A 144,179-nucleotide genomic window follows, 5' to 3' on the forward strand; every position below is an offset into this window, starting at 1 on the left:
CAAGTGATCCTGCGTCCATAAACACGACATTCTCCAATCATAAGTTTCGAAGTCTGTGGCATCACGCCCAGAAGTTTCGCTGTCATGCACAATATTTCGTGGCGCGGCAATCAATGCTCTAGCCCCACAATTTATCGACAAAAAAATTTCTGGCAACGTATGAATATAAAAGCTCTATCGATGAACACTTTAGTCCAACCAATAGGAGTGTAAAAACCGAAGTTTCTTTCCCAACACATAGAGGGCAGCCGCTTGGCTGCACGGTATACTACAACCCAAAAAGCTGCGCAAGCGAGAAGACGGGAGCAAGTATCTCGCGAGAATAATCTTCATGCCTCATCGTAAGTAGCACAGAAACTAGCTGCGAAAAAGGTGCGCTATGAACTGGCTGTTCTATTTCACGCATGCTTTTAGGCTGCACCTCTATTCTCGAACATTTATTATGCATTTTTGGCTATTGGATTGGTCCTTAGCGCTCCTATTTTGACGCTTTGGTGTCGTTGCTCAGCTTGATTTAACAAGGTACTGCCACCGAATAATTATAGAAGCTAACAGAGTTTTAAAAAATTTGCACCGAACAGATATATTGTCTGAGGGTTTTGTGTAAATTGCGTACTCATCGGCAAAGAAGCAAAGCATGGCCACCACAAATTTTGAAAACTATTTGGCATTTTTATATTTTGTAAAATTGCTCTGCAGCATCAATGTACATTGATTCAAATTATGATGGCTCTTCCTAAATAATAAATGATTTTATAGAATATATGTATAGCAGCACAAGATATTTAATGAGCCCTTTCTATATATGAAATATCAGGACGCAAATATTCCTATGTGTTCTAGTATTGAAAGATATTCAGACAAGTCCACTTACGAGAGCAGTTCTTTAATTTTACCGTTGGAAGAAATCACAAGAAATTTCAAATTTGTGTACTTTTGACAGGGTCATTGACTGCCGCAAAATTACGTCTTTATTGACAAGTGTTGCCCATGAGCACCATACCAGATTTATTTCTCTATGAGTTTGGGTGTTGAATATAAGTTCCTTGTTGAATGTATTCCGTTAACACTGAATGTGTGGCAGGAATTTTCATTTCTTCATTTAGAGTAGCAACATTGGACGAGGAATAGGATTGATATTCGATTCACTTCCTTTTGCAAGCATGGTCAGAGGAGACAGGCCACTGCGAATTCTGCAGCTCCAGTTGTTTTACACACGTGAAGCAAACGAAATATACTTCTGTGGCTAACATATGATGAGGCCTGTCTGTTCAAAATCTATACTAAGCCATAGGTACCTTGAGGTGAATGCGGCTTCTAGTTCTCTAACTGGTATTGCGCCCATTACCAAAAGATTCCGCTAGATATATATATTTTGTGCTGTTATGCTTATTCCAGACGTGTTATACATGTTTCGGTAGAAAAAAAAATCTTTTTTCGGACATTTACGTATGCCTTCAATAAAGGGGTACGCATCATTGCCCTTTTTGCAGTGGTAACGATGAGCGTTGCAAAGTAAATCTACGCTCATTATACACGAAAAGCGACAGGTAGATTTGTCTCACTCCTTATTTATCCGAGCGAAACGAATGTGCAATAAAATCATGGCTATTGTGGTTATCACTTCTGAATAGCCTCTAACGTGCTATTGATGATGTAAATAAATTTAGGAGCACTTCCCTCAACTTTTCCACACCACCGAAGGTGTTATCAGGGACCTTTTCCTTTACATTTATATTCTTCGATCTGCCTGAGTTTTCATAATTACTTGAAAGAGGTAGTTTCAAACTAAAATTACAGTACGAGAGTCCGCAAAGTGGTTCTCTATAGCTTTATACATGAAATCAGCGCGAAAAAACAAGGCAACACAAAGATAACTACCGTGGTTTCAAACCTTTCTTAAACTGAAATCAACACTATTCACTATGCGCATGAAACTGCAGATGCTTTCTATATTCAGAGGTAGCGCAGCTGCTTGCTGACGTAGTCCATTATACCATTTATCGGAATCAATGCGCAGCTTGTCTTTTTTGATGGCTTGCTGCTAACAAAGTACAGCTACTAAACGGTGTTCATCCTGTATCCTTCTCTTTGCCTTCAGTCTTCGCGCTGATTTAGGTATGCCTTCCTCATAACTACCTGAATGTTCTACAACACTGCAATTTCTGCACCCCAATAGTTGTTTGTGTTACATTGCATAACAGAGGGTTATATTTGCAGGTGGCAGTCACTGTGGAATGAAAGCACATCTTTCTGGTGCCCGGGAAATGAGAAACACAAGAACGAAACCACCTGGTTGTTTCATGATTCTCATGTTCTCTCCTTGTCGCCTGCTTTGCAGGGTCTTCGGTTGCCTGTTTGTTCAAAACTTCGGCCACAGATCCCCCGAAAAATGCGCTTTAAAATGGAAGAGTCCTTACTCTCTGTACTCACTCGCCTGGCTCTCTTCATTGGCTTTCTTCCAAGCTAGCCACATCGTGCAGACGATCATGCGAAAAGAACCGTACGCTAACTTTACGGAAGCGCTTTCGTTCATTCTGACCATCACAGCGACAGCTAAGGTCTACGTAAACTTATTTTGCATGATTTCGGGATCCCAGAAGCTCCTCATCTTCTTTCGCGAGAGTGCAGAGTACGAAACTTTATCGCAATTCCGGCGTCCCCGATTCACCGAAATGCTCAAAAAAGATTGGCTACTCTATCTCCTCAGGCTTTTCTTCATAATATCCAAAGTCGCCACAACATGCGCACTCGTAGTTTTCATTCCACAGGAGGACGCCGAAAATGTTGCACGAGAAAGAGGTGTGGCAGCAGTACTTTGTAAATTGTTCTCTGTGTCTGCGTTCACGTTCTACGATACGATCATGTACCTTGTTATGACTTCGACTTTCGAAGTACTAGTCTGGTACGTGCGCGCACAGCACGAAGCTCTTGAAGAATGCTTGAACGAGGTCGCCCAGGCAGCAGTGTCCGCTGAATCACGGGCCTCGTCCATCGAGTTGGCGCCCAGAAAGCTCGAAACGGTGCGCGGGAACATGTGCACCATAAATATTCTCAAGAGAAGGATGAACGACACGTGGAATCCGGCTATCTGCGTTTCGGCAGCTTGCCTCCTGTGGGTCAACTGCATGGCTTTGTACAGCATTATGAATGCTGGTTCTACTGGAAACATTGCGTTCCTAACGCCCCTGTACGCGACGCACTCCACACTGAGTATTGCGGAGCTTGCAACTTTGAGCTACACTTTCCGTGACGTGGTAAGTATTGCAGCAACTCTTCTTTCGCTCTGTGCAGTACTGAGCATAATGCCTACAAAATTTGTCGCAGCAATAATTAGGGTTTGCTCTGTAACAACAGCTATATTGCCTACTTAGAAAGAGTATCTCATGATGTGCAGTAGTGAGAACTAGTATGCAATGAAGGATTTGCTTGTTCTTTAGCTTATGACATCTACGTTAGGTGCATTTTCGAGGAAAGTTGTTTTGAACTGTTGGGAAGTTTTTCGCGAGATCTACCATTGTTGAACCGTACATATCAAGTGGACAACTGTACGTATAGCATTTCCTGTTCTTTTTTATTTGATGCATGATGGACGACTATGACATGATAATTGTTACTGTATTACTATACACTTTCTCAGAGTAATAGTTACAAGTTTTGTTGTATATTTAAACATTTTTTGCTACGTTTAGAAGGTTGCATATAAGCTCATTTTACATAATTCAATTTGCACACCTAATGCGCTTATTTCTATTTACGATATAGTTCCTTCGCATTTGAGGAAGCCGTGCGTAATATTCCACGCCGGCTATGTACCAAGTGTAGCTGTGAACGATAAATCTATTGCCTGCGAGGATTTGCAATTGCGCACTTTTGTAGCACATGGGCAATGCTACCGGAATATTTGAGTTCCGTATATGAATATTGCAGGCCGAGAAACTCAGAGACGCCGTGCGTTCGTCCTCCATGCGTGCCGTCACATACTCGTACTACAGACAGGTAATAGTTTTTTTTAACATTCAGAAGTTTATTTTCGTTTGTTTAAAAAGTTGTCAGTTTACACTTATGCAATATTATATAGTTTTATTCTTCACTGTCAAAGTATGTGGGCCTTGCAAACTTCATTACTTGAGAAGGGTGATGGCGCCTGATTTCGGTAGAACAAATTAGAGCCTTTTATATGACTACTCATACAGGCAATCGGTACCGTGTGCGCCAAATTTGACGAAGTGTGAATGAGTTGGCAGCGCATCAAGAAATTTACTTACAAGATGAGAATATCGCATTTGTCATACCATTTCTTTATACTCGCAGGCACAATTATTATATGACGCCATTGACCCTGAACGACTGTGCATAAGCGGTGGTGGTTTCTTTCGCCTTGACCAATCACTCATCGTATCAGTACGTATTCCACTGCTCCGAGTTTGGCCATAAAAAAAACTTTTATGAACGTATTTGGCATACACAAATCTCTATCATGCCCGCATACATTGGTACATAGTTTTCCGAAGTGTGTAGCTAGGCCATAACATAATTTATGGAGGCAGTAAACACGTACGCTGATAATATTGCTGTTATTAAGCGCCTTGCATCATGAGAACACAAACACGAATATCCGGGCTATACTGAGGGCATCGTATGCTTGCATTCGCTGAACGCCGTAATATATAATTCATTTGCACGGCTATGTAAGCATAAATTTTTGCATAAGCATACATAGCTTGGGAAGAATCACAATGCGTTGTATTCAATAGTTCAATATCAAGAGGCTTAAGCGTTGTGCCTCCAGAACTGCGACGAGCAGAACTGGCCAGCATTGTTTAGCCCTAAAATTTGTGCGATGATATGGAGGACGCATTTTCTCTTTGCTGGAGGAGCACTCGACGTAATTTCATAAATTAATTTACAATTATAAATATATGTATTAATATGTTAAATAATTTTTTCTCATGATATTTACTTTTCCCGGGTTTCGGAGTGTAATATGTGTATAGAATGTTTACGAAGCAAAAGTAAATTGCCAATATTTACTTAGCAAGACTGTTTGAGGTTTTTCCCTCGCAAAATGACTTACGTCAGTGGGAAGTGCGAGGAAGGTTATTGCCCTTACCTCAGGGCTTGTTTATTTCTGTTATTCTGTAAGGTCGTGATCTCGCACATGTATAACACCTGTAGCCTTTTGAAAGGATTTGCCATTATTCAGTTAATAATAGATTGGTTGCATTTCTGTGCTTCATGCAAGAAATACATGTTCCAAATTGGTTTCTTTTTCTCACCACAGATATCTGGAGCGTTAATAACGTACACCGTCATCTTGTCCCAGACGAGCCATGAATAATAAGTGGACATGTACTCCGAATATATTGACCGCCTGACGAAAGGAACGCTTTCCATGTGGCAACCACTTTTCGGCAATTAAATGCCAATTTTATGGGCAGAACTTTTCGCTTTCATCTCACTTTGCTTATCTAAGTGCCTGACGCTGATGTATGCGCAACCGCTATCATGCGTGGGGGTTGGGGTATTTAATGTGATAAAACACTACGAAGCATCATTGCGTATCACGTCCTGTACGAGACAGCTCAAGGTACTTCGAGCCATTCAAACTCCTGTCGCTGATTTTTCTTCATAAAAAAGAAGACCAGATCTGCGATATTCGTCATAACAAAGACCCCAACTGTAACCATAATAAAAAAGGTGGCCGACAGATGGAATTTCACAAGGTGGTATATAAGTTTTGAATGAGCATAAGGTGCCTAAAAAGGCTGATTGATTAGTTTTAAATCAAGCCTACCTTGTATGACAAGGCCGCCTTTGACGAAGTGTCCCTATCGAAACGTAGGCCAGCCTTTCTCAGGCACCTTCTCCCTGTTTGTAACTTTGTTACCAAGTTACCTGTAATCAGTGGTTAACCTCGACGACGCAGTAATCTAATTTCTACAAGGGAAGCAACATTATGTGGCTAATATCGGGGCATATGTGGCTTGTCTTCCTTATAAGTGGCGCATTTCTCGTGACAGGTGCAGCGTGTTTACAATTTTATCATTCTAAATGGCAATGTCCTATTGCAATACTTAGTCTAATCATCAAACAAATGAAGAACAAAGGCGACTCACATAAAAAATGTGAGATACGATAACTTTTTTCTTATTTATTTCGCCATCTCCCTTTGTGCAGGTTCGCAATCAGCCATGAAACGGGACGGTGATCCTTGTTTCTAAAAGTAAATGCTTACAACCAGAATTCGTTCTTTCAATGTATTCATTCGTAGGGCGCCCAGGAATGTATGATCAAGCTGAAGTTGTCGCAACAGTTGTAAAATGCTACTTAAATTATTGTTTTAGTTGGAACTTTAACGAAGAGGAGAGTATTCCTGAATAGGAATATCAATTAGTGCTCTGAATATTACATACCAAGAAGACAAGACCCGTCAAACTTGAGCCGTCCCTTTTTAAAGACGAAACTGCCCCTGCGTTTATTCTGTATTGTGGCCTTGCACGTTCAATAAAATAGCATTGCATATATTTTGTGCACGTGTCATCAGGTTGCTGACATCAACTGCAGACATGAATTAAGCATGCATCAATATAATTTGCGAGAACGCTGTCCATCCAACATACAACAGGGGTAAGAGGCAATTTTTCAAGTTTGCGTAACCAAACACCTTAGGGTACCCAAACGGACCTTTGGGACCCAATGTTCCAGGCCATGCTCGTGCTTTTACGGACCCCCTCTTGCTTTCTTTTGTGTACCCTCTACAATTAGGTAGTGCAGCCACTGGTTTTCGTCCACTGACTTTAGAGGCGCAAAGCCTTACGCGTCACATCATGCATCACGAATGAGCCACTGCAGACACGGCCACGCAATGGCTTCATTGCAATAAGCATCAACGCCGTTGCCACGTACCCACTGTGAGTCGAAAGTCATGGATTTTTAACCGAGATCGAGCCCAAAATCAACGCATCTGTTATGAAAGCCAGTGGTTTAAATATAGCAAGCGACCGCAGTCGACTGTTATGAGCGTTTTCCTTTATGAGCCTTTAATTTGCTAGCAGGTACAGAATTTGTTTAATTGCACACTTTCTGCCACTTATAGGGAGCTATTCTTCCTCGATATAAGATACAAATTAAAAAGCCTATCTAGACTTTAACATGATAGGAAGTCTGGTTGTACAAATGAAATAAACATTTAGCATCGTGATTTTCGAAAAACGAAAGAATTGCTCTGTAGTAGACACGATAAGCCCATGGAGACGCTGAAACCCTCTGTAGACGGTCATATTTTTTTCACGAATACGTGTGCGACTAAACTAATACAAGAAAATGATAAATCCTTCCAATAAACGAAGAAATTATCCTCGATCCAAAATGTAATTCATAAAATTTGCAAAACCAACTCTGTCGGTGCCTCAAAAACTCTTTAATGATAGATCATAAACGGAATTTCTATGCTGGTTCCGAGAAATTACACAGAGATCTTGCAATGCCCAAAGGTTCTATGCACGATAGCCAGTGCACGCAGCTTCTATTATCCAATGAAGACGACTTTACCTTAATTTCTGCATCCATTCTACAATATAACCTTTTTTACTTAAAATAAGTTTACTTATTCTACACACTTGGAGGCGTGTTTGAGGACGGTATGTGTTTGCTGCTTGCTGGATTCTGCTTACGCCGTCATTGCATAAGTCTTTGATGGCGAATATTAAATACTTGTTCAACTGCACGAAGTAAACATGAACAAAGCGATCTAATGCATGTCAATTTGCTTCGCTGATTTTATAACTTTATATTTGTAAACGTGGGACTTCACTGTAGTATAGCTGCACTGGGAATTGATGTTTACCGTAGGATACCTTGATAGCAAAGAAATATCCGTTATATAGAGTTTTAGCGACTTCATGCAATTCTGCAAAAGCTGGCTCACCTACACTTTTATGCGGCATACACATGCAGTCACTTTAGGTTAACTAATGTTACGAATGATTACAGGAAGTCAAGTGCTGCGAAGATTTCTCGGGTCGCTTTTCACTTCGACTTGAGCTCGCCCTGTGCGGCAATCCTTGTGCACTTCTTGCTCATTGTACGTTTCTGACATCGGGTCAGTGTCTTTGTTCTTAATCATTCGTATCTATTGCAGCACCCACAGGTACGCCTCTATGCAACAGCTAAAATACGCCATGACACCAAGGACAATTTCAGCCTGAAATTCAGGCATTGAACGCATACTGTTAGCGTAACATTTGCTTCAACATTCTGCCTTATATTGCACTTATTGTGGTGCAATAACATGAAACAAAATAGATACCAGCGCAATGAAAAAACATTCTACCAAAATCACGCGTTTTCTTTAATAACAGGCCTTTCATATGTTTACTTAAAACCGCATTCATGCACTGGCTTTCAAGGAACATTGAATATAAAGGTAATTTACGACTGGGTGGCCAATTGGCTTCCGTGACAAAGATCTCAGGATTCAAATATTTGTGAATTCAATTATATCTATATGTACGCGCGAGAGAATAGTATATTCTAGCCTGCACAGAAGTTGGAGCAATGTATATTCAAAGCGCGTCACATGTCTATATATCACTTGATTGGTTGTATTAAATTTGATTTAATAAAGCTTGCCAAAGTGAATATTGAATCAACAAATGTAATATGAGTACAGGGAAATAGTTTATTTTACTGGGCATACCAGAAACCAACCCGAACAGTAGGTTTAGGACCTTAAGGAACTGATGAAACTGAAGAGAGTTTTGTGAGTCTATCAGGCGGGTTATTTTGTGAGTCTCCTTATTAAATTACTTATTGCTTTACTGCAACCAAAAACTATGCCATCCCAATTTTGTGATTTCCGGTGCTAGCGATCAATGCAAAAGTGTGTTTGTTATCAACACGGCATTAATGTCATATTCCGTGAATGAAATGCGAGGAATCTGGGAACAAAAAGCCTAAAATAAAGAAAGTTTTAGCCCCGATGATTACCGCTCCATTTTCAATGAAGCTTTTGTTTGTTTTGTAAAATGGAGAATCATCTCCTAATGATGCGCAATTGAGTTTTCCAAAATTAAATTGCAGTTTCTTCGAAAAACCCATAATGATGGTAAAGCCCCTGTCTTGTTAGAGTCAACTAAGCACAGAAGCGCATACGTTGCTAAGAAAAGGAAATGCTAAACATGGTTTGTGCACGTCAATATAATAAAGTGTCCTCCAATGGAAAATCAATCGCATACGGGTTTCTCAGAAAGAATCTTTCCCAGTGGAAGAAACGTTCGTCGCGGCGAAAGGAAATTTGGCCCGGGGCCAGATTTTTAGGCTCCCGAAGTTTTCGCATCTGGTTTCTCCACAGAGGCTGAACTTAACGAATTCGAAGCATTCATAGAAAGAAGTTTAGAGAAATTCAAGGGAAGCTCTAATGAAGCATCCCGGATCTTAAGCACGAATGAAATCATGCGTGGCTCATCCATGCTCTACCATGCATTGAATTCTCAATTGAGAATCACGAGGAGTGACGGAGATGGAATTTACAATTTCTTCTCAAATTAGGTCAGTGAGGCTTGAACCTACTTACAAAGTACAGTTCACTCAGATAGAGTTTCACAGCCAGGTGGAACAGTGACTGAGTGTACAAAATATTGATTTATACCTAGCGGCGTTTATTCCCGTGATGCTAATATGTGAACTTTTTTTATGGAAGAATATTTCCTCAACCGTAAACTGTAACTAGTGTGCCTGAGCAGACGCCTCCACATGCTGGCAACATAAATGACCAAAATACAGACTATTCCGTTCAATCTTGTAGTCTTGAAAACACTCGTGACATTCAGCTGTGGTTTCTTGCATATTCAAGTGATTGAGTTTCGAAAGAGATACGCTGTTTTTGTGCTCGCTCGGAGATCAATGACACTTGGCCCATGATGGGTGGGTAGCGTAGTCATTGATGTTTCTGGCAATGTGAAAATGGCGTGACCGTGTCTGCAGCCGGTCAATTTTAGTTTATTGTAGCGTGATTGTACTTTGGATGGGCAGCGTCTCTCTTGACGCGTTGAAAGTGGCAGGAGTCATTTATAGATCAAGCGCATGCATCTAACGGAAATCTACATCGAATACTACATACGTCATTGCGTTTCTCCATAGAGAGCCATACAACGCTACCAACAAATTGATTACTTTTAACATCAATACGGCTTGAGTTCAACGGGACTCTACGTTTCTATATCATAATCACAGCACAAGTGCACAAGCTGTCGTGACAAAAAATCTAATCACATGCTCGATGCCCGCTTTAATTAAGTGTTCTTCTGCTGCTAGGGCTTACCTCGTATTGTGGTAAATCGGCGGTTGTTGTACAATGTGCACAAATGTTTTGAATTGATCGGCACTATATGACGCCCACTCGCCACAGCATAGTCTCTGTTTCAACAATTGAAGGATAGGTTGCCTTCCGTTAGTTCGTTGTTTCTTTAAGGTCGATGATGCGTGCGTTAACTCACAGGGTAACGACATCGTCATTTCTGCTGATGCAGTATTGTTCTCAGATGTTGTTAGGGATATTTATTTTGATTGTCATCTTTTCGTAAAAGCGCCGAGCAACAATATCCAGCGAGAAAGTACTGCTAGTGTGAGTTGACAATACGCATGCGGACATCGGCAGCCACTAGTAGAATATGTAAGGTACCGGAACTAATCCGAAACCGAGTTGCTTTAACATTCGTATTAGTATTTTATGCGCCTGGTGTTGTAGTTAATATTTGCAAGCCATATCAGGCCGCACTCAATATGCTTCTGCTCTCTCTCTCTCTTTCTCTCTCTGTGTGCGTGTGTGTGCAAACAAGCGGCTGTGGTAAGCAGTTTATGTGTCAGTTTCTTTTCACAGTGGCATCCCATATCTGCGTTAGGATCGGGTATCGCATATAACGTTAGGATGGAAATATCACACATACATATGTGAAATATATGCCGCATATACGTAGAAAGTTTCACAATATAGGCCACTTGACAATAACAAGTTACATTTGTTTGTGTGCCTATTTCCCTTTAGCAGTGACACTTCGCGATTTTAAAGATGCATGTGTTTGTGATTGTTTATATAGTGAAGGTGCATGCAGCGGTGTCAGCATTGCTATGGCACTAGCGCTAAAGCCAAGTTGCGCTTTTGTTTATTTTTGTAGGAAGGTTGTGAAGACTTAGACACTGGAAAAGGGGGATTAAAAGTAGAGAGGGTCAGCCAAAGGCTTCTGTAAGGTCGCTGCAAAAACGAATGTTTCTCCTGTTTGTTTCAGTCACGTGAAGATGTGTTAATAAATTTATTTATATATATTCCGCCAAGTAGCGTCGCAGCTCTCCTATTGCTGCTACTACAATATATTTTTATTGCCGAGCATATTTTAAAACTCACTGTGGCAGCTGGAACCTTTCTTCTTGAAGGTACCTACTCAAGCATGTGAACAGTTCTTACACAAATACTGTGTGCACGATTTACCTCCTACATTCTCGCTGTGAAAAATTTCACGTATTTAAAATGGAACACAGATTGCTTTCAGCCAGTTCTTCCGCTAACTTGATTTTATGACAGCAATTCCAGCAATCCTTTATTTTCTCAATGGATCTATTAACCGGTCGCCTCTTACCTTTGATGCCCATTCCCAGGACTCAATAACTACCATACGGTTTTTTGCTGCATCGCTTAGAAAAAAACCAGGTGACGGTGCGTGCAAAAGTTTCTGAATGGATGCTGTGGGGCTTTAGGAATGCAGGCAAGTGTGTGTGCTACGCTTCGTGTCGAATGTGCCGCTGCCTAAAGCATGCTCATGGCTGCACAGATAATTCTTTCTTGAAATTAAAGAATGATAAATCCTTCGCAGTCGCCCATACACCTTTCCAAGATATACTCATCATCGATGCACAATGGAAGCGATGCGAAAGAATAACAGACGACAAACTGCCGCAAAGCGTGCGCAGACCTCGTCGTCTTTCGTCCTACTTTGTGGGCCCACAGTACCTTTCGCGGTTCACATGCTTGTACATTCAAGCATAAGTTATCATGAGTAAAGAAAGAAATGATTTTGTGCATTAACCAGGGAAGAGAAACTTTCGTGTGCTGGTTTCACAGAAAATGAACCATGGTGACAGATGAAGAGGCGCTAGGCTGACGCACCTTTACGGTTTCCTGGCATCCGAGATGGACGCCAATTCGAAGCCACCACATTCCGCAATGTCCGTTTGCACAACAGTGGTGTATCACCATTATTGCTCCGCGGTAGCAGTGTCGAAAACTGTATAAAAGATACGCACAGATTTACTATTAGATCAATACTGCGACGTGTTATCAAAGCATTTCCAGAAGTGTGGGGCATAGGCTGGAACCACCATCCGTAGGCTGGAAAGAAACATTGCGCTTCACAACACTTAGTTGGCCATGTGCCGCATTAGCAGTATATGCCAGCACAGATATATTTGAACATGCGCCTTTGACGACATGCCGAAAGTGCATGGTAGCAACATCTTGGCTCAGGAATATTCGTGGGAAGTCAGCGAGTGACCTGCAAGATCGCAATGGACGCCACGATCACTGAAGCGCTTCGACTACTTCAATGTAGAGGTTGTGCGGCCACCCGTTTAAATGCGAAGGTTTCTGCGAGTACAAGAATCAGCTCGTAATTTGCCGACCACTGCTACAGTCTTCTTGCTGAATAGCTTGCACAAGGCCCGGCACTCATATGTTGCATCAGCGTCTAGCATCTGGGCCTGCGTGTTCTACCCCAACGAATGTGCACGTTGCCAGCTCTGTTTTCTACTAAATAATAACGCATTGAAACAGCAATGTGCCTAAGCACCAACTTAACTCCAACAAATGGACGTATTGGAGTGCATACGTTCTGTAATGAAGTTTGGAACGTATGCAGGGACTGCGCAAAGTACAGCTATTACTGGTACTACAATAAATGTATTTTATTGCTGAGCCTATCTTTAAAACTCACTGTGGCAGCTGGAACCGAGTGTGGAACGTCAGCTCGGTCAGCCTCTTGGTACTTAACGTGAGCCAATGCTGAAGTATTCGCTATAAAATAGATGGCCTAAGTTGGGATATGGCGTGATGAGTCGCTTGCAAAATTTGGTGACAGATGTTTTCCGTGCTCGCGTTGAGAACGTCGGTCAGGTGGTCGTGGTTTCCGCATCTTGCCGGGTAGCCACAAGGGCATCCACTTGCCTGCGACATATGCTGCAGAATAGGAACACTTTCCCAGCAATTATTAGGCAGCTAGTGCTGCCAAATTACGTATACATGCAAGCGATGTGAAATATATGCCGCTGTTCAGACATCTGTGTTAGATCACATCAGTCGTTCTTGCAATATTTGAGAGCATAGAATGCAGGGACATGCCGGTTGCAGAGCACAATATTTAGTAACAGTATAATAAAGTTATCGCTTTTTCACTCCATTCCACTTCTTTAAAAAAGATAGCTTTCTTTAGCAGCTTTGTACACTTTGGATCACTGCACAATGTCGCAGAGAAAAGAGTCACACATACCTGATCACCTAACATAGCTAGTAGCTTTGGTCACTGAGTGTGTGTGTTGTATGTTGTGTTGCCCAACCGTCAACATGGGTCACGTGTATGTGCGCGAATAAAAAGCTTGCTGTTTTTCTTAGTATACATGACAACGGCTGTAGCTGGGGGTTGCCTGAAAAAGACAGTTTTCGCAATGCGTGTGTCATATTCGCATGGGCCCATCCTTGGCGAATTTCCCAGAATTTATGCACCACGGGGACGGAAGAGATATGTAGCCAAATATAAATTACAGAGAGAGCACCCCAACCGCAACATACATCTCCGTGTCGAGTACGGCCACTTTATGGATAGCCATTGCACCGAAGTTGCTGCCCTGATGATAGGGATTATGGGGGTTGCTGCCTAGGTTCAACTCGGGTGCACCGACTGCAACATACACTATGTCCTTATATCATTCGCCATTATGGTTGGCACGAATATTACTACTTCATATGTCGGCTATCATGCCCAGAAAGTTTCGTGATTCATAGATGGCATGAGGATATGAAGCAAGCTGAACGAGAAAGCTATCACTGGTTTCGGCAATAAGTTTTGATGGTTTCTGCCACAAATTTTATAACAAAACCACTGCGCGGTCTCCCAAACAGGGTGAAAACTTAGTCTGAGCGTCAATAGGACTACAGCTGAAGCGATGACTAACACTGGAACAAAGTGGTTGTATAATTTCACTTGTCCCGTTTCATCAGAAGCGAACAGACACCAACGAATAACATAGGGAAAATTGCTTCTACTTAATAATCGAATTGAAGAAGTGATATATTAATGCTAACGAAAGTGGATGAAAAAACAACTTGACGCTGGGCGTGATCGATCCCACGTCTTCGCATTACGAGTGGGATGCTCTAACCATTCAGCTACCGTGGCGCTGTTTCCCCATCCACTTTCTTTGATATTTCTTTGTTATTATTAGATTTAACCTTATGAGTCTTAGCCAGCGCCAACAGTGAGAAACCTTGGCGGAGGATGTGGACCATACTTTCAGGCGCAGGCTTCACAGTACGTGGTCTTTCTGGGTGAAGACAACTGGTCAATAAAATTGCACCTGCTAACCGAAGGCACCAATGTTGCCGGATTATAGACCCTCGTTATCTAAGAACGAGAAGAAACGGGTTAACCAAGGGGCCCGATTTTCAATAATCATATCATGACAAGACAACAAACAAAGACACCAAGGAGAACATTGGGGAAATTGCTTGTACTTGCTAAATGAATCAAAGAAATATTATATTTATGGCAATGAAAGGGGAAGAAAACACTACTTGCTAGATGTGGGGAACGATCCTACGTCTTTGCGTTACGCGTGAACGCTCTAATTCAGCCGTTACGATCGTTGCGCATGTTTCTTAACTACTCATATCTGCCGAACGACAGCTTAGAATTACAGTGAGGTCGTTGTAGTAACGTCACACTGGTAAACGAATGTTTAGAAATGCGCGAGTGATTTCCTAGAGTGATTGTAGGTTCGAATATGTCACCACACATCACTCTGAACGCACGATGCGTCACAACGCCAGCATAAACTCCGGTCAGGCAGATTTGAACCACCTGAGTGCTTCCCACGAAGCTGTATCTAACGTAAACGGCGCCACTTCATCCTCAGTGAGCCAGAGAACAACCACGAGCAAGTGCCGCCTAGGGTATATCTAGCATACAACTCGAACATTCTCCCGAAGCCAGCATAGTGAAAGCTCATAATTACCGCCAATGCATAAGCGATACGGATGCGCGCACGAAAAATACGTTCATAAACGAGGAGCATGCTTGTAAGCAAACGGTTCACTGCTTCAAACTAACAATATGTGCAAAGTAACTCTCGAAAACTTCGCTCTGTGTCCTAATACTGCCGACTGAAATATACGCACCCGTATATTTCATCCAGACATAATTGGACCGCACCGACTGTGATGGCAGCACCACCACATGCTTCGCAACATTGTTCAGGGGCGGAACATTAGCATTTGTGTGTTGTCCCGCCAACTTCCATGCCACCGGCACTGCTTATTCCTCTCCTCGTGAACTGCAGACATCGCAAACGTGAAAGCTGAAATTAGCCCCTGGATCTTGAGGTGGCACCCTTTCATGTGCGACGTCAGCGGGGGTGTGGGTGACTCCGCTGCAGCGCAATGCGTGCTACCTGGATGCTACTAGATGTTGCCATCGGACCATCCCGGTCTATGTCTTATAATTTGAGTCTGCAGCTTTGTAGAACTGTACGTGTGGAATGTGCCAGAATGATCTGTGAATTTGACAATAGTGTCGTCGCCACACGTAGTGTCGTTGCTCCGTGTGTCGTGTTCGACCCGTCATCTTAGAGAAGCGCGTGTACGGCGTTGGTTTCTCATCATTACTAATCCGTTCTCGCCGCGCAGTCACAATCACTCGTCGGCCATATCGCGGCATAGAACTGCAGCATTTGTATTTCAGCCGCAGTGCGTGGACTCTAATACCAGCTGCGTTTACACGCATGCGAATGCTAGCACATCACATTTCCTAGCGCATAGCGGGCACGCGGCAGAGTTCGCATGTCGCGCATCCCCCTTTGTCCGAGACAAGCCTTCCGGCGATTAGCGCTCCGCCGCGGAGGGGTGGAGGGCACGCGCAGGCAGCCGCTTCACTTTTCCTTTCTTCCTCGGTTCGGTACGACAACGTTGACACGTTCCACTTGAGGCGGCTTACGCAGCACATTCTACCTTCACCTGATGCATCATTGGGACTTGCGTTCCTGGCGCAGTATCGTCGTATACATGGATGGGGTGCTCAAGAAATGCTATTGGTTGCGGCACTTGTCACGTTAATGTAAAAGCATCTACCACGTTTGTGCCCAGCGCGCAGTGAGTGCTCGGACACCCGCTTGTTGGCCACATACATTTCAATTGTATTGCTGGCCGCCGCTTAAAGCACATCATGAAAGACGTCTATGCAATTTTGAAGACATTAGGTGGTCGTTACGCTGCTTTAATACATGCACTGCCCCAGTGGAATTAGCGCAAGATTTCATGTTTCGACCTAATTCCACACGAGTGCAAAATCAGCCTTTAGGAGAAAAAAAAGTAAGGGATCAGCAACAATAATTGACCTGGAAGGGCGCAAGCAATCACTTGCTTAGAAAGGGTGAATAAATGTGCAAACAGAAATTCTGTCGCTGAATGTCAGACCCTTGGTCTCCCTGATATTTCGTTCGCATTGCAGTTATTGCAGTACATTTCTACGGTTTTCACCAAGGAAAGAGTTGTGCACATGGAGAATATGCCTCGAATCATTGAACGTCGTTTGTTTTATTACCAAGAAATTGACCAAACTGGCATCAATGTGTAATCACCTATATTTCAGTCTGTACAGCGGCCCACTCAAGCGCAGGTTTACAACTGTTGTGAAATATTTGTGACGACATCTGGCACAAGAGCGGACTAAATTAGTGACCACCGCAGACAGAATTACGCAGTGCAAAGCCACCATGCTGCTCTTCGCAAGGCAATTGAAACTGGTTACTCGCACCGTGACACAACTTGCCCCTGCATCTTAATCTGCTCGGCCTAAATCAACTGTTTCTTTTTTCTCCTGCTCTGGGTAGCAGTACTAGTTGACGGGGGAGGTTCGTCAAGCGATAAGAAAATGTGCGACGACGCAACAAAACCAACCGACAACCTTTGCTTCGATCACCGTTTTAAATGCATTCTCTTCTCTACAGGCGTAACATGTTTAATAAACTAAAGAACAGAAAATTGAGAAGCTTGTGTTTGCTGAAGATTCACGGAATAGGTAGTTGGAATGCTAAACGAACAATGAGGGGAAAAGGCAAGTGCTGAAAAGGCAATAAAACGCTGACCAAATTTATTTCACTTTTTTTCACATGTTAGCGTCAGCTAATGTATGGGAGTAACGCTACGCGTGACGCGTTTCCTGTTGCCAATGTTTGAAGAGACTCACCTCTTGTTGAATTTCTTTCTCTATTTTTGAACGGCTATATATTTGGTTCCGTTCTACACGCCTCTTGCCCGCGCACACCATTGTTCATCAGAACCTATCCCTATTGAGCTTCGCCATAAAAAAAGTACGGCTGCACGATAACGTCACTGATAGGGACTTACCTTGCGATGTACTAATACCTTTCCAGGAGCTTAGTTGTCGCTTTCGAACAATAAATCTCAAATTAGAGCAATCGCCACACAATGGGCGTGACAGTGTCAAGGTGGTAATAAAATTGTCTTTATTTTTTTTTGTCAATGATGAAAACAGCTAGTAAGCATACTCATGCTGGCGTCACTTATGTCACATTCACAAATTTTTTGCCGCTTATCTTAGCGGCGACGTCAATAAAACCCACATCGCGCGCGAACCCCACATATTTATCAGGAGCGCTCTTGAATTGCGTCTTGCTGTTCGAAGGGCACAGGAGGGAACCGGTCTGTTAATTCTAGTGTCTGGCTTGGATCGTGCAGTTCACCTTCCACGGTATTCTGCACAAGGCCTCATCACAGCAGTTGCGGTCACAATGGCATGCCGAATCAAAGCTCTTGACAAAGAACGTACTCCAGTCGTGCCGCATGAAAGCTGCTGTGGTTCCGGTAGCGGTCCGCCAGTGCAATTTGCTTGTCAAGGGCTATCCTTGCACCCGTGGCGAAAATTAGTTACCCGGCGTGTCTCGAATGCTTACCCGGCGCTTGACAAGTCTTGCCCAGGGATCGCTTCAGGCTGCCTTCTTCAAATCAGTCGTGAGGCACTGCGTGTACCATTTCAAATCTCTGCTTGCAGATGCGGTACTCGAACAATCGCGGCCATCCGCCCTACGTCTCCGTTTGTCATAGAAATCAGTCTAGATGGATAGAAAAAAAAAAGGTGAACAGTGAACGCCACTGGGCAATGAATAAAGACATATACGTGAACTAAAGTACCAACGCGAGAAGCCGCCAAATCATGTTTCACATCAAAAAGTCTCACAGAAAAGCATGGCACCAGTTTCACTCCCAATTCGCAATTAGTTAAACACAGCCAGTGCCAGAATGGTGCGTAGTTTTTGGGTAAACAGACGTCGCTTGCACAAGTATCAAGATAAAAAGTTGCTAACTGTGGCGGAAGGCTAGATGACGATGAATTAACGTAATTTGTTTAAATATGGGATGGGTTTAGTTGAAGCAAGTAAGATCAATTCGGCAGTGTAAGTGTCAGGCGTTTGGCCTAGGCAGGATGTTGATTATCAGTATAAAAGCATTTATTTCACTTACCGGGGTTCCTGCCTGGTACATTGGCATGCTGCTGCTGTGGCACGAAACACTCTGCACCGGGTGGCGGGCCAACAGCTATACGATAGCTGAATGAACTGATCAAGTTTCGGCATCCAATACGAAAGGCGGCTTCGAGGTCAGTGTGAAGGCCTTCTAAGAGTTCCACGGTTTCGCCGTTTAGGGCGTTATGCAGGGCGTCCGCGAGTCGGCGCTGGTGGTCGAATCGGCCAACGTACGCGGCCGCGAAGGACTGGCCGTGCCAGAAGACCAAGCACGTAACTACGTCGGCCACGCTGTCTGGAGACGCGTAACCGTTTATCATGCAGGCGTAGTAGGTTCCTTCTCGGTGCCTCACTTGAATCGTCATACGGTAACCTGGACGCTGGAGTATACTCGCCACGACCTCCGGAAGCGAGGCGTGGTTGGCCTGCAAGAACGAGGCACCGAAACGGTAGAGCAGCCATGGGCGAATCTTGTTCCGCTCCATCAGCCAACACATGAGCCAGGCGATACGCTGGAAGAAATTACTCGTGCTGCCGCTATCGGCGAGCACGTGGTGGAATTCTCGGACTGCTGTTTCTGGCAGCAGGCTGCCGAGTCTCGGTAGCCACTCTATGTTCTCGGCGTCCAGGGACAAAAGATCTTCTTGCGAGACTCGATCGAGGTAGCTAAATAGCCTGTCGACGACGTTGTCCCCCATCCTGCAGAAGAACTGAGGGATACAGCTGTGGGCGTCACTAGGCAGAATGCTATGGATACCAGTCGGGTGCGACGTAAAGGAAATAACAGTCCTCGAAAAAGCAGCCAATACGTAATCGATGCTGTTTCTATCAAGCGACGGTGGCGACGCCCTAGCCTTGACAGTAAGCGCACGATCTGATTGTTGTGTGCAAAAGTCACTCTGGCCAGAAACGTCATTATACCACGAAATTCAAGCGGGAGTTCGGCAAGAATGTTCGGGAGTTACAGCAGTACAGTCGAGCGCGATTTGAAGGTTATCGCGCGAGCGTCGACCGGGAACGCGAACAGCGCCATGGCCCAGAATTCTCTGCCGAGGCGAGGGTGGTATCAGGCCTGCTTCCCTCACTCTTTTTGCTGTTCCTTCAGCAGCCGTCACTCCCTGCTGGGCTATCAGTTTCTTTTTTTTTTGGTTCTGCGAACAGGCAGTGATCGTAGTGCGCACGACGTATTCTTCGGTATTATCTGAAATTGGGCGTTATGAAGCTGTATCTAGCCTATGTAACGTCATTGCTGCTGAGCCAAGAAGAATGGGTGACCAAGCACATTAGCTTAAGCCCGCGATGCGTCCGTTGTGTGCGGCCTGCCTCCACTGTTTTTTTTTTATTTTCGAAGGCTCCAACCAAGGAAAACGACGAAGGACGCGGAAAGTAAAAACGCCAGTCTGGATAATATGCTCGATATCTCTATTATTTTTCCTAGCTTTCGCGCCGCCAGTTGTACTACGACGAAATATTGTAACCAGGTATGTCCTAAACATTTTAAAAATGAATGTTTTATGTGCGGTCGTCGAGAGCTGTCTGATTGTCCCGGCGCATCACGATTTTCTTGTGTTTATGACTGCAGCACGACCCATCTTATTATCACTGTTGCAAGGAGCGACCACAGGATGAGCGCTCCCGTTGGTTAAAAACGACAAATGGCATCGTGGGAATGAACCTTACGGTTGATATTCTCATTTCAACTTTTCCGCAGTTGCTGTAACACGTCTTCGGAAGTTCGGAATCAACGACAGCGCAATGATTTTGCTTTTCGCGAATGCCTCCTAATACATTGAAGAGTTCTATAAAGTCTTGAAATTCTTCATGTATACATGTGCGTGCCTGTGTGCGTGTGTGTGTGTGTGTGTGTGCGCCTGCGTGCGTGCATGCGTGCGTGTGTGTAGGAGGCAGTATAGTAATTTTAATAACTGCACTAAATATGGATAGATTTTATGCATAACTAAGAAAAATAGATCTAGTCATGATGTTCCCTTCCAGGCTCTGTAGTTACACACGTGCGAGGCAGAGGGAAATCATCACCGATGAAAGGATCCACATGTGCAAGCTGGTCCTTGAGGCCGAGAACAGACAATGCGGTCGGGATTAGAATGTGTGCTGCCGCCAAGCCGGAGCAGCGGGTCACAAATAAGAGACAAATGAGGAACGACAGAGTCACTAAGGCGTTTGAATTTGACAAACACTAACCGTTTCGATATCTGTTCAGGCTGCTATAGTCTCTAAATAGTGCTGCGAATTTTAGTGATGGTTGTGTAAAGAATTATTTCATTTTCGACGTCAGTGGCATCGTATAGGGAGAGGGCTAAGCAACGAACTACCTCTGAAAATGGCCGTGTCATCGATGCTTACCCATTAATGTTCATTAGGCACAAATTAATTTCAATCGTTCTTTATTGGCTTCCAAAAGAGACTAATGCTTCTTATGCATTATCCCAGGCTTAACCCTTTGACCTCGGTCCTAATACTTCAACGCGGCGCCCATTTTTTCTTTCACGTCCATTATCCTTTTCGGGATAGAAGCGAACAGTGATTCTGCCAGTTCTGTGTCCTGTCGGAGAACATTCCACTCCCTCTCAACGGCTGCCCACAGAGTGTCTGCGTCAGTGTTCGTCAAGGTGGAGCGAGCCAACCGTGCCTTCATTAAACCCCAAACATTTTCAATTATGTTCAGGTCGGGGCTCCTTGGCGGCCAGAGGAGCTGCGCAATTCCAGAATTGTTCAGATTTTCCTGCACTGAGGATGCAGTGTGAACAGGGCAGCCATCGTGTTGGAGATAAAAACATCCGTCAGGGAAAGGTCCATTCACGGCGTAAGGAAGGAGAACAGTGTCGACGATCTCGTTGTAGACTTCGGCCGTGAGCCTCCCTGGGATGCGGAAGAGCGGACCCTGACCGGCGTAGGTTATAGCACCCCAGACGTTCACCGAGACACGCCCGCTTGCTGCGACATTGCGGGCGTTTTCATCGTCATAGCTGCAATAAAATTGGTGCATCGAATTTAGTAACCAAAACACTCACAGGGCAGTTACCACTATATAATGAGAAACTGAGCGAAATCTGTTAAGGTATTTGCAGCTCGTGATACACTGAGGTGAAGAATTTCAGAGCGACGTGCATATTTTCCAGCTAGAGACCGCAGATTTTAGGTTTGCACACATACTCGCACTTCGACTGAAACTCCGCTATGGTATGCCGGTCCTAAAGCCACGCTTGGTGCATGCTTGTGCGGTTACTTCAATAAACTTCACATCCCTGTCTTTCACTCTGGTAAATTCAAAAACGACACCGTACCAACTTTCGAAAATCTCCCTTATTCTGCAACAAACACGAGTTAAGGCCACTTCAGTCGAAATCAAGAAGAAATGGGCATGAGCAAGGCAGGTAATTAGAAGGCATATCAACCAATGGTCATTAAGGGATGGGTAACGCGCTGGATCTTAAGAGAAGGAAAGCGTAACAGGGGGCAGCAGAAAGTTAGGTGGAAAGTTAGGTGTGAAATGATATGCAAACAAACTAAATCTCACCGGCAGCCATCGACTCTCCAAACACGGAGTCGCTGGTTCCAGCAGGTAGTGAATGTCGATTCGTCACTAAACATGACGCGTTGCCAGTCCTCAGCGCTCCATGTTTCATGCCGATGCGCAAATTCCAGACGCTTCCTGCGATGTTCGCTGGTCAAAAGTGGCTTTCTCGCAGCCACGCGGCTTTTAAGACCCGCAGCGTTAAGTCTCTTTCGGATGGACGAAAGGCTTAGGCGAAGGCCAAGTTCTTTGATTTTCTTCGCTGTCATGAATGGATCGTTGACGGCGGCAGCTATTATCAGAGCGTCTTCCTCCTCAGTTGTTCCTCTAGGCCTCCATTGATGCGGGGCATCTTCCAAGCGGTTGTCCCGGTGAAACGCTCGAAGAATGCGGTTTACTGTCTTCTGAGGACGGTTCACCTGCCGGGATATCTCTCGCTGGGACATAAACTTTCCCAATGAAACAATTTCTTGGCGCTCCTCTGCCGTAAGTCGTCGTGGCATTTTTCTTGCGACATGTGGTCTGGGATCGCATCGATCATTGCAGCCGTTATATACCCTTATGAAAAAAATGTTTTGCGGAAATTTATTGGTTAACAAAGGCGATACGACGAAGCGATGCTGCGTTGATATATTTTTTCCAACTTCAAAGTCGTAAAATCAAGAAGTGCCAAGCACTGCCTTTACCAGATCTTTCCCACCAATTTTGTTATCACCCGCGAAGATACGAGGTAACCAAGTCCACACTTTATCGCAACAAATGGAAAGCTTAGAATAGAGAGAAAGGGCGGTGAGTTTGTCGCGGGGGTGATGGTTGTTGTATGTAACAGCGAACGAGGGAGAGAAGAGTGCGAAATCATGATTTTTCCGGTCCCGAAACCGGCCGCCAGGTGCCTGGAGTGCTGGGCTGGTCGACGCTCGCGCGATAACCTTCAAATCGCGCTCGACTGTACGTTATCATAATCAGGCAGCCACCGAATCAAAGAGGCAAAAAAGCGAGCCGCGCGCGAGCTGCGAAACAAGCAACGGTTGGCGCGAATGATAAGATTCGAGGAATGCTAATGCTATGGTCGTACCGCGTACTTCGTACCGCGTAATTCGGGCCGCCCCGCGTTTTGTCTGCCTTTTCACTTTGCCTCCATGCCAGAACTGTGGATCCTACGCGTGGGTTACTCACCAGCACAATGCCTATTGGGCTCATGCAGTGGAGGTTTGAACGCACCAGGGCGAGACTTCGCGGTCGTGAACGAAGTTCGCTGGGCAGTATAGAAAATACGCCGTCCCGTAGAGTACCATGGGTCTTGTTTTTTGTGTGCTTTGTTTTTATTTTGTGTGTAGTTCTGGCACTGGAAAGTGCTCGACTCGTACGTAGGGCGTTGGGCGCTACCGAATGCAGTACAGGCCTTGAAATGCGGGCGTTTTTTGTCCGACAAACCATGCTGAAGTTGGGAGGACCCGGCGAGTTAGTAACAAATTCAAGACTAGCACACAAGAGTGCGCCGAGCAGCGCGCTACCCCCAAGCATCGTCACCGCCGTTATTAATGTATGGTGCATTGTCATGCGAGTCATGGGCCTCACATGCTTGAATTTTCAACACACTGTGCTACGACTTAGTGGCGAGCGCCAAAATTGGCTCGGTAGTATACAAGTCGTCACCCTCCGCATTAAGTTACGCTGTCCCTTTGTGTGCGTGTTCAGGGCCCATTTCCCGTTTTATTTTGGTGTTTACCTATCGGAAAAAGCACTTGCATTCGCTGAGTGTAGCCTGTGAATCACCTCGTCGAGAGTGCGCGTCATTTAGCTTAACCATGAAAAATGCAGTCGTCTCTATAGGTGTGTGTACATGACTTTTTTATTAGAAAACGGCCACTCCCAGGAATCGAGAGGACCTAACAGCAATGTATTATGGCGAAGCAGCCCAGGTATTTAAGCGAAAATTGATACAGAGTGGGTGAAACTGCTTCAGAGCGCGTTGCTGAGAGAACAAGCGAAAGAAAATTTATCGACTGACGTGGCACAGCCAGTTGTGGCAATAAGATAGCGAACAGTATTTAAAAAGTGTTGTTTAAACATCCGTTGTAATATATATATATATATATATATATATATATATATATATATATATATATATATATATATATATATATATATATATATATACGCTGAATCTGCCTGTCAGATACATGCTTATTTCACAAAAGCCCACTCCCAGACGTGGCAATCAGGAAATACGGTGGCTGAATGTCTCGAGCCTTAGCGCTGACGCGCAGTAGCTCTTCTGTATTTCACAGGAAGAATGCCACAGCAACAGTTTGGTTTGTTGTCATTCACTTAATTACAGTAACACATATATATATATATATATATATATATATATATGTTACTGTAATTAAGTGAATGACAACAAACCAAACTGTTGCTGTGGCATTCTTCCTGTGAAATACAGAAGAGCTACTGCGCGTCAGCGCTAAGGCTCGAGACATTCAGCCACCGTATTTCCTGATTGCCACGTCTGGGAGTGGGCTTTTGTGAAATAAGCATGTATCTGACAGGCAGATTCAGCGTAAACACACACCATAAAAGCATGCGCCAGAAGAGTGTTATTAACGCGACAGCAAATCCGGGGCAAGAAATTTTCGTAACACGTATACCGAAGCCTTCCATATGATGCAAGGAATGGACTGAAGTTATTGAATTTCTTAACCTAAAATACGTAGAAAATCGTGAACTACAACTTGCACACAACCTACAGACAGGATAGCTATCGGACTTGTACTTTGTCTATACGAGAAGACAGAATTCTGTTATGCGAAAACTCAAAGAATCCCCTTCAAACACGCAAACACTGCTGCGGCGTTCACCGACCGGCCACGGCTTCCGCCGTCTTGCGCGCGCTGGCGCGACGGGTGTCTTGTGGGTCACGGAGCGACGCGCCCGGTTCCTTGCATCAAATCCAGCTGGCGCTCGCCTCCGCCGCATCACGGCCCACGCAAGAGGCCATGGATTCCAGCACAAAGCTCGCGTTCATGCATAGCGTTCGCGGCAAGCGTTTCCAGGTAAACATTGCGGTTACATAAGCGTGAGAAGCAGTCAGGGATATTTGAATGTTTTGGCGGCGTTGCACTCTTAAAAGCGTAGGTTTAGCGTCCTCCAATTTTTTATGCGAAGCATATTACGAGAGCTCAACCCAGCTCCTCAGGCGCGGCGGTGTCGCCTTCAATACCACGTGACAACGTGACGTCATGACAGAGCAGAAACGGGGCTCCAACTCGCGCCGTCGCTCGCGGCGTCGCCCCCCGCATCGGACGCGGTGAGCGTCGAGCAACGCAGCATTCGGCGCGACAACGATTTATTCATGAGGTGCAACGCCACAGACACCGACACCGACGACACCGGCTTTTCTGCGACACGAGCTCCTTAACGCTGTGGCGTTAAAATAAAGGCTAGTATGCTTCGCATCCTGGGCGTAACCTTAGCTAAGCCACAGCCATTTTTTTATTAGTTTCATTGGTTAACTAATTCATTGTTGTTGGGCGACGGTTCTGAGTTGGTGCACGTGTTTAAGCGAATATAGGCACATATTGCAACAGTCTGCCGTTGCAGCTTGGCATCGCGCGACTTGAGGAGCAGGCGCATGAAAACGACAGCGCACCGAGTCTGCGTCTGCGATTTCTCGTGCGCTGCGCACCTATTCGGCACGGCGCTTTGCGGCTTTGCTTCCTTGGCGATAGAAGGCATGCTACAATGCCTCCACCCGCCCCCTACCCCCTTGCACGAAATTCTCCGAAATTCCTACCGCGATGCAGCTGAAGCGAGCAGATATACCGCGGTGTCATGCGTTCACCAGCACGATGTCGCCTTTTTTACTACCCGAAACCTAAAAGCGTGCCATAGAGGGCTCTTTTGACCGCCGCTTCCACAGCGCTGCTTGGGCAACCCGTCAGACCCATAACGAAGCGCTCGAACAATGCTTGATGCTTAGAAATGTCCAGCAATTAGGTCTACGTGGTACATACCATCAAATAGTTGTCACTTGGGTTGCCACTCAAGATTGTGCAGTAACACTCACTAATAGGAAAAAGAGCGCTTCTTCGTCGTACCAAGAAACAGCTGGCAGGAAAACAGTTTTTGAAGGAGCACTATTTATGAAGTAAAACTAACGAGCAATGGATGTATCTTTCCTTGAGGTGTACGCTGCATGCATCTTTTTCTTTCCCCTAATTATAACAGCGTCAATTAATAATTCGGCGGAGCTCTTCATCTTATGCATTTCGGTATTCACTGCCCTGTTGGCCCTGTAAACATAGCAGGGACTTTGGCGCTTGAATGGGAGGGCCCCTTTGCAAAGGAAACGCTTGCGCTGTGCACGCACAAATCAGCTCGTAGGGCAGCGAACGCGAGGGCAGAACACCAGTGGGAGTTGTTTACTCGTCGTCATATTGGATTTGAGTGCATTCGGCAGTATGTTTCTCAGAAACCTGTGTGAGCAAGTTGTCGGATATATTTGTTTCTATAGCCAACGTCTCTTAAGCAGTTGGCTCTGCATGCACCCTGTTTTCTCATTTCTTCATGCCCATGCATTTCTACAAACAATCTAGATTCCTTTCTTAGCGCCAAGTGCAGTGTTATTTACTTCAACGCTCGCAGCCTGCGTGAACACGTTCATCGATTCGAGTTACTCCTATCGGAAGTACTTCTCCCCTTTTCTGTTGTATGTATATCAGAAACTTGGCTTAGTGACTGCCATTGGAATCCTTACTTTTCTATGCTACAAGGTGAACATTGTAATCGAAAATCGTCCAACCGTGGCGGTGGAGCCATTTCCACCCTTCCCGCTATATCGTATAAACGTAGATCCGACCTTGACCTTGACGTCCCAGTATGGATCGAAATTGACCACTCGTCCTTCGGTATCGACGTTAAGAATATCGTTATAGAAAATATATACATATCGCCCAGCACCCCTGTTTCAGTCTTACGTGCTGTGCTTGACGTGGTTCTTTCCCCCCTTTCGTTAGAAAACAAATTTGTCATTATAATGGGGGATATGAACATTCATGTAAGTGATGTCCAGTCAACACCGCAGTCTCATTTGTTAAGTTGTGTACATAGTTATGGTTTCGAGTCTCCAATCAACATACCAACTCGTTGTGGTACTAAAAGACCTGGCCCTATAATCTATCATACGCTCATTAACGTGCTTTAAGCTCCTGGTGCTGCTGCTTTACAAACTGCTATAACGGATCATTATCCGATCATCTTACGTTTCCACGAAGAGCCTCTTAAACATCTGTCTTGTTACACGAAACCCATTTTCGACAAGGAGCAGTTTCTTCACATCTCCAACAGTGGCGGCACGAGTTACATAGTTAAACAGCACTCAGTCAACATACAGTGAATCAGGCGAATATTACTTCGTGCATTACTGCTTCTCTAGATGAATAGTATATTGTTCAAGAAACATCATCCACTCCTCAAAGCCTTTGGCTGACTCTAGGCTTACTGAACTCATTAGGCTAAAGAATTGTACAAAAAACGAAGCACAGAAGCAGCTATTAAATGTATGGTTACAGCAGCGTTGCAATAAGTACTCCAAAATTCTTAACAATCTAATAAAAAGCTAAAGGAAAATCTATTATGCGAATGGAATCAGTCCATCCGCAATTAACAATAAGAAGCAATGGTGATTAATTAATTAATTTTTTGCCATACCCTTTTTCTCTCAAATGACAAATATTGTGCATGACGATGTCACTTTCTCCGGTCCAGCCGAAACTGTCAATGCATTTAGCACTTCTTTTTTCTAATTCTCCGCCCGATTGGCCATCTGATGCATTTGTGATCTCACGTCATTCAACACATTCATCTGTTTCTTTTTCTCACATCACCACATCAAGTATGGATTGCTGTACTCAGTATGAATGTAAATACTTTAGCCATATCAAGCCAATCTCATTTATCATCTCATTTCTATCAATCTCATTTTTGAATCCGCCTTACTTCCTAAAGAACTAAAACATTCCAAACAAATCCAATATTCGGGAAAGGCGATAACTCTTCACAGAGCAACTATAGGTCTATAGGTCTATCACTATCGTTATCACTGCTATCACTATCACTATTGCCGGACAACATTCTCACATCAAGGAGCCAAAGTGAAATTGTAGCTAAGACAAAGATTGTCGTCTCTGGCGACACTACACTGAACACGTCCACGGCCAGACATAAACACACGTGTATTTCCAAGTTGCGTCAAGTTGCGTTGCGGGTTTACAAGACCACTTTGCCGCAGCCAATGCGATGTTAAGCTACATATAGAGGTTCCCAGCCAGACCATGCTACACTCTGGTAGAATTCCTTCTACTCGCACTCAAGACAAATACGTGGGTGCCTGTTTTTAGTCGTTCAGAAAACAGGATTTTCAAATTTCTTGGTATTTTAGCTCCTCGGCATTATCTTTTGTGCGTTCTGCCGGTGCAAGCTACACACTCTCCAGTGCTATCACTTCTGGCTATCACTCGGGAAGTTTAGGCAAGCGGGAGTATCGAAAGAAGGTTTAAGTTCTTGTGGGGCCTCAAAAAGCGTCACAGACTTGTCCCACTGAGATTGAGTATGCCGCAAACTAGCTTTCTCACCACGAGCAAGTTGCTTTTCGCTATCTGCGTCGCAACGCCAGGCGCAGAGACCGTACCTCAAAAGTAACGAAGTTACAATAATGCTGGGGGTCACAGATTGCGTTACGAAATTGTCCCAGCAAGGTTTAGTACACGCGAAACTTCCATTCTAAAGACGACCAAGCTACTTTTTCCTAACTGTCTCACAACGCTAGGCGTGGTGAGCGTGCCTCAGAAGTATCCGAAAAAATAACGAAATTAGTTGCAATAATGTTAGGGAACAGAGAAAGCGCTAAACCTTGTCCCTGTAAGATTCAGTACACGCGAAACTGCGCCACAAAGCCAGGTGCGGCGAGAATGCCGTAAAACTACCGGAAACCATTTTGAACATTTCCCAGTACGAGTCATTACCTCAAATTAACTCCGCCAGGACGACCAAGCTGTTTTCCGATTACCGCGTCACAAGTCTCGCTTCGCGTGCCGTAAACGACTAAATTGCTTGAAACACATCGCAGACTGTCAAATGAAATTTCTCACCTAGCCCAGTTCAATATTGCGTGGGTTCTGTGTCGAAGGCCACAAGGAATGCAAGAACACGCCAGAAGCCCCACAAGCAGGCCACATCCAAAAGAGACGGGTCCCCGAACGCGCGAACCTCACATGCGCCGCCGTCTTCGCTCGCTGGCCAAATAAATAAATAAATAAATAAATAAATAAATAAATAAATAAATAAATAAACAATAATAATAATTAAACGTTGGCCAAATTTATTTCCCTTTTTTTCCCCCATGCTCGCGTCAGCTAATGCATGGGATCAACGCTAGGCGTGACGTGTTTCCTGTTGGCAATTTTTGCCGATTCTCCCCTCTTGTAGAATTTCTTTCTGTATGGTTGGAGGACTATATATTTCTTTGCGTTCTACACGGCTCTTGTCCGCGGACACATTGTTCATCAGAACCTGTTCATGTAGAGCTTCGCTAGAAAAAAATAATACGCCTGCACAATAAGTTCACTGACAGGGACTTGCCTTGCAATGCATTATACCTTTCCGGGAGCTTAGTTGTCGCTTTCGAACAAGAATTCTCGCAAATTACAGCATTCGCCAAACAATGTGTGGGACAGTGTCACGGTTGTAATAAATTGTTTTTACTTTTTGTCAATGATGAAAACAGCTAGAAGCATACTCATGCTGGCGTCATTCATGTCACATTCACAAATTTTTTTGCCGCTTATCTTCGCGGCGACGTCACAAATACGCACCTCGCGTGCAAACCCAACACATTTATCAGGAAGCGCTCTGGAATTGCGTCTTGCTGTTCGTAGGGCGCAGGAGGGAACTGGGCTGTTAATTGTAGTGTCTAGCTTGGAGATTGCAGTTCACCTTCCACGGTATTCTTCACTAGGCCGCGTCACAGCAGTTGCGGTCACAATGCCACGCCATATCGAAGCTCTTGACAAAGAACGTACACCAGCCGTGCCGTGTGAAAGCTGATGTCGTTCAGTGGAGTTTGCTTGTCAAGGGCTATCCTTGCACTCGTGGCGAAAATGAGTTACCCGGCTTGTCTTGAATGCTGACCCGGCGCTTGAAAGTCTCACTCTGGAACCGCTGCAGGCCGCCTTCTAGTAATAAGCCGTGATGCACGGCCTGTACCGTTTCAAATCCCTGCTTGCAGAACGGTACTCGAACAATCAGCCCCATGCACCCTTCCTCTCCGTTTGTCATAGAAATCCGCCTAGATGGACAGAAAAAAAGTGAACAGTGAACGGCAGGGGGCAATGAATAAAGGAATACAGCGTGAAGCAAAGTACCAACGCGAGAAGAAGCATAATCTTGTTTCAGAACCAAGACCTGGCAGAAAAACATGCCACCAGTTTCACGCCAAACTCGCAATTAGTTAAATATAGCCAGCGCAAGAAATATGGGTAGTATTTGGTTAAACAGACGTCGCTTGCACAAGTATCAAGATAAAAGAATGTTGCTAACGGTGGTGAAAGTCTAGATGGCGATGAATTAGGGTAATCTGTTTCAATGTGGGATGGGTTTACCTGAAGCATGTCGGATGATTTCTGTAGCGTAAATGTCAGGCGTTTGGCCTAGGCAGGCAGCTTATTATCAGTATGAAAGCCTTTATTTCACTTACCCGGGGTGCCTGCCGGGTACATAGGAAGGCTGCTGTTGCGGCACAAAATACTCTTCACTGAGAGGCGGGCCAGTAGCTCTGCGATAGATGACTGAACTGATTAAATTACGGCATCCCATACGAAACGCGGCTCCTAAATCTGTGTGAAGGCTTTCTAAGAGTTCCACGGTTTCGCCGTTTAGGGCGCAATGCAGGGCGTCCGCGAGTTGGCGCTGGTGGGCGACTCGGCGAACATACGCGGCCGCGAACGACTGGCCGTGCCAGACGACCAAGCACATAACTACGTTGCCCACGCAGACTGGAGACGCATAACCGTTTATCATGCAGGCGTAGTAGGCTCCTTCTCCGTGCCTCACTTGCATTGTCATACGGTAACGGGGACGCTTGAGTACAGTGAAAGCTCGTTAATTCGAACTTCAATAATTCGAATTTATGGATAATTCGAACTGTACGATTTGGTCCGGCCAAGCTCCACAGAAGTGTATGTATAAAAAAGTCCGTTAATTCGAACGCGAGAAGGTTCCCTCACGGATAATTCGAACTACGCTCGCCTGGCACACGGCCAGAGAAACGCGCCTACTGCCTACACACAAGGCTGTATTGCCTCCGAAACGGAGAGAACGACGAGAGAAGGCAAGATTGGAAAAAAATTTAACCGACACGGGGTCAGCCAGGAGGCAGCGGCGGCTGCCGCCTCTCCGTTCTACGTAACCTCCGAGACTTCATGCCCGTTGCGAATCTCAGAGGCTTTGCAAATCTTGTACAGCTTCTAATGTTGTGCGGAGATGGCACGGCAAGCGCCTTCGTAACAAAGCGAATCAAGTACGTCGCAGCTGCGCTTGCAATCAAGAACCAACGAATCAGGGCCTTCCCCACCTTCACATGTTCAGCGTCTTTGTCTCGGCAGTCTTCATCGGTTGTGCACGTCTGTTTTCAGCTTAGGAGGTATCGGCCATCGTGATTCATTGTGATGGTGTTAAGCCTCGGCTAACGTTCGTTTCGGTGGACATCGGTAGTGTGGCACAGTCGGACCCAGAGCTTCGACTTCAAGATGGCGTGTGCCCGCGGCACACGCCATCTTTTTCTGACACGCCAAATTTCTGACATGCCCTACTGCTTCCAAATCGCAGTGTACTGTTTCTCTCCTTCACTTTCGTTAGTTCGAACTTTCGTTAATTCGAACTGAAGCGGCTTCCCCTTGCGGTTCGAATTAACGAGCTTTTACTGTATACTCGCCACGACCTCCAGAAGCGAGGCGTGGTTGGCCTGCAAGAATGAGGCCCCGAAACGGTAGAGCAGCCATGGGCGAATCTTGTTCCGCTCCATCAGCCAACACATGAGCCAGGCGATACGCTGCAAGAAATGACTCATGCTGCTGCTATCTGTGAGCACGCGCTGGAATTCTCGGACGGCTGTTTCTGGCAGGAGGCTGCCGAGTCTCGGTAGCCACTCTATGTTCTCGGCGTCCAGGGACAAAAGATCCTGTTGCGACACTCGATCGAGGTAGCTAAACAGCGCGGCGACGACGTTGTGCGCCATGCTGCAAAGAACTGAAGGATATAGTAATGGGCGTCACTCGGCAGAGTGCTATGGATACCAGTCGGGTGCGACGTAAAGGAAATAACAGGCCTCGAAAAAGCAGCGAGTACGTAATCGATGCTGCTTCTATCAAGCGACGGTGGCGACAGCCTAGCTTTTGCAGCAAGCGCACGATCTGATATTTGGTTTCAAAATTCACTCTGGCCAGAAACGTGATTAGACCACGAAATTCAAGAACGAGTTCGAGTTGGTTACAGCACTACGTTATCATAATCAGGCAGCCACCGAATGAAAGAGTCAAAAAGGCAGGCCATGCGCGAGTTACGGAAACAAGCAACGCTTGACGCGAATGATAAGAAGATCCGAGGATATATTGCAATGATAATGCTATGGGCGTACCCTGTACCTCGTACCGCGTGCTTTGACGTGCAGCGGGTTTCGTCTAGCTTTTCACTTCTATTCCAAGTTAGAACTTGAGATCCCATGCGTGGTTGACTCGCCATAACACTGCCTATGGGGCTAATGCGCTGGAGTTTTTAATGCACCATGGCGCGACCTCAAGGAGGTGAACGAAGTTGGGTGGTTAGTATGGCAAATATGCCGTTCCGTTGAGTACCATGGGTCTTGTTCGTTTTGTGCTTTGTTTTTAGTTTTGTGTGTAGTTATCACACTCGAAATGTGCTCGACTCTTACGTAGGGCGTTGTGCACTACCGAATGCAACATAGGCCATGGAGTGCGGGCGCTTTTTGTACGACAAACCGTGCTGAATTTGGGAGGACCCGGCGAATTGGTAGTAACTCTAGGCTAACACGCCAGATTATGCCGAGTAGCACGCTGTCCCCCGGCATGGTCATCGCCGCTATTAATGTATAGTGCATTATCATGAAGGTCATGGGCCAGAAACGCTGGAATTTTCAAAACACTGTGCGACGACTTGGTGGCGAGCGACAAAACTGTGTCGGTACTATACAAGTCGCAGCTCTCCTCATTAAGTTACGCTGGGAATTATTTCCCGTTTTATTTTGGTGTTTCGATATCTGAAAAGGCATTGACGTTCGTTGAGAGTAGCCTATGGATCATCTTGTCGACAGGGCGCGCCATTTTGCTTAACCATGAAAAAAGCACTCGTCTCTTAAGGTGCACGTGGATGATTCTTTTTGGTTAGAAAAGTGCCACGCAGAGGAATTGACAGGACCTAAACGGAATTTATCATGATGAAGCGGCCCACCTACTTAAGCGAAAATTAATGAAGAGTGGTTCAAACTGTTTCAGAGCGCGTTGCTGAGAGAACAAGCGAAAGCAAATTTATCGACTGACAAGGTAGAGTCATTTGCGGTAATAAGATAGGGAACTGTGTATAATACGTGTGGGTTTACACAGCCGTTGTCACTCTATATGTTACTGTAATAAAATGAATCGCAACAAACGAAACTATTGCTGTGGCATTGTTCTTCCTGCGAAAACAGAAGAGCTTCTGCGCAGCAGCACTAACGCTACAGACACTCACAGTATTTACTGATTGCCATGTCTGGAAATGCGCTTTTGCGAAATGAGCATGCATCTGACAGGCAGCCTCATCGTCAATTATTACCATAGCCGCACAAGCTGAGTCATGGTGCTAATTCCAGCAGATGGTCTAATGCCCATAATGAGGTCGCTCGACTCTAGTGGAAATGAGGTCGCCGCGAAGTCCTCTGATCGTCCAGCGGAGCACTGAACACAGCCTCTCTACAGCTCCCAAGCCAAAGTCCGTGCTCTACCGGCCGTGGTTCCTCAGTGGCTATGGTGTTAGGCTGCTGAGCACAAGGTCGCGGGATCGAATCCCGGCCATGGCGGCCGCATTTCGATGGGGGCGGAATGCAAAAGCACCCGTGTACTTAGATTTAGGTGCATGTTAAAGAACCCCAGGTGGTCTAAATTTCCGGAGTCCTCCACTACGGCGTGCCTCATAATCAGAAAGTGGTTTTGGCACGTAAAACCCCACAATTCTACAAAGTTCGTGCTCTGTCTCGCCATGTTTTCTGGGCGCCCGTTTTCAGCTGAATGCCTCCCCCGCAGCCCATTCGACGCCTGAACAGCTCTAGCCATCAAACTTCTCCGACACTCCACACCAAAGAATGGTTATATACGAACTTTGCTCATTTATTTATGTAGATGGGAGGCTAATTATTGCCTTTGTATCTAAAGGCGGTTACTAAGTAATATTTTGCTTTATACATATGTCCTTGAGGTCTTAAAGGGAGTGTTTGTGTGTGGCAGAAAGCATCTCCTTCGCCTTCAGTTTCGAAATATATTCGTTCTGAACAAGTTCAAGAAGATACTACGGTGAAAATGCCTCCACCGGAGACACAGTAGTTATTTAAAATGTTATATGCAATTTCCGTCGTTGCACATCTGAAAGAAAAATAAATGCAGAATGTAACTGAATAATGACGGTCGTTTTAAAATTGGCCGACTAATTTATCTAAATATCCAGAAAACATGTGATCAGTAATTTATGACAGATGCATTCATATATAAATGGGTCATGCCATTACCTGTGTCGAAAGTATGAATACTTACCCAAAAGTATTATGATTTTGGCTTCTAGCGCGAAGTGAAACACGGACACAGAAAGGAGCAGACAGGACGAGCGCTAACTCTCAACTAAATTTTTATTGAAACGAAGAACATAAATATAGGTGATTGCAAAAACCGTAGAATCAGAACATGACAATGTAAAAGCATCAGTTAAACATGTCAGTGGGTATGTTCTGATGTTCAGTGGGTATGTTCTTTCTGTTCTGATGCTACGGTTTTTGCAATCACCTATATTTATGTTCTTCGTTTCAATAAAAATTTAGTTGAGAGTTAGCGCTCGTCCTGTCTGCTCCTTTCTGTGTCCGTGTTTCACTTCGCGCTAGAAGCCAAAATCATGTTACCGTACCAACTCGCCCAACTGTCTATCCCTTTGCATTCCAAAAGTATTAGCAGCTTAGTTTTCTAGCCCTTAGCCAGACTGTCCTTTTCATAAATTTGAGCAATAGTTGCGGACATTCGTTCGAGTTAATTTAACGAGTACTTAACGAGAACATGGAATTGTCGGTTTACTACTCCTTAAGTGATCCTTACTCTTCTCCTAGATATTTGGCGTTATTGTGTCGGCGAGCTGGACAATCAAGGGAGCCTGACTGTGGTAAAGCTTCTTAAACATCAGGGTACCTCCTCCCTGGTTTATTTTGATGCGCGAAATTTCCCCATTAGCGAAAGCTTTACTTATATATTGTACTTCCAAATTTCAATATTAGTACAGTGGTACAATTGACACCTCGGCTATGCTATTAACATGGAAGATATAGGCGTATGCCTCATGTTAACAGCTCTTTAATTAGTCAGCTTGAAACAGAGAATCCCTGATTCACCTGTGCATGTTTACCTTTAGCCGTACACCTACGATTCCGTTCATGGGAATGTGGACTATACTTGCATTAATAGGGAAAACTTTGCACATATATACGTTTATATATAATTGAGCTGAGGGCTAGGGATTTGTCATCGACATTATAATTAGCACCACCACCCAAACCCCTGTCGCTATCGTCGGTATCAACAGCATAAGGAGATAAACTAGATATTTTGTACTTAGCATAAAGAAATTCCATTTACCTCCTGATGTATGTCTTCCGCGAAGTGAAACCTCAAATTCTTAGCAAATTTCATTATTTTATCGCCCTCCGTAGTGCGTAGGCCTCCTTAGTTAGACTTTCCTTTGACCGATGCCCATTATGGTATCAGCAACAATTATCGGTCCCACGCCTTACATCTTCTGGCCACCTCCCTTTCATCTTAATACTCTTAACTAGGCCACTCGCCACCCACATCTTGTGTAATCCACACCACTCTTTCTATATATTAATGTTAAGAAAACCTTTCACTGCAATTGAACGACTCTTCCTTAGGTTAATCTTAAGGATCTTCGTTGGCTTTAACATTTCTGCCACCTATGCTAGTAATAGAAGATTGTAAAATTTTTATGATACAGGTAAGCCGCCACTCATTAGTCTGAACATGACAGCTACATCCACCTAAATCTAATTTGTTTTTGGCAAATCTAATCATCAAGGTCAGGATCTCCTGTGAATAATTAGCCTACGTATATAAACTCTTTGAGTGGTTCTCGAGGCTGAGTTCTAATCGTCATTTCTCTTCATCTTCATGGGGCGTTGAATTTGACATGATAGCTCTAGATATTGTCTTTCAGATGTACTAATGCATGTTTCGGCCAAGGTACTCAATCAATTTTAAGTTATCTCAATGATTTCTCACCAGGACAATGTCACCTGGAAGCCAGAGGGTGGAGCGTTCCTAAATGATTATCAGGGCTAGTCAGTTCTTACCTAAGAGCTTCAACAGTTTTACACATATAGTCAGCTTCATTGGAAAGATTGTTCGTGGTTATCTGACCAACTTCCTAATATTCATTTGCCTGCTTGTTCTGTGAAGAATTCGGGTAGCTGTGGAGTCTTTAGCCACTTGTTCAGACATTCTCGTATGCTCTGTGGGCTTCATGACTGTGCAAAATCTCTATAACTTCAGCTATCTCTGAATATTCAAAGGCCATGTCATATTTTTTGCATGCCATTTAAAAAGCCCGAGCACAAGGTTTGTGAGTAGCTGCATTTGATACACTGTATTGGATTAACTCGCAATATCTAGGCAAACATTGCAACGATTGCCAACTCAGTGAGCTTGATTTTCGGCTGGAAATGTTAGGAATGAAAGAGGGGAGGTCACAAATGAACATTTACCTGAGATGCATCAAACTTGTTGCAGGGTTTACCATCTCGTTCTGGCAGCCGAAAAGAAGACTTACGGCCAGTGCAGCAACTGAACGAGCATGCTCCGTCTATCTGTTTGATAAAGTGTTAAAACCACAAATGAAAATGAGTAACGAATACATCTGAGCAAAATTTAGCACCGCGAGATGAGCATGGTGGTGTTAGTGATGGTGGCTTGTAGTAACAGGCTGGTTTATCCTGGCTATCAAAGCAGGCAATGGTAAAAGGAACATCATATTGCCACAAAATATGATTTCAGTGCTGTAGCATCTTCAAGAACATCCACCGCTATGCTAGGGTCAACTTTCATGTGGAAGTAATGGACGGAGCTGGGTGCGTTGTTTTGACAGGTAAGAAGGTGTGGAGAAGGCGCGGGCAGAGAATGATCAGAATACTCACGACACGTCGGCGTAAATATCGCACTGCTATCACTATTGTTATAAAATGTGCTGGGCAACATTTTCACATAATGGAGCCAAATTGGAATTGTAGCTAAGAGAAATGCTGTCTTCTCTGGCGGCAGTGTGGCCTCATAAAAATTGCTCACAGGAGCCGTGCGGAGCAAAAGCTTAACCACCCTGCATCGCCACATGAGCGCCATCATTCAAATAGTATCCTTTGTGGCATTCACCCCAGGTTGACCTTGTCCGTATTATTGTCTTTCCTATCAAGGGTGCGAAGTTTGTAACAAAGTTGCCTTGCAGAAAGGCACTTATTGCGGACGTACAGCGCTATAAATTGTAATTAGGTTCAGGTGCTTTAATAGGTGATGTACCGTAAGGACTCCACATATTTTAACATTTGCGCATATCTGAAGGGGTAAATTTTACACATCCCGCTTCCGGCATGATCAGAAATGTTACATGTGTAATATGAGGGTTTATTACGAGACACTAGGCACAGTCAAGTTGCACCGTTATTACACGAACGCTGATCGCGCGCACAACCGACACAAGAGCCGTCTTCTTCGTCTTCCTCTTCACTACACATGGCATGATTTTATTCGTCCGTCAAAGCTTAGTCCTTTTGCAGAAAACCCCTCCCCCCTTTTCTCATTGTATCTTCAGAAACGCACCTAATAAAAAGAGGGTGGTCGAATCAGTGCTTTGAAAACGGGTAAGCACGGATCAGGCGATCGGTGAAGGCAGCTGTATTCGTAGTCAATGCTAACGTTCCCTTGGCCACTGTGAACTGCTCTGCGAGCTTGTGCTTCGGTATATTGGTCAGACCACACTGAACGGATGTCGGCGTTACTGAATCTGAATTTCTCTCAGATTGATGTTTGTATCCGGTGATTGTTTTGGCTACAGCGGTGATGGAAAGAGTGACGTTGGTCAGTTCGTAAAAAGGCAAGACATGACGCCGAAGATGCTTATAGACTTGATGATGCCATGACAGGATCATGGATGAGATTTACAGCGAAGCTGTTAGCATCTAATTGGTTGGGTTTTTTCATGACGTCAGAAACCCAGAAAACGGAAACTGGAAAATGTCCTGGTGTTTGAGTTTGCGCGTAAGAGAATTATGTCATCCCATATTTTCGAATTACAGTCTGATGCTGTCATGTGTGTAGGATGTGTGGAACTCCTGCTTTACAAATTTTCTGACACATTTTAATTTGAAAAATTCAGCTAATTCATTGACCCAATTGCGCTAGGCCCAGGGCTTACAATAAAGAGAATATATGCTGTGCAAACTGTACCGCCAAGTAGCAGCCACAGCCACTCCTATAGACCTCAAACGGTCGCTGGAAGAGGGCCATGGCTTTCAGCTACTGCGCAATAGTTTCAGGTTTTTTTGTACATTCGAATAACTACCCGAAACTTTCATGTCTGCAGCTTATTCGTTTTGCGACGCAAGTTACATTTCAAGATAAACTTAGTTCCTTAAGGCACCCTTGCTTAGTGGACGGCCCAGAACAGTAGCGATGTAGGCGGCACTTCCGCACACGTGCGTTGTCGAGAGACGTACACGTTTGTGGTGGTGGTAGTTGTGTAACATCTGCACGAGCTTCACTCTATGTCCACTTCCATAGAGAGGAATGGATTTCTTTTTTATAGTGTCACGTACGCTTGCACCTTGCCTGCCTGTAAAAAGTGGTTAATACGCGTGGGTATGTTGAAGATAGCCAATGTGGTGTTGAAAACTTTCTCCTGGGAAATGGCAATGGCATCTTTAGTTTGAACTGCTACCGCACTAGTCGCACAAGAACGACATGTTGTCAATCATTGTGCGCTCTAGTGTCACCATTATAGAAGAGCCGAGGGACTGAATCTGCTTCATGTATCTGTGTACAAATATCGGAGGGTTGTTGCACAGTAGAGGTATCCTTGCGTCGTTGCTTTACATTTTGGTAATATGCTCTTCTAGCTGAGACTAATTTTGGAGTACGAAAGCAGCTGCCGAGTATGTGTTTTGGTTTGGCAATTGGGTGGTATTGCAGGCTTTCAAAGCGGGAAGCATTGCGTAGTAGTTGAATATGTAGGGCTATCCTGCTCCGGGACTGCTGTAGCAGCGGCCTAACGGTTTTTGTTTCTCACTATATTGCGTCCGACAGAAAGGCGGACGCTATTATTTGGTTTAGGGTATTTTTCACCGGCAATACGGCCCCTGAATAAAGTCTATAGACATGAAAGTCATAGGCACCGCTTGAACTCTTGAAGTCTTGAGCCTCTTGAACTCTGGCTGATCTGATCGTTACTATGCGGCACGTGTTGAGCACGGTACTGTGACGTTTCGCCTACGACGCGTGGTATAGCCGGCGCGGATGCAACGGACGCCGTGGCTTCGTTCAAAGCGGCGGACATTTTGGCCCGTTCAGAGCTGCCGCAACGCCTCCCCGCCAAACGCGTCCAGGCATATTTCAATGCCACGTGTCGTCGTGTGTGCGTGTGTGTGTGTGTGCATGTTGGTGCCCACGCTTGTCAAAGCGTGGCAGTCGGGGAGAGGAGCTCCCCAAGTGTGAAGCGAGGAGGTGTGACCGGCGCCGGACGGCGGATGCGTCACTTCTTGTCTCAACGTGTCTCTCAGTGTGTCCGTGAACCGTCGTCACGGTCGCCTCTCGCAAGCCGTTCCTTCTTGCCCTCGACTCCGCGAGTATAAAAGCAGCTGCCCCGGACGCCGAGGGAGGCTCCGAATTCTTCCGTCGAGTAGCGTGCTCTCTCGTCTCTCCACTTCAGTCGACCTGACCGGCCGCTCTTTTGCGATGCTAGAATAAAAAAAGTTGTTCTGTTGGCAGTCGACTCATGCTTTGCCAGGACTTTCGGATGCTTCCAGTTGTGCCCCAGGCCGCCAGGCCAATGCTACCGGTGGGGCTTCCGACCCAGATGCAACAACTGGTGGCAGCGGTCGGATTCTGTACCGGAAGTATCTAGACCGCAGGGGAGTGGAGTTCGATCAGCTGATCGTGCCTCAGTGCTACCGTCAGGATCTGTTGCGCTTGTCGCATGCGGGTTCGTGGTCCGGACACCTAGGAGTTAAGAAAACTAAGGACCGTCTCTTGCAAGAGTACTATTGGCCAGGGTGTTTTCGGGACGCAGACCACTTTGTGAGGACATGTGACACTTGTCAGCGGGTGGGCAAGCCAGGGGACAAATCGAGGGTGCCGTTGAAGTTGGTACCTATCATTACGGAGCCTTTTAGACGGCTCGTTATTGACTCAGTGGGACCTCTGCCGGTAACAACCACGGGGTACAGACACATTTTGACTGTGATCTGCCCAGCGACAAAGTTCCCTGAAGCAGTGCCGCTTAAAGAACTCAGCTCAGTTGAGATAGTCAATGCACTACTGCCCATATTTGCGCGAGTTGGTTTTCCTGCGGAAATCCAGTCAGATCAGGACACAGTGTTTGCTAGCCCTTTGACGACAGCCTTTCTCGAAAGGTGTGGCGTAAAGCTGTTAGAAAGCTCAGTGTACCACCCACAGTCGAATTCCGTTGAGAAGCTCCGCTCCGTCATGAAGCGCGTGTTGAGAGCATTGTGGTTTGAACAACAAACTGACTGGGAGCTGTGTCTGCCTGGGGTGATGTTTGCATTAAGGACCGCGCCGCATGCGGCTACTGGGTTTTCGCCAGCTGAGCTGGTGTACACCGCTCGCTGCGGTCTCCCCTTCGCATGCTTCGAAACGGATCACTGCCCTCTCCAATGGCTGCAGACCATCTCTTCCACAAGTGGCCACCTCCTGCGCTGGAGCCTCGCTTTGTAACAATATTCCTTTGAGGTGCGTTAAAAAAGGGGAGTCTCAACGGCAATGCCGATGGCTTACGTCGAGGCCCCTAACGTAGGAATCAGCCTCAAAGTTGCTTGTTACTGATGTTTTTCTTTCTGAGGCAGGATTTTTAACATATTGCTTTTGTTTAGTGTTTCAAAGTGATGACGTGCTTTCTAGTGCAATTTTCCAATTTGTGGACGCGTTCTGAGTGCTGCTAGACTACGTTAAGGAACTAGGCAGTAGTATAAAAGGGGAAAGAGCCTGGCAGGGCATAGTGAGGGTTGTGTCGTGCTTGCTGACTGAGCGGTTGAGTTTCGGCGTAATTCTAACGCTTGCTGGGAACGAGAACAAAAATGGCAACTCTCCCGAAGTCACTTTTCAGTGTTCTGTGTGAACCTGAACGTGAGAACGAGGCCTTCTCTGTACGCTGCGCTCAAGAAACGCCGAAGGAGGACCGACTTCGGTTATGAGCATCATCGAGCGACATCCCTCCGGACAGCGGATGCAGTCCCCTGACCATCGCGATCTCCTTCTCCCGGTGGTGCGGTCTGTTACGTTTCGCCTACGACGCCCGGTAAAGCCGGTGCGGATGCAACGGACGCCGGGGCTTCGTTCAAAGCGGCGGACAACTAAAGTAATGTTTAACAGCCTCGGAAGAGAACAGCAGTTTATGATAGGTAGCGAGGCACTGGAAGTGGTAAGGGAATACATCTACTCAAGCAGGTAGTGACCGCAGATCCGGATATTGAGACTGAAATAATCAGAATAAGAATGGGCTGGCGTGGCTTTCGCAGGCATTCTCAGATCATGAACAGCAAGTTGCCATTATCCCTCAAGAGAAAAGTGTATAACAGCTGTGTCTTACCAGTACTCACGTACGGGGCAGAAACCTGGAGGCTTACGAAAAGGGTTCTACTCAAACTGAGGACGACGCAACGAGCTATGGAAAGAAGAATGATAGGTGTGACGTTAAGGGATAAGAAAAGAGCAGATTGGGTGAGGGAACAAACGCGAGTTAATTACATCTTAGTTGAAATCAAGAACAATAAATGGGCACGGGCAGGACATGTAATGAGGACGGAAGATAACCGATCGTCATTAAGGGATACGGACTGGGTCCCAAGGGAAGGGAAGCGTAGCAGGGGGCGGCAGAAAGTTAGGTGGGCGGATGAGATTAAGAAGTTTGCAGGGACAACATGGCCAGAATTAGTACATGACCGTGGTAGCTCGAGAAGTATGGGAGTGGCCTTTGACCTGAAGTGGGGGTAGGCAGGCTGTTGAAGATGTTACAATCGAATTAGGTACCAGGAATTGTGAGCACGTGACGGGTTTATTGCGCGCTACATTACCTCTTAGCTCATGGGTAAAGCTGCATTAACTAGAATAATGATAAAGCGCCGGGTGGATACTCCCGGATCGGAGAGATTTACTGTGATAATGTGCTTATGAAAAAGAAAAATGCGCGAGTTCTTCGTGCGAAAACAGGGTAATGGAATATAAGGCTGGTGTTACTATGGTGGATCGTTAGAACGAAATGAAGAAGGCTGTGTTGTACTGCTTTGAGTTTATTATTGTGACCTGATGTGGATCGGAGGGAGATTAAGAATATTATAATGGAGGAGAGGGGGGGGGCATTTAACTGATCCAACGAACATATTTTCTACATGTAACCAAAAAGCGGCTTCCTTTGGATACTATTAATCCTAGATGCTGTTCGTTTTAAATATTGCCGCTTATGTGAACGCCAATTTAGCAGTAGGTGTTTGCGGATTGATGATGACACTCATTGACTCCATAGGCAGGGGAGTGTTGTAACTACAGTTACCTTTACTAATGTTTAGCTCCACGCAGCATGTAAGGCATCATTCATGGATGGTGTTAAAGTCTGATTGAAGAGACATTACATTAGAATAATCATTATTTTCCTATATATATATATATATATATATATATATATATATATATATATATATATATATATATATATAAGAACCACTAGAAATACAGATAGGGTGCGTCATTAAAAAAATAAGTACCAGAGAGGGCCGAGAACAGGCCCCTGTTGATTCGACTCGAGACGAGTGAGATGGGGACTGATTGGTTGCAACAACGTGACAACGAGAAGAATGCTTGAATACTAATAAGTACTCCGGAACCAATGTTCAGTACGCTTAATTTGTGTATCAGCAAAATATGGCTAACCTTGTGAAAAGCCTTCGACGTACCCAGAAATTTGCAATCTTTCAGAAAAGCACTATTAAATATGCATGCATGTTAGCAAAATTTGGGAGCTAGTCCCACAAAAATAAAATTGGCCTTTTTAGAATGCCCATATGTTAAAACCTCACAGAATAAACGCTTCATGAACCAAGATGCACGCTATATATGGTAGGACAAATATCTCTCAGATAAAAGCAATAAATGTTCGAACCTCAGTACGTTGCAGTTTCTGACCCTTCGCCAGGAAGCGGGTGCAGTGTGCGGCTCTGTTGGCGTCGAGCTGTGGATCACCCGTGTCTTTAAATAAGCAATCAGATGCTTCTTCACTGCGTAATAATACGAAATATATGCAAAAAGTTTGGATACTGAGTTTTCATGCCATAGAAAATGCTTCAGCGCTTTACCTTGTTTTGTTCTTGTTTGTCGTCTTTCAGTTCTACGCAATGTAATACTGTCCTAACTTTAGACTTTACATTTCCTATATTTAGGCATATTGAGCGCGCGGAGCACCTTCATTAGCTTCTACTAGAAATAAATCAGTTATCCAGATCCATCTCAAAGTCGTAATCTATCAAAACAATGTGTTGATTATATGTTTAGGTGTGTCGTTTCTGCAAGGTCACTTCAATCATGATATGTTTTGACGCATTTTTATCGCAAACTAATCAAAGGTGACACTTCAATGCTCACGTAGCATTCATCTATTGTGCAAATGCATGTCTGGAACTGAAGCGCAGAAACAATTAGATGAACGTTAATGTTTGTCTGTGTGTTTCTGTCAGTCATATAAAGACAGCAAATGGTAAAATCGAGAAAAGCGTACGATTAAAAAATATTCGAAGTTTTATACAAGGGTAGAAATGACAACTAAAGCTAAATTAAAGGAAACACACGCAAAATCTGCTCATTAGATTTCCGTTTCAGAAGTTGTGCTGTTGCGACTGGTCTTTCCACATCAATATTCATGGGTATGCGAACGTAGAAGCTACCCTGGTTCAGTGTATACACCAAAAACTCAGCATCGCTGTGTAGCAACCTGGCGCAGTAACAACTGCGCACAAGCTACGCACCCGCAGTTTTTTCTTAACGGTCATAGCAAGTTCTTGACTGGTGTAGTACTTTCGCCTAACTCGGGAACCCGATTTTTTAACATGGAAGATGCTGGAGCGACTAGAAACGCTAGACAACCTTGTTCACGGATATCAACAGTGTCCTCCAAAAAAGAATCAAGTCATTAAACAAACTTATACAGAGACATAGAATCTCGGTGGTAATGTACAGGCGAAATTACAGGATATGGGCAAATTGTAAGTAACTGAAAATCACGCAGCTATCGCATTCTGCGTGTTAATCAAGGCACCATGCGAAACGATTGCGTGTGCCTGATTGCAACAGTTTACTTTGCTTCAAGTTAGGCTATATGCTGCAAACTTTGGTGCTTATGCACCACAGTACCCCGTCTATCTTGATTTAATCTGATGTGTGCGTGCCTTATGCTTTTTGCATGTACAGATTGAAAAGCCACACTTGTGCTATAGAACCTTTTCCCCAAGTTTATCGCTCACGATCGCAGTTATTGTATGTGTTTTAATGGACTCAGTTCTATGTAGTCCGTGCATGAAGTTAATTTCAAGCACACTCGTTTCTAGATCCTAATGCATATACCATAAGTAATGATATAGAAAAATGATTCTTTCTATATAACAGTCGCGACAGTATACATTTTAGCCAGAGTACAGTAAAAGAACTACGTGATTTGTTCACGTTTTTAAAGAAGTCAGATAACTGGTACTCGACATTTTCGTTCAGCCTTCAGTAAACTTGGGCATAAAAGTCTTCACTCGTAAATTGCCTTTACCAAGTCATTCATCCCCGTGAAATTTATAATCTGTGCATTACATTTACATTCTCCTGCACACCAAAAAAGCGCATATAGTGATTTCGAGCGCTTTGAGACCGATGAACGCCTTAGTTCTGTTACGCATGATACTAAAGAAACTTTAGCCGTCGCGTGCACATCAATTAATCGGTCTCTGTCAGCTTAGATTAGTAGCGTCAGCGTATCTTTACAAGTTTGGAAATTTTTTATTGTGCCTAACAGCGTCAATGAAAAAAAAAATCTTACCCCAAGAACTTCTCAATATCGACAATGCTGCAAGGAGAGTAAGACAGATTGGCAGATGGTATCATGTATGGGCTCATTATGTATCCAATGTCGAAGCAGCTGTCAGCGGTACCTTCGCCATCGTGCACAGCTCCGATCCTGAAAAAAATGTTTAATTGCCATCATTTCATTTGCATTAATTTATAATTTCTTTAATTCAATCAGTAAGTAGAATTAATTTCCCCAATGTTGTCCGTGGTGTCCTTGTATGTTGGCTTCTTATGATATGAGTAATAAATAGTGGGCCTCCTCGATTAAACCCCTTTCTTCTCACTGATAAGATAACTAGGGTCCCGAATCCGGAAACATTGACGCCTCCAAGTAGCATGTGTGGGTGTATTGACCAATTGCCTTCACCCAAAGAGATCCCGTACTCATGACGCCTGCGGCAGGAAGGATGTTCCACATTCTCCACCATGGTATGTGAGGGGGGGCACTGGCAAGCACTTGCAAGGTTGGTTCTAGAAGTGACGCAGAAATACCCCACAAAGTGGATGGGAACACGGCTTCGCGGTAGCTGAATCGGCAAAAGCATCACATGCGTAATGCGAGCATATGGATTCGTTCATCACCTCCGGCAAATTGTTTTTTCATCCACTTTCATTTCCGGTTTTTGTCAAATCTATATTTCAATTAGTAAACGGAACCAATTTCCCCAGTGTTGTCCTTGGGGTTTGTTGGATGGCTTCTTATCATATGGTAAATAAAAGTCGGACCCCTTGGTTAACGTCTTTGTTCTCGTTATTAAGAAGCAGATGTACAGTATTCATGTTAATGCATAAAAAATGCCTAATGCAGCAATTTCAGTCATATGCTTGCGAAATATTGATGGAGCAAAACCTGTTCCACGCATCGGAGGCTGTCAAAAACGTTTCCTTGAGCAAAGTGTTTTTTCACCAAAAAAAAAACTGGCAAGGTAAGTTATGCCATGCGTTATAAAATATTATTTTTTATTAGGTTGTTTCAGCTTTGTCGTTAGTGCTCCAATTAGCAGTGATGGGTATGCATTAGTGGACTCTCTTTCTATCATGGCTATCGAACACAATGGCAGCATTCTTACGCAGAGTGAGATATAAATAATGTAAATGCCTACAAATATTAACAGATCAAATTTCCGCCACCACACAATAAATTAATGGGGATAAAACTGTGACCTTACGTTCACTGCAAACTTTATCTTGCCCGGCCATCTTACCCCACTGTTACCCGTGCTTGTACCCTACTGATAAGCGTAAAGCGTGCGGTCACAGAGCAACGCTGCTACACATACTCCGTCATTGTTCTGGCAACAACGGTTCCGAGAGCGCCGCCGTTCACGACGCATCCATAATGGCGGACGTTATCGGAATACAGGAAGCCTCGAGCTCCCTTCTTCCCGACGCCGCTCAAGCTGCAGGGACCACTAGATACTTTCTCAGTCAGCATCGCCACTGAAGAGAGGTGGCCCTCAAAAGTTTGGAGCTAGAAGACCAGCTGTGGGCCATCCGGAAAAGCCGAAGATTCCACCCAAGTTTAAGCATTTCGAGCCGCCACCTGAGGCCAGCACAACTAAAAGTGCCGGGTGATTAAAATCCGATACCGACTAATCTCACAACACGGGGCTCAATGGCCTCACCTTGGCTGAGCTGCCAGTGACCTGGGCGGTATGTGATGGCATTTCCTCGGGTAGGTAGGAGCTTATGCGGCTCACGAAGTATACCCACTTCAATAAATAGATGATCTAGGAGCTAATCTTCATGACGCTAATGCACACCAGATAGTCTGTGTACAGAGTGTTAAATGTCGATTGAGTGTCGAACGATCTCTGGGGTGCTAAAAAAGACAGTTACGACTATGATACCCCCCAATGCCAAATCCGAGCCCAGCTGTATACCTATTTTCACTTCACGATATAAAGACGCATTGGACCGATCACTGTCCCGACTGGCTACGAATTGTGACGCTATTTCTAGACTGGTAGCACAATTGCTGCTTCCCGGCAACTTAATCTTATGCAAGCGTTATCTTTTAAAGGGCAATACTTGCGTGAAAGTTATGCATGAAGGCCAGCTTTATTATTTCTTTCTTTCCCTCGCACGACCGCTGCCGCCGATACGTGGACGTGAGGGCCATCTGGTGGTGTTTCAAGGTAGGTTTCTCTGATTTCCTTCTCGCACTCTCTTGGCTCTCGCAGGGTTTCAGCCTCCGCTGCGCTCTGCATTCGCTGCTTGATATTTCGCTGCAATTGTTCGCTCGAATACGCCGCCTACACAAGGTGATGTTCAAAACTAAAACGGATGCAAACACCGTCACTCTGATGCATAAGAGTTTGCTATGGTACTCACGCATGTGATATTTCGTGGGCGAGGGCGAAAGAAGTATGGTCATCCTTGCCTTGGTCAGACACAATCAGCACATTGTTAGGGCCACAGGCTCCTTCAGAATTTGCGACGCCTGATTGAAAGACACGCACGGAAAAATATATTTCCGAACAACGCATAATATATACATTGAAACTGTAGAGATTTCCCGCATATTAGCATGCGTCTCCCAAATTTGTGGGACCGTGCTCCTCTTATGCGCAAGAAAAATTGCGGAGCGGAAGAAAATTCAAAAGAAAGTTACCAAGCGAACTTTGCAGTTCACAACCGTTTCTGCAGATAGCGTGCGAAAGGTAGCGGTAACTTTAGCCACTAAGATAATAGCAGGAAACACACATGGGCTCACATCATTTTACTCGTCTAGAAACGCTTCACCGCAAATGTTTGACAACCTGTTCCAAAAGAAATGGACGCTGTAATGCAAGCGAAAATAAGCTGTCATTGAGCTCCGAGAGCAATGTTGTAATATTAGCAACAATATGCTAATATTAGCAATGTGCTTGTAACAATATGATATACAGTTATGTGATGGCGTCTTCTTAAACGCCAACCGCAACAAAATTTCAGATTCCCAAAATTGCCTCAAAGTTAGGACTATATACAACCGAAATATAACTTATGCAGACAACACGTGTACCTGGTAGTTAGCTGCTATAACGCAAGCCCCTCCTACACGTCACCTGCAAGATTTTTCAGCACACCGCGGGCAGCTGCACCCGCCGAATGGTATCGGAAGCCCTGCTATGCTGCCATGCATTCTATATAATGATCAACTTCTGGCTAGCTGTAAAAACGGTGTTTTTTCAGTTTCCTTTTAAAAATTGGAAGAAGGTTGCAAATATACGCAGCCCAAATATTTAGGCGTCAGCTGTACTCTGGTCTAAGTCATTTTTGCACCCCATCTTAAGCTCGCCTAGTGATTTCTGGGCTCAGGTGATCCTGCTTTCCCTCTGGCATATAAATGTAAATGATATTTATGGCGTTGTTGTTTAAACTAATAGAGTTCTCGAGTGCTCGCCGGCTATGTAAGCATACAGCCGCGCAGCCACATCAGCAGCAGCGTGCAAAGCGACCCACAGCCGCCAAAATCTGAAGCTTTAAGGCTACAAGGTACCGAAAGGCTCTCATAGCACGTGCTCTAACAGTGCTCGAGAGACAGCGTGGCGGTGGGCTAAGTGTTCCAACGATTTGGAGAGGCAACGAAATGAGACGCAACATGCGAGTCTACTACTACTACGTAGTAGGGAATAGGAATGTTGCAGCGTTGGGGCTATGAGACATGCCGTTTGTTGTGATAGCAGCCCCGCGCCTTTTTATTACATGACCAGAGACGAAGAGAAAACCTTCTTTCTATTTTTTTATTTAGAAATGTTGCCGCCTCAGACTTGAGACAATGAGGGAGTGCAGTTCAGAAATACGAAATAATACAGAAATGTATCGAACAATAAGATGCCTGAGAAAGCACGTATGGATAGGCTGAAAAATGTAAAAGGAATGTCAATGCTAGTTGAAAGGTGCACAGTTCTGAGCAGCGTGACCGCTCTTCTATAACTCTGTCTTCGAGCCAGCGGTTCAAGGTAGTGACATTAGATGAATGTGAGAAGTTACGATCGTATCGAATAAAAATGAACCACACTGTTTTCTTTTGGTCAGATTTGAGCCATCGTACATCGGATGTACGATGACGTGGCCAAAGAATGACCGCATATTTAAGGACAGGCCGCACAGGGGACCTACAAATTCGCATGAAACCCTCTTCTGTTGTCCCTTTTATAGTTCCGATGTAATACAGTTTTCTAAATAAATACCTTCGGTATTTCTCAACGCCCGCTAGAACGATTGGATAACTTTATCTTAACCATTAAAAGCGCTTCGGCTCAGACAAGATGATATCCACGCAAATGCTCGGCAAGCCAGCTAATACCTGTGAACACAAGTCCCACGCCACAAGCGGATGCCGGAACGAGTAGTGGGATGCTGCAGAACCGACTGAGTGGAGTCGCGATCGTGTGTCCACTTTGCTTCACTGCTTTTCAAGCTAAACACTCCGCTCAAGTTTCTCCATATTCTCACCATCCACGCACGGGCAGCGAATGTGCATCGCTACCTCTTCACTTGAAAGTCTAAAGCATCTCGAGTGTTAACTTAATTCTTGTCGCAATAAAACGAAAAATTTGTTGCACTTCTCGATGCGCCACAAACTTAAAATCGCAGTGTTATTCCGCCCATTGTTCAGGGCAAATGAAAGTGAAATTCCGGGTAGCGTACATTAACGGTCATTGCTCACTCAAGCGCCTATGCAAGCACACAGGAACTAGTGCGTAATTCGCATTTCCTTTAAGAAAGAAAACATACCATGTATACGAGATGTTTTTCCATCCTGCGTGGTTTCACTCAGTGGTTTCCTGCAAAGTAAAAGGCAACCAACCCATACAAAAAATAAGGTTATACGTGAAAGGACCTATAATATAGGTTCTGCAAATCTGTCTCATACGCCTTTTAATATCCCTGGGTACAAAGCATTACACGTCGTGAATATGCTAACTCCATAGCCAGAAATACTGCACTCTTAATGCTATAAAGGACTCCTGTCTTGTTCTCGTGACTTAAATGTGAGTTGTTTTGTTTACGAATTGCGTTGCCACTATATTGCGCGTTTGTATTGCATTTCGTTCAATGAAAATATCTTGTAACTACGACAGATATAGAGAGAAAAAGAGTGAACTTTCATGAGAACCAGCAGTTTAGTCGGCTGGGCCTAGGTCTCTCATGATGGGACATCGTGGTTTTGCCTCTTCGCCATTTCGTAGGTATGCTGGGTCGCCCAGAGTTGGTCGTCGAGATGGGAGCTGAGCAGTGCGGCGTGCCATCTCGACGAGGGGGTCATGGAATTAAGATCTGGGTATTGATGTTTGCACTCTCATAGCATTTGGGGGAGTGTTTCTGATTGAGTTTTACAAATCTTGGACGTCTGGCCTGTGTAGATGTCGGGGTATATGACGTGATAGAATGTGAGGGAGGGGTATGTATTGGCCTGTAACATGCGGAGGGTGGTTGCCTGTGCTCTGTTTACCGTGCGGTGAGGGGACGGGAAGGCTCTTCTTGCGAGGGAAAATGACTTCACAAGTTCATAAACAAGAAAGGGGCTGGCAGATGGAATAGCACACTGTGGTATAAACTTTTTTAAAAGAGGGTTGAAGTGCCTCAGACAGGCTGGCCAACGTTTCGATAGGTGGACCTATCTTCGTCAAAGGCGGCCTCGTCATCCTCGGCGTGTTAGTTTTAAAGGGTTAGTGCAGTGACGTCACGTGCGGGTGTTGTCGCTGGCGGCTGGTTTTAAAGAGAGAGATTACAAGAGGGAACAGGCGTTGTCGTCCGACGTCTGTGAGCCTCATTCTCAAGACGAAGGGACAAGAGCGTGAGAGTGGGCACGCGGGGAGGAAAGAAAAGAAATAGAAGCAGAAAAAAAGGGGGAAAAAGGAAAAAAAAGCAGGGGGGAGCCAGGGCCGTACCAAGACACAACAAAGGGGGGGGGGGTGAAAGAAAAAGAAAGAGAAAAATGAAATCTTTTAAGAAATACGGGGGCTTGGGAGCGTGTTGGGGATGTGAAAGGTTAGGAGGTATTCAGGGGAGTCGTTGGCGGCATGTTTTTGAGGCATTAGAACGGCCGGTCAAGCAATAGGTCGAGTAATTTCGAAATAGTTAAGGTGGCGGCGAGGAGTCTGCGGTGCAATGTGTGGGGTGACTGAAAGGCAGCGGCATGGTCTTTCAAGGGGCACTGCCCCACGCGCTTAACGTAGGTGTCGTTACGGCGGCATCCAGAAGGCGATACTCCGGGTTGAGGCGCCGAAAAAGGCATATTGACTTCGGAATGTGTTGTCGAGGGGGTTTCAAAAAAAAAAGACTAAAAAAGGGGGCAGGGGGAAGGGGGGGGGGCGAAATCGGTATAGCAAACAGGAGGGTGACGCGTGCAGAAGCGGGCGCGGGCAAGTGTACATGGAAGAAGGGGATCGTACACTTGGTGTAGACGTAAAATCCTGAAAGAGTACATTGAATTGAGTAGTAGGCAGGAAATTTCTTTTTTTTCCCTTTCTCCCCCTCTCCCTTTCCTTTCCCTTTTTCCTCCGAAATGAAAGAGTAGGTGAGGTTAAGAATTAAAGTTGGCTGGTGGCCTAATGTGTTTTGTGTATTGGTTGATGATATGAGAGTTTCAGATTTAAGTTACAGCTTTTAAAGATTCTAAGTTGCCGCGTGCCAAATTAATTCCTGTCGGGTGTAGGCAAATAAACTTGTGTATGAGGTATGATTCCGTGTACTTCCTTTCGCGAGGGGAACGGAAATTTGTTTGTAGTATATAGAGCCTTGCTTTGTCAAACGCATGTCCATGTTCATTAAAGTGGCTGGCTACTGCTTTGGGTAAATTGTGTTTTGTGTCCGCGCGGTGACCATTGAGTCTTGTATTGATTTGTTGTCCGGTCTCACCTATGTATTGTTTGCTACAAGCGGCGCATTCTAGACAGTAGACTACATTGCTTGATGTGCAGGTAAAAGCCGAAGTTACCTTGTGTTTGCTATACCGATTTCGCCCCCCCCCCTTCCCCCTGCCCCCTTTTTTAGTCTTTTTTTGAAACCCCCTCGACAACACATTCCGAAGTCAATATGCCTTTTTCGGCGCCTCAACCCGGAGTATCGCCTTCTGGATGCCGCCGTAACGACACCTACGTTAAGCGCGTGGGGCAGTGCCCCTTGAAAGACCATGCCGCTGCCTTTCAGTCACCCCACACATTGCACCGCAGACTCCTCGCCGCCACCTTAACTATTTCAAAATTACTCGACCTATTGCTTGACCGGCCGTTCTAATGCCTCAAAAACATGCCGCCAACGACTCCCCTGAATACCTCCTAACCTTTCACATCCCCAACACGCTCCCAAGCCCCCGTATTTCTTAAAAGATTTCATTTTTCTCTTTCTTTTTCTTTCACCCCCCCCCTTTGTTGTGTCTTGGTACGGCCCTGGCTCCCCCCTGCTTTTTTTTTTCGTTTTTTCCCCCTTTTTTCTGCTTCTATTTCTTTTCTTTCCTCCCCGCGTGCCCACTCTCACGCTCTTGTCCCTTCGTCTTGAGAATGAGGCTCACAGACGTCGGACGACAACGCCTGTTCCCTCTTGTAATCTCTCTCTTTAAAACCAGCCGCCAGCGACAACACCCGCACGTGACGTCACTGCACTAACCCTTTAAAACTAACACGCCGAGGATGACGAGGCCGCCTTTGACGAAGATAGGTCCACCTATCGAAACGTTGGCCAGCCTGACTGAGGCACTTCAACCCTGTTTTAAAAAAGTTTATACCACAGTTCACAAGTTCATTGTATCTTGTAAGGCGGTCGCGTCCAGCGGGTGCATCTGCACCGTTTCCGGCACGGTTGACTAGTCCTTGACCTACGGAGTGCGTAAGCTCGTTGAGGTTGCTGAGGTGAGGGTGGCTAACACCGTCGTGTGCTGGGACACAGACGAGGGTGGTTAAGAGAAGGAGTGATTGCTGAGAAATACGACCCTTGGTGTAGTTGTTGATTGCTACGCCAGAATCGGCTCAGTATGGTGTGACAGGCTGGGTCAAGAGTGGCCAGGGCGACGGCCACTTGCTCAGCCGTCTAGGCATTATGGGTAACGATGCTTGCAGCATTTCGGAGCAAGCCGCCTGCTGTGGTAACCGCCGCAAAGCGCCGTCCCTCTTGGTATTCAGCTGCGTCGACGAAGGTGACGCCCGCGGTGTTGGCATAAGCTTTATGAGGGAAGTAGGTCGTGCCTTCCTGAATTCTTTGTTGTGGTCTGGATGCATGTTTTTCGAAATATGGTCGGCGTGTATCCATTGCTGAATGTCGCGTGGTATTGGGCGTTTGCCGCCATGTTGGCGGTGGTTGGTGACGGTGGCCTTCGTGTGACGGGATTTGCCAGCGAGGATATTATGCTGAATGTGGAGTATAGCGTCTTGTGTGGAAATATATATGCCGTGTAAAGCCAATTATCGAGTGGGGGAAACACATGTGCTTTCGAGGTGAGTGTTTACACGGGTTAGGAGTCCGCGCTCCATGACCTTGCCTACACATGAAGTTAGCGAGATGGGCCGCAGATTGGCGAGGCTAGATGGATGGCTAACTAGTTTGGGGATGATAATTACTTTGGCCGTTTTCCACGTCGGAGGAGTGGATCCTTGGCGCCAGCAGTTGTTGATGAATTAGGCGAGTTGTAGCACCAAGCGGTGATCTAGAGTTCTTAGTGTTTTATTCGTAACACCATCTGGGAGCCTGGCGCTGAACGGCTGTTCAGCTTGTGGAGGGCAGCATGAATCTCTGTCACGCTGAAATCTTCATCAAGGACAGGGTTGCTGGTTCTGTGTATGGCCCGTGAGGTTGAGTGGGCCCAGACGGGATGTACTTTTGACATAAGGAACTCCTAACATGGTCCTGGCCATGCGTCTTGCTTTCTGTGAATGAAAGTTTGGTGAGGCGATCTTGTTGATATGAGCGGGTGGTGGTGGAGTCGCCCGTCTAGAGAGTTACAGAGCTCTGTCCAGTGCTGTTGACTTAGAATGCGGCAGCGTGCTTCAATTTCCTTGTTGAGAAAAGCGACCTCGCGTCTGAGTCTTCTATTGAGCCGTTGTACCTTCCATCGAGAGATGATGGATGGTTTGGCCTCGATAAGGTGGGCGAGTCTGCTGTCCATGCGCTCAGTCGGGGCATCTGTAGTTAAACTGCGGGTGCCCGATTTAGTATCAGACTGTAGATGGCATGACCATGATTCTATGCAGGTAATGGGAGTATCCGCTGTTGCTGTTACGTGGCGCTTACGGAACGCATCCCAGTCCGTCCAAGTAAAGTACATTGTTCTCATCGTAATACGGGAAAAAAAACCTTTCGTAGGTTTTTCAGGCCCTATTTCAGTTTATAAAAATCCGAACGTTATCAGGAAATGACAAGGATAACGACTGCCCCATTATTAGGGTACTGTAAGGACGAATACTATGGCATAACGTCATTGGTAACAAAGACGACTACCAATGAGGAAGTGCAGATGGTGTAATGTTCACTTTAATTACAGGACGACATGCACGGCGACTTTTTGCAGTGACGCAGTTAAGGGCATTGCTTCAATGATTCGGGAGCCGTGGTGGTAACGGCCAGCGGCGCTTTCTGCTCGTCCAGCACACCAATATATGTTGCGTCGGCGAGCCATAGCGGACGTATGCATGGAGTAAAAGAGATTGTGCAGACATCTTTGACGACGATTTCTAACATAAGCGAATAGCCAGAACACAAGTACCATAGGAGGAATAACCAAAGTAAAGAAGCAGGCAGCGTACGATGTCCTCAACAAACGTTTTGCTTATATTTGAGTCTGACTGCCGAACATCAAACACCGCCAAATCACGAAAACGGACAAAGAGGGAAAAGAAGCTGATCACTATAAAACATAGGACGAAGGGTCACGTGACAGCCTGGAAGCCTAGTCAGCAAATAATATAAATGACATGTAGGGCCTCGTAAGGCGATCGGTACGCTTTAACTTCTGGTCCAGTCGTTTGGTTGCGCCTGCTCAGGTGGTTTCATCTCGCCATTTGCGATGTGGGAAGGTGGCCTCTTGAAGCTTAGCAAAAGAAAAAGTTACAGAGGCACTTCAGTCTCCTTACGGTCATTGAATGCGAAAGCACCATGTCTATTCCGAGCGATACCTTTAACTTGGTCATGTGCTTTAATTGGGCAAAGACAATTATGACAGGGGGTCACCTAATTATCGGGCCGGCCAAATCAATTTTGGGAGTGCGCCAGGTAAGAAACGAGCATGAGTCAATGCAATTTTCGAATTGGGCAATTAAAATTTTGGAGGTGGGCCACGGCGGCCATGGCTTTTAATGTTCACGGTGGAATTTCACTGTTCAAGCGAAATTCCACCGTGAAAAAAAAATTTCGCTGTTCAAGCGAAACGAACAAGGCGTGATGACGACGCCAAGAAGAAAGTCGGATTACAAAACATGGACCATTGCGACACAACGAGCATGATGGCATCATGACCATGAGCACATACCTAGTGGCCCAAACCATTTTAAACTTGTGCTAATGAAGTAATGATGAAGTTGTAAGGACAACGACAGAATGACTACATCGCGTAGCGACCAAGAATGCACACATTGTAGCCAAAGCTTGCAGAATACAGGGATCACTGTGTCAGTGTAAGTGGCTGGATAGATAGATAGATAGATTAGAAAACGCCTGTACTAGGCAAAGAACGCTAATGACCTTAAAATATTGGCTCCTTAATTAAGGTCGACATACTCCGTTTCTGCGAAATACATTACAGCGCATTACATACGGGGCAGCAAAGAGCAAATAAAACAACCAGGTCCTATCTATAGAGATAGGAGTTCCTGAGTTAATGAGTGAATCGTCTGTTTGTACGTCTGGTTGAATCATGCTCCGCAGTCGCAACATTTAGCATTCACTGGGTCCCTGTGCACTGAGGTATGCCCGGAAACGAGAAGGCTCATAGACTGGCGCACGCTCATCTCTCCAGCGTGCCAGCCTGAGCCTCCGATACTCCTTATCTTCTCCTAGCTACCACACCTGAGGTAGCAGACGCGATGGCCCAGAAGCATGCGACCAAACAACGACGTGCCGCGCACCTTAAAGCAGTGGGCAATCCACTCTATGTTCAGTCGCTTCCCTCCAAGGTATTCACAAGGCAAGAGTCACTCTTGCTTCGGAGAATTCAGACAGGCGCCCTCCTTACTCTTCACTTGCTGAGCAGTTTCCAAAGGGGTGGCACACCACTACACGTAAGTGGGTTCTAATTCACGGGCAAATGTCGTGGTGATCTCAAAACCAGCGTTGGGAGTGGCCTCTCTACATGCCACCTACCTTTCTTGCCCTGACCACCATAAAGCGGGGACCCTGGCCTTTTTCCCTCCGGACTTGGGCCTGCCCGGATCCCAGGCCTCCGGACGATGTCATATAGCTCTGGCGAGCACTGCTGTTGTTCCTCCAGGACTCGGCGGCACCACCAGTCGGCGATCGGCTCCGCGACAGCCACAAGAGTCACGCGGCCCCCAATTAGCTGCCGCAGTGACGTTCGTTAACAAAATGGATGCAGCCTCACACTACCCCTTTTGCAATAATACCCCGCCCCTTTCCAGCGCCGCACCCTCGGCGCATTCTAATGAGGAATAAACTTGGTTTCATTCATTCATTCATTCATTCATTCATTCATTCATTAATTCATGCTTCTTCAAAATGCGGCAAAGCTCCAAACGCTTTTATGGTGTGGGGTGTGGCCAGATTTCGGAAACGTTTTTAATGACGTGTGAAGATAACATACCTGTTACCGAACGCATCGAGAAGTCACTGACTACCCAAATGTTGGCAGTAATTGCATAAATGCGCTAGAATCTGGGCCATATTGTCTCTGTACTTAGGCAATATATGTCATCTTTGTTTGCCGCTACACTCTGTGTGGTAAAGTATCGTAGTATTTGTTGGATGGAGCAGGTGGGAGGCCTTCTTATCTGTTCTGTTTGTGTGACAAAATGACTATATATCAGATTCCGTAAAGTGCTTGAACTTATTCGGAAATTTTGTTTCCATTACAGCCCTAGTCTCGGCTATCCCAACAAAAGCACGCACACTCAAACCGTTGTTTCCATAAATATACTATTGTTTACAGAAATGGAAAAATATGAGATAATTGCTCACCCTGTAAGCAGGAGCAGCAAATCCGATCCCCACATTGGCGGGTATTGTTCCGCATACTCAACTAGTTTCTGCATCGTTTCTCCGGAGTTAACATCGCCATTTGGGAGCAGTACCAAATAGCCTTCCTTTCCCTGCAATATTTCTTTCGTTATATAAAACTATATCGACGTGTATTTTACTCACCTTATAATAGCACTGAAGTCCTGTTAAAGTAATAGAGCCACGAGGTTGGAGGGTACTCATCAACGTGTTTGCCTACAAGAAAGTAGTCCCATGACAAATACCTTAAAATATACATGCAATTATTTAGAACAGTATTTCATATATTCCGACTGTCTAAATATTTGACCGCAGTCATTGCACTTTGATAAGTGAAGAGGCTAAGCAACCACTCGGGGTAGGTTCATAGTGGCAGAGAGAGAGAGAGAGAGAGAAAACAAGGGTAAGAAAGGCAGGGAGGTCAACCAGAACAGCATCCGGTTTGCTAACCTACACTGGGGGTGGGGGAAAGGGGAATAGAAAGCGGAAGAAAGGGAGAGAGTAAACACTGAGTACGTGTGGGAAGGACACCAAACACAAGGACACTATAAACGGTCTGTTAAGCCCGTGCACTTCAAGTACTGCACTAGTGCACGAATCGCTTTTCGAGCCAGTGACGGGTGTGGCCACGGCGGTCCGAGTATCTTTGACTCGGTGAAAGGTCTCGAGTCCAGTCTGCGTAAAGTTGCCCGCAGAGAGAGGCGTTGGACATCGTAGCGAGGGCAGGTACACAATAGGTGCTCGATGGTCTCCTCACACCCACAGGAGTCGCACATCGGGCTCTCGGCCATTCCCATACGGTAGGAATATGCGTTCGTAAACGCCACTCCCAGCCACAAGCGACACAACAAGGTTGCTTCGCCGCGGGAAAGGCTAGATGGTAGTTGTAGCCGTAGCGTGGGGTCCAGTTGACGTAATCTGCAATTGAAGCCACTTGATGTCCAGAGATCTTGGGACTTCTTGCGCGCAAGTAGGCGAAGTTCTCTGGCAGCGTCCGACCTCGCCACAGGTGTTGGACGCGTCTTGGTATCCTCGTGGGCACACCGGGCAGCCTTGTCAGCTAGGTTGTTGCCGACGATGCCACAGTGAGCAGGGATCCACTGAAATATAATGTGGTGTCCTCTTTCCAGAGCATGATGGTGCAGTTCCCTGATTTCAGATGTCATTTGCTCGTAAGTTCTGGGACGTAATGCGGACTTGATGCTGTGAAGGGCTGCCTAGTGGCAGGGTGTCCGAGCTAACCCATGGCCCCGCAATGTAGAAATGAGGCTACGAGACACGGCCATAAGATAACGGAGTTTCGCTAGGAATAGTATATGTTTGAAGTGCGGAATCATTTTTGTTATAGTTTGCTAGGTAATTAGTCATAATTTTTTCGCCAATAATAAATATTATTACGATATGATTGAGCGATGCTCAAGAGACGAGCCGCCGCGAGAACGACGAACTTGGTCGGTGCCCGTGCCACACCCCACGCGTGCGGCACCAAACACATGATGACGAAATAACCAGATGGGACAGTTTCAAAGAAAAACTACGGGAACTGTTCGGCGACCCCATTGGGCGCAAGGCTGCCGCGAGAAAGGCTCTTGCGTCTCGTGTTCAGTCACCTACAGAGCCATACTTTTCCTACATCCTCGATGTTTTGGCTCTATGCCGTAAAGCTGACGATCACATATCCGAAGCAGATAAAGTCGCACACGTGCTAAAAGGCGTCGCCGACGACGCTTTCAATTTGCTTGTTTTCGGCAACGTGTCGACTATCGACGCCATTATGAAAGAATGCCGTTGCCTTGAACACGCCAAGAGCCGCCGTATCTCACACCACATTGCGCGCCTACACAACACTGCTGCTACGTCGACATGTGAGGGACCACCACGTCAGACCACCACTTGTGACGACGTAACCCATGTTGTTCGCCGCGAACTCGAGCCCGCAGCCTTCTCCACGCCGCCTCCCGATCCTCCAGCAACCACCATTGCGATGATTCAGGCTGTTGTCAGACAGGAATTTGAAAACATGGGTCTGAACACCGTGTGTGCCACGTCTCGACCCAGCGACTTCGTTGATCGCCCTTTAGGCCAGACGCTCGCCGTCAAGCATCGCATTCTTACTGGCGATGCTTTGCCTATTTACCGATGACCGTACCGAGTTTCTGTGTCAGAACGCCGAGTAATTCAAGATGAAGTGAACAAAATGCTCGATAAAAACATCATTGATCCTTCGTCGAGTCCCTGGGCGTCACCTGTGGTGTTGGTTAAGAAGAAGGACGGCACGTGGCGCTTCTGTGTAGATTACCGTCACCTTAACAGCATTACAAAAAAGGACGTCTACCCGCTCCCACATATAGATGACGCCCTTGACTGCCTGCACGGTTCCAGATATTTGTCGTCTATTGATCTTCGTTCGGGATATTGGCAGATTGCTGTTGACGATATGGACAAAGAAAAAACCGCGTTCATCACACCTGATGGCCTATACCAATTTAAAGTAATGCCGTTTGGATTATGCAACGCCCCTGCCACATTTGAGCGTATGATGGACTCCTTGCTCCAAGGTTTCAAATGGTCCACATGCCTCTGCTACCTCGACGACGTCATCGTCTTATCGCCAACGTTCGACACTCACCGTGAGCGTCTCACAACTATACTTGATGTATTTCGAAAGGCGAAGCCGCAACTTAATTCATACAAATGTCGGTTTGGCCACCGACAAATTACTCTTCTGGGCCATCTAGTTGACGCTTCCGGAGTACAGCCTGATCCCGACAAAACTCGCGCTGTCTGAGAGTTTCCGGTTCCGAAGACAGCCGCAGACGTTCGAAGTTTTGTAGGGCTGTGCTGGCACTTTCGTCGTTTTGTTCCAGATTTTGCGACAATTGCTAGGCCCCTAACTAATCTTTTGAAGAAAGGCGTACAATTCTCGTGGAGTACTGCATAAGCCGCCGCCTTCTCTCGTCTTGTCACTCTTCTAACCTCACCATCCTTTCTCGCCCACTTCGACCCTGATGCCCCTACAGACTTACGTACAGGTGCCAGTGGTCATGGCGTAGGTCCCGTCTTAGCCCAGCGTCATCGTGGCAAGGATGGCGTTATTGCTTATGCGAGCCGCCTCCTAGCGCCATCGGAGCACAACTATTCCATTACGGAGCGCGAATGCCTTGCTGTTGTCTGGGCGGTTGCAAAGTTCCGTCCTTACCTTTACGGTCGCCCTTTTTCCGTAGTCACTGACCATCATGCTCTATGCTGGCTCTCATCGCTAAAAGATCCTACAGGCCAGCTTGGTCGATGGGCTTTGAGGCTACAGGAATTTTCGTATTCCGTGGTGTACAAGTCTGGCCGCCTGCACCAAGACGCTGACAGTTTGCCACGTTACCCTGTTGACGACTCTGACTCCTCCAATATTGCCAGTGCTTCTTGCGTATTCTCTGTATCCCAGCTGATTCATTTCGCCAACGAGCAATGCCGTGACGCCTACATCAGAACACTCATCGACCGCTTTGAACACTCTCCGGCCGATGCTACTTTACGCCCCTTCGTCCTCCGCGACGGTACTCTGTACCGTCGTAGCCTTCATCCAGACGGCTCTGAGTTTCTGCTTGTAGTACCTAAACACCTCCGCTCCACCGTTCTAGAAGAGCTTCCCGACGCACCAACGGCAGGACACCTTGGCGTATCTCGAACCTATGACCGTGTACGTCGACGGTTTTTCTGGCCGGGCCTTGCCCGTTCCGTACGACGTTACGTCGCCGCTTGTGAACATTGCCAACGACGGAAGACGCCTTCCCAGCTCCCCGCTGGTTACCTGCAGCCGCTCGACATCCCTGCCGAGCCCTTCCAACTTGTCGGCTTGGACCTTCTAGGCCCATTTCCGGAAACTATATCAGGAAACAAGTGGGTTGCAGTCGCAGTGGACTATGCGACCCGCTACGCCGTAACCCGTGCTCTTCCGACCAGTTGTGAAACTGATGTTGTGGTCTTCCTGTTACATGATATCATATTGACGCATGGTGCTCCGCGTCAATTGCTTACAGACCGCGGCCGCACCTTCTTGGCCGAAGTCATTGACGACATCATGCGTGCCTGCTAAAAAAAATAAATTATGGGGTTTTACGTGCCAAAACCACTTTCTGATTATGAGGCACGCCGTAGTGGGAGACTCCGGAAATTTCGACCACCTGGGGTTCTTTAACGTGCACCTAAATCTAAGTACACGGATGTTTTCGCATTTCGCCCCCATCGAAATGCAGCCGCCGTGGCCGGGATTCGATCCCGCGACCTCGTGCTGAGCAGCCCAACACCATAGCCACTGGGCAACCACGGCGGGCCTGCTCAATACAGCATATATTTACCACCTCCTACAACCCCCAAACGAACGGCCTCACTGAGCGTTTGAACCGCACCCTTACAGACGTGCTATCCAAATACTTTCCCGACGACCACCGTGACTGGGACCTGGCTCTACCTTACATTACCTTTGCATATAACTCTTCCCGTCTCCACACGGCTGGCTTTTCCCCGTTTTAGCTCTTGTATGGCCGCGAACCGACGCTACCATTGGACACTGTGCTTCCGTCCGCCACAGCTTCAGCTAGCGATTATGCCCGTGATGCAATCGCCCATGCTGACCATGCTCGCCAACTTGTGCGCGCTCGTCTACAAGTGTCTCAAGACAAGCAGAAACAACGCTACGACCTCCGTCACCGTGATGCCCATTTTGTGCCCGGCGCCCTCGTGTTGCTTTGGTCACCATCGCGTAAAGTCGGCCTTTGTGAAAAAGTGCTTTCCTGTTACACAGGCCCATATCGCGTGACACGCAAAGTGACCGATGTCACCTATGAAATCGTTATAGACACGCCCACGACGTCCTCCGCTGTGACAACCAGTGACATTGTCCACGTTGCCCGACTCAAGCCCTACAACTCTCCGTGCACCTTGGATATTTACCAGCACGGTGACGGTGCTTTTGCCGCCGGGGGGTAATATTACGATATGATTGAGCGATGCTCAAGAGACGAGCAGCCGCGAGAGCGACGAAGAAATCAGTCGGTGCCCTTGGCACGAGCGAGTGTCAGCCTGGCTGCCTGGCTCCAGTGTAAATGGCGTGTAAGTAGCATCTCTCGTCTGTGTCTTTCCACACGTAACAATATGTTTGAAATTACCCAAGTTCTAAGGGACCTTTGTGAACCCTTTTCCTGGTTCTTTTTTTTTTCATTGTAGAGCGTCATGTTTCTAGGGGAACATACCGAGTGTGGTCAGTCGGCGTCAAAGGTTTACACTGAACTTTGGCATCCATCCAGTCCCGCACCTACAACGCATGTCGGCGTGAAAGATGTTCATTGAAAAAAGAAGTGGCAGTTCTGCCCAAAAGGCGACGCATTGATTGCGATCACAAATTATCACCCAGCCATTTGAAGCAAGGGTAGTGCTTTTATTGCCGTATAAACTTATAAACATTCTTTTACCAACTAAATTAACAAGCGTGATGGCAGCGCCCACCGCAAACATGAACATATTACACTCAATGGCCGCGGACGCTCGCTTTCAAAACGCTGGCTTGAGGAAGCGTGGCAGCAACAGCGACCGCAGTAACCTTCCGGGCGTGTATCGCCTGAGCGCCAACTGAGAACCGAGGGCGCACAACACAAACAAACCTACAAGCTGTCCACGCAACTAGGTTCTCGCAGGATGCCTATCGTTCTCGAGATACAGCCGTTTGACCACATGCAGTCACCCGCATACGCATTTGCAGTTCTATGCACGCAATGTGCTTCCATTTCGTACACGTGGGCTAAGAAACGGTTATTCTGATGATGCAGTGACGGTTTAGTTTTGCGTGCTCTAGCACGTATCAAAAGCATCTATTGCGGTTTGTAGTGACCGATGTGCTATGTGTGTGTTAATATCACCACTGTGTATGTCATGAATATCACCAAGCAGCAGGAGCGGCATGCCAGATGATCAGCCAGGCTAACATTTCATCTATAGCACGGAAGTTTCTATTCCTATCTCGGTCTTGGTACCTCAGAGAACGCTTTTCTAAGCGCTCTTGGCTTGATAATATTGGTGCCGTGTTTCTGTTGAATATCGGCACGTTTGTGTGTCCATTGTGTCGGCCTCAGGTTTTCCTTCTTGTAGATAATATCTTGCGCACTTCTTTGCGAAACACAATAATGTACACCTTGAGGAAACACCTTTCTCTATAGAGCGTTAGAGCCTCGAACTGTGTATTTTAAGTAAGTAACCTTTGTTGCTTAAAATATTAGTATACAATCTTTTTTTCATCAACATAATAAGTTTGTAGTTAACGTCTCCTCACTTTCTATCTTTGTTCACGTGGGCTGTCCCATTCTTAGTAATTTCTTTTGGCAAGCATCTTCTCGTCTTTCTCAAAAAATGTACTTAGTTTTGACGTAAGTTTTCTTTTCTTTCTATATTTGTATACAACTATTTTATGAGACGTAGCAATAACTTGGAATATAGTAAAAAAAACCCTTTTTGTTGTCAAAGTGCAACATCCAATATCTGATAAAAGTTTTCTGCTCTTCGAGAAGAATGCACATTAGAAAGTCTACATGGGCTCAGCGGATTTCTGTGTAATATCAGAAGGCTACACAAAAAGAGTAGGAGCATTATTTCTTTTCATATTTGCACCGATGGCATGATCTACTCTACCGGCAAAATTTGAGAGCTGCATGTATGAAGCATGCCATCGCTGCGTCTACATTTACAGTGAAAACACAGATGTTTGTCTTCGGCGTCTTTAAAAAATAACTTAGAGAGAGAGACGTAATATGAATTATGGTATATTTTGTACTTGCCGAAATGATAAGTTGTTGAACATGTGTCTTGACTTTTGCGGGGTCATTGCCGAAGCGCTTTGTCAGGGCTTTATCAGCAATAACGAATAGTTCTATATTGAATTCTTGCAACGAGTCGTCGTCTGTTGACGAGGTTAAGAAGAACGCAGTCAATAAACGCAAAGTCGCTATACGGTTACCCACATAGCTCATATTCAGATCAAGGCTATCTGTTCAAGCAAAACATTTTCTTTCCTTGAATAAAAGAAGGAAGCAGACCTTATCAGTTTTTATAACTTCGTCTTTTTCAGAATCAGTTAGGTGTTATGAAAATTAATTATTTGAAGGGCTATATTGTCGGTGAGATTGAGTGGAAAATCTGGTGTGCAAAAAATATTGCCCTGGTAGAATGGAGTTTACAGAGCTGATCTGGTTTGCGTCATACATGTGGATGGAAACTAGAGGCAAGAATTTCCAAACAAAAGCCCACAACCACCAGGCGTGAGTACGTTAATGAGTAACTACGCGGCATTGCAGATGAGCCCAAGAAGATTCGTTTTTTTGCCATTCATACGTATGGGGTATTATTTGATGGACTGAGGACAGCCTTTTGCATATGCAAACTGTGAAGGGGAATGCAAGCTGTGAAGGTCTGTAACATCTCTTACCTATGGCTCGTTTTTCGATTTTCGAATGCGCAGACTCGCGTGCAAATAAGCACCTTTTGCCCTTCGAACCTGCGCATTCGAAAATCGTAAAACAAGCCATAGGTAAGTCATGTTACAGAAATGCGTTGCAAAAATCATGCCATCATAGCATTCCTGACAGCTTTCGGGAGCAAACGCGCAGGATCATGGAGGCAGATTATCCTTTCCATGTATTAGTATCTGTGGCACAATGTTTGCTCAAGGAACTCGGAACCAGGGCACTGTTATCTAAGAAGGAACCTTGCGGTCCAAGCAGACGAGAAAAACTAGTGGTGACGCCGTACATTCATTCGATCGTGCACTGAGTAATCAAATTTGGTAAAAGATGCGAGGTAAAAGTGGTGTTTTCCGCACCGGAAAAATTGCTGAGCATGTGTGCAAAAGTAAACCCAGGTGGCACACAGAAACGAGGCTGTGAAGCACAACACAGAAAAAAGTTCGTCGACTGCAATGAGGGAGTGGTATATTCCATTTCACTTCAGTGCGGCAGAGTGTACGTACATCGGACAGACTGGACGATGTTTAAACGAAAGAATGAAGGAGCATAATAACGCTTCAAAAGCAGTCGCCGGACACCTTGGGATACATTGTAGATATTGCGGATGTCGGCCATTCTTTAAGAATTGTAAGATTGTGAGCTAAGATGGCAGCCAAATAATGCGAGAGGTAATCGAAGCCGCTGAGATTGCGCGTTTGGGAAGTATGTGCATGAGCATGCCTTCAGTCTCCCTCAGTGCAAAGAAGTAGATTTGCTCATGCGCTAATCTGAAATTTCGTATCCTGATGCTTTTTTGCGATGTCGAGGGCTGCAAAAACGATCACATGAGAAAGCTGGCTTGGCATTGGTAGATGGCCATGTTGGTCAAAACGTTTTTTGTTTATTTGATTTCTGGCGCTACCCCCCCCCCCTGAGTATCTTCCTCTATTTATTCCACTGACAAGGGAATGAAACGATAGTTGAAAGTAGCGCTCTGTGGTGGTGGTGGGGGGGGGGGTTCTCTTCTGTGTGTCTCGTCAAAATGTTGCGCAATCCAACCTCTAATGTGCTATACCAACACGACCAGTCGTAGACCTTGGAAAGTACGAGTGCATCTTTTGTGCGGCTGCTATGAAAGGGGCGAGTCAAAGAAATTGTGCTTGACTCTGGTCTTGAGGCGTACAATGCTTTTTGTGCGCGCAGCAACTATATATGCTGTCCTGTATGCGTGCTGTAGCTGTATTGAACGGCAGGGGGGTCACCCACAGCTGAAGTGAAACCGACGATTCTGGCCCCAAGCGGACTAGGTTACGAAATTTTACTCGCCACTCAGAGACAAAATGAACGCGTGCGCCGAGGTGCCTGATTAAGAGCGTTAAATTGCCGGTGGCGACCATCTATTATACAACGCCGAATGTTTCCTTTTTCACCTGGGGAATGTCTTGTTTGTGTAGAAGTTTTACATCCGAGAGCACAAGAGCGTAGTAACAGCTCTGTCTTCCTTAGGTTCCTTCAGAGCGCCAGAAAGAGAATTAAGTAAAACATAAGGCATTAGAACAAGTACATTAAGAATTTTCAAAAAGAGAGATCTATGACCCAAATCAATTTATATAAAATATTATAAATTCTTCTAAAGTAAATACAACATTATAATATTAACGACTATAGTGATACTCCCTGAGGGGAAACTTGAGCGCCGTTGCATACCTGCTTTCATTTAACGATATATTGTCTTGCGCAGATATCTTAGTTGTGCGGCGTGTTGCAAATAGAGAGAATTGTGGCGCCACTGCCTAGCCAATCGGCAGATCGTGGTAGATAGCATGTTTGTGATGCGGCGGCGCGATTTACAGCAGCCGCCGCAGTCAGACCTCCGCTCATGCAGTGCTTTAATTCCATATACAGTATCGGTGCCGTCGACGCATGCTACTCCGGCGACATCACGTAGCAATCATCACTGCAAAGTCCGTCTTGCACGGCACTACGCTTTTGTTTTCGCCATACCCTCATCCTGCGCTTTCGGCACCAACTTTCCTCTGCACCCTCGTCCAGCACTCTCCTTCTCGCGCTCTTCTCGCTATCGCCGTCTTTAATCCTTGCTGCGCTTTCGCACTCTCATCTTTCGCTGTGCTGGTTGCCTCGGTTACAAAGACGCCTACGGACGACGCCGTTGCTCGCCACCGGAATGGGCGTCTAACAGCTGCGCTATAAATGTAATTTATCCCATTTCAAAAATAGTTTGATCAGCACGAGTGAACTATGAATGACAAACTGTCTTTAAAAAGAAAAACAATACATACAAGTGCACCTGTAGGGTGCACTTTGCGTTATTCTTCTAAGGTGTGCCATATTCTTCTTAAAGCTCCGTAAAACAAATCTAACACCACAACTCTTGCGTGCATTGTCGTCTACTAAATGTATCGTAACATGTAATACCGTACTCACCATCGTCTGCAACACCCATTTGTGCAAACGCTGACCAAACACCTGGAGAAATTGTAGAATGTTGTAGCTGCAGGGGTACTTAGCATACGCTGTGTTCGCCTTAATAATACAGTTCTCCTATCGACAACTACTCGTAAAATCCTTTTTATTAGCTCCAGCCGACTGGTACATGCCAATTACATTAGCAAGCGTTTGTGCTTTTAATAAATTTTGTCGCCAGGGGCCGCTCGACTTAGAGTATTTTTTTCGTTCAACAGCATTATATTCCGTGTGTCAATGACACCCTTACACCAATGTTGCTATTACCCCCATCGTAAATTTGAAGAACAATATCATTCCTGTGTCTATCGGTCTGTCTGCCAGCCTTTACTTGTCCCTTACCAGCTTGGTTCACTGGGTAGCCCATGGTATTATGGGTATAGCATCGCGCTGATGTGCTTGGGAGAAACGGGTTCTAAACCAACCTTCCAAACATGTTTCGTCACTGGTTATGAGACATTGGGCATTTGGCGCTCTTCCATGAACATATTTCACTGAAACCTAGATCTATGGACATGGACTGGACATGGACATGGATCTGTGGACTTCGGTAGACTTCTTTCCCGCCGGCATGGTTCACTGGTTATCTGCCTCACATCAATGATCCTCTCTGACGGCTATGTGAAGTCACTGGGCATAGGCCCCGGGTTTTTTCCGCTCTTCAAAGAGAAAAAAAAATGTGTAATATTTCTCCGGTTGAACGAAATGTAACCTACGTCCTTTGTATTGAGTCAATCTTACGCCAGTATATATTGAGGGTGTTCCACTTAACTTGAGACAATCTTTAAATATATTCAAATTCTACGTTGCTGCACAGAACCACGGTATTGTTATTTGCGGTCACTTCAAGATGCTCAGAATAATTCTTTCGCATTCCATCTAGTTAAATTATTACACATTTGAATAAAACAGCAATTTCTGGCGCATTGACAGAAATTTCTCTAGCCACTACAGAGATTTTAGTCGTATGGCATAGGTTCCTCACGTCGCTGTAGTTGCGACAGAGATTTCTCACGTGAGGACAGAAATTCTGACGTCACTGCAGAAGCATTCTGTCGCGATGACCAAGAGTTCTGAAGACGCAAGGGAAACGGTCTGTCGCGACAAGAAGGGTTGTGAAGTCGCAACAACAACTTTCTATCGTGACAGTGATTCTGACATTACAACAGAAACATTCTGTTGGGACGACCGAGAGTTCGGAAGTCGCAACAAAAACGTTCTGTCGCGCCGAGAAGAGTTCTGAAATGTGAAGAACATTCTACCAAAGCAGCGATTCTGCCTTTAAGGTAGAAATTATGGCGTCGCAGCACAAAAATTCTCTCGGAACAACCAAGAATTAATTCTGAAGTCGCAACGGAAATGTTTTGTCGCGACAACAAGAGTTCTGGAGTCTCAACAACAACTTTCTTTCGCGACAGCGATTCTGACTTCGTAACAGCAACTCTCTTTCATGATTACAGGCACTTTCTGTCGTGCTGTTAGAAATGCGCCCCTTTCTATTGGAATGACATAAGTTCTGATGCCGCGACAGAAGCGCGTTCCGTCATGACGCTTTAAAATTGTAAGGCACTTTTAAATCGATGGTGGGCACCACACTTTTCTTTTGCGTGGTATTTAATAGTGTGTTCTCGGAACCGGGCTATGCTGATAGCAGCGACATCGATTTTAAAGTTGACGTGGCGAATTCTCGTAACACTGCCATGATGACAGGACCGGAGCAATCGCCCTACAGGCCTACACAAAATTGGCCACTGATCGAAATCATAATATCTGTGGAAACGGCTGCGAATGAATTTTGTTTTATTTCGTAAGATGTGGCACCAGCCCTATGCACTTTATTACGCAGAAATATTGCAGAGACTTTTGCCAAGCGGAAGAATAGTTTGGGGTGTTCCTAAAGTTGGGTGAAAATCTATCTTGCTCAGATATCAGTGTTCGGACACAAGCCCTGCCATAAGAAACTTGCACGCTGTCTAAATCGGCGCTCATACACGAATGTTTGTGTAGCTATTTTGCAGTCGACATACGAATTATGTGCATGTTCATTAGTGTAAAGAGCGATAGAACGCTCTCGAAATTAGCAGTAACAACCCGAATTGTGTCTGCAATCACCATTGTCTATTTCTGAATTTCTGAACTGATATAGATAGCATCAAGCAAAATCGATGTTCTGGCATTTCACAGAGTACTTGTCGATAGAAACACCAATTTTATTCATCTAGAGAGGTGCCATTTGACATGGCGGAGTGAAAGCTCATCACAGACCACCTATATGAGCGCACCTTGGCTCTCAACATGCAAATTTAAACATGAGAGCAGACAGAGATGCTCACTGCTGACATGGCCAAAATGTACAAGCTCAACCTTCTCACTGGGTCAATCTATCTAATGAACTGTCACAAAATACAAAAAAATCGCTCATTATGTGTTCCCTTTGTAAATGGTTGTAATAATCGCCCTAACCAACAATAAATTCGTCATGATGGAGTTCGAAGATAGTGGGTTTAGAATCATCAGGTCGCTAGATTCAATCCCCGGCTATATACTCTTTTTTTTTTACTTTTCACTTTGTTTTTTGCACTAACAAATTTACATTGCCCTAAAGATGTCTCTGTCAATAATAATCCCATATTGGTCAAGAACTACAGAATGTCAGACTGCAGACAACAGATCCTCCAACCCGAGAATGAACCAAAATACGACAGACTGAAATTGCCTGTTCTATTCTTCAATTGGGAAATATTGAATAATTATTTACCTTCTCAAATATTATCAGAATTAAAGGTTCAATGAGAAAATTGTACAGCAACATGAAAAACCCACGAATCGACTTGCTGTTGCTGAATACGTGCTAGATAAAAGTGTTTTTCTGAGCGCGCGATAAGCCCGCGAATACACGCGAAGTGCCACCAGCGACGCGTCACTGAGCAATTTGGCAGTAATGCAAGAACGATACAAGTGACTGGTGAGCAAAGACAGTCAGAGTGAGCCAAAACCTATACAAAAACACTGGTAGCTTTAAGGGAACATATCGAAGAAGTCTGGTAATCCAGCAAAACAAACGTAGGTTGTCTGTATCAAAACACTGATATACAATAGTGAGGTCACAGAAGAGTGGTCCCTATGGAAGCTTTCACAAAATTTGTATCTTGTGAATAAAATGAACCTTACTAAAAATTCAATACATTGATCCTTCGGAATCCCAAGGTATTCTCTAGGTGACCAGTTAAGACATTATAGGAATCTGATTGCAGAGATTTCGATAAAATAGAAGCTTAAACTATCCTGTAAATTTCACAACTGGTTACTGTCTACGGTGCACTTTTTTGCCATATAATGGCTTACCAGTCCCGAGGATGTTGATAATTCTGTCATAAAATCTATTAAGTGAACATTGGTTTGCATCTGTAGGCCCTTTTTTATTGCGCCATTTTCTCTAAAGGTGTCGTTTCAAAGGCACCATTTAAAGGTTTTACTCGATGTGCATATGAGTATGATGTTAATGTGGTCAATGAATAAAATATTTTATCGGAGAAGAGTGCGCAGATCCAAGTAAACCGAATTTTCACATTATGGCCTCTCATCTCACCGTATTTTGGTACATACAGCCACCATTGCTTGAATTATGTGTGACGTCACATTTTAGATATTTCCAAGATAATATACGTATTGTGATCTCTGCTCTTGACAGTCCTCGTGCATTTCCTGTTGCTGAGGATGTCAAGTACGACACGCTCCTCCCACCTCCCTGTACAATAGGTAGTTTACATGTCCATTCAACGGGTAGCACTCCAATGCCACACAAACACGTTAGCTTAAAATAACCTAATACGTTAACCGTAATTACAGATATGCATCTTTCCATAATTTGTAACATATGGAAACACCGGTAAATTCGACCAGCTATTCCCATGGGTTTGGGGTGCAGGCGTTGTTCAACATTTGTGCGGGATCCTGACGACGCAAATATTCTAGTTTATTTCAAGTTATAGATATACAAAATAAAATCAACCGCACTGGTATCAGCTATAATTGATCAGTATGTACTCAGAAAGAACCACGCTTTGCTAAAAAACACAGAGGAGACGCTGTATGCCTAACCTTTATGAAAAAAACACGTCAAAATCACCTGCAGGTATGGTGTTGGCAAGTATAATATTTTGTAGGTTTGAGCGTTGGATGGGCGTTTATATAGTTTGTTAATTTTCGAACGCTTTTCTATCTAACGAAGAGATAGGTTACAGGTAAGGACGCTGCTGCTGTTTTAAAAGCAACTGCAACAAAATTTCACTTGCCCTAAATTGCCTATTGATACCTAGTGTATACCTTCAAAGTAATATTGGCCAAGCCGCAGGGCTGCTCGTTTCCAATGTTCTTTTTATAAACGGCTATGAAATAGTGCCTATACAGACGACTCGTCCAGCTGGCGGCAGAGCGGTAGCGATGCGAACATGGCAAATATTGAAAACTGTGCAACTGCTGATCTCTCATTACCGCCATGTTGCGCCTAGGCAGGCAGGCGCATTGCTTGGTATGGGCGTCTTTGTAGTGTGTTCTACTAGTGGACCTTACAAAAAATGTTGAAATGGTATTGCAGTGTCATTGATCAACGCCAACAAATGACATTAAAACCGCATTCGTGAATTGTTGAAACACCATTGAGGAAGTTGTTCACAACTGTTGATTATTGGTCCGCGACACTTAGTCGAAAGATCATTAGGGCATTTCATTTTGAAAAAAAAAACGATGGTACATTGTTGAAACTACGTTGTTTTTCTATGTTGAAATCCCACTGAAGCATTGTTGAACATGTGTTGAGTCTCAAAATTGAAGGACCATTGAAGTATTATTGAAATATCTTGTTTGTAAATATTGAAAGCCGATTAAAGCATTGTTTCAGATGGGTTCAGTCAACATTGAAAACCCAATGAAACATTGTTGCCCATCTGTGGAGCCTATATACTGAAAGTTCATTGAAATATTGTTGCAGCTGTGTTGAACGTCAGAACTCAAATTAGGTTAAAAGCCCTTTATCCTTCCAGGGCGTTATTAGCAGTGTTTAAAACTCCACTTTTCTTGAAACACTGCTGAGCTATGTTGCACATAATTATCTTTGATGTCAAGTTGATACGTTTGCGGTGAGAGGATAGGGGCAAATATAAATACAGGCGTTTCTGTATTGCAGGTCTCCGTCACCTTGGGCTCAAAAGCATGGTTCTAGATTGCCTGTCATAAACCATATTGTCAAGCTTCTAGCAGTACTGTTATGCCACTTTCTAAATTGTCAATTGCAAATGACAATTTTTAAATTTTCATGATAAATGGTCCTTCGCTTAATCGAGAGGGCTGAACTGATGCATAGATAAACCATTCTTCTAAGGTGGAGCGCTTATTTGTAACCAAACATCAGTGTGAATGTACAACCATGTGTAATTTGGGAACATTAGAAACTTAAAAACTAAAAACTATACCCGCCGTAGTTGCTCAGTGGCTATGGTGTTGGGCTGCTCAGCACGAGGTCGCGGTATCAAATCCCGGCCACGGCGGCCGCATTTCGATGGGGGCGAAATGCGAAAACACCCTTGTGCTTAGATTTAGGCGCACGTTAAAGAACCCCAGGTGGTCGAAATTTCCGGAGTCCTCCACTACGGCGTGCCTCATAATCAGAAAGTGGTTTTGGCACGTAAAACCCTATAATTTAAACTTAAACTATTTCAAAGTACAAACTTCCTGCAGCTTGACACCCTGAGGAAATTGAACACTGACAGATGTAGTCTGTACGGCAGTGAAGTAAACACATTTTTGGAAATAAATAAATCTTAAAAAATTAATACCGAAATATATAGATGTACAAGCAGATTGACATGACAATAAATAAGAACAATCGAAAAAGGTACTTGCTTTCTTTATTAGGTAGCCAGTGGTACTATAACGATCGCACGATTCGCTTGAGCCAACAGCAGTAACAGAGACGCCGATATGCCGGGTAGTTATGTTTGCCTTTTATAAAATTTATTAGAGACTGGCTGTTGCAACTAACATAATTCTAGATACAGAGTGCCAGGCCTTACTCGCACGAGAAAGTAAGACACATATTAAGCTAATTAACAAAATATAACTGCATAAATAATTTTACGAATTGTAGCCGGTAAGCTAAAAATATGTATGCACTTAGAATGAATTTCCAGAATGATCCCAGTGACAAGGCAAATACTACCAAACTACCCTTAAAATGCACTGTTGTTCCACGTACTTTCTTTAACAAAACACCAGGGTGCCTACCAAGTTGACATTTCCGAATTCTATGAGTTTTTCAGGTTTTCCCTTATTGGATTTGTAATATTCCTTGAGTGACAAAGAACTTTGTTTTATGTCAAGGCCGGCTGGACACCATGAGCCCGATGCTGCCACTCTCTAGTAAGCATGGTAAAAAAAGGAAAGCGACTTCCAGTTTTCATAATACGGAGTAGCGCTTGTTTTATTCAATAAGAAAACAGAAAGGGGGGTGGTCAGTCAAATTCTCACCAAATAAAATACCTTAGAAAAATAAATGATAACACCATTAGTGAATCAAGTCGACCATTCTGAAATACGAATAAAAAGAAGATGCATACTGAAGCAAGCATTTTCGAATATGAGCTATATCTATCCATTGATTACAAGCTCAATGGTGTGATGTTCGAACTTTGTCACAAGTGAGTCTCTCTCAACAGATTCTCTCTGTTAAGTCACAATCAGCTGTCCAGACATACTCTCAGCCCGCGCACACCACCTCAGTGTTGCGTTTCATTCATTGAAAGTGTTTTTTTTTATTTGATTGAAGGACATCTGCATCTAGGCGACAGCCAATACACTGTTTTTTGATCTCATGTTTGTTCAAAGAAGCGGCGGCACGCCGTCTTTCCCGTTCATTTCTCAGTGTGTCCGTCCTTTCTGTTCTCTTCCGCCTTCCGACGCTCGTTCGCTTCACGAACAATTTGAACCATCCTTTCAGTCAGTTCTACAGTGAACGTATGGTTTTCAGTACTCCCTAGGGCCCGCGAAAACATCCTAAAAATCGGGCAGTTCGACAAAATAAATGCATGTCTCTTACTGCCCCTAAAGGACCCCTGAAAGGGTACGGACAAATTTTGTAGACGCGTAGGGTACAGCTGAAGTTAATCATTCGCGCCACAATTTGTGTGAACCATCTCATATTAAGAGAGCTACAGATGATTACAAGTTATCCTCCTCCATAGCCATGCATTTTCTCCTCAACTCGTTCGCCGAGTGATCGGGGCTAAGCTCCACCTCCACTGGGTCAGCGTCATGATGACATGTCGTGTCGTCGACTTCCAGTTCTCGAGGAGCGCGCGTAACACCTATCCGAAGTCTCCGCCAGCTGCTTGGCAGTCGACCCCAAGCGAGAGCTATCGAAGCAGCGTGCGTTGCGAGCAGCCTGTCGCAGCGCCGAATGTGCCTCGTATTACGGTAACCACAGGCGAGCTAACCACAGGCGACGTAACCACAGGTAACCACAGGCGGACCTATCACGGCCGCAGTTCGCCCTGTCTGGCCGTGAGTTTAAGCGCACTTAGGACCATGGCGTCGGGAAAGCATGCTTTTCTGGCATCCTGGAGGCCCTGGATCGATTCCAACTCAGACCTAAATTTGCTTAAGTTTCTTTTTGAAGGCAATTATTTACTTTGTATACAGAAATCAGCCTGACGAATTTGACGTCTATTCGAGTATTTTTGACGTGTATTTACTCGTCTTGCCGTCGGCCATTTTTGGTACCATTTTCCCGTCACGCCGCCGACGACAACGCCGGATTTTCGCCTAGTGTGGCATATAATGCTTTCGCATTAATAACGTGAGTGGAGATAAAGGTGATCGAGCATCCCATTCACATATCAAAGACGGCGAGTTCCCCGTCGATTTTCCTTCCTTCGTCCTAGTTCGCTCGCGGACGCGGTTATGTGGGCGCTCTTTGGCCGTCACAACTGCACTTGCTAAAAACCACAGCTCGGCAAAGACGCTGTTTGGCTACATGCAAACTGCTTGTAGAGTCTGATATACCCATAGTGCTAAGTAGCCTCCGGCAAACTGTGTAAAAGCGTAGGAGCACTGCCCTCGCGCACTTGCCATCAGTACCATTGTTTCGCCCTTTCAGCAAAACTGTGGTCAATAATGGACCCTGTACATTTATGAACTTGCATATGTGATTGGTCAACGACGCTGCGTCTGCTTCTTAGTGCACACATCTCACTTTCGTGCTGTGACCAATTGCTCGGAAAGAGAGAAAATAATATTTTTTGAAGAGCATACGCCAAATCATCATGGGGGTTGAAAAAAATAGGCATATGCGCAGTCGCAAATACCTTGTTGAACTTACAAAGTGGTACACTTTGAGGCGTCAAAGATGTTAGACGCAAACATTCAACCAAGCGGCAAAGCTCTCAAAGAAATGGGAATCGTCATTAAACAGGCCTTGCTTCGTGCACCATTGTTATATGTTGCAGTCCCAAAGATCCGGTACGGCGAGGTCAAAGCAAATAGAAAACAAAAAGAAAACCTGACATGGTTCCGCTGTTTGGGGGCTTCTAGCGCACGCACGTAGTCCCCAGATGCTGTTGCAGTGACATAAAAGAACGATGAAGCACTAGGGCGGCTTTCTTTATTACTCAAATACTTTGTACTCACACTAAATGTATCACACATCGTTAAAAACTGTGATCCATGCTATAGAATATTTGCCATATATTGATTTTTGTCCACTCGTTCTCGGTACTAATTTGTTTTTTTAATAATTTCAATTTATTCATTCGTCCTGTACCTGTTCTGAATGCTAGTCAACCAGTATAACTCGTACTGCAGGCGCTCCTGGCATAAAACTTGCGCAACAAATAAAGTCTTGGATTATCTTGTACTCGCTATACAAATTAGCAAAGAAAACGCCTTTCCGCAGAAAACGTTGCTTATGAAGTCCAGCTAATTGGGAATACAGGAGAAAAGCAAAACCATATAGAGAAAAGCTGCGAATTGCTAAGTGAAGACACAAAATAGGGGATAACATATTCACCAATAATGACGTGCCAGCGAAGTATCCTCAGAAGCGCATTTAACATCTTGGGAGCTTCTTCAAGACAACATATGTGCTTCGTCTGAACGATCCGTAGTTTTGACATTTAGTTGGCATGCCTGAGTGAAGACAACGAAAGGAATGCGGTGTTAAATTCAGAGATAACTAAATGTTAGTGTGGGTCTGCGTTCTATGTGCCCTTCCGTAAGGTCATATCAGAACGCTCAATGCGTCTCAACGTGCTCCCTTGCCGGCGAGGAGTTCATACCTAGAAGAAATGTTAAGTGGCTTTCAATTTCACTATAATGCTTTTTATTTTGTACACTTGTGGCTGCGGCGTGACGAGTGCATTGACGCACGCCCGAAGCATACATTTAGTCAACCAGAACCACAGAGCTGCCATGACGTTGCGGAAGTGTGCTCCTCCAACGCCTTCCTAGATTCCCCAACGCCGATGCAGTGCGACTCATGACGTCATGCTACGTTGCCCACCTACCAGCGAATCTAGTGGGGACGCACCCGAGTAAGGCGCCCCTGAGTAAACCACCACTTTCATCGCGCCAAGCCTATAAATGGACACCAACATGATGTTGTAGAGCAGAGTGCATGGGCCTTCTATCTAGGAGGCGCTCGCTTCTCTCTCTCCCCGTAGTCACCCCGTCAATTCCCACCCAGACCAAAACGTGCCAAATTTTCTTTTCAAATCTAGTACTTTACTTTGTTTACTGAAACCTGCCTGAGAAATGCGATGTCAATCCGAGAATTTACGACGTGTTCTTTGCTAACTACGCCGTCAGCCAGTATTGGCAACATCATTCGGCCATGCCGCCGACTACCAGGGATTTTCGTGGAATGGGGCACATAATGCGTTGGTATTAAGACAGTCATTTGCAGTGGCGTGTGATCTGAGCTCCAACACGATTCCTTCTGTGGAGGGACCTTTGGCTGTAGGGTGGGGCCAACACATAAAAAATGATTAATAACTAACTACGCGTAATTGGAATTATCTTTAGTCGCTAAATTATTCCAAATTCAGCGGCACCGAGTGTTCTAGTATTTCCTTCGGCCATGAACAACCTGTTGCAACTCGCATTGAACGCGAGTGTATATTATAGATAAAAAAGCATAATTGACTTTGCATGGCAAAAGCTCATGCACACAATATTGTATGCACAAAACAATTCTACATGAGATTTATTGGAGCAGCTGTCACCAGCAGCGAGGTTGCCGCTTTTACTAAAATATTCAGCATGCATGCCTTCAAAGTAATTTCTTCTCCCATAGAAACAAATGAAAAAAATTACATTTGAAAAGTGCTGGCAAATTATTTCACTTCGAATGAAGGCAGACAATCGAAAGAAAAAAGCTTAATACGGTATTTCAGCCTGAAGATATTGACACGTTTAGCAAAACGTTATCGTGCGGCACTTCGTTCAGCATTTCCTACAACATTCAGGCCACATGTGTTCATCAGGAAGCGACTTTCATGGACAGAGAGGGTGCACGTCGCGGGTCTGCTTAGTCAGCTTAGTGAAATGGCCCGGTAGTGCGCAGGCCATTGAGCTTTTACATAAAGTTCAGGTTGACTTTGCCGAGTCAAAGTTATAATTGAAAGCGCCGGCGACATTAGCAGGTACAACTCATCTATTAAATATCACAAAGAATACTTTTCAGTAGATCAGCCGTTACAGTGAACAGACACTTGCAATGGTAGTGGGAGCATGGTCTCAGGGCTGGAAAGAACCGAAAGAGTGCACGATGGTACCTACTTACAAGAACTTCGAGAAATAAACTCACTTCCATGGACTATTACGTATTATATCTAATGTTTTTGCATGTCGACAACGGCTTGCAGTCTTGAAGTCTCTTCAGTCATGTACACTGCGTTGCAGTCTCACAAAGAGAAATACACGTGAGTGCACAAGATCATTTTGGCCACACTAATCTTCACTGTTATCCCTGTATGAGATGCTGCAGTCATTGCGTTGCCTTCTTTCGTCACACACACATCGCCGCCTAACAGGCAAAACTAGGTCATTGCATGTACGAAGTAAATCTATTCTTTTCAAGAAGTTGTCGATACGATAAATGCTCTTCTGAGGATACTTCGAGGGAAGCCTCAATTTTGACAGCTTTATTATTAGGTTTTCTGCATTGACCTAAAACTTTTAATTTCTTGCTAGTCCATTGCTTTTCTGTCCTATTTCTAATAACCTGAGCTCCTTACACAACATTTCCTGTGTAAAAAGGGCTTGGTTCTCTTTATCTAATATACCGAGAACTAAGTAGATGTCCTAGATCTGTTTCCCCCATATATGTTATGCCAGAATGGCGTAGAGTACGAGTTGAAGTGGCTAAAACCCATTGCACGCAAGTGCAGGAAGCATAAGTAAACAGCAAAACTTTTTAAGACAAAGAAAGGACAAGAATCATATGTTTAAAAGCATAATATCATGATGATCCTATCAAAAATGTCACTGTTTTACAGGATGGGCGAAACATTGAATGTGGTGGCGAAGTATTGTACCCATACGCGAAGCAACGCTCGCTTTTGCTCATTTGATTTTTATGTGCTCTGCTGCATCTGCTCGCCGAGCACCACGTGCACGCGCTTCCTTCTCCCGAACTGTAGGCCAATGTCAGCTTCTTTTTTGATTTTCGTTTCTTTGCCTCAACCTCTTGCTACTCTATTTTTGGGACTGCAATATACATCATCTTTCACTTCGTTGAGCAGAACTTTAAACATATGCAAATTATGCGTAGCTGGACCGAACAAAGGCAGTGTTGTTTACCTTGCATGTATATACTCAGATTATTTTTTTGCGGTTCCCCTAATTAAATAAATAAAGAATTAGCTTATCAAGAATTATAAGTATATGAAAAGGGAAAAAAGTATATGAGATAGTTGTAGAGCAACAATGGAAACTCGCGATACAGCTTTCTCTTGCTTATTACGTGCTACATGAAAGTGCTTTTCTGAGCGTGGACGAAGTCGGCGTGTACACGCAAGGTGCCTAGAGCGGGCAGTTGCGCAACAATTTCGCGTTTATTCGTCGTATACTTTCACGTTCTGGAAAAAGCTTTTTATGCAGCGTGTGTTTCGAAACAGAAAGCTGTATCAGGAGCTCTCCCTGTTGCTACAGAATTTTCTAATGACCACTTTCCATTATTTATATTAAACGAGAAATTCTTTAACTAATTAGGAATAATTATATAAGCAGGCAGGATACAAAAACAATCTGGTATTTCCAAGCGAAGGCAAACAAGACTACCTTGGCTTAGTGATGTTACGTGGCATATGCATTTTTTAAATGTTTGACTCAAGGTACGTAAACACTCTGTATAAGAATGCTGCATGGAGCAATGCTCGTTTTGCGGAATTTACTATTTCTTTGTGAACTTTCCCATTTGTAGCAATGTTTGTATGTACCTCTGTCACCGAAATCACTTGGACGACTCGGTCTGCTCCGCAATAAAAATGTGTACCCCTTGGTAAGAACAACTACTTGTGCTCGGCAGTATATTGTCACGCACCAAGGCAAGTAGCAAGCAAGAGAACAGCAGTCAGACAGGACATTCCAGACACGAAGATGATGGTGATGATGATGAAGCCTCTATTAATGGCACAAACCCACAAAATCTACAAATCAGGTAGTAATGTGATGGAAAGATGAAATAAATTGGAAAATAAATAAGTAATAAAAATGTAAAAGAACCTATTAATCGAAAAGAAGAAACAAACTGAATAAACGAAACAAAGTAGTGTTTGATAAGATAGTCTGCTTTGCCTAGATAGGAGTAGTAAAAATAACTTATTACTGAAATGAAGGAATGAATGTGTGTTGGTTAGTGGCGCAAGGGCCAGGTATGGTCAAAGAGCGCCATGACAGTGTTAGGTATTTCACAGTGGAATGATAATGTCTGTGAAATTGATGTGACTAGGCTGTAAAGGGGCCTAAAATATAGTGACTGTAAAGTGCGTAAACTCTGCGTGCAATAAGATTATGGCGATGACTAATGACGAGTGCTATGAGCCTTACACTGCAATGCGGAAAAATGATAAGATCTACAAAACATGTAAGATGCAAAATTTTGCTCCAGCGCAACAACCTCACCAGAGCTCTAAAAATACAAGGGCCTGGAGGCATGTGCTGTCTGGAGGCATGTGCAGGAGGCATGTGAATGTGCTGGCTATCACATCGGCATCCTCCGAAGAGAAGAAGCGCTACGAATGTATGGGACTAATAACATGTAAGACCACATATATGAGGAAACCTAGGACTGTGTTTTTATGAAAAGTGGGTCTGGAGCGAGGAGCATTACAAGATGAAGGGAAATGTGCTACTAATATCCCAAGGAAAAATGTATCTTTCTTTCAGATTTGGCTTTCCGACACTGCAGAAAGACGTGGAGGACGGTGAGCCGCTCCCCGCACCTAGCACAGGTTGGAGGGTTATTTCCGGTGAGTAGAAAATTATAGGCGCCAAATATGTGTCCTGTTCTGAGATGACAGAATAGGATATCTGTTTGGCGTGATGTTGTTGCAGAGGGCTAGAATCCTAACGGTGGCTTTATCCCGTGGAGCTTAGTATTTGTTTCCACGTGCAACATTGATTGCAAGTTGTTTCGCCATTTGTTTCGTAAGAAAGGCCTCAGATCTGTGACAGGCACAGCAGCGGTTGACGTGGTCATCTCGTCCGCCAGAACGTTACCCTCGGTGCCCCTATGGCCAGGCACCCAGCATATAATGATATGCTGCTTAGATATGCATGCTTTAGACAACATAAAATAGACTACAATAAATACAGGATTTTTGTGCGTATAGAGTGACATCAAGGCCTTCACGACACTTAGGCAGTCTATATATAGCACTGGTTTTTAAACTTTTGATTTCACAATATGCTTCACAGCAGAGAATAGTGCGTAGGCCTGGGCCTTAAAGATACTTGTTTGAAATCGAATTCCGAGAAGGATGGGCCGAAGGCTGCATGGGACACCGCGGAATTTGACTTCGAAGCGAATGTGCAGAACTTTGTGCAGGAGTGCTTGTGCTGGAGTTCTAGGAAATGCATGCGTATTTCGATCTCTTGTGCGTGCTTTGTACCTTCTAGAAAGGATATGTCACATTATACAACCTGCCACTCCCAAGATGGCAAGAATGCATTAAGTGAAGTTCGAGGAGTGGGACACGCATTTCATCACTAAGTTCCCACACACGCTGCAAGAAAGGCTGTTTTATAGAGGGACCATTACGGAAAAGTGTAGCACACGTCACATCGTTAATGGTGTTAAAACATGGGTGTTGATGATTGGATTGGATTGGAATAGAAACTGGAGGGACACCCGGGCAAAAAACTGTTGCACCAGCTTGACGGAGGTCCAGGGTCCCTTACATGGTAGTAGCACGCACATGATATATACAGAAACGGCTTTTTACACAAGAAACATTTCATGCCACACGCATGCATAAAATATACATTTTATGCTTGAATGCAATTTACTAAAGTGTCGCTATGAAAAAAGAAAGTAATCACGCAAACACCTTTTATTTAGCGTAGCTGTGTGCTTACATTTGTTTAGTACAGTCCATATATTATGTCCTTGAGGCCTTACAAAGCGTATTTGGTATTTGTGTGTGGCAGAAAGCATCCAGTTCACGTTGATTTGCGAAATAGATGTGTATTGAACAATTTCAAGGACATACTATAGTGCAAATACCTACACTTTGAGAGAACCTTTATTTATTAGTTGATGTGCATTTTGTATTGTCGCATATCTGAAAGGGAAGGAGGTGATTAATATTAAGAATGACAGTCCTGGTATAAATTGGCCCACTGCTTCAACTAAAAACCCAGGGAACTTGCGATCAGTAACTTATGACACATGTATTTCTATATAAAGGAGTGATGTTACTAGCTGTGTTGGAAATGTAAATGTTTAGACACAAATATTAGCACCATTCATTTCTAGCACTGTCTTTTACAAACCTTTGAGCTACTTTGGTGACATTCGTTCGGGTTAGTCCAACAAGTACTTAACGACGCAGCCGAATTGTCCACTTATTACTGTTAAGGTCATTCTTACATTACTCCTTGAAAATTGGTGTTTTTTTCGGCGGCTTGGCCAAAAATCTAGAGAGCCTGAGTGTGGCCAAATTTTGAAAGCTCCTCTTGGCGTCACGCCTGGTTTATTTTTATGGCCAAAGTTCGTGAGTAGTGATCGCTTTATGTAGATCTATTACTTTTCAGTTTCAGTATTTGTACCGCGGTACGGTTGTCAGTTCAGCCGGCTATAAAATGACGAGAAATACATGAGGGTATGCCTTACGTTAACAGACATGTGATTTGTCGGCTTGCAATAGCGAATCCCTGTTTCAACTGCGTGTGCTTGTGATCCTCTCATTGGAATATGGACTTACTTTAATTGGATGAATAGGCGAAACTTCGCACATTTATACGTCGATGTATGATCAAGCTAAAAAAATGGCGTGGTGAACCTGACTTACAGCGCGTAACGACGGATAAGAAAAAAAAAGCATGACACGGGTGCTATAATTCAACCAAACATTATTGACCACATATGTACAAAAGTTATACAGGATCAATACCAGAAGTCACTTTTGCGCGGAAGGCTAAGTATCCATTGCGATTGCAAATTATTAGACTGGTAGATGAAGTAAGGACAGTATTTTTGGCGGCCGTATAAACTTGTAAACATAGGCGTACTAAATTAAAAAGAATGGTATCGCACGCTCACAGGCAAACATGAACACATTTAAAATCTCACACTCGCCTTCAAGACACTCGCGTTAACAAGCGCGGTGGCAACAGCAGGCGAATAATTCTTCGTGATGCCTTTCGCTTCAACGCGAACTACGCGGCGAAAACACAGCGCACATCAAGATATCAGCCCTCGTTGCCCCTAGACTGTGTCCTCATCGAAGATGGGTTTCGAGCTAGGGACCACGTAATCGCATTCAGAGGTGCCACGCCATGCCAAGCATCCGCCGGAGTAGAAAACCTGCATCCCTACCCCCCAAAACCCAACGCCCCAGTGTATGGCCATTAAATGATGTAGTGCCGTTAAATGATTAGCCGAGGTTCAGCAATATCTTGTTAATAAAAACAAACTCCTCCTAATCCCAACAATGAATGACTCACTCGCGCAAGTCACCGCATGTTTTTTTTTTTTACAGTTTGCAAAGCACCCGCAATTTCATGGTTGCGCTGGTCATTGTTCTTCATGAGCGTTGCTAAAATCTGTTAGTTAGACACCTGAGGAACAATTGCTTCATAAGTGAGAGCTGCTGCGAGAGCTACGAGGCATCTGAAGATTTGGATGACAAGGTGAAGCATCGGAGAAAGGCAGTTGTTCTTTTCTCCTGCCACTCCCCCTCCCCTTCAAGAGGCTGCAGGGAAGACCTCTGGTGATGGGAGAGAAAATGTAAGTCGCATTCTACGCGATTGCTCCTGCCGCTGCAGACCACCTATATATGACGTATCGGCCTCATATATCGCACACACTACACTATTGCTGCATACATGGTAGCTTTATTTTCATGCAATTGCACAGTGACACTTTCAACGGTACCTAATGGTGCGCATGATTCGTTTGCCTTGTACGACCCCATTTCATTTGCGAAGCAGTTTGCAGACGACACCGAAGTACTGGTTTCCGTGACAGCGTCGAACGAGACTAGCGCACAGTTAAGGGCAATACCCAAGGAAACTCCGAGGACGTGGTGCCCTAATGGCTAAATTCTTCTCAATAAAAGCAGTGAGGACAACTGTGGCCACACACCTTCGACTTTTTTGTACTGAACGAAAGTTGCTTCATTGCAATGCGTCTCCTTCATTTCTCTAGTAATCGCACAAATAAAGCGAAGAGTTCTTCAAACTTTTTGCTATTCACCTGCATTGACAATCATCACGATGGTTTTTTGGGCAATCTATATGTATTGTGTTGGGGATTCATCATCGTCACTCTTATTATCATCACCACTAAAACACCTACTGTTATTGTCGGCAGCATCAGCTTCCGAAGCAAAAATATATATTATGTTCACTGCCTAACGACAGTGCAATGATCTCGTAATATATGCCTTCCGCCTCCTGAAACAATCTTTTGCCTGCAAATTTCCATACTTTGTCACATACCGTAGAGCACAGGCCTCCTCAGCTACACTTCCTTTGACCGAGACCCATTCTGAAATCAGCAACAATTATCGCCCCCCCCCCTTTACATGTCTTCACCAACTATTCTTCTTACTCTCAACTAGGGCAGTCCCCAACCACGTCCTTTGTAATCCATACCGCTCTTTCAGCCTTTTTATGTTAAGGCAACTTTTCGTTGCAATGGCTTGACGCCCCTTTCTTACGGTAATCTCAAGCGTCTTTATTGACCTCAATGTTTCTGCCCCATATACACGCAACAGTAAATTTTAATGGGTGTATACGTTTTGTTAAGCATACCGCTAAGCTGGGGATTATTAGTCTGAAAACACCAGCCTCATGCATTTAAATGCCTTTTCTTGTTCGGTAAATCTTATCGAAATTGTCAGGGTCTCCTGTGAATATATAGCCTACGTATATGTACTATTTCAAGGATGCCCGAGGGTGAGTGCCAATCACGATTTCTCGTCATCATGTTGGGGCGTAGAGCTTTGTCTGAAAGTTCTGGATATTATTCTTCGGACCTACTAGTGCACTTTGTCAGACAAGGTACTCAAACAGTTCTTGTAGGTTATCTTCTTAGTTTAAGACTAGTACAATCTCACCTGAAAGCCACCGGTTGTTGAGGTGTTGGCCATTGATTATCAGGGCTCCTGAACTCTTACTTAATAGCTTCAACACTTCTAAACATGCAACCAGCTTCGTTTGAAATATTGTTTCTGGTTGTCTGGTCAACTTTCTAATATTTATTTGCCCGCCTGTTCGGGGAAGAATTTCGGTAGCTGTGGAGTCTATCGACATTTGTTTAGAAATTCAGGTAAGCTCTGTGCGCTTCTAGACCACGCAAGGACTCTATCTTCTCAGCTATCTCTGATGAATCAAAGGTCATGGCATAATCTTTCCAAGCTACTCATAAAGCCCAAACAAGATGCTTGTGAGCCGCTGCAATTGACACAGATCACTGGAATAAGTCGCAATACCTATTAAAACATTACAATGATTGGCAACTCAGTGACGTTCATTTTGGGCTAAAAGTGTTGGGAATGAATGAGGCGAGGGTACAAAAGAACAATTACCTGAGCTTTATCAGACTTATGGCAGCGTTTACCGTCTCGTTCTGGCAGCACAAAGAAAGACTTGGAGTCAGTGTAGCAGCGTAACGAGCATGGTCCTCCTGTCTGTTTGATAAAATGTTAAAAACACAAATCAAAATGCGTAAAGATTACGTCTGAGTAAAATTTAACACCGCGAGATATAACATGGTGCTAAAAAGAACATGGTGGTTGTAGTATTGGTGGCTTGTAGCAGCAGGCGGGTTTAAACTCCTGATCAAGGCAGGCAATGATGAAGGGAAGCTAATATTGATAAAAACACGCCTGAGCCTTAGAAACAGCTCGTTTCTAAGGCAACACCGCATTCACTAGAGGCGCTTTTGTACCGCTTTGAAGCATCGTACTCGTGGCTCAGTGGTAGCGTCTCCGTCTCACACTCCGGAGACCCTGGTTCGATTCCCACCCAGCCCATCTTGCAAGAGTTGAGCCAAAGCCACCTAGAAAATCAGTCTCTGTAGCACGCCGCAACCTTCGCTTCTCATTCCAACGAGCAGCTCTGTCTCGAGGAGGCATCTCACCTCGTGAGTGTCTAGCAAAGGCAAGCGCAGCTGCTTATATACCGCCGCGACGCCGCAAGCGACGGCGTGAGTTGGAACCCCGTTTCTCCACTGTCGTGACGTCACGGTGTCACGTGGTATTCAAGGCGACACCGCCGCGCCTGAGGAGCTGAGTTGAGCTCTCGTAATATGCTTCGCATAATATGATTGCTGTATCAAAGCAACCTCAAGCACAACCACTTCTATGGTGGGGTCAGCTTTCGCGTAGAAAAAACGGTGCGAGCTGGGTGCGTTGAATTCACGGGTAAGAAGGTATGGCGAGGACGTGCGCGGACAAGGATCGCCATGCTGAACACTTAATAATATAATATTTGGGGTTTTACGTGCCAAAACCACTTTCTGATTATGAGGCACGCCGTAGTGGAGGACTCCGGAAATTGACCACCTGGGGTTCTTTAACGTGCACCTCAATCTAAGCACACGGGTGTTTTCGCATTTCGCCCCCATCGAAATGCGGCCGCCGTGGCCGGGATTCGATCCCGCGACCTCGTGCTCAGCAGCCCAACACCATAGCCACTGAGCAACCACGGCGGGTATGCTGAACACTTGTGGGCGCTAATATTGCTCTGCTGTAGACGTTGTTATAAAGAGTGCAGGCCAACATTGTCACGTAATGGAGCCAAATTGGAATAGTAGCTGACTCAGAGGATGTCGGAACTGGCCGCATTAGAGTGAGTTTGTCCGTCGCCGGACTAGAACACACGTTTGCTTCCACGCGGCGCCATGAAGAATGTTTCGAGGGGCCACGCGGAGCAAGAACGTGACACCCTGCATCGCTGTATGAGCGGCGCCATTCCAATTGTTTGTTTATGTCATTGACCGCATACTCGCCTTGTCTGCATCATTGTCTTCCCTATCTAGGGCGCGAGCTTCCTAAGAAAGTTGCCTTGCAGAATGGCAGGTTTTGCGGACGTGCAATGTGAGAAAATTTAACCATGTTTAGGTGATGTGCCGTAACGACTTCTCGTGTTTCAACATTTACCCATATGAGAATTAGAAAAATAGTGAGAATTTGTAATTTTACACATCTGGCTTCCCACATGATAAAATTTTTCACATGCATTCGTACTCTTCCTTCAAAGCGCAGTCCTTTTGCAGAAAACCGCTCTCCCCGCCTTATAGAACTTTCAGAAATGCACCTGGGGAAAAGAGCGTAGTCGCGTTGATGGTTTGATTACTGGTAAGCACGGATCCGATGTGGGCGAAATGCGAAAAGACTTGTCGACTTCGATTGAGGTGCCGTTAAAGAACCCCAGGTGGTCCTAATTTCTGGAGCCCCCGACATGGCATACCACGTATTCATAGAGTGGTTTTAGTCCGCAAAACCCCACAATTTAATCTAAGCGTCGATCCGGCGATCGGCGAAGGCAGCTCTACTGGTACTCTAAGCTGACGTTTTGTTGGCTACTGCGAACTGCTTCGCGCGGTTGTCGTCATCATCAGCAGAAGCAGCAGCAGCAGGTTATTCTATTTCCACTGCTTGGTGAAGGCCTTTCCCCGCGATCTACAATTACCCCTGTCCCACGCCAACTGATTTTAACTAGCACCCGCAAATTTTCGAATTTCGTCACACCACCTAGGCTTCTGCCATTCTCTAGTGCGAGTCCCCCTTCTCTTGGTACCTATTATGTCACCCTAATGGTCCAACACGGCACTTCAGCGGATGTCGGCATACCTGAATCTGGCTGTGTCAAATTTGCATAGATTTGCGATGATTGTTTTAGCTTCGATGGTGTCAGCAAGAGAGTCGTTTGTCAATTCGGAAAAAGGCCAGGAATAACGACGAAGATGCTTGCAGACTACACGATGCTATCGTGGATGTGTTTTACAGCAAAGCTGTTAGCCTCTAGATGGGCAGGTTTTTTTCGTGGCGTGCTTACTCAAAAAACGGCAACTGGAAAAAATCTTTGTGTTTGAGTTTTCGCGTAAGAGAAATATGTTTTCGCGTATATTTGAATTAGTCCAATGTTTCATGTGTGTAGGATGTGTGTAAGTCATATTTTACGAATTTCGGGACAGAGTTTATTTTGAGAAATACAAATAATTCAATGGCACACTTGGGCCAGACGGAAGGACGAAAAGGAAAAAGCAACCGGAAGGCTTTGTGTTTTAGTTTTCGCGTAACATAACTATATTTCCTCGTATGTTCAAACTACAATCAGATGCTAGCCTTTCTGCAGGTTGTGTGTAAATCGTATTTTACGTACTTTCTGATGAAATATACATTTAAAGAGAAATTTAGTTCAATCAGGCACCCTTCCTTAGAGCATGGCCTAGAAGAATGAGAATGTATCCTGCACTTCCGCATATCTACATGCTAGCTTGACGTACACATTTTGGTGTTGGTACTTGTGTAACATCGTCGAACGTCTGTTTGGTTGGGGGTACTTGTATAATGTCTGCACCAGATTCGCTTTACGTCCACTTTCACAGAGTGGAAGGGATGCAGATATTTTTTTATTTTTTACGGTGTCACGTACACTTGCACCTTTCCTGCCTGAAAATGGGATAATAGATCATTTGGGCATGGTGAAGACGGCTAATGTGGTGTTCAAAACCTGCGGGAGTGGAATGATGATAGCCTTTTCAGTTCGAACGTTTCCCGTCCTGGTCACGCAAGAATGAAATGTCAGTCTTCATTGCCCTGCAGTGTTGCGATTATAAGATAGCCGAGGGGCAGAATCTGCTTCGTGTATCTCTGTACCAACACCGAATGCATATTGTACAATTCAGGTATCATCTGGCTGTTGCTTCAAATTTTGGTAAATCCTCTTCTGCCTAAGACACTAATTTGGGAGCACGAAAGAAGCATCCGCATGTGAGTTTGGTTCGGCATTTGGGTGATCTGGCTCTATTTGAACCAGGGCAGAATTGCTTCGAAAAAACAAAACTTGGAGGCGTGAGGTGTGAGATCAGGCTAGTCCTTGTTGCCGTTCTAGCGTTCTGTGTCCCCTCTTGCGCTGGTTGCATCATCAAGCATTGCTTCGTCGCTGATGATGTAGGGTGGTAATTAGAATGTATGAAAATCTATCATTTATTTATTCAATCAGTGCAATGAAATATTATTTCAAAAAAGAAATATATTGGTCAGCCGCTGTTTAGCTACTTCATCAATAAGCTTGACGAGGTTACTGTCCCTGCATTGGCAGGGCCCTAATCGTAGAACCATAAATATCTATCCCTACCAATAGTACCTACTACAAGAACGACTTCACCAGGTTACACTAGGGAAACGCCTTTACCAGGCGTCAGGGTTTTTTCGAAAAAGATATAAGAAAATGCAAACAATCAAGTCGATGTCGCCAGCATCGAGTAAAGGTGAAAAATCAATAGCTAGAAAAATAATGAAGATGAAATACCCACTGTTACTTTTTGTTGACGCGCAGGAAAATAAAGCGTAATTTATGACTACTTATTCAAAAAAAATTAACATCAACATCCGCATTGGAAGGCGACGTAGTCGAACACAAAGCAGATGCAGACGGCAGCTCAATCCAGAATACATATGTTGAAGGGGCGGCAACCACTCATGGCAGCTGCGGGGGCAATCCTGCTCTCCAGGATTGTCTGCTTTAGCAACAGCCCACATTCATTCTTTTTTGTTCTATGTTCGCACACAAAAAGGTAGATACAGTTCTTTGCATTTGCATATTTTTCCCTACCAATACTGCGCCTCCATAAGCTCTGTGAACATGTGTGCGTTGTATGCTCACCACTTGAACTCTGGCTTCTCCGATTGTTACTATGCGGCACGTGTTGAACACGCTACCTTAGGTTTGGCAACATGCTCAAATGAAAAAACAAGAGACGTTGTGAGGTGGACAAATAACACATACAACGTCATACAAGTAAATAACGCGCCCGGGGAACAATGACGACACCATGAGCCTGGCGGGAGCTTCCGCGTCGTACCCAAGGCTTCTCTTGTGCTTGCAGACGCTACTCTTGCATTTGTCGCTATCGCCAAATCATTCCTGTAAAGGTACACAATTCAGAGATACCGAGCCATTTAGGTGCTCCTATAATATATTGTGGATGACGATGCGTAAAAATAAAAGCTATATGTAACGGTAGCGTGCGAAGCACTTCATGGTTGTAAGCAAACTGTGGGCTATTGATATCGCTAGTCCACTGCTATAGCTAGTCGTATGCGCCAACTTGACTGCCAGATTAAGACCCCCGCCCCCCGTTTTGTCATACCGTCGTGGGGAGGCTAAACAAGCCCTTTGTTCTCTCCTTGCTGAAGTATCCGCTTGTCGAAAGAAGCAGAGGGAAGGGGAAGGCACATGGGACTTCCCTCCGCATCCTGAACGGGCACTATTGCTATTGAAAGCCTAGGCAACATATATGCATACACGGAGCAGATGTCCCTGTATGAGATAGATAACTACCATACGAAAAACAGCACACGCGAGAGCAGAAACAATATTGTTACATCTTGCGGGCCACATACGCCTTAGCGGATAGCTCAGTTCCGGTACAAGGCGAGAGTCGCCGTTCAAAAGTTTTATCACGCGTCACCATTTCGGCATGTGTGCCCGGCGCAACTAATTGAATATTGTGAGAAATAAGCATCAACCGTTTCTCATTTTGTTAACATTTTCCTTGAATAGTGGTGATAGCTGATACTTCTCTGGCGGTAGCAGAAATTTGTTACAAAAAATATAAACCCTATCCATGGTCTTGCACTGATGATTACCTACAACGCGGTGTTGTAGAATGTACAGCCAGACTTAAAGCTAGTGTCAGGCTTCTCTTGATATGACTCGATATATTGGTACTTTCGTATATTGTGATAAAAATAGAAGTGTGGAAAGGTGCTGGAAAGCGCAAAATATGAAATAAAAGTGGCAACAAAAGAGCAGGTCCACCATTAATGCACAACTTTTAAATGATATGTCTTGTTTCATGCGATGAAAAACAGTGCACGTTTCTTTTTATTTTTATTTTTCATTTGCTGTTTGTTTTTGCAGAACCCCCAAGGCACTTAGTACATTGTAGGTGCGAGGTGTGAAATATGTTATACAAAATTTATTAATAGAGCAGGAAATTGGAGCGTGCAGAAGAACAAAATACAGATGAGGAATGGAAATCTTATGATAGTTCAGAAACAATAGGTACACTGAGTTACAGAAGACGGGGTAAATAAATACGCAATAGTACGCTATAACAACCAGGCACTGTTCTTGCTTAGGAATTATATCGCGTTTTGCTTGATACCATTTGATTTTATGTCAGTTATTGCATTTTTAACAAGAATGGGGTCACTAATGCTTACTCATGTTGGTAGATTATTGCAATCAATTGTACGCCCAGGACGGCATGATTTTGAGCGCGTGACGGCTTTATGGCGTGCTACATTAACCTTATGTGCTCGATCACCACGAGCAAAAGAATAATACGCCGGGTGCATCCTGAGGTAGCAGAGTTATACGTCGTGATTATATATTTATGAAAAAGAAAAAGGCGCGATTTATCCCTGCGGAAAGAGAGTAACGATATGTAAGGCTAGCAGCAAATTTGTGGTTAGTTTGAAAGAAATGAGCAAAGCAATATTGTACTACTTTAAGTTCATCTACTATTGTGACCTGATGTTCATCCCAGAGGGATTAAGAGTATTATGTTATAGGAGGGACGGGGGGCGCATTGCATGTGGTGTGCAACAGCAACCTTAATGGAACTGATGCATGGAAAAATGGTTTCTTCATGTAGATAAAGATCTCTTTCGTTTGGATATTAGGTATCTTAGAACTTGTTTAACAGTTTACCACTTATATGAAGGACAAGTTAGCGGTAGGTGTTTGCGGATTGTTGAGGAGAGTCGTTGAGGCCATAGTCAGGACCCACAGTGCTATACCGACATTTACATTTACTAATGTTAAGCTCCATGCAGCAAGTAAGGCAGCATTCGTGCACGCTGTTTAAGTCAGCTTGAAGAAACGTCACATCCTAACAATTACTTATTTTACAATATATAAACAATCGTCGGAAAATAAACAAATCTGTGCAAAAGTAGGAAAGTGTACGTCGTGCACACATAACAAAAACAAGAAAAGGCCAAGAAAAGCCCCCCTGTGGATTGCAGGATTCAGCTCAAACGATGTGAGATGTGCAATTATCATTTGTAGCAAAGTGAAAACGAGAAGAAATGAACACTTGAGTGCAATTAAGTACTCCGGTATCACTGTTTACTGCGGTTAATTTCTGTAGCCGCTATACATGGTACAATACAATTACCAGCCACGTCTCTCAGTTCACATCGACAAGGCTTATCGTCGTCTGCCACGCAGTTTTAACGCGACAGCGTTAAGGAGCTCGTGTCGCAGAAAAGCCGGTGTCGTCGGCGTCCGCGGCGTTGGCCGTGAGCGATAAATCACGGCAGGCACTTCATAAATAAAAAGCAACTTCCATGTTGGGCTGGGTGGGAATCGAACCTTTTTGCTAAACTAAACTGAACGCTGTTGGCGTGCGTGGTCCAGCACTTTCCCTAATTCGCAGTTATTTACATGATCGAGAACATGTCGTCTCTATTTCTGATAGCTGCTGAGCACGAGGTCGCGCGATCGAATCCCGGCCACGGAGGCCGCATTTCGATGGGGGCGGAATGCGACAACACCCGTGTACTTAGATTTAGGTGCACGTTAAAGAACCCCAGGTGGTCGAAATTTTCGGAGTCTCCCACTACGGCGTGCCTCGTAATAAGAAAGTGGTTTTGGCACGTAAAACCCCATAATTTAATTTTTTATTTCTGGTACTCACTCGCCTACCAAACTAACTAACATAGCGGTTCCACAAGGCTCAATACTAGGGCCAATTTCATTTCTCGTGTACATCAATGTCCTTCCAGAATACATTACACATTCTAGTTGTATTTTATATGCTGACGACAAAACAATTTATTGTTCTAACGCTTCCTTGGAATCGCTAATACCTTACCTTAATGCTGATGTGGCTAAAATCGTTAATTGGTGCTGAGACAATATGCTCACTATTAATGCTACTAAATAAAAATTTGTAATTTTTTCATCCCCGCAATAATGTGTTCAGGAGAAGCTATGCATTAACATTGATCCGAGTTCGCTTCAGACTGTTGACCATGCAACATTTCTTGGAGTTGAACTCGACAACCATTTGAAATATACAACTCACATATCCTTATTAACCCTTAAAGTGGCATATGGTATCATAATACTAATCAAAGTCCGCCCCTATTTTCCTGTACGTATATTAATTTCACTCTACTAAGCACTTCTTCACACCCACATCGCTTACTGCATTTCTTTTTGGGGCAATACCTACGCAACTCACTTGGCGCCCCTGTAGCACACACAAAACGAAGCTTTGAGAATAATCAGTTGCAGACATGTGTTATCTAGTGCTCTGCCATTACTCCGCACATATAATATTTTGTCGGTAGTGGATTTAAATAAATGTTCTCTTAGTGTCCTGACGTATAAAGTTTGTCGAGGAGAATTACCAATTTTGGTAATAAGAACATACCAAACCCCACATTTCGCTGACACTCAATTTTCACACCATAATAACTACCTCCTACCGAAACCAAGGACTAACTATGACAAGGTTACTGCAAACTCTTCGGCAAGATAAGTATGTAATTCAATACCAGCCTCCTTTAAATCATCTCCGTCCATTCATTTATTTAGGAGGAAACTTCGTCACCGCTTGTTGAGAAAGTGATTGTGGTGCTTATTTTTTTTACGATTATGTATGTGGAATAATACTCCTAGGATGTGCCTTTTGTGTGTATACTTTATTGTTTTTACTATGACTTGATTATGTTAATACTTTCTGTTCGATAGGATTGCTACTGGTGTTGTTAACCGCAATAAGTGTACTTTTTCTGTGTATTTATTCTTGGAAGTCCCTCCCCAGCCTTTGACTATGGGACCTCCTAGAGTTACTTTTTCTGTAAAATATTTCAATCGCATCAATAAACGGAAACTGAAACTGAACGTTTAAAAAAGCCTTCGAAATATCCAGAAAGGTGCAATCTGTCAAAAAAGACCTGTTCAATATGCATGCATGTAGGTAAAATATAGGAGCTAGCCCCACATTATTATAATTCGTCCTTTCCGAATGTCAATATGTTAAATTTGATTGAATAAAGCATTTATACATCAATATGCACACTATATAAGGGGCAGATCTATGGACAGGTCGAAGCAATAAATTTTCGAACCTCAGTCCGCAGCAGTTTCTCGCCCCTTGGCAGGAAGGGGGTGCAGGAAGCGGCCCTCTGGTCTTCGAGCTGTGGATCACTCGTGTCGTTAAATAAGCAGTCAGCTGCTTCCTCGCTGCGTAAATGCAATAGTAAAGGTATGTGGATAATTCAGATACTGCGTTTTCATGCAAGAGACAATGCGTGAGCGCTCTATCTTGTTTTTGTTCGTGTTTTGTTCTTGTTTGTCCTCATTTTTCAGTTCTATGTAATGTAACAACTTGCTAACTTCAGACTTTAGCTTTTAACTTTAGGCGTCATCAGTGCGCGGAGCAGCTTCATCGGCCTTCGTCGGAAATAAAGCAGTTAGCCAGACCCATCGCACTGTCGACATCTACCAAAAGGATGAGTTCATTATATCTTTAGGAGTGCCGTTCCCTCAAGGTAACGTGAGGTCACTTCCATCATGAGAAGTTTGGATATATTTTTATCGCAAACTAACGAAAGGTCACATTTCAAAGGTCGCACGCAGCGTCCATTCAAAGTGCATATGCGTGTCCTTAACTGAAGCGTAGAAACCGTGAGTGAAATCCGATACCTGTGTACGTGTCACAGTCATATAATGGCAGCAAATAATAAAGTTGACAAAACCACAACATAAAATTATATTGATGTTTCAGTCAAGAGAAAAAATGAAAACGTAATGGTAAAATAAATGAAACACACAAAACAAACTCATTGCGATTCCATTGTTCTAGGAATTGTGCAGTTGCGACTCTTTTGCCACGTCCATATTCATGGCTATGCGAACGTACGAGCAACCCTGGTTCAGTGTATGCGCCAAGAATTCAGGATCGCTATATAGCAACGCCAAGCACTTCGCGCAGTACCACTTGCACACAAGCTACGCACCGGCAATTTTTTCCTAAATTTGCATAGCAAGTTGTTGGCTCGTGTGCAACCTTCGTCTCAACTCGTAAACTCTGCTTTTTGACAACAAAAATGCTCGAGCCAGTAGAAAAGCTTCAAAACCTTGTTCTCGCGTTTTATCGGGGTGCTGAAAAGGATGTTTATTATTATTTAAATGAAATATTGTTTAAATACAATGAATTGGTAAAACACAATATACAGACAAGGGTCCCAAAGTCAGACTACAACGGGACCCTCGGTTAATAATAACAATGTAGAGGTGTATTAAAGAAGAGCAAGCTAAGTAAAAGAAACACAGACAATCGTGAGATTACAACATAGAAAAAAAAAGATAAATGAGAAGAAGTTGAATGTATACAAGCATAAAGTGCAAAACAAAAAACTGTCAATACACATAGTTGACAAATGTAGTGCTATGAATGACGTAAATTAGTTACACATTTAAAACAGCTTAACGGAATGACTAAATGTACGAAAGGATGAAGATTTAATGCTGAAATGTAAACCATTCGACAGTTTTTCTGTTATCAAACATGTTATGTTATTAAACCATGTTATATTTAATAAAAGTCTGCGCCATCTGAGGGTTGAAATAAATGTGAAATTACAGCGTATGGGTAACTTGAAACTAACTGAAAAAACGCAGCTACCGCTTTTTGCATGTTTATCTAGGAGCCTCGCGAAACGATTGCGTGCCCCTAATAGCAGCAATTTCCTGCCCCTAAATTAGGCTATATGCAGAAAACTTTGGTGCCTATGCACCAGAATACCCCTTCCATCTTGATTTATTATCATGTGTGCGTTTTCTATGTCTCTTTGGGGAACAGTTTATTGCGCTATAAATATTTGCGCTATAATCTCCGCACAAAGTCTGTCACTTACGATTGCAGTTGTTGTATGTGTTTTAATGTATTAAGCTGTACATACGTAGTGTATGGAGTTCAGTTGAACCCACTACATACGGAATCCTGGCTCATATACCATGGGGAATGATATAGAAAAATAATTTTTTTTAAATAACAGTTGCTACAATATTTATTACAGCCAGGAGACTGTAAACCAGTTACCTGATTAGTGGAAGTTATTTAAGAAGTGTGATAACTAGTACATTATATTTTCCTTCAGCCTTCAGTAAACTTGGACCTAAAAATCTTCACTTGTAAATTATCCTTAACAACTCTTTCATTGCATTGAAAGCTGTACCCTGTGCATTAAATATACATTGTCCTGGAGACAGAAAAAGAGTTATTGTGTTTGTATTTGTAGTGATTGCTTGTAGTGATGTAGTGATTTCGAGCTCTTTCAGACTGATAAACACCTTAGCTCTGTTATGCGTGAAACAAAATAAGCCTTAACCGTCGCCTGCAAATGAATTAATTCGTCTGTGTCAGCTTAGGTTTGGAGCGCCTGCGTTCCTCAACAAATTAGCACATTTGTATTGTACAAAAATAGCTAATAAGTGAACTTACACCAAGAACTTCTCAATATCGGCAATGCTGCAACGAGAGTAGGACGGATTGGCGGCTAAAACCATGTATGGGCTCATTATGTATCCAATGTCTAAGCAGCTGTGTGCGCTACCTTCGCCATCGTGAGAAGCTCCTATTCTGGAAAAAGCGTATACCAAAAAATGTCACTTTTGCAGAAGCTTCAATCTGCAAGAGCGAATTCGCTTGTAAGTGTGGCACGAAGAAATATAGGATAGGGAAATGCGGTAACTTTCTTTATTTGAGTAATTACAGCTGCTCAATAAGCACACAATTTAAGGCAATAATTCACCCAAAAAGATCACGTAGTCGTGAAGCCTGCGGCAGAAACAGTGTTTCACATCCGCCGCCTAGGTTTGTTTGTGGTGGCACGGGCTAACACTCCAAAGGGTAATTCTAGTAGTAACACATAAATACCCTAGAAAGTGAGCGGGAGAACGCCACCATCATTAGCACAATTGGTAGAGCATTGCGTGCGCGTTGCGAAGGCGTGTGATGGTTCCCCACGTGCGACAAGTTGCTTTCTCATCCACTTTCATTTCCATTAATTTAACCTTTATATATATCAATTTGTAAGTACAAGTAATTTCCCCTGTGTTGTCCTTGGATGACTTTGTTTCTTGGCTTCTTATGCTATGATATATAATACTAGCGCATTCGAGTATATTGTAAACATTTATTGATCTCTATTATTTCCTCTCCCAACGTTGTTTACCTTGTTTTCTAGAGTACTGCGATAACGCCAACAATACATTTAATATCGGTAACCACAGGTGGTCTGAGTGATACTCGTGCCCCTGACCCCCACTTGTATGGAAAGAAATGAATAAATATCATTGTTGCTTTAAGCGGCTTATATAGGGCGAGCTAAATGGGAAGCTTGAAGTTTTGTACAGCACCACCATATTTATATCCACACCATACCTACATTACAAATTGCTGGAGGGTATGCAATGTCGCCACTAAATATTCACCGTTTCAATAGGCTTTTTCGCTTGAAAAACTTCACGAACGACATTGAAGGGCTTTTTGTCTTTTTTTTTGCCTGAGGAAACGCTACCGCTAATTTGACATGGTGAGGCTAGTCGTGAAAAATCCATTTCCTCCGGACATTATAAATCAGGGCCTCTCGCATAATATAGTTGCGACATATTGCGCGTGGCCACAAAACCTGCCTGTTTCATGTGCCGCCGCCACTAAAGGGTATTAGTTGAGGTCGCTAACTTGGGGGCTTCTGCTGCGAAGGGCGCAGGAAAATGCACCTCAAAATCTCTGGATTTGTACGCATAGCTGGGAAGAATTGGATACCGACAAGTCACACAACACGATGCTCGAGGGCCTGATGTTGGCTTAGCTGCCGCTGACCTGGGTGGTATGTGAGGGCCTTCTTTGGGGCAGGCGAGTGCTTTTGCCGCTCGCAGAGTAGACGCTCCTTAATAAATAGATGAGCTGGGAGCTAACCTGCGTGGTGACATTGCCCAACACATACCCAGCCCACAGAGTAATAAATCTCAATAGAGTGGGAAACTATCCTTGGAGTGCTAAAAAAATATCATACGATTACCATACTCCTTAATGCTAAATTTTAGCGCAGTTGTATATGGGTTTTCATTTCGCGTTATATCGAAGCATCGCAGCGATCACCGCACCGACTGGCTGAACCACGACTCGCGGGGCTGTATGGAGACCGGCTGTACATCTGCCCATTCCCTGCAACGGATGCTTATGCAACCGTTAACTTTATAGGGAAGCGTTTGCGGTGACCGTTATGGGCGAAGGCCTGCTTTACGAAACTTTTTTTTCTCTCCTTCACTCGCACGGCCGCCGCCGCCGATGCGCGGACGTAAGCGCCATGTGGTGGTGTTTTAAGGTGGCTTCCTCCGCTTTCCTTCTCGCCCTCTCTTCGCTCTCGCAGTGCTTAAGCCCCGCTGCGCTCCGCATTGGCTCCTTGATACTTCGCTGCTATTGTTCGCTCAGATACGCCGCCTACGCCCGACGACGTTCAACGCTGGCAATGGCGCCGAAGATTTGCGCTCTCAAAAAGCACACACCACCATTCAGACACAGCAGCTTTTGCTATTGTCACGTGGTCGTGACGTCAAAGAACACAGTAGCAATACTGTGAACATAGAGAAAGGAATACAATAAGAGGGGACACTCCCATAGAGCCCAGCGGCCGAATTGACTGCAGCGCACCAAGCCGTCGATGTTAAAACCTGAAGCACACTTCCGGTTTCGGTTTTGTGCGCGCGCGTTTTGAATTCTAGCTGGTGCGCGTCACGCCGGCTCCGTTCTATTTTTTTTTTTTTTGCTTTTGCAGCAAATATTTATTTACATATTTATTTTTTATTTATTAAATATTTATGTGCAAATTATTTTATAAAGTAAAATTGATCGCGATCTTCACAAGCCTCCATTGAATATGTGCCACGTGCAATTTCATAACGACGCAAGACACCTTGTGAAATGTGGAAAAATTAACGTTTATTTTATTCTTTGTAAATGCTCGTCGCGGGCTTTTTGTGCATTCATCCAGCGTTGTGGCACCAGGTAAGCAGCAGTAGTTTCCGCAGGAAGCTCCACCAGACGACGTGAGCTGAAAAAAATTACAAGCGTTATTTTGGTATTAACATCTAAGAATAATGCCTGTAGAGGCGAAGCGTGCGAAAGTGGTGAGTGGGTGGCATTACAAACAAAAGCAGTTCGTATTTACACACACGGCGTAGAAAATACCCGACTCATCCCAAGCAATACCGTACATACCACAAACACATTCTAATTCCAAACATTCCCCTCTTCCCAATACTTATTTCCTGCACTTTAATGGCACGAATGCGCGGGCAACGGCGCGTTTCGCGAACTTGGCTACAACCGACGCGATAGTACGCTACGAATACACAGAGGTGGCCACAACAGAGGCTCTCAACCAGAGCATGCTGGACGCTCGCAGAATTCCTTCTACTCGCACTCAAGACAAAATGCGTGGGCGCCGTTCAGAAGACAGAATTTCGAGTTACTAGTTCCTGGCGTTTGAGCTCCTTGGCTTATCACTTCTGCGTTCTGAAAGGCGGAAGCAACGCACTCCCGTGTTATCACTCTTGACGATTGCTCGTCGCGTTTTCGACAAGCGTGGGTACCGAAAGAAGGCTTAAATTGTTGCGGGGGACATAAAAATTGCGACAAATTTGTCGGAGTAAGATTCAGTGCGCGCCAAACTAACTGTCACCACGACCGAGCTGCTTTTCGCTGCGTCACAACAGGCGCGGCGAGCGGGCCTCATAACATAAAAGTGTCGAAAATAATTTTCAACAATGTTTAGCGTCAGAGAAAGAACAGCGTCATGAACTTGTCAGTGCATTAAAGCGCGAAACCGCGCACCACGGCCGAGCTGATTTTCGCTAACCGAGTCACAGCGCCAGGCGCACCCACTGTGCTCGAAAGGTGGCCCAAAAAGTAATGAAATTAGTTTCAATAATGTTGGCAGTCAGAGAAAGCGGCAAAACTTCTCGCAGTAAAATTCAGTACACGCGAAACTGCGTCACAGCACCCTGTGCGACTAACGTGCCCAAAAACTACCGAAATGAGTTAAAACAATATTGGGGCTTACAGGAAGCGTCGCAAACATCTCCCAGTGCGATTCTTTAATTCAAATTAACTGCTCCACGACGGCCGCGCTGTTTTTCGTTAACTGCGTCACAAGTCTAACCTAGTTGCCGGGCAGTAAGCCTAATTGCTTGAAGTGCGTCGCAGACTGTCGCACAAAGTTTCTCACCTTGCCGTTGTCCAATAGTGCAGTGCTGCCTTGTCGAAGTTCCGAATGAACGCAATAATTCGCCGGGAGGCCACCAAACCAGGCTAAATCCCAAAATAGAAAAACAGTCAGACGGGTGACCAAACAGGCCAACGCTCAGATGCGCGGCCGGTCGCTCTGGCTTCGGCGGTGAGTCTGAAGAATGACGTAAACATTTGGCTCGTCATTCGCCAGTTCGCCTGTCGCTAGGCAACGAAAGTAAGCCGCAAAGTTTAACTTAACTTATACGCAGATATTTTTAATTTTTCCGGGAAAGAATAAAAAAAATAAAACAATTTCTGTTAATCTCATTTCACATTCTTTTTTTTCTCGATACTCGCGACCCCAATTCGTCGATGTTAAAAGTATAGCGTGACGTGTTTCCTGTTTCCAATTTTCGCCGAGTGTCCGCTCTTGTTCAATCCCCTTCTCTATGCTGTGAAAGGCAAAGCTAGTTTTTATTGGGCGAACCTGTGCCCACAAAATAGGCTACACTTAAAGCACAACGAGAGCGGCGAACACAGTCGGCGATCGTCGAAAATCTGATCAGCGGGTCAAGCGCGTCGGCTTTTATAGAGCAGTCGTCGTATGTTCCAGGCTAATCGTTCAGACCCGCGTGCCTTCCACAAAGTTCTACACCATTCGCGTCAGGGGATGAAATCAGATAACATAAGGTTTGGCGACAACAGACAGCCGGGTAGAAGCATCGATAACTTTCCAGAAACTTCGGATACATGCAGGCGCGTCCCGCGCTGTGCGATTACATTTGTTAAGCGGCGAAACGTGTTCGTCCGATAAAGATAAGTACAGGTGTCACTATGGTACTTACGCGTGGGATATTTCGTGAGCGATGGCTAAAGAAGTAACATCATCATCTTTGCCTTGGTCCGACACGATGAGCACATTGTTAGGGTCACAGGCTCCTTCAAAATTTGCGGCGCCTGTTTGAAAGATGCAGACTGATAAATGTTTCCGAACGACGCATAGAAAGAGACATCGAAACGCTAGCTATTTGGCACATATAAGCATATGTCCCCCAAATTTGAGAGAAGGTGCCCGTCTTTTGAGGAGAAAAAAATGCGATGTGGAAGAAAATTCACGAGAACGCAAGGAAGCGAACTTGGATAATTTTTTCTAGCAGTTAACCGTTTCTACAGTTAGCGTGCGAAAGATAGCTGTAACGTTAGCCACCAAGATAACTGCAAGAAATAATTATGCGTTCACACCATGTCACTCTTATAGAAAAACGTGACTGCAACTATTTTAGAACCTGTTCCGAGAAAAATCCCCGCTGTAATGCAAGCGAAAATAAGCTGTCATTACACTCGTAGGAGAATTTTGTAATAAATGATATACAGCAATTCGATGCCGTTTCCAAATATTGTCTATAAATTAAGACTATATGCCACTGAAGCACAACCTATGCAGAAAACACGTGTACCTGCTAGTTACCCTATACCGTACGCCGCAACACACCAGCTGCAAAATTTTTCAGCAGACCGCGGGCAGTCGCGCGCGCCAGACAATATTGAAAGCCCTGCTATGCAGCCATGCATTCTAATTTACGCACAACTTCCGGCGAGCTGTAATGGCGGTATTTTTTTTTTGCTTTTAAACATTGGATGCCGGTTACGAATGTTGAGCCCAAATACTTTGCTGTCCGCTGCAATTTCGTATAGACCATTTTGCATTCCATCTTGAGCTCGGCTAATCACTTCTGGCTCGGGTGACTGTGGTTTCCCTCTGCCATTCAAATGTAAAGAATTTTTATAGAATTGTGCTTAAGTACTATACTGCTCGACTGCTTGCCGGCTGTCTATGCATTCAGCCTCGCGCAGACAGATGCGCAGCCGCGTGCTGAGTGACCCACAGTCGCCCCAATCTGAAGCTTTAGGAAGACCCACACGGCATTTCTGAACTGTTCATGCATAAAAAAGGTTGCAGAGCAAAACTAGTCCCTTAAGAAGCAGGTGCAAAATTCAGTCAAAGCATTTCTGATGCTGTTTATGAGTTAATGCTGAAACTTGTACCGCCACTCCGTCCCCATTTTCAACAAGTGAATTCAGCGAGTTTCTGACCTTGATGCAGGAAAGGAGAGAGAAAAGATCTTCCAAGATCTATTTCCTGCGATGCATATGTGCTGCCACGCTCCTTTTAAATATAAGTAATGGAAATGTAGTCATCATGCTATAAATAAACATAAGCATTTCAATCTAAAACCTAACAACTTCCAAAAAATATTAGCGTGTTAACAGTTCCCAAAGTTAGAGAAATGTGCCTGCGAGTAGATGTCCATTTTCATTATTACCTGCATTTCGAAGCAAGCTTTCTGCAAATTAAAAGATTTAAAGTTCAGATATCAGTAACTTATCTCAAGAGTACCTCAGTTATTTGCTCATTATTGGCTAATCAGGTTTGTCACCACAGTTAACTGAAATTATAAATTTACTTCGAGACATGAGCGCTCTCTGTACCCTGTATTGCGTTGTTTTATCTGTCATACAGGTCTACACTATTGAGACGTAAACACTATGCACAACAGTCAACAGCGGATACCTAGAAGAAGAGAATTTTAATCAATGATGCGCTTACATAACAAAGGAAAGAACATGTTTCAAAACCCACCTGAACTTCCTCTAGACTTTTTGCCTGCTGCAGATTGTAAACAACGGCCCGCTGAAGTGCAAGTTTTTCCAACCTGTTGCGACAGCAGCGGCACCTTTTCTTGGAACGCCACCGTTACGCTCTAGCATCGTCACCGTTATGACTGAACGCGATCGGCGCACCAACTATTGTTACTGAACCCACCCCCGCCGACCTGATCTGCTATGATCGGGGGAGAGTCACCGCGGGAACGTCTATGGAGGCCCCTTCCCACGCGCCGTTCAAGACGCAAGACAATGGACAACCGACGGCCGAGTGCTGCGAAGGTCAGCTCCGAGTGCTGCGAAGGCCGTCTGCCCTCGGAGGGGGCAGTGAAAGTGCGTACGTTTGTGTGTGAGCCCTACTCCTCCAAAAAGGCGCATCAACTTCTATAATTTTGGACGCTACGAACCCGCGGTAAGCTGCCGTTCCTCCCTCATTTAGGGATCTAGGGAGCAAGGAGTGTTTGTAAGTGGCGGTTTGTCGGCTGCTAGGTGTGCTCGTGCTTTGTGAGTGTGCTCGTCAGTGTGCTCTGTGATCGTGCTCGTGAGCTGTGTGTTTTCAGATATCAGTAACTTATCTCAAGAGTACCTCAGTTATTTGCTCATTATTGGCTAATCAGGTTTGTCACCACAGTTAACTGAAATTATAAATTTACTTCGAGACATGAGCGCTCTCTGTACCCTGTATTGATGAAGTATGCTTCATCTTGCGTGCTCCATTTGGGAGTCACGCTAGACTGTTCAATGCATCTCTTCGTTTAATGTAAATATATGAAAATAAATCCTGCTCGCCTAGTCCTGTCTTCCCAAGTTCCTTCCTACGACCGACAACCCTTACAATTGGCTCGTAGGTCGGTCTACGACTCGTAGACAGCAACGGCAGCTCACGGACTTTGGCACATGGTGACCGACCGGTATCCTGATCAAGTTGGAGGCGACTTGGGATTGACCATCTCTTCCAACTGACTGGATACGGCGGAGAAGGACTGGTGATATGGTGCTGCTTCAGTGGGTAAGCGTTTGGTTTTGTCTGTAAAATTTACCAGGCTTCAATTTCTGTGTGTTTGGGGGTTTGATTAGCTGGGGATCAATTACTTGTATTCTGATTTGCGTGGGTATCGCAGCAAGTATTGTGTGACAGCAGAGCCAAAGCTTAAAGTAGCTACCATGATCCTATTGTGTTTGACGAGAGCTGACCTGTTGTCGTTGTGTGAAGAGATCGAGGTAGACGTAGAGGAGGACTTGACGGACTCAGATATCCCTAAAGCCATTCTGGAATGTAACAATGATTTGAAATTCATCGAAAAAATAGGTAAACGAATTCTAAGCAAATAACAGGCACGGGAATCAATTAGGCAAGAACGCCAAGAGCGTGAGCACAAACGGCAAAAGCTTGAAAGGGACATGGCCGCAGTAAACAAACAGATACAAGATTTGCCGCAGTTAAAAGCAGGAAGTGAACAGCGGCTTGAGGTATCTGTAAAGTGGACGCAGCGAAAACGGGAGGTAGATAGCAGATTTGGTCGGAAGCCCAGAGAAATATTAGCAGCTGCGAGATCAGCAGCACGTTCATAAGTGAACTCAAAGTGCTAGAAGCTATTGATGGCTCAGTGGCAGCAGAAGCTGTTAAAGGCCGTAGTGAAGGCGACGATGATGATGATGTGTGGTGTTTTGTGGCGCAAGGGCCAGGTTTGGCCAAAGAGCGCCATGACAAGTGGTAATGTTGACGATGTATTATGGAAGATGTGACTTGGCTGTAAAGTGGCCTAAAATAGTCGTTGTAAAGTGCGTAAAATCTACTTGCGATAAAATTATGGCGATGACAAATGACGAATACTATCAATAATAAAATCCATCGTAAAAGAATTACGCAGAATAGAAAACATATGAGATGGTAAAAATACCTGGAGCACTGTTGCCTCACCGGAGCCCTTGAAACACAAGGGCCTAGGGGCACGTGGTATACGAAAGAACTATCACAGCACCATCGTCTGAAGAGAAGAGACGCTACGAACATGTGGGGCTAACAACATGCAACACAACATCTTTCAGATAACTTAGGACTGCGTTGATGTCAAATAGCGGTTCTGGGCCGAGTAACATTACTGGATGAAGATAAATGTGCTGCCGGTATGCTAAGGCAAAATGTTTCTTTCTTTCAGATTCGGCTTTCCGGCACTCCAGGAGGACGTGCAGGGCAGTAAGCCTCTCCTCGCAGCTATCGCAGGTTGGAGGGTCATTTCCGGTGAGTAGAAAATTATGGGCGCCGAATGTGTGTCCTATTCTGAGACGACAGAATAGGACATCTGTTCGGCATGATTTTGTTACAGAGGGCCAGAATCCTAACTGTGGATTTATCACGTACAGCTTATTATGTGTTCCCGCGTCTCATAGGCATTGCCAGTGGTTCCATAGTTTCCTCCGTAAGAAGGGCTTTAGAACAGGAACTGCCACGGTGGGATTAGCCGAATGCGATGCAACTGACGTGGCCAACTGGTCCGCCAGAACATTACCGTCGATGCCCCTACGACCTGGTACCCAGAATATGATGACATGCTGGTTACCTATATACGCTTTAGACAGAACGGAATTGAGTTCATTATTTACCGGATTTTTGTGGTTAGAGAATGACATCAAGGCCTTCACAACACTAAGGGAGTCCGTATATATGACTGATTTCTGGAGTTTTGATTTCCTGATATGCTTCACAGCCGACAATAGTGCGTAGGCCTCAGCCGTAAAGATACTAGTTCCCGGATGCAGTACATCGGTTTCCGAGAAGCATAGACGAACGGCTGCGCAGGACACCTCGTCGCGTGACTTTGTGAAGAAGTACACAGGAAGTAGCGAGCGCAAGAGCAGATGACATTTCGGCCGTCCTCAACAAGAGGAAAATAAATACAAGGGAGGCTCATGCAGCGCATGAGAAGGGGCTCGCGCAACGGAGATCGTTGGAACGCCGGCACGACTAGGGCCGCCGGGCCTACGGAACCCACATCTGCCGGTGAGGTTCACTTGACCGGGCGTCCGTCTTCGAGACAGGGAACGCCTCGGGTCGTTGCACGGCCCGAGATCTCGGAACGGCCTGCTGCAGCCTCGAACCAGCATCTACGCGCGAGGTTCGGGAGAGCGAGCGTCCGTCATCGAGACGAGGGGCGCCTCGGGTCGTTGCCTTGCACGAGGCCTCAGGTCAGCCTGCCGGCATCTTGGAACCCGCTTCTACGTGCGAGGTTCGGGTGACCGGGCGACCGAGTGGCCTGTTCGCGTCTATGGAGCTGTGGGCCGTCCACCTTTTTCCTGCCCCGTGCTGCTGCGTCTGCTCTTCCACGCCGGTCATCCCTCTACGAGCGAGTGGTGAGGAGATAAACAGGAGCAGAGCGTTTAGCTTGAGAAGCAGTAAAGTCAAGTGGACACACGGTCACGGCTCCTCTCAGTCGGCTCTACATCATCCCGGTACTCGTTCTGGCATCCGCTAGTGGCATGGAAGTTATGTTCACGCGTATTAGCTGGCCTGCGGAGAATTTGCATGCATATCATATTGACTCAGCCGAAGCGCTTCTAAATGTTAGGACAACTTTATCGAATCGTTTTAGTGTGCGTTGAGAAATATTTAGGGTATTTATTTAGAAAACGGGACTGCCTGAGAACTGTAAAAGCGGCACTAAAACAATGTTGACTAGGAATTTGTAAATCCCCAGCGAGGCCTGTCTTTGACTATGCGTCGATTGTTTGGCCATCTCATTATACATCCGACCTATAACGGCTCGAATGTGTCCAGAAAAGATAGTGCGCTTAATAATTCATTGATTCCATTCCAACTTATCATCTTTATCACACGTCACTAAATTATAACTTGAACCGTTTGCGAGAATACACAATTATAGACGAATGGTCATGCTGCTCAGTATTGAACACTGTTTGACTAACACTTACGTTCGTTTTCCGTTTGGGAGCCTCTCCACACGTGCTTTCCTAGGCATGTTATGGTTTGATGTACTTATCTATACTTTCTTATTTATGTACCGCACTCCTGTCCTGTCTTAAGTCTGAGACGACAATATTTGTAAATAAAAAAAATATAAAGAAGGTTTTCTGTGTGCCCCTTTTCGCATGCAGCAGAGGTGCGGTGCTGGTATCATAAAATCCGGCATGTCTCATCACGTCAGTATTGCAACCAGCCTAGTAACTGCAAGAGTGATGAGGGGTAGTTGGTCCACAGGTTCGGTCACACTCTGTTGCCTCTACGCATTGTTAGAACAGTATGCCCACCGCCACAATGCCACTCGAGCACTGTTAGAGCATCACCCACGATAGTCCTTCGGTGCGTCGATTTTATGTCACGCAGTTCCTGGCGTTTGCGGCAGTGGTGCGTTGCGCCCACCGGCAATACTGTTCCTGTAGATGCTCCACGCACAGTATCGTTTTTTATATTGCTTCATAATTGTAAACGCTAACCTGCAGTGTCGGGCGGTGCATTGTTCCTAGTGGATTCGGCTGTCCGAAGCTAGCGGGTGCGCCTCGTTTCGCAAGCTCTTACAAGTTTTTAAACGCGTTTCTTGCCTGGCTTTTGTGCACTGTTATCGCACAGCTACTCGATTAAAACGCACAATTTCCGTTTTGATCGTGCCACGTAGTAGTGGGCATCGTCGCTTTCCGGCCTGCAGAGCAGTATTTCGGGTGTCCGTAGCGGCGTGTATATTATTCTCACGGAGGCACCACGGGAGCTCGACTCATGCAATGCCAAAGCTTCTCCACTGTTAGTGTAATTCTTATCACAATAAAACGCCAACTCCACTAACACACACAAATGTTCTGTCTAGTGCGCCACAAACTTAATATTGCAGTGCATTTTACCGTACCTTGTTCTGGCCAAATGAAAGAGAAATTCCGAGTAGCATAGATGAGCGGTGAATGCTGGCTCGAGCGCATAAGCGATCAAACAGGGGCGGGCGCGTAGCGTATTTCATTTAAGAAAGAAAACATACCATGTATGTGAGATGTTTTTCCATTCTGGGTTGTTTCACTCAGTGGTTGCCTGCAAAGTACAAAGCAACCAAACCTACGAAAATAGGATTGTACGTGAAATGACAGATAAAATAGGTTATGAAAATCTGACATAGTGTCATACGCCATGCAGTATTCCTTGGTGCAAAGAATTATGCGTAGGGAATATTGGAAGTCCATGCTCAAAAATATTGCAATCTTACCGCAATATAAGGCACTTGCCTTTTTCTCTTGGCTTCAAAACGAGTTTTTTAGGGAATTACTTTGCCACTGTACGGCACGTTTGTAAAGTGTTTGGTTCCCTGAAAATATCTTGTAGATACTAGAGAAAAAAGAGCTAACATAGGTCCAGTACAGTTTCAGTTTATTAATGCCGCAAGGTTATGGGGAAATAACAAGGACAACGACTACTGTATGATGTGGGCCCAGTAGAGACGAAATACCATGGCACAATGACGATGAAAGGACGGTGACATTAATAGTAACGAAGATGACGACGAATAAGCAAGTGCCCATGATGTAATGTTCAATGCCATTACAAGGTAACTTGCATGGCACCTTTTGCAGTGAAGCAGTTAAGGGTGTTTCTTCAGTGGCATTGTAGGGGTGGCCGGGACGGCCACTTGTGGTGTGGGGCGTACTGGTGAAATAGACGTGTTTCTCGTACAACTGCCTCCAACATAAGTTGCCTCCAACATAAGTAGGGGACGTACGCAGGGAGTAAAAAAAAGAATGTGCAGAAATCTTTTACGGTGGTTGCCAACGTAAGCGAATAGCCAGAACAATCTCCACCAACGGAGGAATAAAGGAAGTAAAGAACCGGACAGCGTACGAACTAATGAATGAATGTTTTCTTTATACTTGAGCCCGACTTTGAAATATCAAGCACCGCCAAATCACGAAAATGGACCAATAGACATACGAAGATAATCACTTTCATAAGTAGTAGGGAGCGTTTCGTGACAACCTTGAAGCCTAGTCGGAAAAAATATTAGTGACATGTCGGCCCTCATAACGCTATTAGTATGCAGTAACTTCTTGTCCCATTGCTATGGCTACGCGTGCTGAGGTGGTTTCATCTCGCCATTCCCGAGGTGCGAAAGTAGTGTCATGAAGGTTAGCAAGACAAAATGTTACAGAAGCAGATCAGTCTCCTTACAGGCATTGAATGCGAAAGCAGCATGCCTCTTCCGGGGTATACTTTTCACTTGGTCATGTGCATGAATTGGGCAGACAGTTTTGAGGGTGGGCCACCCTATTTTTCGTGTGTGTCAAGTGAATTTTGCGAGAGTGCCAGGACTGCTTTGAACGCGGGTCAATTGAGTTCTTGAATTCAGTAATTTTTGGGGAATGAGCAACGGCGTCCGTGGCCATGTCTGTTAACCGTGTAATTTAGTAGTTCAAGCCGCAGCAGTTTTAGCACCGAAAAGAACAAATAAGGCATAACTCGAAAGAATGACTTGAGTAGCGTAGCAGCAATGCGTTGCGTAATTTTGAAGGAGCTAAGTTGTCGCCGTTTTAAATAGAGACTAAATGTTAATATTAAGTTAATGTGGACTGGTGAAGTACTATCCCATAAACCTCGAAACGATTGTTTCTTGCGAAGAAAAGACTTATTTGAAGAAAAAATTCATTTTTAAGTGTCCGCGAACCCCTAGCGCAGTTCAAATCTCCCGTCCGCCGATCAAGGGGTAGTGATGTGATGGTCTCACAGTGACGTTGCACCATCGGTGAGTAAAACGGCGCCCGCAGAAGGCGCTACAGCTTTTCTGCGCAAAACACAAACGCGCGGCCAGAAATAGAGCCAAAGCAGAGCCGACAGCAGCGCGAAAGCGGAACTTTGGTGGCTAGCGGAAGGGAAATCGCGCGACGATAAGCTGGTTCTTGATTTTATGACGCCAACTTTGACGCTCGTTGACGACCCTGACAACGACACATTAGCTCGCGATGCTCGGCTAGATTCAGCGATTTAAGCACTGATGAACGTGACCTGCTGCATAGGGCTCGCGCTGCCGGCGTCGTTGCGTACTACTTCGACGGCAACTCTATGTCATGGCTGTACATATTCGCACATTTGCAGCTTTCCTACGTGAAAACCAAATGCCGCACTTACCGCGCCGTCTTCGACCTGCCGTTGGTCTTGCGCTTCGGAGAATGCAGGCAAGACCGGCGGAACAGCGCTATGGGAGAACATTGCTTTCAAAGGCACTCCAGACGACTTCAGTAAGTCGGCCTTGAACTCGTAATCCTCTGGACGAAACTGCAGCGAGCACACTATGCGATTTTTCGGCTCTTTGCCAACGCGCTGTGGCAGAGGTATGGCATTTAACCACTTCACTCGTTGGCACACATGATTCACTCTTTGGCACACATGATAAGCAACGTTGGATTCGCCGCTGTAACTGCCCTTGGCCAAATTCCGCGGACCGTTCACGCATACCACGACATCCCATGGACGTGGCATTCCCGCTGCTTGTTCCAAATGCAAGTTTCGCGAGCCAGCAGAACCAGCGCAGCACGACGCCATAACGAATCAACTGAAACTCCAAAGCGCGCGCGGCGCTGAGTCGAGCGCGCACAGTCGAGCAAAAACGAAACCTTTCGACCACCCATACTACCCAACGGTAACGTCAAAATGTTATTTTGTTCTTACAATCGAATAGAAGTACACAAGTAGCATTTTCTTTCGTAATATAACCAATTGAAATTATCTTTTTAATACAAGTAGTTGAGTTCTAGTGATATAAATTATCATGAGGAGTGCCTTCTTCATCGGACTAGTACCGGAATGTCGCTGGGGGGGGATCTCAAATCGTGCCATGCATTTACCTCGAATTCTCGGTTACTAAAGCTCTGTTCGTGATTATATTGACGCCGTAAAAGTTCTAGGGCATTGCTATATCACTTTAACTTGACTTCATAGTAAACTTTAGTGTCTCTTTAACTCCTTCAAAATTACCCGACGCATTGATGTTACGCTACTCGTCATTCTTTCAAGTGATGTTTTTTTTTTTGGTCCTGTTTTGTTACTTGCGCGCTGACCTACTGACCGGCTCTTCTAAAGCCACAAAAGCATGCCGCCGACTACACCCCTGAAAGCTCCCTAACCTCTCACTCCCACAACAGCCTCCTATGCCCTTCTTTTTCTTTTCTTGATTTTTATACATTGTCCCTCTCGGTACCTTTATTACTTTTTCTTTTTTTTTCTCCCCGCCTTCCCACTCTCCCGCTCTTGTCCCCTCATCTTGGGAACCACGCTTGCAGACGTCGGGCGACAGCGCTCATTCTCTCTGCCTTTACAACCAGCCGCCACCGGTGATGACCGCACGGGACGTCACTCTACCAACCCTTTAGAAATAACATGGCGAGGATGCCGCGGCCCTCATTGACGAAAAGAGGTTGTCCTATTGAAACGTTGTCCAGCCTTTCTGAGGCACCTTATCCCTGTTTATAACTTTACACAGCAGTTTGCTACTTCATATGTCAACCTCATTCTTGATTTTGCCTGAGTGCATCACAAGATTCTCTTGAAATTAGGTGCTTTAAATTATATTTGAAAATAAGATGCATCCATACCCCTCCGTGGAAGGGAAGCAAGTGCCAGAGTGAGCACTTCCTGTGCTTAATTTCTACAATTACGTGCTGCCTGTTGTGCGCTGAAACAATCTGATAAGCGAAGTGTTGCGGTAAAGACGTATCTGCTCCCCAATAGGAGCACGCGTCGTCCCCTTAGGTGTTGATATTTATGAATGTCAATAGGAATATTCTTTCTTTCTTTCCTAAAGCAGTTTCGAACAATGTCCCATAATATCAAAGGGCCAGGGCAGTGTGTTTGAGCAGTGGCAAGGATAAGAGAAAGACCCGAAAATGGAGTGAGCCAGTGCGCACTCGTTAATTACTTCGTCAAAAAACTGTGCTCGTCTCTGTCACTTATGTCCTTGCGTCCTGTCCTATCACGCAGTTTGTTAAGAAAGTTTGTCCCGCACCAATTCGGACAGCTGCCAAGGCTTTTACGTAAATATGAAAATTAGACAATTATTTGCAAGGCAATGTTTCCTAGATTTATTTCAATAGTATATACTGACTTTTTTAATCAATATTAGTAAAAACGAAAATTCATCCTAGTTGGCCCTTAAAACATTCCTAGGTGTAAGCTTTATGCTACGGCATAAGGCCTCGCTGTTCGCGCCAGATTTTTGGGATGAAAAACTCTCGCTTTTTGAACAACTACGACAGTATTCATGTAACGGCTAGTGTCAACAGAAATACGATTAGCATTTAAGCAATGCAATGGCACATCGTATTGGTAAAATCCCGTTATTTAAATTTGTTGTGTTATCTCTGATTCTTCCGTTGCGACTGATATGTTTGAAACGCAGTTTAACGCGTACCGTTTCACTTTGCTATGGCACTTGCTATTCAGGGTCAACATTAAGCATGACGAAATTACGGCGATTGTACGACAGCGCAAGGACGACGAAGGGTTGATGATGGAGCAATAACGTCGGTGGAACCACAAAAGCAATATGGCGTGACGCCATGACAATAGTGAGATGACATTCATGAAATTATGACGCAATTGCAGCGAGGCCAATTACGCCATGAGGGCAACAAAATGGCGACGAGCCGGTGACAGTGACGGCGTGACGACCATTGTATAACGAGAAGAGCATGACGAAGCTGAATAGACAACAATGGCACCAACCTCGCGGCATGACGATAACAGTATGAGAAGGGATGCAGGACACTGACTGTTTGACGATGCCACAACGAAAACGATGGCCTGACAACACTGACATACTCACGAGTGAGTGACGATAACCTGATTATGATAAAATGGAAAACAAGGAACGATGTCGGCGAAACAACGAAAATGCTTTGATGATGCTGGCAAGGGGAAGCTTCTGACGTAATTCAGATGGTAAAACGATACCTAAGTACCTAAGTCACTAGTTAGATAGACGTAGCGAAAGAACGCCAATCAGATTTTAAAAAATTTGCCGCCTACCGCGGGTAGACTAGCTACTCCCTTTCCGCGAAAAAAAAGTGAAACATCAGCAAAGTGAGTGCACAGAGCAAATAAAACAATCAATACATTCCTATCTATAGAGACACAAGCTCCTGAGTTTGTCATCATCATCATCATCATCATCATCATCATCATCATCCCAATCATCATCGTCATCATCAGCCTATTTATGTCCACTGCAGGACGATGGCCTCTCCCTGCGATCTCCAGTTACCCCTGTCCTGCGCCAACCAATTCCAACTAGCACCCGCAAATTTCCTCATTTCGTCGCACCCCGCATCTTCTGCCGTCCGCTACTGCTTTGAGTATCTGAGTTTATGAGTTCTCCTAATGTGGTATCAGTGTTCATCTGCGTCTATGTGTGGCTCAATCATGCTTCTCCAGAATACGGTGATGCTTCCAGACGCTCTTATGGTGTGGCCAGTTTTCAGAAACATTGAGAAAGATAAAGGATAGGCTGCCTATTCACGATGACATACGCGTTACCAAATGTATCGATGGTCGCAGTAATTGAATAAAGGCGCTATAATCTGGACAATATGGTGTCTCTACTCAGGCTATTTATGTCTGCTTTCTTTGTCGCTACAGCCTATGCTACTGAAGTGTAGTAGTATTTCTCGGTCACATGGTACTGGTGTGACACTCTCCTAACTTCTTTTGAGTGTGAAAAAATGGCTGTATTTCGAACGCCGTGAAGTGCATGGAATTATTAAGAAATTTTGTTGTCATTGGAATCCTGAGACTTGGGTACACAACAAAAAGACATTCAGTAAAAAGTTATTTGCATAAATATTTTTTAAAGGGAAACAGAGAAACTAGACAACTGCTCACCCTGTCAACAGGAGCAGCAAATCGGATTCCCACATTACCGGGTATTGTTCCGCATATTGAACTAGTTTATACATTGTTTCTTTGGCCATAACGTCGCCATTTCCGGCCAGTGTTAAATACGCTTCTTCTCCCTGTAATACTTCTTTTGTTATATAAAGGTATATCCACGTGTATTTTACTCACCTCATAGTAACTTTGAAGTCCTGTTAAAGTTATAGAGCCACGAGGCGTAAGTATACTCAGCGTCTTGCTTGCCTGCAAGCAAGTAGTGTCATGACGATAACCCTAAATATACACGTAATTATTTTGAACAACACGTCATAAATTTACTCTTCCTAAATAATTGACCCCACTCATTACACTTCGCTAAGTGCACTGGCAAGGCAACTGCTCACGGTAGGCTCGAAATGTCAGGGTATCCGAGCTACTGCCCGGTGAAGTCACGTAAGAATACGGTTACGAGTCACGTATATAAGATCAACGGTATTTCGTTATTAGTAGTGCATCTGTATAGAAGGTAATTCATTTTGTTCTAGCTTATTAGGTAATTAAGCATAATTATTGATGAAGGTAATTAAATATGCTTGAAATTGCATAAGCTTTTAGGAGACCTGTAAGAATCGCTTTGAAGTTTTGGTTCTTTTGTAATTGTAAAGCGTCATATTCCCAATGGAACATACCCAGTGCTCTCAGTCGACGTTAAAGGGTTTCATTGGACTTTGGTACCTTTCTAGTGCTGCATCTACAGTGATGCATATAGGCGTGAAATAGGTTCATTAAAAGGTGTAATGCTTTTGCCCGAAAGGGGAGACATCGATTGTGATAGCAAATTAGCAGCCAGTCATACGAAGAAAGAGTAGCGTTTTTGTTGGTAATGTCAGATAGGGAACATTCGCTTACCAACTTAATTAACAAGCATGGTGTCAGCGCGAACAGGAAACATGAACACGTCACACTCGACGATCACGAACACTCGCTGTCAAAACGATGGTGCGTGGCAGCATCAGCGAGCGAAGTGACCTTCGTGGTGTCTATCGCTTGAACGCAAAGTGAGCACCGAGGACCCAACGCACGAACAAAGCTACGATTCGTCGACGCACCTAGGCTCTGCCCCCAATGTCGATCGCTCTCAAGATACGGCCGTCCGACCGTGCGCAGCCGCCACCACAAACGCAGTTACAGTTGCATACATGCATGCATACATGCATTCATGTCTAACATCTAGAAAGTACGCGAACTATCTCAAGAAAGCCATCATATTAAAAGCAAATGTACGTATTCATAAGTCAACGCACGAAGGACATAGGAAACAGGATGTCCAGGAATAGCGCATATCAAACAGACGAAAGGTAGTTATCGGCCACACAAATCATTGTTAGTTTCGGGCATGAAGTTTGGTAACATTCACAGAAAACCTTGGTGTTTTGAGCATTCAATACCATGCTTCATTCTACTCGGTTATATGTTTGTCCATTTAGAAGATTATGCAAAATACGCAGTGACCCGTGTCTTAATGGGGAACAATGGAGATGCGCACATTGAAAGAATTTTGTGGCTCAAATTCACGTCTTATATACAAGCAAAATAGAATAGGAAGAAATAATCGGCCGCACAAGAAATTCAGTGCTGATGGTTGGCAACGTTTTTCTTTTTCGCTGTATGACGGCGGCAACCTAAGAATGAAAGACTGGTTCGTGCTTTGCCAACGATGTTTTTTTTTTTGAACAGCGAAACATTCCGGATGTAAACAGCCTTCGAGGTAGCGCAGGTAAATCTTTGTTTGTTCTGTGCTCATATTGCGTCGTGGTTCTCTAAACATTATTATCACACTTCAGGTGTTTTCATCTCGCATACCTGGAGCAAAAATGGTTGCTCTACTGACCATACAACGGTTTTCTCCTGCGTGCTCCAGCCTCTCTCAAAAGCATCTAATGCGGTCTACAGAGACTTATGGGCTATTTGTGCGTTAATGTCATCACTGTGTAGCTCGTGAGTTCGCAGCTGGTAAGTCGACTCTCCCATTGCTCCGCACTCGGGTTATTGTGTTGGTGGAATGATTGATTGTGTTTACATTCCCATGTGACATGATAGAGTGTGGGTGTGGCCCCGCACCATGGGCAAGTGTCTTTGTATTGTGTTGGGTACATATTGTTTAGGATGTATAAATTTGGGAAGGAGTTTGTCTGCAATCTGCGCCAGTCCATTGCTTCCACCTTTGTTAGAGCTTTTTGCGTTGGGGGATATTTGGCTCTCGTCGCTCTGTGTATGTTTAAGATTTTTGTGTATCCTCCTTCACAAGCGTGTGGGTGATACTCCGGGGAGTGCGACTGCTCTGCTCGGAACATGGTCTCTCGAGCTAGGCTGTCTGCCCTTTCGTTACCCTCTATGCCTGCGTGGGCCGGAATCCATATTAACTTCTGCGTAACGTTCCTCTCGGCGAAGTTGGCTCCGCCAAGAATTCTGAGGGCGGCTTTGCTAATCCTGCCCCTCATGTAATTTCTGCTCGCTTCCTTCGAGTATGTTAAGATGTTTAGAGGCCTGCCTGTCCTATATTCTTCTTCTGCAGCCAGCGCCACGGAAAGGGAAACGCTCTTCCGTATAAGGCCTTACAGCATTGTGATCTTTATTGCAAGCAAATGCCGTCGGTTGCTTGAAAGAATATTACATGTTTTTTATCAATAAAATCAGTTGATAATAAGCGATAACTCAATTTCAGTGTGTTCTCGTGTGCTGTGTAATTCTTCGCATTAACGAAGTAATTCCTTTGGCAAGCATCTCGTCTTTTTTAAAAAAAGATATGCAGTTATGAATACACTTTTCCTTTCTTTCTATATTGCTATACTAGTGGCTGGGCAAGTAACAATACCTTGTACCAGGATAAAAAAGGAGCACTTTTATTGTCTAATTGCATAAAGATATCTAAAATAGGTTTTCTATTTTTCAAGAAGATACGTGCACTACAAGGTCTTGGTGCGTGCGGTGGATTTCTGCGTAATTTTACAAAGCTATACAGAACAAGGATGACATTATTATTTTTTTGCATTTGTACTGAGAAAGTAATATAAACGCCTACTGGTAAAAATTTAAAACTGCATTGATGGAACACACAATGGCTGTTTGTACATTTACTGTGAAAGCAAGCATAGTTCTGTTCAGCGTCCCAAAAACAATTGAGAGAGAGAGAGAGATACGTGATATGAATTAAGATATACTTTGTACTTGCCTTAGTGAGAAGTTGTTGAACATGTGCCTTGAGTTTTGCGTGGTCTTTGTGGAAGCGGTTTGTGAGGGATTTGTCAGTAATGACGAATAATTCTACATTGAAATCTTGTAAGGAGTCGTCCTCTGTTGACGAGGTTAAGAAGAACGCAATCGTGACAAATAAAGTCGCATTTACACACATAGCTAATATTCAGGTCCACGACTATATGTTCAAGCGAAACGTTTTCTTTCCATGAATAAAAGAACCAAGCAGTACTTATAAGTTATATATGACTTCGTCTTTTTGAGATGCAGTTGAGTGGCATGGAAAGTTATTATGCGAACAGCTTCGTCTTCGGTTATAGATTGAGTGGAAAGCTGGCCTACAAAACCTAATGCGAAAGTAAAATGAACTTCACAGATGTGATCTGGTCAGCATCATATATGTGATTAGAAACTAATAACATAAATTTTAAAACATGTGGCTACATCCGCACGTCGTGAGTACTTTAACGAGTAACTGCACGGCATTGCAGATGAGCACAAGAAGATTTGGAATTATTTTTGCCAGTCATATATGTGTTATTTTTTGATTGACTAAGCACAGCCTATTGTATATGCAAAGTGTGCAGGGGCATCAACAAGTATTAGATGACCGTGGTGCATAGCCGTAAGCCTTCTGCAAGAAAGTAGCAATAGATCGGCTTGCTTCTTGTTTTTCAAACTTAAAGACCTCCATTTAGCAATATAGCAGCATGACGTATTGTCCCCGTCAAAATAAGTTATGCATGATGCGTGTCGTTCATCAGAACTTCTCTTTCTGCCTAACCATAGGAACACTCCATCTAGCACTGCCACCACAAAGCTTGTGCGTGCCCTCCCAAATGCATGATGCGTATGCGTGGGGTGAATGCTGACAAACATGTCATGCGCCATCTTGAGGCACTTCTGAGAGTTCACGCGTGGCCTCCAAGACGAGAAGCATGGCGAGGTGGTGCCTGTGAACGCGGATAAAAGTTATCTCGCTTGCCACACACGTAGTGTAACATACACAGTGACTCAACTTGTCGATAGGTTCTTTGAAGACTGACATGTACCTACTGCATTCGTAGCGCAGGTCGATAAAGCATTGGCGCGAAAGGCGTTCATTCAAAAGAGTCGCACCAACAGTTTCTGTGGCGTCACTTGCTAAATCGTCGGGTTTCTAATATTGCATTACACTTGCGACGTGGGGTCGATTACACCGAGCATTAAAAACATTTGAAGGATTTTTTTGTTGTCATTGTAGAGCCGTGCGCACCTATTGGCACATACCCAGTGACCTAAGTTGCCATCTAAGAGGTTGAAGAAGAGCACCCACCCGCCGTGGTGGCTTAGCGGCGATGGTATTGCGCGGCTATGTACGAGTCCGTGCGATCTTATCTAGGCCGCGGCGGCCGCATTTCGATGGGGGCGAAGTGCAAGAACGCCCATTTCCCATGCATTGGAGGCACGTTCAAGATTCTCGGGTGGTCAAAATTAATCCGGAGTCCTCCACCACGGCGTGCCTCATGATGAAATTTTGGTTTCGGCAGGTGATACCCCTTAATTCAATTCAATTCAATTCAGTAATAGCACAGACTTATTGAAACATACCCTGTGCTGTAAGGCGACGTCAAAGGTTTTCATAGAAGACTGGTAGAGTGAAGCATGTCAACGGAAAAAAAAATCTTTGTTGAAGAGCTGGCCCATATGTACACAATGTCAGATGCTGAGTGGCTCATGTTCATCCGAAGGTTGCTTTCAAACCATGTTACGTCAGAAAAGTAGCTCGATGCTCTACCCATTCGACCATGCACTACACACTGAAGCAGATTAGACGGAAAATGGTGAAATACAATACACACACACACATGTAGATCCAATGATAGATAGATAGCAGGTTATCCGTGAGAAAATCTGTGAAGTATTCTCAAAATAGTAAAGCACTTAACGCACGCATAAAGAAGGCTGGGCTGATTGGCTTAAAAGTGTTTTGGCCGGGTCATCGAATGGCATGGTTCCCTAACCCCAACCAATATTTTTACAAGAGACAGGCGCTAGGCAGCGTCTTCTTTGCTGGAATATATAGCTTCTATTGGCAATTCACTGCCACTTGTATGCGTTGGCATTGATAGAGTATTTTACGCACTTTCTGGCGAGCAACTACATATCTATGTTCGTACTTATGTTTTTGTCTAACTGTTCTCCCGCATAGCGGGGTTAACTGGGTAGCCTGTGGTCAAATGCGTGGCGCAGTGGGATTAGCAAATTCCTTAGGGAACTGCTTAGGGAATAAGATTCAACGCCAACCAGCGGACCACATTGGATCACTGAGAAGTATTAATGCGTACATGCAATACCACTCCTTAATGAACCTCTTTCAAGCCGACATGGGTCCCTTTAGATGAGGGACATGGTAAGTACCACCGCTCAAGGAAATTCTTTGATGCGGACTTGCAGCACTGTGCATATGCCACTCGATTTATGCTGCTCTTTGTAGAACCTCTTTGATAACAACTTGGGTGGCAGTATGTACGGGTATGCACGTGCCTCTCTTTAATAAAGTATTTTACACCAACTTGGGTAACTATGTATGTATCATTGAAATTTGCCGCGATGAAATGACAAAAAAGATCTCTTGAGTGTATCCAATGCTAGGCGGAATATAATCCACGTGAAGGAAAGCTATCAGATGCTCTATCAGGCAGCGTCACATTTGCACTAGGTATGTGCCACTTTTTAAAGAAGGCCTTTGCGATAACATTACGAGCAGCTGTGCAATGTATGCGCAAAATATGTGCCTCTAAAATCAACGACTAGATGGTGCAGCATGTACAGAAAGTACAAGAGAGGAGGCCGGTTGCCGCATATGGTGTTTCTCAGCGTTGGCCCGTACCGATACACCCTCGATTGCGGAGGACACATGGAGGCTTCACGCCGCTGGTACTAGATGTCATTGAGTGTTCCTACGGAAGTGCCAAAAGCAATCTCTCGGTATTACACGTCTCATAGATATATTCTTTCGACGGTGGCAAACAATTGTGTCGCTATATAGATTTATTCCTAAGCGCATTACCGTCACCAGGCATTGTGCGATGCGTTCCGCGAAATGTCTTTCTTCATATGTAAGCGTTTCGAGCAAAATGGTCTTATGAATATAAATTTTCTTTCTTTCAGTTTATTCTGCATAGTGTTACGTAAGAAGACGCAGAAGGAAAGCTATATACAAGTATATATAAAAAGTAATACGCCGCACTTGGCCAAGAGGCAACAGGGTGCGCTAGCCTCCAATCGTCGGCGTCGTCTCCTTACTGGTCGCCTCTTCGTCATTGGAAATACTATTCCGTAGCACTACCCCCGGCGGCAAAAGCGCCATCCCGGAGCGACTAAAGGCCGGACTCGGAAGCAGTGTAGTAAGCCTTCAGCCTACTGACGTGCTCGACTTCACTAGATGCCAGAATAGATGACGAGCTTGAGTTCACAGGAGCGATTTCGTTCGTCACAGGCGTCACCTGGCGGAGCACGCGGTAGGGCCCTGTGTATCGCGAAAGGAGCCTTTCTGAAAGTCCTACGTGATCAGAGGACAGCCACAGGAGCACGAGTGCACCAGGCGAAAATGGGACGTCATGGTGGCGGGCGTTGTACTGACGCTGCTGAGTGGTTTGCGAGTCCGTCAGTCGAGCACGGGCAAGCTGGCGTGCATGGTCACCGAGGGCGATGGCATCGAGCGCATACTCGCTTGTTGAGGTCGCAGCAGGAGGAAGTGTCATGTCAAGGGGCAAGGTCGTTTCGCTACCGTAGAGTAGAAAAAATGGAGAAAATCCGGCGAGGTCGTGCCGGGAAGAATTAAAAGCAAATGTGACGTAAGGAAGGGCAACTTCCCAGTCGTGGTGGTCCTTGGAAACGTACTTGGACAGCATATCGGTACGAGTGTGGTTTAACCGCTCTGTCAGGCCATTGGTTTGAGGATGATATGAGGTAGTCTGCTTGTGTTGAGTGGAGCAGGAGCGGAAAACGTCGGCGATAACTTTCGAGAGGAAGTTACGACCACGGCCAGTAAGCAGCTGTCGCGGGAGGCCATGAAGCAAGGTAATGTCACGCAAGAGAAAGTCCGCGACGTCAGTGGCGCAACTGGTAGGGAGAGCCCGCGTGATAGCGTATCGGGTGGCGTAATGAGTTGCGACGGCTACCCATTTGTTCCCAGAGGATGACGTGGGAAAAGGACCGACGAGGTCTAATCCAACACGGAAGAACGGTACCACAGGGATGGTGATCGGCTGGAGATGACGAGCAGGGACCACCTGAGACGTTTTCCGATGCGGGCAGGGATCATAGGCAGCAACATAGCGTCGGACAGAACGAGCGAGAGTAACCCGCTCGAAGGTGCGGGTTACTCCAAGATGTCCTTCAGTGGGTGCCTCATGCATCTCAAAGAGCACAGTCTGTCGCAGATGTTTTGGCATGACAAGAAGAAGATCAGATCCATCAGGGAGTAAGTTCCTTCGGTACAGAATGCCACCCTGGAGGATATATGGGCGAACAAATGCTTCGGTACGTGTAGAGCGCAGACACTCGATGAGTGCTCGCAGCGATAGGTCTCGGTACTGTTCATCGGCGGTGTCAGTGAAGTCAGACACAGAGAAAATGCCGTTGGTGGTACTACTGTCGGCGTCGTCAGGCTCGTGTATTGGGTAACGAGACAGGCCGTCAGCGTCCTTGTGTAGAGGCCAGATTTGTAGGTGACAGCATACGAATATTCTTGGAGGCGTAAGGCCCAGCGACCAAGTCTTCCTGTAGGATCTCTCAGTGAGCATAACCAGCAAAGCGCAGGATGTTCTGTGACAACGGAAAAGCGTCGGCCATTTAAGTATGGGAGGAATTTTGCAACCGCCAAAACTAGGGCCAGACACTCACACTCAGTGATGTAATAGTTGCGCTCCGAGGGTGAGAGGAGCCTGCTGGCGTAAGCGATAACACGGTCGTGGCCGCGCTGGCGTTGTGCCAGTACTGTGCCAATTCCGTGACCGCTGGCATCAGTAGGGACTTCGGTAGGCGCAGAAGGATCGAAATGGGCCAGAACGGAAGGCGTTGTGGGAAGGTTGATTAGATGCGAGAATGCAGAGGCCTCCTTATTGCCCCACTGACAAGGGGCGTCTTTTTTTCAAAAGCTCGGTTAGTGGTCGTACTATGACCGCGAAATTTTTCACGAAGCGGCGGAAGTACGAACAGAGGCCGATGAAGCTGCGCACATCCTTGACACACTTCGGAACACGGAACTGCGTAACAACATGGATCTTGCCTGGGGCTGGTTGCACTCCGTTCGCCTCAACGAGATGTCCAGGGACGGTAATCTGGCGATGGCCAGATTGGCACTTCGATGCGTTCAGTTGCAGACCGGCTCGACGGAAAACGTCCAGGACTGCCGAGAGGCGCTTGAGGTGTGTAGAGAACGTTGGGGAGAATACTATAAGGTCGTTCAAGTAGCACCGGCACGTGGACCATTTGAAACCGTGAAGAAGGGAGTCCATCATGCGTTCAAAAGTGGTAGGAGCATTACATAGACCGAACAGCATCACTTTGAATTGATAAAGGCCGTCGGGTGTTACAAAAGCAGTTTTCTTGCGGTCGAGATCGTCCGCAGCAATCTGCCATTAGCCGGAGCGAAGGTCAATAGAGGAGAAGTAGCGAGCACCGCAGAGGCAGTCAAGGACGTCATCAATGCAAGGTAGAGGATACACGTCCTTTCTGGTAACCCTGTTAAGGTACTGACAATCCGCGCAAAAGCGCCATGAGCCATCCTTCTTTTTTACCAGTACGACAGTTGACGCCCATGTACTACATGAAGGTTATATAATGTTCTTTGCAAGCATTTTGCGAATTTCTGCGTGAATAACGTGACGCTCTGCCGGTGACACTCAATAAGGGCGGCGATGTATAGGAGGGGTATTGCTGGTAATAATGCGGTGTTTAACAGCTGTAGTTTGGACCAAAGGACGATCATTAAAGTATAAAAATATCGGGGTAGGAAAACAGAACGCGGTAGAGCTGACGACCGTGCTCGGACGGCATGTCAGGCGCATTCATTTTCTGTAGGTCGGCGATGGTACAAGTTGCTGATTGCGATGGTAGAGGAGGATCGGCTGAACGGTCGTCTACTGCAATAGATGCTATTGAGTGATCCTCGAATGAGCAAAGCTCTGCCAGAGACATCCCGCGTGGCAGCACTTGTGTGGTCAAGCCAAAATTGATCAATGGCAGGCAAACGCAATTCGCCGTAATAGGTAAAACGGTATGAGGTACTGTGATCCCATGTGTAAGTAGGAAGTCTTGCATAGGAGCCGCGATGTAGTGACTGTCGGGCACTGGTGGGGATGACACGAAGTCAACGTAAGTCAGTGGCGAAGGTGGGAAGCGAAAGAAGTCGACGGAACTGAGATGACTGGGGTGTGGTTCAGCGGGATCCAGAACAGGCAGGTCAAGGCGGAGAGTACTGGCGGAACAATCGATGAGAGCAGAATGTGCGGAGAGGAAGTCTAAGCCGAGGATGATGTCGTGGTGACAGTGGGCGATGACTGTGAATAGCATGATAATGGAGCGATCAGCGAAGGAGACGCGGTTGGTACACATACCAATCACGGGGGCTGTTCTCTCATCGGTGATACGGACAACAGGCGTCGTGGTGGGCGTGATTATTTTCTTCAGGCGGTTAAGAAGGTCAGCGCTCATTACCGACAAATGCGCCCCAGTGTATATAAGAGCAGATACAGAAACACCGTCGACTTGCACGTCAAGAAGGTTCAGTTGAGTGGGCAACGTCAGTGGAGGATTTGGCGGTGTAGGGAGCAATGCAGCGTCACCTCGAGACGCTGCATCATATAGTTTTCCGGCTGGGAGCGGCGTCCGAAGGGAGTCGGCGAAAAGGAGCGACGGGGCTGGGGGGAGCGAGATTGTCGTCGTTGGGGCGAAGGTGAACGAGAATAGGGGCGGTTCGGCGCATGAGAATCAGTGGCGGCATTATTGGAGCGTGCAGCATAGGTACGGGAAGGGTCACCTGATGGGCGAGAGTAGGCAGTGTAAGCAGACCAGGTCGGGGAAGTCCAGGAAATGCGACAGTGCCGAGAAATGTGCCCGATTTGACGGCATTGAAAACAAATGGCCTTTTTGCCAGAAGTGCGCCATTCAGATGGGTTGCGGAAACGTGGTGGCTAAGAAGATGCGGGACGGGGTGGAATCGAAGAAGCCGGGTTGTTATCAGGGCGATGGGCCGAGCAGATGGTGTGAAGACCCATGTTTTCGAACTCCTGGCGGACAACTGCCTGGATCAGGGAAACCGTGACTACAGGTGCGTTGGTGGGGCTGGAATCGAAGGCAGCCGGATAGGCGTCCTCAATTTCACGCCGGACGACTCTTGTAATACCGCCAGTGTTGCTGGAACAAGGAAGGAGCGTCGGCAAAGGAAGATGCCGCTGGGGTGTTGGGCGAACGGGCAAACGGCTAGTCGATACGTCGGCTTTTACCGAGTTCCAGGTGGCGGCACTCTTCTATAACTGCATCCACCGTCGCGACGTTGTTGAATACGAGCCAGTTGAAGGTGTCATCGGCAATGGCTTTGAGGAGATGTGGGATACCTTGTCTGACTCAGTCATGTGTGCGTGACTTTGCGGCACAGAGCCAAGACGTCCTGAATGTACGTGACATAGGGCTCTGTTGACGTCTGCACACGGCCGGAAAGCGCCTTCTGTGAGGCAAGCTGATGACCGTAGGGGTTGCCGAACAAGTCTCGGAGCTTTTGCTTGAGCGAATCCCAACTGGCGAGCACATCTTCGTGCGTCCGAAACCAAACTTGAGGTGTGCCACCGAGGTAAAAGACTACGTCGGCGAGCATGATAGTAGGGTCCCACCGGTTATTGCGGCTGACGTGTTTGTACAGGCTGATCCAGTCCTCGACGTCTTCCCCAACTTTCCGAGAATACGCCAGGATCACGAGGAGCAGGGAGTGCGATGTAGGTCGTCGAAGTGGCAGCAGGTGTCGGAGGCAGCTGAGTCGAGTTGTCATCGCCGGAAGCCATGAAGGAAAGCTCGACGTACCGTCCATTGCGAAGCTCCGTGACGAGGTACAGGGAACGTCCACCTCCACCAGATATGTTACTTTAGTAGACGCAGATGAAAAGCTATGTACAAGTATAAATACGCCGCGCTTGGCCAAGAGGCAACAGCCCGCGCTAGCCTCCAATCGCCGTCGTCGTATTTTTACTGCTCGCCTCTTCGTCATTGGAAATACTATTCCGTAGCAATATGATTCGTTTTACCAGAAACCACTCACGCAGATGTAAAACCTCAATCTTTAGCGACAGTGCTCCACACTTCAGCAAAGCATCTCTGGTGGTACATCTCCAATACCCAAGCGAGAGAGCAACGCGTTTAACCTCGATATGGAGGAAAAAGAACAAAGCACCAATGACACGCCAAGTCTACAAGGTAAGTTCGGTGGCTTAAGCAAGTCGAGCCGAAGAAGATGCGCAAACCATGGCCGCAGACAAAGAAGGAAGGTACAATAGAAGTGTTCCGATCACTGGTCGGCACCATCTAGAGAGATTTCACAAAACGAGGCTGTGGTTACCAGACGTCCGAGACTTCACTGTGTTGTTGAGGGGCAACGACGTACGGCTGGCGACACTCAAGAAATTGTTCTCAGCGACTCACTTCAGCACACGGCAACCCGCATGATGGAGCAGTCGAAAACACAGAGCAGAAGGAAAACACAGTGTAAGTTGCTTTGATATTTTTCTCTCCCATGTTGTGTTTAGGATAAAAGAAGGACCGCTTAGAAATGCCTGTGACTTTGTAATCTTCCCTGGGCGTAAATTTAGACTCCGATGGCAACACGCGGAGGCAGCTGCTCATGTGCCTTTAGCGCAATGCAATCTTATGATTGCCCACGAGCGGAAGTTATAATTGAGAAACCGAAAATAAAATGTTTGCGCGTCTAAATCTCTGCACATTAAATTATATTTCTAAAGAACGAAACGGGGATGCTTGTCAAATGGAAGTGAGCATTTAGGCTTTCCTGTTCATAGCCGGTTTATCTTTTTGTTTTTCGGAACCGTGCATGGTTTTCATCGTCACAGTGAAGGTTATTATTGTTTGGTAGAGCCTGTAGGCCGATCTTTTTTTTATTGTCATGTAGGTTTTGTTCATTCTAATTGCGCTTTAGAGTGTTGGCATACGAGCGCAGAACAGCGCAGTAACAGCTTTGGTTTTCTCGGGTTGATTCAGAGCACCGGAAAAATAACCGCGTAAAACATAATGGCCATAACGAGAATCTCCCACGCTTGCTACAACTTCTAAAAAAAGACCTATGGTCCAAATCAAATAATATAAAATATTATAAATTCTACTGTAATAAACGCCACCTAAAATCATCTACGGCAATTAGGTTACTGCCTCAAGTGAAATTTGAGCGCAACTGTATCGGTGTTTTCATTCAAATTGACTTGCACGGGCAGTCTGTCTCGGGGGATGCGTTGCAAATGAAGCGCATAGTGGAGCGAGTGCCTCGCTAGTCGGGAGATCACGAGAGGCAGTACGTGGGTGTTGCTTGGGCGCGATTCATAGCAGTCGGCGCAGACAGACATGCGCTCATGCAGCGCTTTGTTTCCTTATATGGTATCGTTGGCGCCGTCCGTCAACAGATGAGACATGCTACTCTGGCGTAGGCATTGTAGGCATCGCGGCTGCGAAGCCCGTCTTGCGCGGCTTCGGAGGATTTTTTCTCAGGCTTACGCCGTACCCTCCTCCTCCGCTTTCCTCCTTGCGCTCTCTTCGGAATGGCTGCCTTTCATTCGCGTTCCTTGTTTCCTCTTTCATCCTTCGCTATGCTCGTTCTCTCGGTTACGTGGACGCCTTGGGACGACGCCTGCGCTCGCCGCATGGACGGGCGATATAAAGGTGCACTCTATATTTAATTTATCCCTCTTCAAAAATGGTTTGGTCAGCTCGAGACGACTACAAATGACACATTCCTTATTTGAGGAGTGTATGGCTGAAGGTATATGAAGAAAGTAAAATCAAAGCTTGTCATCCTGCATCGTGCTAAACTGTCGCAGTGTCTCTGCAAACCGATTGTCCGTCACCCCGCGGTGCCCTTTTCTGGTAAATTCCGCTAATGTGTGCCATTTTTTTTAAATCTGTAAAAAAATCAAGCACCGGAACTCCTCGGTGCAGTTGTCGCCTACTAAATGTGTCATAACATACGAGGCAATACTCACCTTCGCTTTCAGCATCCGCTTGTGGAAAAGCTGAGCAAACCGCTGCAAAATTTAGAGAACTTTTTAACAGCAGACGCGTTCAGGGTAAAGGAGCATGCGCCTAAATTCCACAAATAGCCTGAATACAACTTCTCTGAAAACTCTGTTTATGAAATCCAGACGAGTAGTACATGCCAAGCGCATTAGCAAGTGATCGTGCTTTTAATAAGTTTTGTCACCTGGAGCCGCATCAGCTTTTTTTGCTTCGAATACATTAATTTACTATGTGGTAATCATCTGATACCAGTGTCGCAATGAGTTGATCATGAATTTTTATAAGAATATTATTCTTATTATATTTATCCCACTCTCCTGCGTCTGTCAGTCCGTCCGTCCGTCTGTGTTCCTAACTATATTCTGAGAAGTGGAATCACTGGGTAGTCCATGGTGTTATGTATTGAGCATCGGGCTAATCTGCTTGGGGGGAAACGCATTCTAAACCAACTTTCTGACCAACGTTGGTAACTGGTTCTGTGAGAGAGGAAATTCGGGGCTCATGATTGAACCTCTTTCACTGCAACCTATATTTATGGATATGTGCCATGCTTTAGTAAAGCTATTTCACGCGGTCTTGGTTCGCTGGTTATCTGCCCTACATCAATGAGCCTCTTTGGCGCCAATCTGGGTCACTGCGTATATGGCACGATGTTTCCTCCGTCTTCAAGAGAAAAAAACGAATCCTGTAGTATTTCGCGGGTGTTAAACGGAATGTAACCTAACTCCTTTGTATAAGGCATTCTCATGTGAGTGAACAAGGCGTTTCACGTAGCATGAATCAATAAATAAAGAAAAGGTGGTTACCCGCAACTGAAGGAAACCAACGACATATTTTCGCGTCATGTGGCGCTCCTAAGTGTATTTTTTATATTGCACTATTTCGCTAAAGGTACGCGGAGCACCCTGTATACTGTCACGTTGTCACGTAGTGGTGACGGTGAAAAAAGCAGAAAAACTGGGAATGACGGAACTAGCGTTTTATTTTGGCGAACTTGTGACCTCAAAAACAGGCTACACTCAAAGAACGGCGACAGCAGCGAACACAGTAGGCGAACGCTGAAAATCTGATCTGCTGGTCAAGAACGTAGGATTTTTTGCACTAGTCATTGAAAGTTCGACAGTGATCAGTGATGCCAGCCTGTCTTGCAGAAAGGTATATGCAATTCGCGTCCCACATGCAATCAGATTACACAAGCTTCCGTGACAACAAAGCCATCGATAACATTCTAGAAACTTCAGATACATGCGGGCGCGTCCTGCGCTGAGCGATAACATTTGTTAGGCGGTGAAAAGCGTTCACCCGTAAAAAATAAACCCGTCCACTTGCTAATACGTATCGCGGACTGAGGCCATGGCTTCTGATCTACATAGCCAGCTGAAGCTCTCAGATGCGGGCACAGGCGTACGAGTACTGAGCTTCATCTCTACTTAGCCTCACGCATATACAAACTTTCGCGGTGGGCTATCCAGCTCCACGGGAATGTCCAGCCCGCGCCACGGGCGCATGCCTTGGACCGAGCATTGTGATGGTGACTACCGCGGTTGATGGCCGCGCCATGCATTGTCACTCGCTCTCGGAAATAAGAAAGGGTCTAGTCCACCTCGTCCATTATGTCAAGGACGACGTCGTGGGGTATTGACGACGGCGAGTGAGACAGGTTGATAGGTTGTCATGGCCTCGTCCCGCTGAAAGTGAGAGCGCAGCCAGAGCAGTAGAGTGATGGTGACCTCCATGGTGAAGGTGAGCGATTCCAGGTAGCTAGGCTGGTTCACGTCAGCGACGGCCAGCAACAAACTATGAAAAGCAACCACCTACTGTGCACGACGGTAGGCTTAGGGAACGTCGCAAAGTGGAAACAGGAGCTGGCTTCATACGGAGTGCAATTTGAAGCGGGCTTTGATGATTCGCGCCCGACAAGCGGGAGGCATCCCAACGGTTGGAGGTCATATGAGGCCGGTCAGTACAAAGAGGCCCGGGTTGAAACTGAAAGTGCAATCGAGACGCCCAGCCAAGAAGGCGACCGGTGCCACCCAGAACCGTCAACGTTGTCACCATGTGTCACAACGCAGGTGGCAAGAGCGATGGCAGGTTCCAATAGGCGGATGGCAGTGGACGGAGCAATGGACATAAAGAGCGCCTTGAGCGCTGCAGGAATAGAGGCAGCCACCTATGTAAGCTCATATGTTGGCAAATGCAGTCCTCCTACTTAATGGCAACAAGGCCTGGCATGCTGATCAAGGGTCCCCACCATGAGCCGGCGTCAAAAGCTGCAATCAGGCTGAGTTTGTGCTGCGTAGAAGAGACCTCAGACAGCAGTGCGCGAGAAAGGGTGTCAGCTACTTTTTCAGGGTGTCAGTGCGGTGTTCAATTGTCACGTTACATCGCTGTAACGTTAGAATCCAGCGAAGAAGGCGATCAGCCACTTTTCGCAAATGGCGCAGTCAAGAGACTGCAAGTGGACTAGAAGGCGGTACGACGATATAATGACGATCAAGATCAAGAAGCTGGAATTGCGATGATTGAACGACCGCAAGGACATCATTATGATGGTGTGACAAGGAATGCATGACGACTATAAGACGCCTACGACGTTATGACGATGGCATGATGAGTGTAAGATGACAAAGCTAGAATGACGGCAAAGCAATGAACACGTGGGCATCATGACTACGGCCCATACCTTGTGGCTAAATGTATGAGACAATTTGGGCCACTAGATTGGGACGGAAGGCGTGACGTGACGTCAGGGCGAGAGTAAGATATGCCAAAGCTTGAATCATGACAGTGGAACGACCCCAAGTCATCTCGTCCAAGAGCACTCGAGGCGCACACATGTAGACAACCTGGGTCACTGGCTAGACGTAATAGGATAGATTGAGAGATGGATAGACGGGCTGAAAACTGCGCAAGTAGCAAAACACGGACCATCATCATCATCATCATCATCAGCCTGGTCACGCCCACTGCAGGGCAAAGACCTCTCCCATACTTCTCCAACTACACCGGTCATGTACTAATTGTGGCCATGTTGTCCCTGCAAACTTCTTAATCTCATCCGCCAACCTATCTTTCTGCCGCCTTCTGCTACGCTTCCCTTGCCTTGGAATGCATTCCGTAACTCTTAATGACCATCGGTTATGTTCCCTCCTCATTACGTGTCCTGCCCATGCCCATTTCTTTTCTTGATTTCAACTATGATATCAATAACTCGCGTTTGTTCCCTCCCCCAATCTGCTCTTTTCTTATCCCTTAACGTTACACCTATCATTCTTTTTTCCATAGCTCGTTGCGTCGTCCTCAACTTAAGCAGAACCCTTTTCGTAAGCCTCCAGGTTTCTGCCTCGTACGTGAGTACTGGTAAGACACAGCTGTTATAAACTTTTCTCTTGAGGGATAATGGCAACCTGGTGTTCATGATATGAGAATGCCTGCGAAATGCGCCCCAGCCCATTCTTATTCTTCTGATTATTTCAGTCTCATGATCCGGATCCGCAGTCACTACCTGTCCTAAGTAAATGTATTCCCTTACCACTTCCAGTGCCTCACTACCTATGGTAAACTGCTGTTCTCTTCCGAGACTGTTAAACATTACTTTAGTTTTCTGCAGATTAATTTTTAGGCTCACCCTTCGGCTTTGCCTCTCCAGGTCAGTGAGCATGCATTGCGGTTGGTCCCCTGAGTTACTATGCAAGGCAATATCATCAGCGAATCGCAAGTTACTAAGGTATTCTCCATTAACTCTTATCCTCAATTCTTTCCAATCCAGGTATCTGAATACCTCCTGTAAACACGCTGTGAATAGCATTGGAGAGATCGTATCTCCCTGGCTGAGGCCTTTGTTTATTGGGATTTTGTTGCTTTCTTTATGGAGGACTACCGTGGCTGTGGAGCCACTATAGATATCTTTAAGTATTTTTACATACGGCTCATCAACACCCTGATTCCGCAATGCCTCCATGACTGCTGAGCTTTCGACTGAATCAAACGCTTTCGCGTAAACAATGAAAGCTATGTGAAAAAACGGCTGTTGCTCATAAAACGCACTGCTACCAACGTCATTGACAATCATATGTCACCTAAGTTAATCATGCAGTTCGCCACGCTCAACGTCGTCACATCAAACGCACCGCGCAGCAAATAAGGAATAGATGGAAATAAAGAGGCCGTGCTCAGCGCGTGAACCTGGCGTCGTATTTCGGCTCCTTTAAGAAAGAAAGCAGAGAATGTACACCGCTTGCCGATGCTAGTCGAGTGGTGGCTCCACTACGCGGCTAGTATGCTGCGAGGCGGACGTTTTGTGGGTGTCCCGTTCTGGTTCGCTAAACACGCACCGCTCGGTAAAGACGCTGTTTCGACCTATGCGAAATCACTGTTGAGTCCGATATATCTCTGGTACCTGATAGCCTCCAGAGCCCTGTTAAGGATCACAGCACCACTAACCTCTCGCACTTGTTATTACTGCCCTTGCCTCATCATTCGAGGAAATGTGTAATCAATAATAACGCTGTACATTAATGAAAACGCAATGAGAATGTTCAACGAAGCTGCGATTTTTCTTTCGAACACGCGGTTAACTTTCGTGCTATCACCAATAGCTGTGAAGGAGGGAGAAACGAATACTTTTTTCGAAGAGCATACACCTAAGCATTCCGGGGAATTGATAAAGAGCGGCCACATTTACTGTCTCCCGTACCTAGTTATACATACGGAGTGGTCCATTTGAAGGCGTGAAAGATGTTATAAGTAAATGCTCAGCCATGTGGGAAAGCTCTCAGAGATATATCAATCGCGATAAAACGTGTCTTGCTTCGAGTACCGCTGTTGTGTATGGCAGTCCCAATGATCCAATAAGGCGAGGTCGAGGAAAAGAAACAAAATACAAAATGCTGACATGGTCCTGCTCTTTCGGAGCGGCAAGCGGACGCAGAGCGGAGCCATGCTGAAATTACTGTAGAAAACAAAGAAGCACAACTGTCACCATGTTTACTACTCTGATACCTCGCGATCACACTCAATACATCGCACATCGTGCAAAACTGCCACATTTTCTATAAAATATTTGTCATATATTGATTTTTGCCCACTCGTTTTCGTACCTATTTTATTATAGAATAATTTTACTTTATTCATTCGTCCTGCAACTGTTCGCGATGCTTGATAACCAGTTTAACTCATGCTGTTTGCTCTTTTGGCATAAAAGTTATGCACGGAAGTGGAATCATAGACCGCCTATCTTTTACTCTGTATACTAGGTAAAAAGTAATAATGGCTCCTGTTAGCAGCTAATGTTGTTTAATAAGCCAAGTCAAATAAGAATACAACATAACTATTGATAAAAACTGGGAATTGCGAAGCAATGCATAAGAAAGGAATTGATATATTTACCAAAAATGACATTCCAGTGAAGTATCCTCAGAAGAGCATTTTTCATGGTGTGACCTTCTTGGAAACAATATATTTACTTGGCCCGTAAAATGACGCAGTTTCGGCTTTTAGGAGGCAATGTTTAGGAGGCAAGAAAGAAAACGCAGTGAATGCAGTGTCTTAGTAAGAGATAACGGCAAGATTGAGTGTGAGCAGAAAAGCTGTCCTCCGTTCGAACTGCGCTTCGGTAAGGCTAAATCAAAATGCGCCAAACGTGTCAATGCGCTTGCTTGCCGCGAGGGGGTCATACCTCAGATAAAGGTTCCACGGAGTTCAATTAAAGATTAAAATGGTTTTTATTTTATACATTCATGGTTGCGACGTGCCCGAATTTAGGCTCCTAGATAGCCCATCACCGATGAACTTCGACCCGTGACGTCATGCTACCTTGCCCGACAGCCTAATTAATCTCACGGGGACGCTGCCGAGTAAGCCGAAGTCATATTAGCCTCACGGCTTTCATCATGCCAGGCTTAGCAATGCAAACGGGCATGATGTCATAATGCAGAGTACATAGCCCTGATATATAATATTTTATTTGTTTATTAGCACTGTCAACCCACAATGGGTCATTACAGGAGTGGAACAACTACAGGAAGAACATACAAAGCGTTGCATTCTTTGGCAGGTAGTGGAACATAATTCATCAATGTTGATTTTCTAGGTGGAAGAATATTTTGTCAGAGGAAAACTTAGAGAAAACAGCAATTACTTGGTACATAAGATCAAGAAAGTGTGTTGCATACAAAGGCACTCAAGGTGCCAAACAAAAGTGATGCATAGAAAGACATACAAAGAATGTCCAGACCCTAGCTAAAGTAACATGCGTTATGGATAGGAACATTGCACTTCCTGTACTGTCCTCATAGTTGAGCAAATATTCTAACGAACGAACACTTTCTGGAAAACGCATTATAGAGCTATACTCATGAACAAATTAAGCTGACACGGGAGAAATTAGGTTAAATATGCGAACCTAACTTATTCCTGAAATTCACCTATTGATGATATTTTCACTATAGTGTCTGGTAGTCCGTTCCATTCATTGATAGCCTTAAGGAAACAACTAAATTTAAACCAATCAATAAAGACAGAGGGAGGGAGAATGTACATACTGTGTCTGTGCCTAAAATGGGTGTCTGGCTGGATGATAAAGTAATCGTTTTTATTTATGCTAGCGAGAAAATGAATGAAAAGAAAGATAAAATGTAGACTTTCAGGGGAACCTCTAGACTCTAGAGAGCGTAGATTGGCAATGCTGTCACGTTCTCAGAGGCAGTCATGCCAGCGTTCATCTAGGAGGCGCTGACTATTTTCGCACCCGAGAAGCCTGGGTTTCATTCCCAAGTCAGGCCGAAATGTACCAAATTTTATTTTCAAAACCAGCAGTTTACTTTGTTTAAAGGAACCTCCCTGATAAATGCGACTTCGAGGCTTTTGATGTTACCAAAAGCCTTTAAGGAGTACCAAAAGCGTTTAAGGCCCCTTAAAGGGACTGACAACCAATTTTTATGGCACCTATTTTCTTTAGTGCAGCAGAAAGCTTACCGATCAGAGTGTCTACTTATAAAACACACGGGGACGGTGGGAGATGGAAATTCAAGATGATCAAAACAAGAACAAGGTAAAAGCGGGTGGCACCATTTCGGCAAGTGGACTTGTCTTTTGCAATGCGACATATGCTTTTCTCCGCACAGTACATATAGGTATGGTTCTTCTAAAAAGAAGTGGGGCTAGGGCGGGTGGGCGAGGCCATGACCAAGGGCGCGTTAGCGGCGACGTTGTAGAATTAAAAATAAAGGCATGCTATTCAACGTTGTTGAGGGAAAGTGCAGCAGCGCCGTATGTCAGCCGACCGTGTGTTTTTCTGTGGTAGGGGCCTGCACGGCATGGCAGGGGGGAGGATTAACTGCTCCGCTAGAGGTCAGTAGCTATGGTCTCTTTCAGAAAAACGACAGTTCACTGACCTGCAGCAGAGCAGATAATCCCCGCTTCGTTGTCGTCACAACCCATTTCTGTTCTTTCTACATTTTATAATTAAGAACTCAGGGCCCCAGAATTATGCTGTAGAGGTCTACAGGCTGTACTCCTGGACACCTTTCTGTGACAATGAAGGGAAAGCTACGGAGGCAAAGTACACACAAGGGAGAGGACTTCTGAAAAGAGTCCCATGTTTTCAGCCACATTAGTTTAAGCTGGGGAAGAAAAAACATAAACACATTATTAGCACCAGTTAAATAAGATAAAACACACCACTGGATGTAAACGCTTACTTTTCCCTTCCGCGTCTGGGCAAATGCGAAACAGTCGCACGTGAAGCTGCGTCAATTCGGCGTCTGTTCCGAGCAACCAGAAGAAGTGTCGAATGCTGGTGGACAATTGGCACCGTAACAAATGTGCAGCAGCCTCGCACCCCTAGCTTTCCCTTCATTGCCACAGAAAGTTGTCCGCGAATGTACGGTCTATAACATGTCCAGAATCGAAATTTGCTTTATTGTCACTTTGACCGCTAAAAAGCAATATAGTTTTCAGGTTGCTTGCTACATTTTGATGTCTACATTGCTACATTTGATGTCTGTTTCTTGATATCATGTTGAAGGTAGTAGAAACGCTGTTGTTGGCACACTATCATTGCACACTCAGGCCTGCACTCTCGCAGCAGACCATATTCTCACACGAGCTCGGAGAGGAACCCACAGCTTGTGGGTGAGGAACTATTTTGTGCGCATATCTGGTTTAAAGTTAGCTAGCACATTCTAGCAAATTACCTTTTATAACTGTATCAGTGCTAGTACACTTCATCCACATTGGAATAACTTATTGTTTGTATGGTCTTCAGGATCCACTGCAGCTATGGCTTCAGATGACGCTGTGGAGGAAGGTGTGTTACAGGAGCTTGCTAAGAGATTTTCTGTATGCCAATGGTTTGCATAGTTCTCTTTATACTCTACTTGTGAATTGCTTTTAAAGAGTTTCCTTTTTGAGCCGCTTGCATAGAAATATTTACGAGAGTTTAAATTTAATCCATCATCAAGGTAAAATTTCAGTAAAACTCTGCGCGGGTGAGTTCGTACATGTCTATTAAAAGAGAATAGTGAAAACCAGAACGATCACAAAATGAGAGGTACATGGAAAAATGCGATACTAACAACTACTTTGATTCATTGCCCCAACACACATCTACATGGTGTCCCCCATAACTTGAGCCAAGGAATTTAATAATGAAAGGGACCTCTGAAGCGAACTGAACTAAGCGCATACTATTCGCAATATCCCAATGTAACTGATAGTTACTCCCGTCTCGCCCACAGCGAGGGCGATACGGGACTGGACGTGGGGGGATCGCACGACCACTTTCGGAGACATCCCGCAACACTACAGATTGAATTAATTCAAACACCCACCAGCACACGCAAAACTGAACGAGAAACAGGTGGTTGCCTGGAGGCAATTTTAGACACAGACGTATCCCAACCTGGCGATTCTTCACCTCTGCTACCCCAATATTTATTCGTCCGACAATTGTAAATTGTGCGGAGCCGGAGCAACGATGTAGCACATACTGTGTGCATGCACCGGTAGCGAGCAGCAGGAGTCCCCGATGAGTGCGGTAGAAATGGCAGTCTCGAACCGAGGGGTGCGTAGGGAGGCGGCCCTGCTTAGCAACGACCTTGCTGATCAACTGTGGGCCATCCGGCACGCCGAGGAAGCCGCCAGTGTCCAAGGCTTCGAAACGTCACCAAGGCTGTGGTGCTTATGGCCCTACCCCACCCAAATCTCCGGACATTTAGAATAGATGTTGCCAGTCCACTTGACAGAAATAAACCGTACAAATTTGATGACTATCCCAGCCTTTTTCGACGTGCTTTTACTCTTCGTGCCATCGGGCATATTTTGGTACCATTTTTTGGTCACGCCGCTGACGACGCCACCGGATTTTCACGTAATGAGCATTTAATGCTTTCGCTATAAAAGCGTGAGGAGCCATAAACGTGATCGAGCATCCCATTTACATTTCAAAGCCGGCGAGTCCACCGTGAGTGTTTACTTCCTTCGTCCGCGTTCCGCTCGCGTACGCGGCTATGCGGGCGCTTTTTGGGCGTCACGTTTTCGCTTGCTAAAGTCTCAACTTGGTAAAGGCACCGTTTGGCCACATAAAAACTCCTTGTCGAGGCTGACGCACCTTTAGTACCTGGTAGCCTCCAGGAAACTATCTAAAAGCGTAGGAGCACTGACCATTACCGCTGCTTCGCCCTTCAAGCAAAAGTGTGATCAATAGTAGACCCTGTACATTTGTGAACTTCCATATGTGAATGTTCAATGTAGCTGCATCTGCTTCTTAGTGCACACATCTCTCTTTCGTGCTATGACCAATTGTTTTGAAAGAGGGAGAAACCAATATTTTTTTTCAAAAAGCGTACGCTTAAGCATTGTGGGAGTCGAAAAAAATGGACACACGGTCGCACATACCTTGTTGTACTTAAGGAGTGGTCCAATTTGAGGCGTCAAACATGGTAGACGCATACATTCAGCCCTGCGGGGAAGCTCTCAAAGAAATACAAATTGTCCATAAACATGCCTTGCTTTGTGTACCATTGTTATACATTACAGTCCCAATGACCCGTTACCGCGAGGTAGAGGCAAAAAGAAAAGAAAAAGAAAAGCTGACATGGTTCAGCTGTTTGGAATTTTCGAGCGCACGTGCCTAGTACCCAGATGATGCTGCAGAGTCTTCAAAAACGAAGAAGCACTAGGGCGGCTGTGATTATGAATAAAATACTTTGTAATCACACTCAATGTATCCCACATCGCGCAAAATTGGGATCCTTGGTATTGCATATTTGCAATATATTGATATTTATCCACACGTTCTCAGTACTAATTTGAATTTAGGATAATCTCCCTTCATTCCTTCGTCCTCTACCTGTTTTCAATGCTTGTTAGCTAGCATAACTCGTATTGATTGCGCTCCTGGCATAAAACTTACGCAATAAAATAAAGTCTCAGATCGTCTATCTTGTGCTCAGTATACCTGATCGCCAGTAATAACGCTTCCTTTCTGCAAAAAAACGTTCTTTATGAAGTCCAGTTAATTAAACATACAGGAGAAAAGTCAGAAGATATAGAGAAAAGCTTCAAATTGTTAAATGAAGGCACAAAAAAAGGGAATAAAATATTCACCAATAACGATGTTTCAGCGAAGTATCCACAGAAGTGCATTTATCATATTGAGAGCTTCTTGAAAACAAGAGATGTGCTTCGTCTGTACGATGCGTAGATTTGACTTTTAGGTTGCAATGCCTGCGTGAAGAAAATGAAAGAAATGCGGTGTATAATTCAGAGATGACTTTAAATGTTAGTCTAAGTAAAAGCCCTTGTCTGCGCTCTAATTGGCTTTTCGTAAAGACAAATCAAAATGCTCCATGCGTCTCAATGCGCTCCCCTGCCGGCGAGGAATTCATACCTAGAAGAAATGTTAAGTGGTTTTCAATTTGACATTATTACTTTTTATTTTGTACGCTTATGGCTGTGCTGTGACGACTGCATTGACACACGCCCGAGGCGTACCTTCAGTCAGCCAGAACCGTAGAGTCGCCATGGCGTTGCGGAAGTGTGCTCCTGCAACGCCTCCTAGATAGCGCATGGACGATTCAGTTCAACTCGTGACATCATGCTACCTTGCCCAGCTACCTAGCCACAGTTGTCATCTCGCCAGGCTTAACAATGGAAATCAGCATAATGTGACAGAGCAGAGTGCCTAGGCTTCCTATCTAGGAGGCGCTGGCCTCTCTCACATCCCGCATGCCCGGTTTCAAATTCCACCCAGGCTCATATGTAGCAAATTTTATTTTCAAATCCAGTAGTTTACCTTGTTTACAAGAACCTGCCTCAAATATGTGATGTCACTTGGGGCATTTGTGCTTTTTACTATTTACGCCGTCGGCCAGTATAGGCCACATCATTTGGTCACACCGCCGACTACGATGAATTTTCGCGTAATGGGGCATATAACGCGTTCGTAGTTGGACAGTCATTTGCCGGCGCTTGCGTTCTGAGCTCCAACACAATTCCTTCGGTCGAGGGACCTTTGACTTTACGGTTGGGCCAAGAAATGAAAAAATCGCCGATTCTTTAACTACGAGTAATTGGAAATAAGATTAGTTGCTAAATTATTCGTATATCGGTGGCACCTTAGTGGTCTGCTGTTTTCTTCGGCCATGGACATCGTGTTCCATCTCCAATTGCACGCAACTGTAAATTGTAGATAAAAAATTTGATTTTTCGTGGCAAAGCCTGACGCACTGAAAGAAAAGTATATATAAAACGATTCTAAATAATATTCATTGCAGCAGCTGCCACCGATAGCGCGGTCGCCGCCTTCAATAGGAATTTTCAGCTTGCCTTGAAAGTCATTTCTTCTCGCATAGAAATAATGAAAAAAATATAAATTCGAAAAGTGCTCGTAAAATATTTCACTTCGCATGAAAGCAGAGAATCGAAAGAGAACAGCTTAATACAGCATTTCCACCATAATGAATTTACACGCTTAGCAACACGTTATCATGCGGCAGTTAGCTCAGCGTTTCCTTCAACCTTCCATCCTCATATGCTCATCATCAATCGAATCGACTTTAATGAACCGAAGGAGCAATGAATTCCTCGCTAACGCGCAGGCCATTAAACGTTTCAATAAAGTTCAGGCTGATCTTGTCGAGTGAAAATTCTAATTGAAAGCGGCAGTGACATTAACGGGGACAACTGATCTAATGAATGATCGAGAATACTTCTCAGTGCATTAACGGTTGCTACACACAATAAATTTTGCTTTTTATCGAGGGTGAACAGACACTGGCAATGTGAGTGGCAGCACGGTCTCAGGGCTGGAAACAAGCGCGATGGTGCACAATGGCACCTACCTACAAGAACTTCGAGAACTAAACATCCTTCCATGGAATAGTACTGAATATGTTACTAATGTTTGGCATGACGGCGTTGCCTTGCAGTCTTGAGGTCTGTTCGACCACCTACACCGCATTGCAGCCTCGCCAAGAGAAATGCACGTGACTGCACAAGATCATTGTGCTCCCACTAATCTTTATCATTATCCCTGTATGAGATGCTGCAGTCATTGCATTGTCTCTTTTGGTCACACACGCATCGGCGCTTAGCAGCCAAAACTACGTCATGGCACGTACAAAGTAGTACAGAGTAAATTTCTTGTTTTCAAGCAGCTGTCCAACGATAAATGCTTCTCTGAGGATACTGCGTTGAAACTTGAATTTTGACATCTATATTATTCCATTCTGTGGCTTGACCTAAGAGTTCTTAATGTTCGCTATCACATTGTTTTTCTCTTCTATTTCGAATAATCTGAGCTAGTTACGCAACATTTCCTGTGTAAAATAGGCGTTGGTTCTTTTGAGGTAATATACCGAGTACTAAATGTATGTTCTAGGTCTTTCCCCCTCATATAACTTATGCCAGAATGGCGCAGAGTACAAGTTGAACTGGCTAAAACGCATTGCACACCAGTGCAGGTAGCATGAATAAACGGCAAAACTTTGTAAGAAAAATAAAGGATAACAGTCACACGTTTAAAAACAGGATATCATGATCATCCTATTTATTTATTTATTTATTTATTTATTTATTTATTTATTTATTTCATACTTCAGACGAATATGGTCCAAGCAGGACGGGCAATACAATTTACAGAATATGTCAACTACAGAAAAGAGAACAACAAGAAAAGAAACTTGATAGTACCGGAGGAAAGAACACAAAAAGACAATCACCTAGTCATATAGTGCGTCATAAGGTTCTGTTAGGCAATTCCAGTAGGACACAGAAAACTTAAAAAGGAAAACTTATAAATTTCTGTTCTCGCAATATAAGGGGCTGGAAAGTGTGTTTGGTAATGTCGCGTAGATATTGTGGCCAAAGGGGAAAAATAGTGTCTGATCGTTAGCGATTTTACCGTTAAGAAGTAAGTTTAAAAAATTCCAATGACATTTCTTTCTTCTTCATTCATCTAGTTCAATGTTGTTAGCTTTCATGAGCTCAGAAGGAGAATCAGTGTACTTAAATTTAGAATAAAAAACCCTGACAGCTTTTCACTGAATCTTTTCTAACTTCCTAATTTTAAGTTCAGCGTAGAAATTCCAAACAAAGAAATATTCAAGCTTAGGCCATATCAATGTGAAATAGCTAAGAAGTTCGACCTTAGGACCAAATTTTCGCATCACGGACTATAATCTCACCGTCTTCTTGGTACATGCAATCACGACTGCGTGAATCATGCGTGATATCGTAATTGAGGTATTTCCCAGGTAACATTGCTAATGTAATCGGAAATGCCGTGACCTCGACAGTCTACCTACAAACCCTACTGCTGGGGAAATCAAGTGCGACACGCTCTTCGCACCTCCGGGTACTATGTAACTTACACGTGCATTCAACCGGTAGCACTCAAATGAAAAAAAAAACACATTATCGTAAAATAACGTAATACCTAAACATATTTACAGATACGTTTCTTTGTATGGCCTATCGGATGCAGAAAAACTGGTAAATTCTACCGCCCATTTTCGTCGGTTCAGGGTGCAGGCATTGTTCGTCATTTGTGTGTTCCTCACGAGGTATATGTTGTAGTTTATTTCAAGCTATGATTCTACACAAAAAAGTCAAGTGCACTTGTCCCTGCTAGAACCGCTCAGTATGCGCCCATAAAAAAACACTTTTCGCGAAAAAAGAAAATAAAAAAAAAAACCAGCGGAGACGTTGTACGTCTATCCTAACGAAAAAAAAAAACACGCCAAAATCACCTGGACGTATGCTATTCACAAGTACCTTAGTTTGTAGGTCTGAGCGTTTCAAGGGTGTTCAAAACTTTTCGAATTTTTGAAATTGAACTGTTTGTTATGTAACCAATACTTAGGCTATAGGTGAGGAGTCTGTTGCTGCTTTAGCAACTCCAACAAAACATCACATGGGCTAAATTGGCCTTAAATGCGAAGCGTATACTCTCATGTAATATTGGTCAAGCTGCCGGGCTTGTCAATGTATAATTTCGTTATACACAGCTATTAAATGGCACCTACTCAGACTATGCGCGCAGCTGGCGGCAAAGCGGTAGCGATGCGGATATGGCGAATATTGTAGAATCGTACGCAGCTGTTGACCTTTAATTAGCGCTATGTTGCTCCTAGGCAGGCCGGCGCATTGCTCGCTAGTCATTTGCGAGTTTACGGGCCTCTTTCTAGGCGTGCCTTCTGCCTGTTGCACAAGGGATTTGAGCTGTTGCAAGAATGCCAATGTGTTGGTGGTCGTCAGGTACTCGAATACGTAATCGAGCACGAGCAATGGCTCTTCAGTACACGATGCTGAGTGTAGGAAGGCCAAACAGATCTTTCCTGTGCCAGCTTCCAGAGCGCAAGCGTTTACCGCCCCGCAGCAGTCATGTGCGACGCGGATGAACCAGCGCGTACGGAACATGTAAATTCTGCTTGATAATGCAAGCTACATTTCAACAATATAGGCACTAACACATCTAGATGTGCTTAGCCAACGCTTTCTTGGTTTGCGTATTATTATAACCCTCGCTGGCGCTCGATTCAAGGGCGATGTTCTCACGCTATCATTTCCTGGTAGTGCATTATCTTCAATATACTTTGTGAGTCTCTACATCGGACACCTCGAAGTAGACCAACGGGATCCTTTCTGACACAGTGCCAGAAACGAGGAGGAACGGCACACTGCATTTCTCACAAAGGAGAAGGTGACGTGGCGGCCATGGCATATATGCAGTGACAAGCCATTCATGAATACCATGACACCAAAGCGAAATGGGTGAACCTTAATCACCAAGGAGGTGTTATGTTTATCATGACCGCAGTCCGGCCTTTCAGGCCGCGAGTTTACGCGCTAGCACTATAGCGTCGGAGAAGCGTGGTCGTCTGACCACACTTCTCCGACCCGGGATCAATTCCCATTCAGACCGAAATTTGCTGAAGTTTATTTTCAAAGGCAATTATTTACTTCGTCTAGAGGAACGCGCCTGACAAATTTGAGGTCGGTACGATCATTCTTCGACGTGTTCTTACTCTTCGGGCCGACAGCCATATTTTTCTACCCTCTTTCAGTCACACCGCCGACGACAATGCCGGATATTGGGGTAGTGGGCATATGATGCTTTCGCATTAAAAGCGCGAGCAGCCACAAAGGTGATCGAGCATACCGTTACCATTTCAAAGCCAACGAGTCCACGTCAAGTTTTATT

At 45.0% G+C, this 144,179-nt stretch overlaps 2 protein-coding genes and 2 long non-coding RNA genes across 4 annotated transcripts in view; 1 reads left to right on the plus strand and 3 right to left on the minus strand.

Annotated features, from left to right (window-relative positions):
• Positions 1-251: 251 nt before the first annotated feature.
• Positions 252-5,443, plus strand: LOC135907666 (uncharacterized). The gene is made up of 5 exons (XR_010566083.2): positions 252-341; positions 2,221-3,257; positions 3,931-3,999; positions 4,315-4,404; positions 5,285-5,443. It is a non-coding gene; the product is annotated as an uncharacterized lncRNA (long non-coding RNA).
• A 12,321-nt stretch (positions 5,444-17,764) lies between these two features.
• LOC135907608 (uncharacterized) lies at positions 17,765-19,795 on the minus strand. The gene is made up of 2 exons (XR_010566069.2): positions 18,803-19,795; positions 17,765-18,393 (listed from the first exon to the last, which is right to left on the minus strand). It is a non-coding gene; the product is annotated as an uncharacterized lncRNA (long non-coding RNA).
• Positions 19,796-33,933: 14,138 nt separating this feature from the next.
• Positions 33,934-77,271, minus strand: LOC135917068 (A disintegrin and metalloproteinase with thrombospondin motifs like). Its single transcript, XM_065450559.2, has 9 exons — positions 77,215-77,271; positions 58,330-58,401; positions 58,147-58,277; positions 50,761-50,810; positions 48,370-48,478; positions 46,007-46,144; positions 44,093-44,207; positions 37,422-37,523; positions 33,934-35,028 (listed from the first exon to the last, which is right to left on the minus strand). Exons 2-9 carry the CDS (start codon positions 58,387-58,389, stop codon positions 35,002-35,004), a joined length of 732 nt encoding a protein of 243 aa, XP_065306631.1. The 5' UTR covers positions 58,390-58,401; positions 77,215-77,271; the 3' UTR covers positions 33,934-35,001.
• A 13,736-nt stretch (positions 77,272-91,007) lies between these two features.
• Positions 91,008-144,179, minus strand: part of LOC135917052 (snake venom metalloproteinase atroxlysin-1-like) — a 55,277-nt gene continuing 2,105 nt past the window's right edge. Inside the window, exons 2-12 of the mRNA XM_070526720.1 lie at positions 139,082-139,201; positions 138,371-138,445; positions 133,862-133,965; positions 128,440-128,481; positions 118,173-118,294; positions 115,133-115,204; positions 109,071-109,144; positions 102,270-102,381; positions 97,633-97,770; positions 95,255-95,369; positions 91,008-91,028 (exon numbers count right to left, since the gene is read on the minus strand). Of these exons, the coding sequence (XP_070382821.1) occupies positions 91,023-91,028; positions 95,255-95,369; positions 97,633-97,770; positions 102,270-102,381; positions 109,071-109,144; positions 115,133-115,137 (450 nt within the window). The 5' untranslated portion in view covers positions 115,138-115,204; positions 118,173-118,294; positions 128,440-128,481; ... (1 more) ...; positions 138,371-138,445; positions 139,082-139,201 and the 3' untranslated portion in view covers positions 91,008-91,022. The remainder of the gene's footprint in view (positions 91,029-95,254; positions 95,370-97,632; positions 97,771-102,269; positions 102,382-109,070; positions 109,145-115,132; positions 115,205-118,172; positions 118,295-128,439; positions 128,482-133,861; positions 133,966-138,370; positions 138,446-139,081; positions 139,202-144,179) is intronic.

Source organism: Dermacentor albipictus, chromosome 10 (genome assembly GCF_038994185.2).
Source record: "Dermacentor albipictus isolate Rhodes 1998 colony chromosome 10, USDA_Dalb.pri_finalv2, whole genome shotgun sequence".
In the NCBI taxonomy this organism is placed as follows: domain Eukaryota; kingdom Metazoa; phylum Arthropoda; class Arachnida; order Ixodida; family Ixodidae; genus Dermacentor; species Dermacentor albipictus.

Excerpts from the sequence above, each read along its gene's own strand:
- LOC135917068 (XM_065450559.2), bottom strand. The coding sequence starts at position 58,389 with ATGAGTACCCTCCAACCTCGTGGCTCTATTACTTTAACAGGACTTCAG. Across the intron at positions 58,278-58,329 it reads GACTTCAGTGCTATTATAAG|GGAAAGGAAGGCTATTTGGT; the intron begins GTGAGTAAAATA and ends GAAATATTGCAG. Across the intron at positions 44,208-46,006 it reads GATATTGAGAAGTTCTTGGG|TGAAGAAGCATCTGATTGCT; the intron begins GTAAGATTTTTT and ends ATTATTACGCAG.